Consider the following 137,481-nt stretch of genomic DNA (forward strand, 5'->3'; position numbering starts at 1 on the left):
TATGCAGCGATACCAAAAGATGTTTGACATTGCTACAGATTCTTTCATCATATCCTCACAGGCTCGCACATGCGGTGACATGATGGAAACACCAGTTATCAGTGCTGCCAAGCACAAATGTCCAATTTATAAGCCCCTGAGATTTGGCCTACAAATAGACTGAAGTGGGCAGAGGTTCCTGCAATCAGCAGATGGTTTGATGTGCTGCAGATGACAGCTCAGAGAGGTGGCACATCCCAAAGCATGTCAAGCTGCTGGCTCATGTGAATTACTGTTTTGTCTGGGTGCCAGGAGGAACTGGAGGGTGTCGACCCAGACATTGTTCCCAACCAGTTTGGGTTGATTGACAAGATTTCATGTTCTTTCATTTAGCATAACCCTCCTTGGCGAGCTGTCAGAGCAACACTGAGAAATCCCTCTCCGGCGAACAGCTGACAAGTGACACACATCATCCTGTTACCTGGTGGAGATCCCATGGTGCATTTCTCCCAGGAGAGTGACGTGTTTATTGATTTCCGTTCAGCCTCCGTGAACAGTAGGATTGGGAGAGCATGGCAGAAAAAACAGTGGTTTCATGGTCAAGAATGTACAGTAATATTAACAATCATACTGGATGAACCTTAAAATGATCGTTTACCAGTTGACTGTGTAAAATATGTACCTTGAAAATACTTTTATCCATTAATATTACAATGTTTTATTAATTATATTCTTGGTTGGAGTGTCTCAGTAGCTCAGCTGGTAGAGTGTGGGCCCCATGTACAGAGGCTGTGTCCTCCTCACAGCCTCCCCGTCCCATTTCCTGTCACTGTTCAGCTTTACTGTCAAATAAAGGCATGAAAAAGGAAAGAAAAATGTTCTTGGTGGACATTAACAGGTGGACCCTGTCACTTAAACATCATCTTCATGTAGATATATGAAAAAGGATCCCATTTCCTTTCACCCTACAGCTAAGGCCAAAAAACAAATTCAATTCTTGGTGTACATTAACATTAAGGTGGATCCTGTGATCTTCATGTAGATTTACGCTCGGATGTTAATCTTTGTGATCCTCGTTAGACAAATATTTGAGAATTCATTACATTTTTTTAAAGAGGGAACTCATAGATTGTACACATTTCTTTATTGAAAACTAAATATGGACTTTTGTCTGAATATTAAGAAAAATGAGACCATCTACAGAGATCAATAATGTGATTGTAACATACTCTTACAAATTTCATGTGAGGATGAAAATGTGGAGAAACAAATGAATCATGACGTGAAAGCTTGGTAAAAATTCACAAAGCATTTTATGATTAAGACACATTTCAAACAGACTGTGAGATTTAGCATTTTGACAACATTTCCTCCAACCGCTGAGGGGCCGACAGAGAATTTAACAGCATGACCGAGAAAAAGAGGCTAGCACAGATTGTGAAACATATAATAGCACAGAGTCAGTGTGAATTGTTGCATTATTCGGGGAGCTGATGAGTTCAATCTCTTCTGCCTCGGCCGGTCTTCAGCCAGGACACAAACTCCTTGGCTGCCTCATCCTGCAGGTAGGAGCTCACGTCGCTGGTGTAGGTGCCGTCTGCGTGGCGTCTAAATAGGCTCCTGCAGAAACAGACACATTTTCAGTCACAGTTTTTCAATATGCAATTGTGTTGCAAAAGGCTACATAAGAGTTACAATCATATTATTTTAATAAAACTTCAGATAAGCTTGAGTTGATTTAAAGATACAGAAATGGTTCTGATACAGTATCAGAGGCATACAGCTATCTAAAGTAGGTAAACTTGACACACTAGTGTGACTTGTTGAAGAGATAAAGTAAGAAAAGGGCGCACTCACCCGTTCCTTTTTGAGTTCTTTAGCCACTGGACGAAGTCTTGCGCTCTTCTCGTCTCCAGGTATTTACTGTAGTCGTTGGAAAATGTTCCCTCTGAATGTCTCTTCATGTTTGGGAGCTCAATGGGTTCAGTCAACATGGAGTTTTCAGCCAAAAGCCTAGAAATGAGGGAGATAACTAAGGTTAAGGTCAGGAAGTAAAGTAAGTAAAGCTTTTTTTGATAACGCACCTTTTCAAATTAAGAGTTCCAAGTTGCGGTACAATGCAAACATTGAGGAAAAATAGAGAGTAAAAGCAGGAAATTGCTATGAAAAACAATAAAAACTACACATGAAGGCAAACGGAAATAAAAACAATAATCTTAAAGAGACACACTCTCATCTCAAACACCTCTGTTGTAGGGTCCATCACTCTCATCCATAAATCACGTTATACATTTCATGATCTGTCATCTCTCTTATACGTTTTGATTTTGATGTCATTGATGTTGCAAACCTTGCTTGTAAAATTTGAATTGCTCAAAAGTCTCTCATCACATTACACCATTCAATACTTTTGTAAATTTAGTTTTGCATCAACAAGCGCTATAGTTACTAACAAGCAACAGGAGAGACATCATTATAACTAAAATAAATTAAAAACGAAAGTGTTTAAAAGCCTATATATAGAAATAAGACTACAAGGAAAGACGAACATTAAACACAATAACACGCCCTCTCACATAACTCCCTTGTTACACCAATTAAAGTGAATTTTTCCAACAGGTTTTCTTATTCAGACTTTCAAATGACATAAATATAGATTATATAGTGAAGATCCTTTTTCCCTTATGTCAAGTAACTGTCAAGTATTCTTTGCCTGTCTTCCTGGAGCACTCAGAGGCAAAATTGAAATATCTGAGCCATTCAGTCACATTGAAACCTGTTGGTTTGCTTCAAAAGATTTAAATCCTTGAAGATACTAAGATACATACATGGAGTTTCGGTCTGTGTCCTGGTCAGGCACCTGCCAGCTGCTTTGGATGATGATGAGGAGCAGGAGTCCAGCCAAAGAGTGAGCGCTTTTCATTGTTTGAGCTTCTGAAAAACAGAAAGAAAGACACAGTGAGAATACGTCTATACAGCATCTCATGTGGACATCCTGGAAGAAAGTCCAAGTATTCTCACCTGTGCTCCTTTCTGTCGGGCTTCTGAGAGGAGGGACTGTAAAGTGCGTTGATTGCTTCTCTCTTGGCTTCTGAAGCTGTTTCATGGTCCTCTCTTCCCGTGCTGCGTCTTATATAGTGGAGCTGAGGAGCTTTCTCTCAGGTGACTCCCCCCGTCACAGCATCCTCTGTTACTCTCAACCCATTAGTCAGCTTCCGTCTCAGTCCGCTGAATGTATTTGACTTTGTTGAGAAAAAACATAACAGCATTACCTGAGTGGTAAAAGCTGCCACTTTAGGTGTCACAATCAAACATGACCTCTACTCTGACCTGACAAATAAATACCTGCACCCATATGTGTTCAAATGACCACGTGTCAGTCATTTGAAATATCTGGTAACACTTTATAATAACCATCATTTAAAAAAAAGGTAAATTATAGATTAACTGTTAAATCATTATCATTATTCAATCTTTTATTGAGATATTGTTCACATATAATACTTTCTAAATGGTTAGTAAATACTGTGTAGTTCATCTTTAAACATTATTTGGATGGTCATAAAGTTGGAGATTTTTATAAACCTTTACAATTGCTTAATAAATGGTTAATGAAGCATTTATACTTTATTAAAATACTTTTTATTTAATCAGGAAGTCGCATTGAGATCAAGAACTCATTCACAAGTGGGTACAGAACAATCAAATCAAATGAAAATCAAAGTAAAAATAATAATGAAAGTGGTCATGGTAAGACGCAGAATATATTAATCAAATCGGGAAAGTTTTAAATATAAAATCATGGAGACGAAAGCACGACTAAATGTATTTTTAATATCCTGGAACAGTTTGACAATATAGATAGATGTATTATAAATATATAAATGCACTCTAAGATGTATGAAAAAAACAACTATGTTATGTAAAACAGTCACACCCCAATGCCCCATTTCATTGCTCCTAAACAGTAAACTTAACCATAAACAAAAGTTAATTAAAGCAACATTATGTAGAAATTCTGAGTGCGACACATTAACATGACATTAAGTCATAACAATGTTATGTGTTGAGAACTTGTATGTTGAAGTAAACATGTATGTAACGCTGTGAAACAAGTGATAGACATTCACCCTATTACAAGACACTGTACCATCAACATGATTTTGAAGCTGTTATTTTAGTGTTAAAAAGTTACATAATGTTACTTTATATATAAATTGACCAGTTATGAATGATGGTTATTATAAAGCGTAACCCAGTATTCTCTATATTAGCTGATGAGGTGAGTTTATAATGTTATGTGACTTGATATGACCATAATAAAACATGTTGGATGTTTATCTAGCGAGACAAAATAAGCATTATTTATTTATTTTTTTTCAACTGTAATCTCTTCTGATACTGTACAATTATGTGCAAATATCTTTTGGACAAAATATGTGATAAATATATCATAAATAAGGAAACTGCTATATTTTAAACAATGTTTATTCCACTTTCATCGGAACATGACTGCAACACAAATCATAATCAACACTCCACAACAAATTCAGTGCAGTGCAATTCAGCTATTGTATGATATCATATTCACATATAAAAAAGGCTTTCAACCATAAATGCATGCAATGGCTTTTCGTAAGTTTTAAATGTCACATATTTTGACAAATGTTCCATAATTACACATAAAAATACAAATGCTCATTTGTACGAGCAATCAAACATCCATTGCACATAAAAAAACAAATGTACAGTTTTAAACCTGACACTTCAGATCATCAGTGAGATAAAATATACAAATATTAGAAAAAAACAACAACAAATATGGCAATGTTCCCTATAAATGCTGTCACATTCTTCACATCTATTTGGGATTTAGGAGGCATTTCTGCAGGAAGTGACTCATGAGGGCGTAGTTATGACGCATGGCGGATCCCCTGAGACCGTGGTCCTTATCGGTGTACCACTGAAATTCAGAATTCAATGTCACATTATCAAGTTATACACATTTTGAATTCTAGAAAGTGCATTATAATACATGGCAGGTTTTCTTTTTTTTTTTCCATTTGAAACGTTCATTAAATCAACACCATCAAGGCCAGTATTAGTCCCACTTCCCTCAGCCAATATTTACCATCGTCTCAAAGTCCACTTGCTCATCCACCAGAGCTTTGGAGATCTGTGCTGCCTGCTGGAAATGGACATTGTCTACAGGAAAGACAGTGCGTTCACTACGTGACTGAACATCAAAGCTCAAGTTTCCATCAAGGCAAATAGAGTCCGTTTGTCCAAAGCTTTACAGGGTTACCTGGCTCACAGTTGGCTACCACATGCTCAAAAACTGAAAACTGTTTGGATGAAGTGACTGAACGTACCATCTGCTGTGCCGTGGACCAAAAGATAGTTGACTGTTTTGAAGTTCTTTGCTCTGGCCGTCACTGAGGAATTCTGTTAAATAAAAGAGAATTTTTTAAAAACATTAAAATCTGTAATTAATATAATTCATAAAAAATATTGAACCGTAGTTGATTGTGATGTTGCCGACATTGTGATATATGATATTTACTTTGTAGGAGTCTGAGTTGTCTGTGGGAGTGCCCATGTAGCGTTCAGTGTACACTGCATCTGCAAAAGAAAACTACAAAGTTCAAACCACAATAGTACAGTACAAACTATACAAACTGTAAAACAAAAAATTACAAAGTTTTCAGAAAGTTGACCATATTTAAAGGTGCCATATGTAATATGCTTTGTCGAATTCTCAAAATAGGGGGCAGCATATCACCAGAATAACTGCTAACTGCTGTAGCTAGAGTTTGCTAGTTAGCTCAGTTAGCTGTGCAGCTAGTGGTCCAGACAGAGAGCTCGGAGCACGGTGGGAGTGTTGCTGTGGACAGAGACTGGTCAGGGCTAGCTGGTTAGCATGCAAACTTCAGTAGATACAGTATCTCTGCAACACAACACACAGACATCATAATGTCAAAACTGTAATTTCTTCACTTTATATTGATACTTTGTTATTTTTTCAACTAAAATTCTTACATATTGCACCTTTAAATGGATATTTGAATCCTTAAAGGGTAACTCCAACAATTTTACACCAAGTCTGTTTTCAGGTCTTGGGAATAACAGATCCACATGTAAAAAAAAAAAAAGAAAAGCTGTGTACAGTCTTTCTTAGCTACAGAGGAAGCTCTGCAAAGTCTGATAAACTGCCTCGAGTCTGTCAGGGTTGAAGAGTTTATCTGACCCCCGTTAGCCTGCTCCTCATAGCTGTTTGAGGCTGGAGACTACATTAGCTGTTCCCAGGACTGGATTAAATGGATTAAATTACTCTCTAGGCAGACAGTTTTGCACATTTTAATATTTGGTAAACAAACAAAATCACTTAAATACAACAAAGTTATGGTTATTCTCACTAATTTAGTTAGGTATATATATTTTATCGTATCTATTTATATTTTGGTGGTGTTCATACACAGTTGGTAAGTCATATAAGAGAACTATAGCTAACGTTGTATGTTTAAAATGAATAAATGAAATAAAGTCTTAAACCACAGATTCTTTTAGACTTTTACATCTTTAAAAATGTTTGGTGTTGAATATGTATGGAAATAAGTACGTTAAACATTATTTGGCATTTCTTTTCTCCTATGTCTGGGCCCCTTAGTGGCAATAAGGCTCTAGTCTATGTCTATGCCGAGACTACCCAGGCTACTACTACCATAACACACCTGAATCTCATGTAAACCCACTGTGACGTAACCCATTGGTTTGGATGAGAGGTTGGAGCTGAGGAGGATACACATCTCTACACCTCTATCCTAACTGGATCTGGCTGAGAACCCAAGCACACGTCGTAGCATTACGTCTTCACAATAAATCTAAATATAATCCACATCACAAAAACAACCATTCTCACTGATAATAATATCGCAATATCCATCAAAAATAATCACAATATGATTTCCATATCTCTGGTTTTCCTGCATTGATTGCGATATTTAAATTGGTGGAGTAATTTCTTCAGCACACACCAGAAATTACATTAAAGAAGGAACTTTATACCAACCATAATATTCCCACTTGGCTACTGGGGCAACTGCTATTCCACACTTGAAGAGTCCAGTACCAGCACCCAAGGCCATCGAGGTGACATAACCACCGTATGACTGAAGATCAGAAGAGATTTAATTTAGTGAAAGCAAAAAACACTGAAGTAGAAGTTTGTGAGAATAACAAAACTGACCCAGCCCCATATTGCTATTCTGTCTTTGTCGATAAAGCCCATGTCAATGAATTTCCTGCAACACAGAAATCATTTATCAGCCTGCAATAAAACCATAGGGACATGTTTGGATATCCACTAAATCAGACATGTAATGATTGACTGTTCAGACACACTTTACCTCACAGCCGTCATCTGATCTTCCACTTCAAACGTCCCGAGGCGCTTGTAGATTGCGTGCAATATTGCATCACCTTGGTAACCGCTTCCCCTTCCATCGAAGCTGGCGATGATGATGCCATGTGAACTGGACAGGTACGTGCCCCAGTTTAGCTTGAAGCGATAGTCCACCCGCTGACTGCAGGGGCCACCGTACCTGCACAGGTCAGCAACAGCGTCAACGACGACACAGTGAACTGTGTGAACAAACGTTCGCTGGATTGAATTTGGACTGAGAGCCGAGGAGGGCTGTTTACTTACACGTCAATAAGAAGAGGATATTTTTTAGACTTCTTGAAATTTGGTGGTAACATCATTTGGTACCAAAGATCTGTTGGCAGAAGAAATTGGAATATTTACACATTTACATTTCAAATGTAAGTAAAATAAGGTTTCACTCCAAATTGCAAATATACTTATCCATCCAAAATCTGATTCTGACATTTTCTTTTTGTTCTCAGACTAATATTTTAATATTAATACTCCAAATACATTCTTTGTTAGATTTTTAAACGGGATGGCTCATTTTCAAGCCCCTTACATGGAAAAATATATCTAAATGTAAAGTCCTCCTCCTCCTGTCTTCACATTCATCTGCTAAGGGGGGAGTTTCTCTGTGTCCACCTTCAATCTCAGTTCAACATGTGTGATTTTGTGACACCACAAATCTTTCGGAAGCCAATCGTGGTCCAATATGCAACTGTGTAAAAGTATGTTGTGGGAAACAAATCAGGGCACAAACCCTGAGAACTGATTATACACTGAAGTAGGACACATCTTGCATCAAGTGGTTAAACTTTTAAAAATGTCCATGTGGAAAAAAAACACTTCAGAATCAAGAATCAAGTGCCTTTGATTTTTATAGACTGCCAACCAATACCATGGACTTCCATCACAAGTAAGCTGGACAGTCACAGTTTCTTATTTGTACCCTGTAGGGGGTCTTTAAACACATATTGTCTCACCAAATCCTGCAACCTTCAGTGTGCCATACTTCATTGTTGGCATTTGGAATTCTGACAGGATATTTTCCAGATCCTTGTTGTCTTCAAGAACACCGAGGTCTGAAAAAAGATAATAGCACAACTATTGTCATACTGGCAATTACTTTCAAGTATAAAGCTGTTTTTATGCACCAAGGCTTATTTTAATAGCCTATTTATGTTCTCTCTCTGCTTGTTCAAGTCAGTCTACACAGAACTGTACATGTGCTTTCAAATGGCAACAAATGCATGAAAATGACAGGATGTAAACAGGACACCACAACAAAGACACAGCTAGTATGTTGTTTATGGTGTCTAGTATAGTACTGTTTTGTTATAAAATAACAAAGCATATACATTTGTAATAAATAATTTGGTAAGCACATTAAATCTGGTAAATGTCAAAGTATACAGACCTGCACCTGGTCCCCGGTTGTCCATGAGTTTGTAGAGGGGTAAACCAGGTCCTGGTAGAAGCAAAAATAGAAAATACACAAATAGTTGACGTCAAGTCGACTTTATCAGTGACTGTTTTAGCTCAGATTATTGTTCACAGATGCTCCCAACACACTTGATTTAACGCTTAAGATGAAATGCGTGTGGGTAACTGACCGTAGCAGTCCATTCGGTAGTAAGAGGCGTCAGAGCTGAAGTAAGCCGAGTTGTACTGACACCTGTCCTCATGCAGGCTGCAGGTGAGGCACTGAGGGGCAGAGGGGCTGCTTCCGATCATAACCCTGAGGAACAACAACAAGGAGCAACTCAGGTCATCTTTCAGTTCATGTCAGGTCGTGCTTTAATGTCTTTGCTTTTCTTTAAAGGATCCCAGTTAGCTTTGGCTAATGCCACTGCTTGTCTCTTCCTGGGGTCCATGAATACAAACACACACAATGAAAACTAAAATGAGGAAGGAGGAGTTTAGCCATCAGACAGATAAGAAGACGTCCTTACTTGTACATATTTCTCTTTACGGGTATTCCTTGGTACTCATTACTCACATAATATCTGTCGAGAAGAGATTAAAAAAAGTCAGATTTACATGTATTTTTTACTTTCTATCATATTACTTTTACTAATATTCTTTGAGGCTCATGTAGTTTTCCCAGGAGTGTGCGGTATCTTCACTCACATGGCATCTTTTGTTAATTTGGAGATGTAGATGACTTCCCACTTCCCAGAGGTAATAGGCGTTGCTTTGCCCTGAACAGAACGCCCTTAGTGAATACAACACTCCACACCAATGACATGATGAAAGCCACTGAGCAGCATATTTTCAGTCCGGTCACCAAGATGTTAGCATTTTACTTTTCTGCAAACCACACATACACATTTTTGGGGTCACAATTCTCCTATATTTCTCCCGGTTTCTGACAATTTTTATTTACAGTTTTCCTCCTTTTAGAAGGAAATGGGCTGCAAAATTCACAGCGTCTATGTTTCTGTCAATCGGGGGGGTTGCTCAGCGTTCATCACCACGCGTTGTCATGTAAAGACTCTAAATATTACTTTATGCCACAGATTTACAAACATCTTTGACATAAAAAATCCTAATAAAAAGCCCTTTCTCAGACATGAAACAAGTGCAGAGACACACCTTACAAGTACTGTACCTGTGCAAAAGGGTGACCTGGCAGGTCATGTGATGACAGAGGTATAAGAAAAACATTGAAACTCTGTAATGTGTTTTATGTCTGAAGAGGAGAGTTTGCAGAAGTGGTTTGCAGAAACGTGCCTTGCCAACATTAATTCTGGTTGTATTTTCCGTAAATATAATTAAAAAAGACTTACATCTTTCACATAATGAATATGTTTGTATCCCTGAGTGTCACTCATCACTTTGTAGAAGCTGAGATTGTCCTCGGCAAAGAAAATAGGTAGGGGCACGTACTGGAAAAGAGTGATATTTTATAGTCAGACACCAAATCAAACCATTAACTGCTGGTTAAAAATCTATGGCGGCAACGTTATAGAAACTTACATGGCCGACCCAGCCTGTCTTGCTTGTTTGCTCAAATTTCTACAGAGAGTGGAGACATTTATCAACACGAAGTCAGTACATACATGATCCTGTAGACGATCAAACTGGAAACCGCTCGTGATTTCATGAGCAGACAGGTATGCGGAGAGGTGACAGATACCTGTTTTTCTCTCCAGTTGCTTCTATCAAAGTCATAGATCTGTACGACCACGTAATTCTGTTTTCTTGTGAGCCACTGCACAGCGACGCGTTCGTCCGTAGGCCAGGTCACTGAGCACAAAATGTGATCACTGAGCAAAAGGCAACAGAAAGTGACAAGGTTTTCACATCAGACAGAACATGAACAGATGCTGTATTTGCCTTGGTTTTGATTTAAGCGATGAAACTGAAGAATATACGGACCCAGAAGCGACAGAAGCAGGGGCGACGACCTGCGTGCGACGGGATGGATTCGTGGTATCGACAACAAACAGTTTCACCTTGGTTAAGGGTGATCCAGCCTGAAACAAATACAAGAAGATGTAGAATATCTGATAAAAATAAAGTACCACGAGAGTGTGAGGAATTATTACTACCAGTGCAGAATAAGTTTCCCACCTTTGGGTATGGAAAAATCACCGTCTCAGGATACTGCTCGGATCCATACCAGGAAAACTCCACTTTGTGAACGTCTGTATCATTAAACTCTGCGTAAGCCAGGTATTTTCCAGTCGATGACCACCATATCCCCCCACTTGACGCAAACACTTCCTCTGAAATTGTTGGAGAAAAAAAAACAAAACCTGTAAACATCTTCCATGAAGAGACATGCGTAGATGCACACGTCTGGAAGAAGTGAGTGTTGCTTACCCTCGTATACCCAGTCAGGGATCCCATTTTGGATCTCGTTCTTTTTCCCATTGTGGGTCACTTGTACAGTTTCAGCTGTGACATTGGATTTGATAAAAATGTTGAAGTCTGTGATGTAAGCCTGAAAAACAAAATGCATGTTTTGATACTAGTACTACTAGTACCAGCCTCCAAAACTCATACTTGAGTAAAAGTTAAGATATCGTGCAAGTGAAAGTCACGCAAATGAAAAGTACTTATATATAAAATATTAAAAATATCTGATATTGGCTGAATACAGTATCTGATCCATTATTCGGCATTTGTCTGATTATCAGAGTTACTAATAATCTGAATTACTTAAAAATCTGCTACTTTAACTCTGATGCAATCTGCAAAGTAACGAGTAACTAAAGCTATCAAATACATTTAGTGAGTAAAAAGTACAATATCTTCCCCCAAAATATAGAGGAGTGCATGTAAAAAAGCAGCAGAAAATGAAAACAAAATGTCACTGAAGTACAGTACTTAAGTAAATGTAATCAGTTACATTCCATCAAAGACTAATACAGTTTCTACAGGAGTCTTGCGGGACCTCATTTATTTTGCAATATGCTCTCATTTCGCCTCACATACCGAGGCAGCATGTTTCAAAGCTAGCGATGTTGAAGCAGCTGTAATATTGTTCACTTCAACTGAGTGTGAAGACAAGGCCTCATGATAACATGGTGAAAACTTACATATTTGTTTCCCGTTGGGGCCCAAGCAAAGTACTGCAGAGTGGTGGGAAGAGTCACAGGCGTCAGAAATTTCCTGGAAAGAGATATGAAAATAATTTAGGGTGATACCAAGTACATCGCTGCCTGTCAGTCCACAGAAATACAGCTGGTGTCCGGCAGTTTGTGAGCGATTCTGTCTCAATAAAACACGGTGACTTACGAGCTCTCCCTGTCATAGATGGAGTAAGAGGCTGAGTATGAATGTCTCCATTTCTGTCGGATTGCAAACACAAAGACATGTTAGACTTTTGTTATCAAATCTTCTACAGTCAGACTTAAAGGTGCGCTATGTAGTTTTGGGGAAGACATTTAAATCAGAAGAGAAAGATCTTCATAAACAAACTGAGCTTAAAGGACAACACAGTTTCATACTGTTTTACTTTGTTTATATGTGGCAGACCCTGCCACCTGTCTAGCTTCAAACAGTGTTCTGGGGACCTTATTTCCCTCTAAGAACAGCTTGTTTATTCAGTTATGGAAAAATAAATATTTCTGAGTTTGTGTTTTTACATCATTGATATCGTACATATTAACATTCTGAGTTTGATTTTCTTCTCCAAAACTACATAATGCCCCTTTAAGGTGTCAGTCTGTAACCACTGCAAAAACAGACTTTAAGAGGGAGTTTCTCACCTTTGTGTAATTGCTTTCAAAAGCGATGTATTTATAATCACCTGACAACAAGTAACCTGAGGCATCCACTTGAGCCTACAGTGAAAACAATTATAGAGAATCAGTTATTATTCAGAATTGACAAAATCACATTTACTGTTACAAAATGTGAAAATACACATATACTGTATATTACAAAGGTTGAATTGCTCAGATATAGAGACTGCTCCTTTGTCTCAGCGTTGTGGAGGAAGAGATTCCCATTTCTGTCTTTATGCAGATACTCCTTGTCTGCAGATGTAAAGGACAATAATTATGCTTGTGACAGATTTGCACACCACATTAAGATTTATATATTAATGAAGGTGATTTGAGTGACGGGTGATACCTGATATCCAGTACACATTGTAGGATTTCCACCTAATGGTGTCATTGAAGTAATCCTCAAAGGTGTACGGCCGTTTGCCCCCACCAGACTCTGAAATGATGCACAAGTCATTTCAATATAATTATTATCATGATTATTATTATTATTATTATTATTATTATTATTATTATCATTAGTGTTATTATATATATATATCAGTTTTATGATTATTGTTATTCGTTTGATTATTATTGTTATTTCTGTTATTGTTATCATTATGATTATTATTATTGCTGTTATTATCATTGTTATTATTATTAGTTATTGTTATTGTTATTTTGTTATTATTACTGTTATTATTATTATTATTATTATAATGTTGTTGTTGCTGTTGTAATTATTAGTTATTATTATTATCATCATCATTATTATTATTATTATTATTATTATTATTTATTTTGCACCAGAGCTTGTTGCCTGTATTAATATACACGTTTGAAAATGAAATTGAAATATACATTTTTATATATTATCATTATATATACATATATATATACTGTATGTAAAAAAAAAAAACCCTCATCCAGCTGTGCGTCACGCGGGGGCGCTATAATTGCAACTTCCTGCTGCATGCTATTAACACCGGTAATAACGATGATACACGTAGGAGGAAGTTCATCTCCTACTTGGGATCATATTGCCATTGTTCATTCACAAGTGTGTGACTGAATCAATCTAAAGCCCGAAGGCTGCGGACAAAACACAACACAACAAAAAGTTGTAAATGAACCAATCAAGCGCGCAAAAACTGTTCACAACACATGATTTGGGTTTTAAGTGTGCCACAAGGTGTTTTTGGTTATTAACACCAGGAAGCAGTGACACACACACACACACACACACACACACACACACACACACACACACACACTTACTGCTGAAGTAAACTGCAGGGATGGTTATTAACGTGATGACGACAGCCGCCCCGACCACCCCCCACATCACCTTGCTGCAGCCCTGTGAGAGGTGACAGGAAAGTTGAGAAAACATCCTCTGAGATCACACAACACACACACGCTGACACCACAGCTCCTCACACTGCAGCCCATTCACCAGTTCACACAGCTTAACTCGGTCCACACTGACTAATCCTGCATTTCTCTCCTACTTCAGAACTTTTTCTCCTCTCCTGAAGCTGATGGTGGATCGATTACTGACCATGATGAAGACGAAGAAGAAGAAGAAGAAGAAGAAGAGGTCTCCGTGCAGCTCTCAGCCTTTAATAATCCTCGCAGGTCGCTGATGTGAAGTTTAAAGTGACTTCTTGGAAAAGCAGCCTGGTCAGCATTCTCTCCTCAATAACACCCGTAACACTGAAGCTCCGTCCGACATGAGCAGAAGCAGCTCCTCACACTTCCCGCTGCATTCCTGAGAGCAAGTCCGGCAGCAGACAGACAGACAGACAGACAGACAGACAGAGATGCCTCCTGAAGTCAGCAGCCTGCTGCACAAGTTTCCAGGAGCGCACGACTTACTGCTGCTACTTAGGAAGTGGCTTTTTCACCGAGAGGCGCAACTAGTCATCGACTCAGTGGCCAAGCAGGAAGACCTCCCAGTCCAATCCAGCATGTGCCTCTCTTTTCATATTTTCCACTTCATCCAGAACCAGTGGTGGATGTAACGAAGTACAATTACTCAAGTACTGTAGGATGTGAAGTAGGCTTCATGCGCTTTACTTGTTTGTTTTGACTTCTACAGAGAGAAGTATTCCTCTGTTTACTCCACTACATGTGTCTGACAGATTTAGTTACTTTACAGATTATTAATGTTCACATGCTTTCTGTCCATGTACTTTCACATGAGGTCATTTTGAATTTCCCCGGTAAACTGAAGGGTTAAGTTCCTTTATGCACTCAAACAAACAAACTATGTATTTCAGTTACATTTAGGATTTCCATGTAATTCAATTTCATAACTTATACGTTCAGTAGATCATTTAAAGGTATTTCCATCAGGATGAGTTGATGCGAATACATTAAATAACTTAGTCCGCTTAAGTTAAGTTAACGCAATTGAATACAAGTAGTACATAAAAGTAATCCATATGTAAAGCATTGCTTTTAAGGATAATACTTGAAAAATTTAACTATTTAAAAACCCTCCTGATTAGCTGGGAAATGCTGAAAACTTCTGAACTCATGAAAAGTTCATCATGATTCATGATTCACTGCTGTAATTTAAACTACCTGACAGCATACACAAGTAGCTAAAATGAGCTTTAAATCTAAAGCAGTAAAATGCAACATTACCATTAAAGGGGCTCTGTGTGTTGTCCTGGTAGTCAGCCATCAGTTTATGTAGCGCGCTACTATTGTCAGAGCACAACGGTTACATGTAAGGTGCTCATAGGTAGACTTTACATTTAAAATGTAATTATATCACTGCGTTTAACTTGAATAGCACATTTTTGTGTGTATATTTTGTGCTTGTGATGTACTGATCTGTTACTGTGCTGTTTGCTATAGTTTTTTTTTTCAGTGATGATCTATAACTATGTGAAGTTTTAATTATGACCTGCCAAGAGACCTCAGATGTGAATTAGCTCAAAGCTAACTCTGGTACAATGCATCAAATGGCAACATTTATGTTTAATAACGTACACGGTCCCTCTACACATGAAGATGAAATCATTCAAATCAAATCAGTTTTATTTGTATAGCCCAAAATCACAATCACATTGCCTCATTGGGCTTTACAATCTGTGCAGTGGACGACATCCTCTGTCCTTAGACCCTCGATTCGAGTGAGGAAAAACTTGCCATGTTGAGGAAAAAAACTACTTTTTAACGGGGAGAAAAGAGAAGATGGAAGAAACCTCAGGAAGAGGCACAGAGGAAGGATCCCTCTCCCAGGATGGACAGACATGCAATAGATGTCACATGTACAGAAAAGAAGAACAACATTACAGTTTACGTTGCAATTCATTAATTCATTAATTGTTAGCTTTCAATAGAGCCAAGCCCGCGGTTTCCCACAGTTTCCAGTCTCCGTGCTATGCTAAGCTAACAGGCTGCTGGCCACAGCTTCATATTTATGGTAAGAAAACTGGAGTGGTATCAATCCTCTCATCGCTATTCCTTTCAGCCTGAAATTCAAAAACCTAAACAACGAAACAATAATTCATCTGCAGCATTTTGTACCTTTTAATGCATTAAAGGGGCTCTATGGAACTTTTGTGTAGTTAGTTTGTGTTAGCTGACTCCTTCACAAAGAAATCCACGGTCCAGCAGCATTAAACAACTTTAACAAATTGTCCACAGGCTTGTTTAGACGACGAGAGACGAGGAAGGTACTCTTTTATCGCGTCACATTACAATCTGCTCACATATGACCAATAAAATAGTGATTAATACATGTAAAGTGCTATAAAACGCTACACAGAGCCCCTTTAATGAAGCAGTAACATAATACAAAACACTGACACAACATACTTTCACTTTAGTAAAGGATCTGCATACATCCACCGCTGGCCATAATAAAGGTATTTCTTTACTCTTTTTAAAGGAGCCCTTTTTATTATGTTGTGGATTCTTTATTTAAATCACATTCAGTAACGATAGCCAAATAATGAGCATACTTTAATGGCTCAAGGATCCATACAGCCTGCATATTTGCACATGTCCCAATCAATGACACCACAAAGGTATTTATCCATATAAGGAAGCAGTTCTTAAAAAAATAGCTCTAAAAATAGCAGCTCTGACTGGCTGAACAGTTGTGACTCATTACCAGTTGGATTGAATGGAAAACCACCAGCACTTGTTTGTCTGCATGTGTGTTGACAGGTGGGCGCTGAGGGGCTATCACACACTTAGTGGCTCCCATCTCACGGGACCACAGGGGTTTGAGACTAAAATCTTTTTTTGTTTTCAATTATTTTTATTACATTTCATTCTTTTTGAACATTTGTCCAACAACCCCAGGGCGAATTCATGATTAGGCAACATTACATATTTGCGAAGAAATAAAAAAAATGTGGCACCAAACAAACTGCAGCCTGCAGCACACGCTTAAATCCACCATTAGTGACTCCAGTTATCACATGACAAAGGAAGCATTGCATTCACCAGTATGATGGGCTCAGTAATCCATCCTGTGCAAGATCCACAGTTGAGATAAGAACATAAGTCAATGTGTGTATAATTACTAGTGGGCCTGCGTCGTTGTGACGGGTTATTCGTCTTCATCATCCGAGCTCTGTGCCACTCGGCTCGCGTGGTCGGCGTAGTCAAAGGCAGAGAACCTGACGGTGAGCTCGCTCCACTTGGTGCACTTGTTTATCTTCTTCCCCTTTAACGTCACCACGAAGTTCTTCACATGGAGGCAGGGGCACTCGAGGCCACGGTACAGCATCATGGAGCCCCATCTCTGCAACAGAAATCAGATGTCAAAACACAACAGGGATGATACGGTGGTACGTGAAGATTTATACATCAAGTGAGCAACAGTGGCAGCCCTTTCAGGTTTAGTCTCAGTCTTAAGAAGAACGGCGTCAGCGTATGATAAAGTGCTTCATGTGTCCGGCCTAAGCGTTTTCTTCCAGCCAGGCTGAGCCAGCGTGGTTTGCCGCTGCCACTGCAGCTGCTTAGTAAGCATTCATTTGTGTGTTCATTGAACAGGCCTTCGCTGACCATTGTTGTGTTAGTTTCATTTGAAAAAACTACAGAAATGTTGATTTATGTTGATTTTGTTGATTTGAGATATCACAGCACAATGTTTGGGAAACACACTCTCACACATGCTGTCATCTTAGAAACAACACTTTGACTAGATAGTAACAATGAAAGTGAACATGGATGGAGCATAATTGTAAGCTTTTTCAAAACATTTTTTGTCAATTAATGAAATCAACACTGGTGAACAAAGGCCTGTTCAATGATGACTCAAATTACTGCTCACGTTTGTGCCACTTGTGCTGAATTTTGGAGGAAAATGGCTGGAAAATAATATGTTAGAGTAATGACATTAAGAAGTTGTATCTCGTATGATTCTCTGACTCATTTTCTTTCCCATTTTGACTATCTTACTGTTGGTGACTGGTCTTGACTCACTTCCCATTTTCCTTGTATTCTGTTTAAAAAAATAGTCCCTCTGAATGATGCCATGCTGACGCAGCTTCTTGGTAACTCTTTGCATAAAAGCAAATAAGCGTATTTTTCTAAAATGTCGGATACATTTCTTTTACTCTGATTTTACAAACATGCTTTCCAAATTTTCAAAGTGGGAGGAAGGTCTCCCACTGTCTCAGCTGCTGCAAATATGACATTACCTTCTACATTAGTTACTAAAAAACGCCCAAAATGTGTGTGATCTGGTTAAAGAGATGTTTTTTCCCACTTTCTCAGAGTCAGAACCTAATAAATGCCTTTGGAAAGCCCCTTTTTTTATGATTCAAGGGAAGTCTGGAGTTATGCCAAACAGCAGTGTTAGGCTATTTTGGCTCAGTTGCTGTGTCAACATCACCATGATCCCGTAGGCATCCAGGAATTGAGCAAATCTCAGCAAGTAAACCAAGGACAGCACCTTGTTTCACCCTTTGTCCGAGGGGAGGCCCACGGTGTAAGACTTTGGGAAAACCCATGATCTAAACAAAACCACCTGTAAAAAAACAAAGAAGATTGAAAATCCTGAAATGCATTTACCTCCCCGCACTTTTTGCATGCTATGTAGCCATTGGTCTCATAATCCAGATGTCGCTCTTGAAGGGTGGTGTTTTCTCTCTGAATGAAAAGTTCACTGTAAGAAAATATAACAAACATTGTCAGTATTTGATTTGATTTTGGGCAGATCTGCAATAATTCATCACCAGAGCATAATTACAGTTATAGAACAATGAATAACATCTAAAGTGCTGTTAGACTGCTGCTAGACATCCCCGTTAATGTGCCTCGGTGCTACTAGCTTAACGGTGTAAGATGTACTGTAGGATTTTTTATTGAAAACATTTAAAACTGAGAGGAATAAAGGAATAATGTTTTAACACTATGACATCTACACCCTTCATTATGTTGCAAAGCATGTATAACACGCTAACCAGCTAGCCCTGGCCCATCCTGATGTAAAGCTCCTTTGCTAGCATTGTGAACACCAACACTTGAGCTCTGAGCTTCTAGCACAGACTGCTAGCCGCACTGCTAACTGAGCTAACGGCAGCTGCATTTGGCTCTGGTTAGCGGTTACTCTGGTGATATACTGCCCTCTATTCATTTTTGAGTATGAAAGGGACAAAAGCAAACCTCGTACCTAAACTGTGGTGTAAGATTGACCCTGTGCATGTCCTCGATGATCTCGATGTCTTCACCGCTGCAGGCAGGTTCGTTGCAGCCTCTGCAGCTGAACTTCACATTGGACGGGTCCTCATTTTTCATGCCTTTCTGCTTCTTCTTTTTTACGAGCACCCTATTCTCCATTATAGCCTGCATCTGATACTCCATGATCTGATGAAAGGTAAACAACATCACAGAGAACAGTCTTAAAGCAATGTGGGTTTACCCAATGACAAAAAAGGTTCTGAGAGGACATACCCGTTTGTCATACTCTTCTTGCTTTAAGGCTCTGATTTTCCCGATGGCTTTGTCCATCATGTCCGTGCGGTACTCATTGACGACCTCCTTTTCAGCCACCCCAGAGTTCTTCACCTCGACCAGAGAGTAACTGCTGTCGTCAGCCCTTCCTCTGCCTTTCGCCTGCAAAAGGTAGAGCCAATGATAAGCAACCACTAGTAATGGTGTCTTAATTACTAAACATGGAAGTGATCATCATCAACACATGCCACAAGACATTACTCACTGACCTGAATCATAGCAATCTCATTGGTCACAAGGCCATATCTGATCACGAAATTGCACGCTGGTATGTCCAGACCTTCCTCTGCCACTGTGGTGGCGATCAGCAAGTTGATTTCACCATTGTGGAATTTAGTCAACACGTCCCGTTGCTCTGCCTGATTAACACAAATTTGTATTGAGACGGAGAAAGTGTTGATTGGATTTCAAGTGCGGAGGATGCTCGTACATGTACGTGTACACTCACAGAGGTCATTGGTTTGACAACACTCTGGTCTCCTCCTCCGATGACATGCGAGGCTTTCACTCCAATGTCAGCAAACTTGGAGTTTTCCTGGATCCACTGACTCAGAGCGATGGCACTGCGACGTGTTTTGGTGAAAATGATACCTCTCGCCGACTCCCTGGTGCTGAACTCTTGCAGAATATTAGATTTTAATTTTGACAGGCTGTCATTTTCATAGTCTGGATTCTTTGCGAGCTCCTGCAGCTCTTCCTTGTTTTCTGCAAGACATACGGTAGATTTCAAAGAACTGAGGTGAATTCTTTCTGTAACATGTAAGATGTGGCCAGCTGTCAATGGTAGCTCCAAAACGACTGTGGGCAGCTTTACTGCTGCTCACTATAATCTTTGCTGTAGCTATCTTTGGCTGAAGCAACTAGCTGCCATTCGCACATCAGCTCAGTTAACTGTTCAGCCAAGTGGCCCTGTTAGCTGACTTGAGTTTTCCTGGACTGGGTACTCGGATCATTGGAGAGTCACTGGGGGCAACGAAGCCAGCTACTGATTTCGCCAATGATAAGCCGGTGCTGGTAAATGAGGATCTGATGGTGTTAAATGAGACGCCAGCTCGTGTCTACCCTAGAAACCCACTGGATCAGTCGGCCTTTCATTTCCCAATGCCGACCTCTCAGTTGCTGAGCACTGGTTTATCATTGGCCAGGTTAGTAGCTGGCTTTGGCAAGGATATAGACTCTGCAGACTTCTCAGACGTAGTAATTCTATCCTTTGTCTTGCTCTAAATCAAATATGGCTGCAGACTGTGACTGAAAACAGCCTCCAAGACCGATGGACGCCAGTTAGAAGACAATACAGAGTTTATTTACAGCGGCTCTGAGGATGACTATGACTACAGGATGTCGCAAACTCCCTGCTTGCATACTCCAAGTTGAAACTACATTGGCTATTGCCTCTTGAGGTACAAAGTAGCATTACAACACAAGAAGGGTCGGAGCAAGGTAGTTAGCATGCTAACTTCAGTAGATATCTCTGCAACACAGTGCATAGATGTCTTTAACATAACATCGGCACAGTTGTTTCTTGATATTCTGATGTGTTTTAAATGTTTAAACTAAATTTCTGGCCATATCTTACAGATTGCCCCTTTAAAAGGTTAAAATAATCATTTGACATTGTGGGACACTTATTTTTTTAGATACCATCACGTCTGTATGGTACATATTTAGCTTTAGCAAGCATGCAGTTAGCTTAGCTTAGCAAAAAGACTGGCTGCAATCTACCAGAACTTATAATTGACATCTGTATCTTGTTTGTTGCTTCCAAAAAGTGTTTTGTTACCTTTGGACAAAGCCTGCCTAGCTGTTTCCCACTGTTTCCAGCCTTGATGCTAAGCTACGCTAACCAGCAGCTAGACTGATACTTACCAAACAGTTATTGGATTGATGCAGATGTTTTTCTTGGCAAGAAAGCAAATAACTTGACTATCATATTAAAATGCTACACTACATATAACAGCACTGACGACACAGTGAAGTCAAGAACATTTTACTGGTAATATAACAGGTCAAGGAAATACCTTTAAACAAATTGAAGAGGAATCTCTCTGTGTCTGTGATTTGTATTTTATCCTCGTCGTCTGGTGTTGTTTTTTTCTTCATTTCCTCCTCGTAAAATTTGTTCAGGAAGCTGAAGGAGTCACACATGCGAATGGTGTTGCTGAGATTCAGGCCCTCGTTGTACTGTCGAAGGTGCTCTGCGCAAACACGCACTTTCTGATTCTCCTCTGTGGCGGCTATGATGGATTGAAACAAGGTTTTAGTTCCCTACAAGCCAGGTCTGTTTGTTCTCAAAAACAGAAGCTGGACCAAGCAGGTAGTATCGCCTGAAGATGAGCGTGAAAAAAGTTTTGCTCACCGTGTCGCTCTTTTTGAACGACCCACTGTTCGTAATTCTGGGAGCCAAGGTCACAGGTGGGGCTCAGCTCGGCATGGGCATGAATGGCAATCATGATTTTCTTGATTACATCACCAAAGGGATCCTGAAAAGCACATTTGGTTACACAAACAATATTTAAGCCACTGCTTGGAGAGAAATTGTATGAGAAAAGCAATTATGAGACTCCTTACTGTTCAACACACGTACCTCTTTTCTGTCTTCGACCTTTAAAACTTTTTTCCTTTGCTCCTTCTTGAACTCCCCAAGGCTCCTCGTCATGATATTGGAAGCATCCAAGTTTGCACAGATCTTTGAACGAGACACACGGCTTTGCAGTGTTAGAATTAATCAAAACCACACGTCTTTATCTCATTAATACACACTACTTCTAATACATTTCCTCCCGTCTGACACAGCGCTGAAGCCAAAGGGCTGTTTTCAATTTTTTTTTCTTTTGTGGCAGTCGAAAACTTTATGGCTGCAGTGTGTGCAGGGGCAGCGTGGAACATTGGAAACAGCTTGGCTGGATGAACAGTGTACTCGATGACTAAGGCAGAGAAAATGGAGCAGGAGTTAGATGAAGGAAAGATGAAAAAGTGAAATTGAAAAGAAGATGAAGTGGTTTGAAGGAGTAATTTGACAATTTTGACAAAAAAAAATTGGCCAGAATTCAACGCCACTGTTTCAAAAACATACGGGGCAGCACATCACCAGGGTAGCAGACAACTGCTGCGCTCTGTTAGCTACCTTTGGCTGCAGCTAGCAAACCTTAGCTAACTAGCTCAGTTACCCGTGGAGCTGACTGGACTGGAGAAAGGCAAACCAAAACTGCTTAGGTAAGGTTTTTTTTGGTTGTTTAAGTCAAGTTTGAATGAAGTGTGTTTTATTATGAGTCAAGGAGGCAGTAATGCTCGTCTTCATGACGTACAGAGTGGTATTATGAGACTGGACGGGCCGGGGCTAGCCTGTTAGCATGCTAACTTCAGTATAGATCTCTGCAACACAGTACATAGACGTATTTGACATAATGTTAATATTCTTGTTTCTTCATTATCTGTTAATAGTGTCAGTTATTTCTGTTATTTCAGCTATTTCGAGTGTTTTAAATAAAAATGCTGGCCATGTCTCACAAAATGCTTTTTTAAAGGCTAAAAGAATCGATTTTCAACATTTTGGGACATACGTCTATTTTCTTTTCTCCTGAGTTTCATGTCTGTATGGTAAATATATTGCTATAGAAGACAACTTGTTAGCTTATAGCTTATCTTAGATCTTGTGTTGTTGCTTCTGAATAGTAGTTGTGTTTTGTTGTGTGTTTGCCAAGCTAGCTATTTCCCTCTATATCCAGTCTTTATGCTAAGCTAAGCTAACCAGCAGCTAGCCTAATGTTCACCTAACAGATACTAGACTGATAAAGATCTTTTCGTCTAAGTCTTGGGAAGAACATGTTTTTTTTAAATGTTTTAAACTTCTGGTCATATCTGACATGTTGCCCCTTTAAGGTGGCTTGTGAATGTGTGGAAAACAACAGCTGTTATTCAATCCAGTAAAAGTACTCTGAGGCTGACATTGATTAGGCCGTGTCAAAACAAGTGAGCTAATCTCTCTAGTGATTTTTAAGGCCACAGTCTCTGGAGTTGTTGTACTAAATGGCATTAAATTACATTTTGGACACACAGACTAACATGTGCTAACATTTCTTTCAATGTAGGTGCAGAGAGAAAGCTGGGAATGGTATTTACGCGCAGTATGTGCTCCTCAGCCTTCACCAGTACCGTGGCTCCCCCGACCCCTGGTGAGGCCGTCAGGCCCAGGATCTGAGGGAGAGGCACCGTCTCCTTCTCCAACTTCTTCAGCTTTCTGTTCTTGTGCTTCTGCTTCAGGTAGCGCAGCATTATGTGGTTGTAGACTCCTCCTTTCTGAGTGTGGTGGCATTCATCTATTACGATCAGCGAAAGATCTAAAAAAAAAAAGACATGACAACAAACATTAATATAAGCTAGAATATATGCTATTTGTAAAAAACCTGATTGTACGAACGCAGCAAGCGAAGTAGTAAGTGAGTTTTCAGAGATTGTTGGTTTGCTTTGTTTCAACAATAACATTTACATTTCTGCTTTTTTCTACTGTAACATTACCGTCAAGGGACAGAGTTGCATATGTCTAAGAACTGTCGAAACGCTACAATTTTCTCAACCATGCTGGACTATTTTTGTCTTATTTATTTGTTTCTTCAATAAATAGAGGTGAGTATCACTCTCATATTATAACATCTTTCTGTAAGAGAGATCCTCCCACACAAACCAGCTCTTTTCTAGGAACTTGATGCAGCAGTCTGAGCCACACAATAACATATGCCGGAAAACTTCAAAAATAGCCTCTTTTTTTTTTTAAACAAAAGCAGGAGCAAGGTGAATCATAATCATCCACATGTACAAGTTTAAAACAGAGTGATACAAATTTGTCCCCGGAGGAAAAGAGCAGGGAGAGTGGCAGCTTGATGTACTGTGGGTGATAGAAGCTCTCATGTGAATTCGATCAGCCACACGCTGATGGCTTGAACAGACGTGTGGCCTGGAAAGCAGGAGGTAAGGGGGGAAAAAAAGAAAAAAGGACACGCTCTCAGGCGTTTCAACAAACAGCATATGTTCCACTGAGGTGGCTATTCCACCTTGGACTGGTGAGTGCCAACAAGAGTGAACAGCAGAGCCGGAAGACTTTGACAAGATCCTGTCAGGTATTATCAGGGGAGACGTTATGAGTCCTTCGGGTGGCTTTCTATTCCAATACCTGTCAGCGTCTGTGGGTTTGAGCCTGGAAAGATTTTAACTAAAGCTTTGAGGAAAAGCCTTTCAAAAATGTTGTGACCATATTTAATTTTGGATGCTCAAAACCAAAGGAAATTATGGAGCCAAAGAAAAGTTATTCACATTCTTGTGTTGTGAAATTTTGGAAAAATGGTCGTGTAAAAACACACCGCTCAGGTCCACTCCTTCGTCCTCTCCTTTGTTGGACCTCTCCAAGTAATTCTCAAGAATCTGGGCCGTGCAAATGATGACGTCATTGTTCTTCACAATCTCTGTGAAAGAGATTTTGAGCGGCGAGTCCCCGCTGACTCTCTCCACTTTGTACGTCCGCTTCAAAAATGGCAAGAACTCTGCCACATAATGCTGCTCGACGAGAGGAATCTGCAGGACACAAGAGCACATCGGATTTTATGATGTTGAAAGAAACGTCTGCATTGTTTCTCTCGCTACAACCCTCCTGATGGTTTGTTTTGTTTATGATCACCATAACTGCTGTGTTACGACTTTGGTGACGACTGTCTGGCACAGACAAACATGTCCAGGAATTTTTTTTTCCCCACTCCGGTTCAGGCAGTGTTTCAAAATACTTGGGCAATGATTTAGAGGATTTTTTTTTTGTTGTTCATTGTTTGAGGATCAGGAGAACAAACTCCCTGCTCCCCTTTCTGCGGACACACAAGAATCCGTTTCCCTCGCATACAATTACTAATTCTCAAGCTGCTAAATTGTTTTATGGCTGGAAAAGTCGTGCTTTTTTCCAGTGCCGAGCAGATCCCATGCAGGCCCATTCAGTAACAAAGTGCAGGGGAATATCTAAACCTTATGGTGTGTAATTTGTGGCGGGCTGGCCCACATGTGAAAACTGACTGAAAGATAGAATGTTTTCTTTGGATCTGATTTCCATAATAGTGCAAAGACATACAGTAAGCCAAGCACGCCAGACTTGGGTTGTAGTACCTTGTTCACCAGGACAACCACTTTCCCTGATTGGCTCCCAGCCCTCCTGTCGTCCAGATGTTTTTTGGTAATATAAACTGCGACTCTGGTTTTACCACTTCCTGTCGGGAGGCATATGATGATGTTTTTCCCCTCCAAGGCGGGTCTCGCGACCTCCGTCTGATAATCGCGAAGCACAATATCAGCTTTTTCTGGGCTTCTGGCTGCTGCTCCCGAGTCAGCTCCATCTGTAACACAGAGCAGAGATTCAGACAGACAATAATCATCTGACCGTGTCAGCAACCCACAATTACAAGCATTACCAGCAGGAAGAGACGGTGCTGGTCACTGTGGTGGAATGTTTTCCTAATGCTGCGCTTCAAAAGCCAACACATTCAACATACGTGGACCAATCATCTAAAAGAAAATCTACAGAGCATGCAGAAAGGTGCAGAATAACAGTATCTTTGTTCCTTTAAAACATTATGATTATAAACTTATAACTTTAAGTGTTGATAACACAAAATGTGGCCTTCCATCTCCGTCTTCCTTTGCATTCATGTCACAACCAAGCTGTTGTTCCAATCATCTTCCCCCTCAAGTGGCTGCCAGTTTGTGCACTCGCTAAGGTTAACTAGCAAACATTAGCTAATGCTGCTAATTCTAGCTAGCAAACCTCAATGTTGCTAATGCTAGTTAATGTTACTGTAGCTGCTTAAGAACTCAGCTATTCTTACGTGTTTTTTCCACAAGCCGGCAACTACAAAGACTTGATCGCTGAACAGTGTTATATGATCGACTCATAAACCTCGTTAGGAGCTGGAACCAACAGCCAGAAGTCTTACACAGAGATAAACAAAAGCATCATATCATATTATTTTTACTGTTGGCTCACAAACCTTGTTAGAAGAACCAACTGTCAGAAACGGAGATAAACAAAACAATCACAATAATGCTTTTAAGGAAAACACACTGATTTGTCGACGTAAAAATCATGAATATGACCTTTAAAATGTTTGTCGGGTCCAGAATGATTGTTTTGTTTATCTCTGTTTCTGACCGTTGGTTCCAGCTTCTAACGAGGTTTGTGAGCCAACAGTATAAAACCATTAGTATCACACAGTCTTCAATTGTTGTCAGCAACAACAGTCTTGGTAGTTGCCAGTTTGTGGCGGAAAAAAACTTAAAAATGGCTCTGAACTTAATTTAATTGTTAGATCCATGGCTACAACTGCCCTAACATCACGTCAGCGTGCACGTCACATAGGGCCACTATTGTTCCATATTTGCTGGTAATCCAAAGATTTAAACACTGGGCCAATGTGTGCCAATACCTGCAACATAGTCAAGATATGTTAAAGTACAAATACATGTATATAATCCGGCCTTTTATTACGTCGTAACAAATCTAAACAGGGGCAATTTAACTGCCTCGATTTCTAAAATAAACGTCAGGCAGTCATTGGCAGCACCAACATCTGCATGTGCTTATCAGTCAGTAAGTCTACGAGTGAATCATTTCATCACATGTCATTTCAGTAATGTTTTTCCCTCCTCTTGATGTCTGTTGAGGCAGCATTTTGTCTTCTTTTCCTGTGTTAAAGGACAGCAGATTTACTATGATCCACTTGAGTCGGACTTTAAGTCGCTGGCAGGCTGTTTGCTCTGTCTAGGCCGGGGATAAAACATGACCGAGGCACCGTGCACAATGTGAACGTACCCCCGCCTCTCTGCTACCCTGTCCCCTCCATTCAAACTTCTACATTTACCCCCAGTTATGAGTTCAAACCCCCAGAAAGTTGTTTTTTTTCCCCCTCAGTGCAGACAGCTTTTAATTTTCCTTCTCAGACTGGGTATGCCAGAGGTTAAAAGTGCTGTTTCAAGTTTCATGGAAGTAAGCACAGGAAGCTGTTCTGATGAGGAGATAGAGCTTTAACAACAATAAGAAGTAAACAGTGGTACATATTGTACCCAGACGCTACACTTATTAGAGGAGGAAAGTCAACAATCAGCATGTTTAATATTTTTCCAATAAGAACAGAACAACAACAGGCCTGTTAGTCACTGTGATTCAGTGCAGTGAAATTGAGTTAATTTCAGAAGACCCACAAATAATCCTACACATGTAACTAATTTTACAGGCTGGTGGAACAATCTCACATGTGGTCTGTTCTGTTTTTAAACCGTGCACTCTGGCCAACCCAGTCAGACTCATGCATTACTCAAATTAATGAGACAAAGTGTACTCCAACCCCACATTAAGAAAATAAAAGACACTTCCTCTGTTTCTTTAACTAATATAATTATTTCTACTGCCTCATTAGTCCGCATGCGTCTCCTTTAGTGCAGCGTCTCTTTGCTCTGGGCTGATTATCCCTTAAGCAATTATTTATTATGTCAAAGAGGCACAGTGCAAAGAGAGATGATGCTGATGCAGTAGTTATAAAATAATCTAACAAACTGAGCATGATATGAGCCTGGAGGTGTAAAGGAATCTCCCTCCCCACACCACTGTGGATTAAACTTTTCCTTTACATTACTTTACAATACAGAGTCAGCATGTGGTTTCCATTTGAAGCCCTCGCTATGCTCTGTCCTCTTTGACCTCTGCGTGGTTCATCATGGCGCACACATGGAACGTATTCTTTAGCGTCGGGCGAGCAGGCAGGACGGAGAAATCTTCCACTTTCAACACCTCCTGAATGCAGCTCGTTCTGCCTTTATGATATCTACACATCAAGTATACACTTTGCTCGCACTCGTGCTCTGAAGTGAGTTTCGTGTGTGGTCTACTGAGGAAGAATAAAACAAACCTTTGAGAATTACAAACATACTTTGAATACTTGTACAAGATCGACAATATGAAGAGTGAATGAGAGTGAATCAGTCCCACCTGGCTGTGAAGGGTCCAAGCCGTTAGGAGGTTCTTTGGATTCATTGCTCGCTTCCCCGTAAAGGTCTGAAAAGATATCAGCGGACGTATAAAACTCACATTCAAGAAGGGCCGGAGATAAATCTCAACCTTGTTGCGTTTGGAGTAACAGCTGCTAAAGGGTCAGTTCACCCAAACTACCAAAAAGCAAATTTCCCCACTCAACCCGAGCGAATTATGAATTTTGTTAACATTAAAACATTGATACAATACAGGAGTGGTGGCCAGGTTGCCCTCGGCGACCATTTTGAGAAATTGGCAACCAATTCTTTAACGTATGAAAAATGGACACTGAACTAACTGTAATGACTTGGATGTATTTTAGCCAGTGTAATGTTATGCATGTCTATTTTTTATTTTATTACTGATTATTATTTTAATCATTATCCATTTAACCAGACAACGCTGCACATGCATTCATGTGTTTACTCGCGCGCTCACAGGCATCTGTTCAGAGATGCATCAGATACAACGGAAAAGCAACCAGTGACTTCCTGAACTTTTTGGAGGGATCTGTGAACAATTAGTTTCACATAAGCTGACCCATCTCCACAGCGTTGTGTCAGCACTGGAAAAAAAAAGTTCTGGCTGCACCAATTATCATTCTTGTAATGGGGTATAAACACTCTGTCTTGTTTGGATTTCTATAAACCAATCACGATCGTGAAAAAGGAAGTATAAAGACTTTTGTGGCTCCAGAGGAAGCTGCATGTGATCTGATAAACTGATTCCAGTGATGTCAATCAGTGGCTAGGTTGCATTGTGGGTAATGTAGGCACCAGGTTTTGAAAAGCAGTTCACTGGTCTAGCATTGCACTCCCATAGCACTCATTAAAGACAATTTAACAACGATTAAAATCGATACAGCAGAACCAGAGATATCACCTTTTTCATTCAATATGTTCTTCCTCGTTCCTAAAACCCGGCGCCTACATTACCCACAACACAATTTTGTCTCCCACCGGGCACACAGTCACCCGAGAAAAGAAAGGTTAACTGGCGATGCGTTTCTATTAGAGACTAAATGACTGAATAAACTCAACCATTTGTGCTGTGTTGTTGTTATTTGCGACTCTGAGGAAAATGAAAACAATCCAGTTGTTTTTGCAAAAGTGGCAACACAACAAGAAATATACAGTAATAAAGCTGTGTGTCGCCACTTTAAGATTCAATGTACGATGAACATATCCCTATAACACTGTTAAACCAGACACTGCTGAGGGTGAGTGAGAAGATACATGTATTTTGTGATTTGGGTCAATTAAATGGTAACTGTCTGTTGGACAGTTTGAATGTCCCAACTCAGTTACTTGGCTTTTCACTGATGGTTGAACATCGGTTGCTCTATACGACCTGCGTTGAGCTCCTGAGGGCGGTCACAGCTTGCAGCCGCTGCTGGACTCTCATCTGTTGTGTCTTCACTTCCTGTGGGTTCATCTTTCAGTGACGGCAGCTTCACATCTGAGACTGATAACAAATAAATACATCACACACTGGAAGTTAGTATAATTCATCACATCTATGTTAAAGGTGCACTTTGTAGTTTTGGGGAAGACATTTTTAAAATCAGAGGACAAAGATCTTCATTGATGGACATTTTATGCTAAACAAACTAAATAAACAAACATATCTTTGTTGCTTGAACACTGCTTCTATCTTCAAACAGTGTTCTGGGGACCTTATTTTCCTCTGAGAACAGCTTGTTTATTCAGTTATGGAAAAAAATATTTATGAGTTTCTATACCTCATTATTATCACAGTGCTCCTTTAATAATCCCTAATAAAGTCTGAAAGTAAACAATAAGCTTTCTACAGCTGAATCTGCTCGTGACTCACAACTCATAGTCACATTTCTGTGCTGGGTGTGGGCTCCAGTCAGGTTAGTCACCTTGCTTGTCACAATCAGGTGAGCATCCAGTCAGCTCACAGTACAGGTTCTTGTGCCCGGTTTCGCGCAAAACATCGAGAAACTTAGAAAACCATCCGTCTCGACCTCTCACGATTCTTTTGAGAAGTTCACCGGCTCCAATCCGGGGGCCCTGAGTTGCAGTGAGGGCCTCAATCTAGATAAAGAAGAGCAGGATAACTGAAGCAGACTGCAAAACAGATGAGTGCATTAGTCTGCCATCTTGTGGTCAAAGACTGCAAACACACCTAGTGGAAGTTAAGTTTCGATTTTTTAAAACTGAACTGGGAAAAAGTACAAAAACTACACCAAACATTAAAGGGGCAGTATGTAGTTTTGGAGAAGAAACTCAAACTCTCTATTAACTTTAATATTTACACTATTAATGAGGTAATAAAACCTCATAAATATTTATTTTTTCCACAACTGACTAAACAAGCTGTTCTCAGAGGAAAATAAGGTCCCAGAACACTGTTTGAAGCTAGAAAGGTGGCAGGGTCCGCCACATATAAACAATGTAAAACAGTATGAAACTGTGTTGTCCTTTAAGGTCAATTTGTTTATTCAGTTTGTTAAAATCAATCAGTGAAAATCTCTTCCCTCTGCTTTAAATGTCTTCCCCAAAACTACATATTGCACCTTTAAACATGCACATTGTGACCATGTACTCTCTTGGATCACAGCTGAGCTGCTTCTTCCCAAATGGACACTGACCAGCTGTGTTTTGACTGTGTATCAGACACCTCCACAACAGTGAGTACTCACAATCTCTGCGTCAGCCTGGGTCAGCAGTTTTTGGGACAGACAGTGAACGCGCACCTCTTGAGTCTGCATACCCATGAGACGGGGACACATTAATTGAACAAGCTTGACAAAATAGTAATTCTCAGCCTCCGCTTCAGGCTCGGGGAGTTTGACCTGGATGTAGTCCGCCGCACGTCCACAGCCTGCCTCCTCCAACGCGACCACGAACGCCCTGAACCAGCCGTCGCTGTGAGGCTTCCTGGTGACGGCGGAGATCAGCAGCTCCGCGGCCGCTTGGTTCCCCTCGTTGGTCTCCTTCTTCATGATCCGCTCCCTCTGCTCGTTGTCGATGAAATGTAAATGCTCCAGGACCTGCTGCACCATGATCAGCTCTTTCAACTGCGGCCTGAAGCCCTCGATGAGACGCTCGTGCGTCTCGTCGTTATCAGAAGCCATTATTACGACCTGATAACAGTGAGGTCAATGCTGAAACAGCTCCAGCAGGAGTTCAAGAGCCACACCGGCAGAGAAAAACGATGATTCACGATGTCGTGGAAACAAAACTGGATAAGTTTCGCTTTCCATTTCTCCAGATGTAAACTGGCCACCAGGTGTCAGTGTTGGAGCATAGTAGGAAGGTGTCTGCACGTACACAGAGGCCTGCAAACATTGTGGTGGAGCTGGATGGATAATTTATTAAACATAATAATAAACATTTGTTTTATTGTATTTTCAATTCTAAAGACATGTTTCTAATAGTTTACCTAAAAGTCATACTTGAATAAAAGTAAATATATGGTGTTAAAATATTACTTTGGTGCAAGTTAAAGTCGCCTATATTAATACAACTTTTGTAAAGTCTTGTCTTTGTACATGTATGTACTATTGTCACATTGATTATTCAGCATTTATCTGATTATTGGAATCTCTGATTTTATAAAAAAAAACTGATTTCTGATTAAATAAATTAATTTAAAAATGCACCACTGGCTCTGATGCAGTAATCCTCAAAGTAACGAGTAACTAAAGTTATCAAATAGCCTAAATGTGTTGAGTAAAAACTACAGTATTTGCCAAGATGTAGTCCAGTGGGAGTATAAAGTAGCAGAAGATGGAAATACTCAAGTGAAGTACAAGCAGACTTGTAAGGGAGGGTTACTTTAAAAGTGCATGTCGATAAAGTTACTAATTACCTGTTAAAGAATGTAGTCAGGTATGTAATCCGAGCATCATGGTATTAAAGTAATGTAACTTGATTACTTTCCGTTACATTTGGATTGACTCACTCCCAAACGTATGCAAATAAAGAGAAAATAATATATCGATGAGACGACTCTTATTCTTTAGTCTTAATACATTCACTCAAGACCAGAGTGATGTTTTGTGTTACTGGTGAAGTGTTGTAATGTGTGCACATGTGCATGGTTAAAGATAAGTGTAACATTCTTTATTTTAAAATTGTAATCTTGTTAGTAGTCCCACTTTTTAGTAAATGCATCTGTAATCTAATTACATCTTTTTTTCCTGTAACTTCACTGGAATACAACTATCTTGTTACAAGAACGATGTAAGACTCTTCTGGCAAAAAAGGTTAAAAACCCTTTAGTAGGATGGCTAAAGACTGTTTAGACATCTTGGATTGTCAAAGCAGGAAAACTCAGGTGGAATTTATAACATTCGTGATGGCTGCATTCCATTTAGGTGAGCCGGTTCCAGACATGGCTTACTGGGGCACTTAATAGAATGGAGCCCTATTGTTAATGTTATTGGTCACACCTCTGCTCTTCTTGCTTTGACAAGTCAAAATGTCTGCCGTATATTTAATGCCAGAATTCTTAAAGAAACATTGACAATGCGTGTTAAAAACAAGCTGAGCAGCAGCCCACACGTAGTGGCACAAGCAGCCGTCTTCAGGCTGTGGACCTACACCCTAAAGAAAAGGCTGTTTACATGCATTGCCATTGTTTTGAACAATTTATTGAAAAAGCCACCTGAACAAAGCATTTTATTTAACCTTTTTTCCAGAAGGGTGCCTTGGAACTTTCTTTTTTGATCTTCTGCATCCCCTACCAACGAGCACTTTCATCGAACGTCTGCACTTCAGACCTTTTCTTTCTGAAGATACAGTATGTAATTATTTTAGGACTTTACACAGAGGAGTAAAGCAGGACATTAAAGGCCCATTTACAACTCACACAGGCGTATTTACCCGTGGGTGATGAGGCCTCCTCTCAGGACTGTTGTGGGCACATGCAGACCTGATTGATTAACTTCACTCTCATGTTGCACCTGTAAGAGCAGCGACAGCTGACACCTTTACCTTTGTTATCAGTACAAATAATTAAAAAGACTTGTTGGTGAGTGAGGCCCGAAGTACCCTGTTGAATTATTTGCTCTTACCTGAGTATTTTAATTTTGTGCAACTTTACGAGAGTAGAATACTCCACTGAGAGGGAAAATCTTACATCACTTTTGAAGTTACTTCACTTCAAGGGGTTTAAGGGTAGTTATTATATTTACTTTTATCTGAGTAAAATTTTCTGTACAAGAATTTTACTTTCATTAGATTATTTTCCGATTGTGGTTTGGGCCCTCACCACTGCTTTAGTAATATAAACTCCATGCCTAGTTCTGTTTTTCCAAGAGCAACAATCAAGAACATATCCGCGATCAATTTTATATGTAATCACCTCAAAGATATGCATAAAATGCATGATTTCACTCCAGTGGAGGTGACTTTTGTTATGTAATCACGTGATCAGGGGCACAGCTAAAAATATCTGTGGCTTCCAGACAACAGCTCACCACCCAAACCCACCCAATAACTCCACTGCTACCACTGACAGAAAGATAATATGTCCTTTCATCGTCTGCTCGATCCAAGCCCCCGGGATAATTCAGTAGTAGCAGCAACAGTATTTTCATTTAGACACCAACTTGAACTTGAAGTGAAATCCAGTGACTCAGCCGTAAGTGTGTTCTCATTTATTGCTCCCACAGCTTCAAAACAAACATATGTACTACTGTTTTGCTAAAGAGTTTCTCATATAAGTTAAAAAAAATACATTTTTTCCTTTACATCTGGCAATATGATGTACTTCTTTTCTAACAATTATCTAACAACATGTTTACTTTAATGTACATTGCCAACAAAAACAGTACAGGGAAACGATCTGAATCGTTGATGCTTAGTTATACATGAAGTTCTGACTTAGCATTTTGGATTGGTTGTATAGGCACACGACCCTCTCTGGGGCCCGTTTATGCGCAAGTACTAACTTTCCACGTGTTCCCCCCCAAATCCCCTCCCTCTCCATCAAACCCACCCTCTAAGTGCATCCTAAAATACACAAATATGCTGACATCATTGTATATTGTCATGTGCTACTTTGGGCTGATAAAGCAGTGCAAAACAGTAAATATATAGATATAAAACGCATGCACTGCCTCGTAGAAATACCTACATCATACTTGTTTGTCGGGGGGCGTAGCTCTGGGATAACAGCAGAATACTCTTTTATCTGCATGTTGTGATATCTGCCCGGACAAGCATGTATGGTGTATTCTGTTGGCTTAACGTTGTACAGTAGGTGCACATCAGTGACCGCAGTAATAATGCACATTGTTTAAAGAAGAAAACTACAGTATACTTGATACTGTACTGTATATTGCAGTGCAATTGTCCATAACCCCTGAGTCACACTTCAGAGAAGACAGGCATACAACTAAGGAGAAGAAAACTGTTCTCACACCTTTGTAATAATGCTGTATTACACTAAAAACTGCAGAAAATAGTTCGTATAACCAGTTTGTATGCGGGCTCAGGCCCTCAGAGTGTTTGAATGTATCACACACAGGCTTTAGACTCTAACAGGCTCTAACAGCAGTGATCAGATCCATCAGCAACTGTAAAGGGTTCCCATGTGTCCAGTTTCAGGCAAGATCTTCAGTTCCAGTGGAGCATATCGGTTGCATGTGTTTCCATCTTTGGCCTTGTCAGTGCTTACCCCTTTTCGAGCAAGGCAGTTCAGGTGCTGGTTCAGAGCCAAGTGCTACTCTTGACCCAGTTCTTTGAGTTTCTACAGCCAAAGAAATGGCTCTTGGCCAGGAAAACTGGTTCCAGAGCAGCACCAACACCCGCTTATGTCAGGGGCTGGGGGCGGGGTTATCGTGACCACAAGTTAAACAGCTTCTGACCACCATTTTTAAAAATCAGAGCTAGTGTAGCATGTTCTCACTTATCCAAGGGAGAACAAACAAAAGATTTGCACTATGGACGCCGGATCAAAGCAACGGTGGTTGGAGGACCAGTCAAGTCTGGATGTAAGGAAGGGAATCAACGTCTGCCATTGTTGTTCCTAGCAATGGTGGGAAACTGGAGGGTTAGGGTTATACAGTGACTGAATGACATGACTTGGCAGTGGAAAAGACAACCTGTTCTTAAAAGGTAGGCAGTTTGAACTGACTCTGAAACAGCACCAGCCCAGAACCAGGGCTAGGTTTGCTCTAGTTGAAAGGGGCAGGTGCTACCCAACAACCGGAGGAGGAACAGCTTTGTCATCATTACTTTCATCATGCTTAAGGTACTCATACATGCACAATGAGACACAGACAAAGCAGTGGTTCCTTTCTTCAGCTCACATTATTGCGTCCAAGTCTCAGGTTGCACTTCCAAACTACCTGGACAAGCCTTGGTGACAGTGCTGGACTGCATGCTGGCCAGCACTTACCACCTTTAGTCCTGTCCTCTATCTCTACATCTCTACTTGTCTGTTGCTCTGACTGGAGTCTTGGAAGCTGAGTGATCACTTCTGTTGTTCTGCCTCTTGGGCCACTTTGGCAGTGAGGGGTGGAGTACCTGCTCCCTTAGACCGCAGGCATGACAGGGTGGGAAAGGCTTGACAGGGTTGTTGGCAAGTTCCTATCCAAAGAAATGATCGCTGTTAACTTTTTATCAGTCGATGGACAGGAATTCTCCTGGCAGTGTTTGTCCTGGAAAAAATGTTTGTCCTCTTTTCCTTTCCTTTCTGCACAGGAGTACTGGTAGCTGAGGATTACTGACTTCCAATTGTCAGGTGACTTACTTTTGCCTTTCTACTGGCTCCTGCTCAGAAGAAGTTATGAGACTTTCTATGTGGTGGTGTGTTCACCTTCACCTCCTCCTGAACCAGAAAGAACAGGTTTTTGAGTTCCTGTCTTGGCCATGGGTCCCTTTTTTTGGTCCCTCACTGATCCTTAACAAACTCAGCACCCACAGGTACCTCGCCTTGGGATGTTGAGGAGCAGTTGGCTTGAGTCATACGGTGCATGCCCTTCCTGGTTTGATTCGTCATCCTCCATCTGCTGCACAGACTGGTGAGCTGTGGTGACTATGGCCTCTGTGTTGGGAAGCCAGACTAATCCCAGCTCTGTGGAAGAAACCCACATGATGAGATGCAGTGATGCCCAGACTGTTGGACATTTGGACCCGTCTAGTGTGAGGTAGGTCAATCAGCTCCTCTTGCCTCGCAATTTGATGGAAGGAAGGACACATACTCTCAAATAGTCAAGGTTGTCATGCCTGTTTCCTGCATTCATGAATAAAATTGTAAATGTAGTTAGACTGGTGCACAGAGACCCCATTTGCGAACAGCGGGACAGATGTGGTGCTCATTATGTTCTGCCTCTAGCCTTGCTGCCCACTCATCCCAGCCCAGAGTGACCAACTGTGTGCAAAATGTCGCAACAGAGTCACATGCAGCAGTTCAGAGCCCATTAGAGTACTAAGCCTGAGTGACATAGAGAGTTGGGTGTTGTAGCACTTCATCTTTCACAACCAGGTGTAACCCTTTAACCTGCATTCCTGCTGATTAAGTCGAATTTAGTAAGAAGGGGCCTCATTACAGAAAACTCTATCGCATCTGAGTTTGGGATGACATTTAGGATTTAGTGTTACAAAAACATGTTTTGTAACTGCTTTTGGGAGATAATCCTATTTTATTTTAGGATAAAATAAAACATTTGAATGAGATTTAGCTATTACAGAACCGACCAAGCTAAAGAATCTCCTAAATTAGGAATCGTAAGTTAGGATGGCAAAGACCCTGTCCTGAATACAAACTAAATGCCACTAACTAAGGTATTTATGACAAAAACATTGTTGATGGGGAACAACATGAACACTGAAATATGCTGGAGAAGCTAATACAGATGTTAGCATGTTGGAGAAGCTAACACTGTTGTTAACTTGTTGAAGAAGCTTACACTTTTGTTAGCCTTTTTCAGAAGCTAGAACTATTTTCTGCCTGTTTGAGAAGCTAACACTTGATTTCCCTGAACATATACTAATGGGTTTATAAACATATATATGTATACATGTATATATATGTATATATATATATATATATATATATATATATATATATATATATAGCTAGCCAGTGACAAGAAAAGTGTGCTTCTGTAATGGGGAAAAAAGATTTGTATCTTTGAAATGTAAGTTAAAATAGGTTGAGCGATTCAGACATTTTTCTGTAATAAGGCCCCTGAGTGACTGAGGAAATGCTGTCTCCACTCTGTGTGTGGTTGAATAGGTTCGCCCTGATTGGCTGGGGCATCTACATGTAAATATTGAAGTTTGTGAATAGACAAGCAATGATGCCAAAAGAATCCATCAGAGGGCTTCTGTGTTGACAGAAGCTGTTACAATATGTAACCATTATCATTACACTGATAACTGCAGAAAACAGTTTGTTCACACACTGTTAACTGCAGCGAACAGTATTTTACCCACATGCATAATGAGAAAATAAAACAAACATCTTACTTCTATTACCAAGCCATTGCAAATCAACAATACAGATGTCTGTGCCGGCATGCTGATAAAAAAGCTGCTACTTAGTAATTACAGCATTACAACCCAGATATCAGAACACTGCTGGCCTTGGACCACTGCTGGCCTTATGGCCTTGGAAACTCTGGGTCTGAGACAGGTCTGTGGAGTCCAGTGGTGTTGAGGTTGGAGTGAGAAGGGGATTGAGAGGAAGAGGAGGAGGAGATGGAGGAGGTCTCAGTTGGAAGAAGGAGCAATGCAGACTGTTGATGCCCTGTGATCTGCTGTTGCTGCTGCTGCTGCTGTTGTTGTTGTTGTGGCTCTGTATGTCTTTGTACAAGCAGTGCTGTAAGGCTGTCCTCGATGGGTGCATTCACGTTGGCCAAGCTCGACAGAGAGTCTTTGGATTCCTCAACGGTCCTCTCCAGTTTGAGGCTGGGGCCCTAAGAAGAAGAGTGGCAGAATACAGTTAACATACTGGAGTATATTTAGCTGTATTTACTCTGAAACTGAATCGGGTTCATTCATCCAACATTTTCTTGTCATTCAATATTTAGTTTCTAAACGGTTTAACCTATTAGTAAAAATAAAAAGGTTCAGAACTGAATGAGAATTGACAAACGCAAGGCCGAACACTTATATTAGATTCCAATTTTCCACTTTTTATGTGTATGAAAGTAATGAAATAGAGAGCCAGTAAAGTGTTTGGCATTGATTGTACACCATAAAATCTGACAAAATGACTTCTTGGCTTGTTTAACTTAAATTTAACAATCTACTCTGTAAATCTGAGGTGATCAGTTTCATGGATTTTTTCAAGAAAAGCCAACTTTTACAATTTACGGTGTGCCAAACCAGAGCAGTGGCAACACCACTTGGACGAACCACATGCAGAACTGCAGTACATAGTAATACTAGAAGTGGTAGCAATAGTCATGGCAATTTGTTAAGTTGAGTTATGATTATGGGGGCACTGTTGTTGAGAAAAATGAGTGTCGAGATAAATGCCTTGAATGCAGCGTAAAATCAAAGTGCTCTTGAAAAAATTGAGGAAACCAATCACCTCAAAATTACCAAGTAAAGTAGACTAATAATTTTAAGTTGTTCAAAACCTTTTCGCTCTAACAACTTAAATTGAATAGTCTACTTTACTTCTGAGGTAATTGGTTTCCTGACCTTTTTAAAAGTAAAGCCAACTCTTAAAATCGACACTGTGCAAATCAAATCTACCTACGTGTACAAATAAGGTAATCTAAATCTGAACCTATTATTACATTTTAATTGATATTTTTAACGTCACTGTATTGGGGAGGACATTATGGGCATGTGTCGCCTCAACATACATTTTCATTACGGCCCTGGCCAAACATAAATTATTGTTATATTTACAAATTTAAAACTCAATTCAAAACATGCTACAATACTATATACTAATACTATATATACTAGTATTGACCCATATGGTGTTATTGTTGCTATTTTTGCACATATGAGAGTCAGGTCAGTCATACAAAAACCTGACAGTGGCTTAATGATTCTTTCTTGTGATTATCCAAACACTGTGGCAGACAATCATTCAAAAACATTCAGCAGTAACGGTGTGAAACAGGTCGGAGCAAATCATTATGAAAAAGAGCTCGAGACTGCCTCATTGTCTCTCTGAACATCACTGATGACTTGGTGAGAAAGTGATTGGTGACTGTAAAAGCCAGCTGATGCAATGCTTTGTGTACACGTCTAAAAATAGCAATGCCTCTGCCTCCTAAAACCTCCTTACTTGAGTTCCTGTATGGCTGAAGAAATGGCTTGCAGTCAGAGCAACTGGCTGAACCTTCACTGCAGGTCTGTGATAGTCCGGACTGGCAGTCACAGTGCTGTAGGCTGGAGGTCCCAGCGTCGGCTGTCTTTGCAGCAGCTGCAGGATGGTGTGAATATCTGACATCAGCTGAGACTCCAGCCTGAAAAAGAACAGAAAAACAACAGTTAGAAAGTCAGACGGACAGATGATCCGAGACAAGAGCAGCTGAATGCCTAATTCTTACAAGTCTGATCATGTAATGGATGAAAACACACTCGGTTGTGCTTCACTGAGCACTAGATGGAGCTTGTGCTCCTCGGTGGCCAAATGAAGAGATCCTGAAAGCACAGGGACACATTCAGCCTGAGTAGTAGACGAAAGACGCTGCTCTTGCAAGGAGTGATAATGAGCTTTGTGTGGGAGGTGTGAATTCAGCGTTTACTGTGGAAATGACTGTATCACACTCATTTGGTCAATCTAATTATGAGTAGATTTCATCCAAGCTCTATATATAGGGCATCAGGCAAATTCGGGTAATGCTAAATAACGTTTTAATTACCTGAAATCCCTCTAATATACACAGAGAGCGTCAAATATGTTGTTCCTGGTTTATTGTGCTGCTCTCTGTAGTGAGGCGGCATTTGCTGACTAGGTGTTGACTGATGAGGGATAAAGTGAAAGCAGTCACACAAAGCAGGTGCAGCAAAGTGAATTTTGCTTGGTTATTCATAAGGATTTTTTTCCGTAGAGAACGCTGCACCAACATTTTTTTCTCCCTGTCGTATCCTTTCAGACTAGTCAAAGCCACAAATATACAAAATGACAGAGAAGTGCTGCTCATCCTGCAGCCAGCTAGCATTAGGGGGAAAAAACAAGGTCAGGTAGAGTGCAGTGGATAAAATGTCTTATTTGTGCTAAATAAAATAAGCCTGCCCAGTATTTCAGACTGCTGTCTCTGGTTCTCTGTGATAATTCCAGCTAAAAATACCACCTGCTGTTCATTTGTGTGTCTATTTCAGGTCGCCTGCTGGCTGCAGGTGTGTTGTTAAAACGATGGCCAATGTGTTTCTCCGCCTCAGAAAATAATGAGACTTAAATGAAACATTCATTCCGGAAAGTTCGAGTAAATGTAAATATTTATCGCTTAAATCATGGGGAGCTTAGCTTAAAGGTGGCTTTTGTTGCAGATATGTTTCAGACAGTCTTGGATTCTGATCACTACTCTGCAAAATCGTACAAACAAACCTTTTGTACCAATCCATTCTCAAGTCTGATATGTTCCGGTTCTACAGTGGCACATCCTGCTTCCAGTAGATCCAGCCGCCCACTCTGAGTCCGACAACAGCTTCTGCCAGCTAGTTGCCTTCCTCCACCTACTCGTGTGCATTGGCAATTGAACTACCCATCGCCAGTGATCGCGGTGGGAAGTGTAGCTTACTTTTAGCAGTGTGGGAGGTGACAACTTTAAAAAATAAAGCACTCCATAATTATTAAGTCGCAAACTGAAACTGTAATGGTAGGATAATTAATAAGAATAATAACAAATTCAAATTGTGTTAATTCCTCAGAAAATGATCAGAAACTAAAACTTAATAAGGTGCTTTAACAAATTTCTGCATAGACCTGTCAGATTTCTATTATCACGGCCCAAATGTGCAGTGCTTTTACTCAGAGACTGTGTAGAGACAAGGTGATGGACACATGTAGCCTGTTTCTATTCAATCAAAAGAAATGCTACTCAGCTATTTACAGTAATAAGCCAACTTTATAAAACATAATTGTTACTGAGTTCCTCAAAAAACTGAACCAAAGGTGAAAATTCCAAATCACACTGGATTATGCTCTGATAACAAGCTCTTTATCAATGAGAGGAAAGCTCAGATAATACTTTTCAACTTCTGGGATTTAAAAGTAGATTTATCTTCACTCCTATTTATCAACCTGACTGCAGTAACGATCCACGGTGGTGACCTCCATTGTTGGGTGTTTATTTACTGTAATGTTGGAGAAATGTCACTGTACTTCATGTCACAGAAAGGTGAGGGGAAAAGAAGAGAGAGAACCGAACTCTCTGGTGAGTGCTGAGTTTAGTGATTGACCTGAAAGCAAACACACAGACACACACACCCTCTGCGAGTCGTTGCTTGCTAGCTTACGGCTAATGTACAGTAAAGTAATCTGGCTGTTTGGGGCGAATAAACACGAATGAACTTGCTTCGCTGGTGGTGAACACACCATTAAACAACCACAACTGCTGATAAAAATCTGACGTGACTCAGGCACAAATGTTCATGGATGCAGTAAGGTTTTAGCTATCTATGTGTCTTACAGCCACAGGAAACGCAACGTTACCTTGAGTAAACTTGTCGATTCTGGGTTTTAGCATTGTCAGCAACATTTATGATAATGTCCGTACACAACTTAACAAAATATATACGGTCTAATTGTTTTTAGACATTGTAATGCAGAATTCTTACATATAACATAAGTAACCTTAATACTAGAAATGTGATCTTCTTCCACTCTGCCTGGCCCGGTTACCTTCATATTTTCTGTTTGTGCTTGTTCCTATTCTTCAGTAAAGCTACAGGATGTAGATGCCCACTGCATCAGTTCATACACATTTTTCACAAAATTCAATCTGGACTGTGTGTTGTCTGTGGGAACTTTGGGAACTCCCCTCAAACTTAAAATAAACTTCTGTGGGTTTGAATGACGAACAACACAGTCAGTCAGTCGGTGTATAATGCATTCCATTATTAAAACCAAGAGCAGACTGTGCTGTGTTGAAGCACAGCAGAATTTAACATGCGCATGACTCCACTGTGCCTCCTGGCTCTTTTTGTTGTAGCTGACCGAGTTTATGAGCGATTAATACACAATAATGGTGCATCTATTGTTAGTTATTTCAGGTAAAGACAACAAATGCACCACGCACTTCAGCAAGAGAAAGTCTTAGAGGATAATATTTCAGTCATTGAGACAGTCACCACATTTAGTTTTTAAGTCAATGTTTTAACTGTTTCAGCCAATTTCCCAAAATAGTGGGCTACCTCCTCAAACAAAGGTGGAGGAAGCATTTAGATCATTTACTTAAAGGAGACCTCTTATGCATTTTTTGTTCTGGTGCATGTAAAAGGTCTTGAAAGTTAAAAAGTCCACGCCAACGGGAGCTCCTCTCTCCCACAGAAAACACGGCTCCTGACGTGCCTGAAATGCCTCGCCCTTAATTCACTGTATTCTTGACATCGCACTACGTCGCCATGTCATACATTTGCATAATTTATGCGTATAATCATGGTAGACCACGACAGAGCCGACTGGTGTCACGGTGAGCGGTGCTGGCTCAGGTGTGTGTGAGCTGACCAATCAGAGCAGGCTGGGCATTTGGGAGGGCGGCCTTAGAGAGGGACAGGAGCTCAAACAGAGCGTTTCTGGCAGAGAGGGAATACAGTGCTGCCGTATGAGAAAACTGATGCATTTTTTGAGCATTAGAGCGCATAAACCTATTTTAGCAGTAACCCAAAATAAAATTATAAACCTGAAAATCAGCATGTTACAATACAATAATGCTAAAATACAGTATCATCAGCTAACTTTTCTAAATTCACAGCTAAAATGTCTCTAGTAAAAGTACTTGAATCAAGGAATTATTAGTTTATTATTGAATTATTGTCACTGATGCTTTTATGTGTAAGCATCCTGCATGTGGCCTGACATGAGGCAAGATTTTACTCCATCCAAGTGTCACTTACCGGTTTAATAAACTTCCCATTCTGGAGTAACTCACAGTTTATGACAGTTAAATGAGGATGCACACCGACTTTAGAAATATGTACCTGTTCAGGTGCTCTTGAAGCTGACCTAGGCGCTGTTCCACCTCTCCGTACGTGATTTCGCTGGCAGAATTATCGTCCTCTCTCAGCTCCTGGAACTGTGCTGACTCATCCAGGAAGTCCGTAGGCTTCTTACAGGCCCATTTATCACAGCAGAGATCTGGAGAGCCAAAGCAACACGCGTGCTTTACATCCTCACATGTGGGTCAGAACAACGTCATCACTGAACAAAAAAACCACTCGACTAAAATAGAATGTAATTAATCTCTACAGGAGAGCTGCGTGTAGGTTCTTTGTTGTAATTCATCAAGCCCTCTTGTACTGGAGAGATTTGTTAACGCAGTGTTTTCCAGGAGCAAACTAACTCTGTTGTTATCTCACCGGGGCACATGTTAGGATTCAGCTTGCAGTCGGGTGATATGAGCCTCTTTTGTGATTTTAAACACAGAGATGGTAAGTACGTGATTACACTATCTGGTGCGGCAGTCTGTGCAGGTGGGTTCGCACTTCACAAAGACCATATAGACATGAGGATGATTTTTAAATGTTTCATGTTCCTTTACCATGCATGATACTTACCTTTGCCCTCATGCTGCCTTGTTTTCTGCACACGTCCAGCAGTAGAGATTAACAATAGCTCCTGTCTCTCACTCAGGTTTTTTCCCCTTCCATATCCCCAACCGGCTGTCTTGCACTACTTGACTTGCCAGACCTGTCAGTGGGGTGTGCTATGCCCATACAAAATCCTGCCATTTCTATATCAGCTTATCATAGAAAGTTATTGCAGCGTATTTTAAGATCTCGGAGCCAGACTCCTCGGAGAAAAGAACGGAGACTATAAATTTGGAATCTCCACTCTCTGTATTCTGTTTCATTGAAGATGCAGACTAATATCAAACATACTGGTTTAGTCACTCCGTTAAGAGACTATTCGTTATTGCATTTGTATGTATTTAAAGATTATTAGCCTTATAAATGTGTGAATATTAGACACCTGAGACTGCCCTGACAAAGACCTCGGAAATCACAGGGCAGCTGAATCAAATCTCTCTTCGATGTATGCATGCGTCATAGTCCTGTCTATCATATAAAAATAGGTCAGTATATATGGCTGTTGTTGATATGTACAAGGTTGGACAAAAAAACATGAACAGCAGAATAATAAGATGCAATAAAAATCTGGCTCTGTGAAGCTTGTAATGTTCGGCTTTTGATGACTGTGTACAATAATTGGAAAGTAATTATTTATAATCTACTGATGCGATTCAACTCAACCATTGCATTTTGTATTCCTTTTTTTCTCCCTAATTTGGAATGGCTAATGTCCCAGTGCTGCGGTACCAGCCAACCAACCAGACCAACATGAACACTTTGTGAAGAAGAAGCATTCTGTTTCATTTTGATGAGACCGGCATGCTGGCTAATAAAATATAATCAAGCGCACATTCTTGGTTTGTTACGCTCTATCTGATATCCCTGTGTTAGTGTTGATCCGAGAACATCATGATTAATGTTGTTTCAGGACCATTATGTCAACTTGACTTAAAAAGCGGAAAAACAGCTTATGGGGTCCTTTTGGTTGAGTGGGCTTCATATAGGACTCTCAATTGGGAAACTGGGAATTGAATCCTGCTATGAACATATTATCATACAGTTCATTCATTATTTTTACACTAAGTTCAGTTAGTTTAGTTAGTTAAGTTAGTTTTAGGGAACTAAAATATTTGGTTAGTTTTAGGGAACTAAAATATTTGGGTAGATTTAGGGAACTAAAATATTTTGTTAGGTTTAGGAAAATATAGTTGAGGTTAAAAAAGACTGTGTTTGAAGGAAGAACATCTCCCATGTGTGTATTTTTCCGGTCTTATCCCCAAGTCGCTAAACTATGACATTACAATAGCGTGATTGATCAGTTTTAGCGGCTGTCCTAGAACATAGTGATGTATGACGTTCTGGGAACACCACCAACTCGACTATATCAGATCGTGCGTTGGCTATTTAGTAATGTGATTAGAGTAATTCCACCATTTAACTTGAACTGTTGAGACTCAGGACAAAATAACTGTCTGTTTTGGAGTAGAAAGCCTTCCTTGCCTACCTTCTTGGAATAGAAGGTAATATAACAAAATATATTACCTTCAAAAGATGGTCGTCTCTCCAAGTTGTCTCTGACAACAAGATTCGAGTCCAGGACCGCGGCACTGGGTGGAGAGGGACCCAGGGCTTCTGAAGATCTCTTTAGGCACGAGTTAGACTCCCTCTCCCTCCCAATTTCACCAACTACTTCCTTGTTATCCCCTGTAGAACGGCAATCAACAGCAGTCAGTGGAATAACACTGTACTGTATTCCACATGGAATAGTTGTTCTCAGTGAGCAACAACAAAGAACAAATTTGCAGCCACAAATCATGCGGAAAGAGGCTGTGCACATTAGTTCCTACTTACCTTTCGACAGATCTGGTGTGAAGGAGATCCTTCTTTTAGTGCTCTTACTGGCCTCGCCATCTGAATCACAGTCTTGGGAGCCTGAGGGCTGCAACAACGCGAGCATTAGAATTAATGCACTTACACGATTAGTGGTCAATATTTATTAATTTGGAATAGCTTTAAGTGCAGTAAAAGCTAATGTAGTCTTAACTACCATTTTTAAGCCTTTCATGATAATTATGTCATCAACCTATTGTGCATTTCTTATATATATATATATATATATATATATATATATACATACAGTATATAAGAATTAAAGTGCATTGCTTTAAAGTACTTGCATTATTATACTATGATATTATCATTTCATCAGTGACATAAAATGGTCTTAAAATGACAACGATATAGTTTATTGCAATTGATGGATGCAAATTACTGTTGCTAGGTCGGCCAGTTTAAGTGCAGTAAAAGCTAATGTAGTCTTAACTACCATTGTTAAGCCTTTCATGATAATTATGTCATCAACCTATTGTACATTTCTTATTGGCTAATCAATATATGGACATCACTTCAGCTGTTTGTGCTGACCTCGATATTGCCTGTTGTAAGACTCCATGGGAATGTGTAAGACTCAGGCCCAGCGCATAAACGTTTTTTAAATTTACATTTTATTTATTTAGAATATATATATATATATATATATATATATATATATATATATACATATATATATATATAAGAAAAAAAGTGCATTGCTCTTTGAAGCAATGGTCTTAAAATGACAATGATATAGTTTATTGCAATTGACAGATGCAAATTACTGTTGCTAGGTTGGACAATAAGAAACATGGCAACACCAGCCATGTTCAGCCAGGTGCTACAATGTTTATGTTTACTTTCTAGGAGTCAGGCAATATCAACTTAGGCCAAATCATTCTGATCTCAGTGAAAACCAGAGAAGCCTTGATCTTTTCTGGCTAATCATAATTCATGTCATCTTAAAAGTATCACGGCAACCAACCTATCTGGCCTTTTCCAAATCTTTTTAACGTTACTACAAGTAAAAGCAGGAAGCAAACCTGGCTGACGTTGGTGATCTGACATAAGGCTAACTCCTCTTCATTGTCACATTAACTAACCTATACATGTTTGCTCGAGTTTTGCTAACATAAGCTAACTTAAGATGTGACTACATACGATATAAAGATTGTGGCATCTATATAATGGGACTCTACATCGTAATGTTACCTTCCAACAAACTATCAAATGATGACAACTAACATGCTGGTGGTCAGGTCTAAGCACATATAGCAGTGCGAGGTAGGCGGCGACAGTTATTTCTGGGGCAATATATGGTCCAACAAAAATCTTGACAGGCCTAACCATTGTCGATGCCTGTAGTCATAAACAATGTGATTACTTGTTAAACAGAATCAACTGAACATATAGGTCCCATAGCACCAGTGTAATGTAGTCTACCTTTGCAGACTCATCTCTTAGGTTGAAGGTGAGCTCCAGGTTGTTGAAGAAGAAGTCGGCAAACTCCGGGTACATGTCTATCACCTCCAACAGGTCTTCCCTCTGAATGGTGCTCAGGTCGCAGTAACTCAGAGCTCGCACATCAGCGTTGGATTTTCCAGGCTTGGCTAATTGATGGATCATTTCTCCGAAGATGTCATTTTTTCCTGATATCAACACACACAGAGACAATAAATCTTCATGCAAGGTTCACTGGGATGGGGCAAAGATGTGCTGGCAGTGACATTTACCAGCAGTCATGCGTGTTATAGAGAAGAATTTATGTCATGATATCTATAGGGATTTATCTCACAGCTCTCAGGCTCGCACTAAAGGGCACCAGACGTGTTTGTTTTTGTGGATAATGAAAATCAAACAGCCTTTTCCTCCCAGCGTAGATGTTCTCCCAAGGCCCATGCATCAGTTGTCTTTCTATCTTTGATCCATTATTTACGCTGAGGAATAACTGCTAACTCAAAGCAACTTTGAAGTTAAGGCAAAGGAGGGTTAGATTATGATTGACACACTTGTTGTGCACTTCAAAGGCAAAAAAATGTGTTGATAATGGCTATCGCATAATGAAGCCAGTTCTTCAGCAAGCCTACAGGAAGACGTGAAATCCCTCCCAGCAAGCTGGGGAATAAAAGCTGAAACAAGGGTCCGTTTTGGTTAAAAAAATGACAAGAGATCTGGTGTAGAGGTAGTGATGAGAAGTCCCTTTGTTGGACCCCGGGTTCGCTAAATGCCGACACTGTAAGCAGGGGTTCGGGAAAAAGGGATATGATATGTTGGCAGCCAGTGTGCCTTTCACAGCGGGCACCGGACACCTTTCCACCACTGAGGACAGCCTCACACAGAGTGCTGTATCTCTGCCCCACATGCAGCTCTCAGCACAAGGATTTAGATAGTCATTAGCCTGGATTGAAGTGTGAGAGACTAATTCCTCACCTGTGGAACAATGCTAGTGGCCCTGTCGGACTCATTATAAGAGGAGAATGCTTTGGCACTATCAGCTGACCTCTGCCTTGTCAGAGGCTGGGGCAGTTTGCTCGGTGGTAACACACATAGCAACAAGATTTTCCCAACAAACTGAAGCCAAATGGTGCTGATTGAGCGTTATGTTTGTATCGAATATAAACCGGCGGGTCTATGAGATCACTGACTTTCCCCCGTGTGTTTGTTAATAATTGGTTTTGTGTGATGCAGCAGCTTTTGCTAAGCTTATACCCCATTCTGTCAGGTGCAGCTGTGGAGAGCATTCATCTCATGAATAATGGCAAGTTTAATCCAGGCTTGGCCTGTAGCACCTGGCTGTGGTTCACCCGTGAAGAAAAAGACAAATACTCATTATTCTAATAAGAGTAATGAGCATTCAGTGTATTCCTAACTAAAGAATTATTATTTTTTTTTTATCAGTTTAGTCTTTTACTGCCCCTTTTTTAAAATCTCTTTTTAACAGCTTTAACTCATTTCCTTATGCTGTCAAAAAAAGTGGCAGCTATTTCCCAGTGTTCTTTGAAATTGCCAAACAACCTTTCATGCAGCCACTTAATAGAAATGTCAGCGTCTCAAATCTGCCACTTGAGCAGCCCTGTTTGCCCAGAGGACAGGAAAGGGGGGCGGCAGGCGCACCTTTCCACTCTTGTCAAAATGTGTGAACATGATGTGGTTTAGCTGCTGTAATGACTTGAAAATTATTCACCTAAGGACTCGCATTATAACAGTTAATTCTTTGATGTGCACACGAGTCACGCTGAGCTTCCGTGTAAGTATCGCTGTGTTAAAATAACGTGTGTCCGCTGGGAAACTGCACTGCCTATCCTTTGCTGAGATTATGACAGCGGCATCTCCACATATTTGAAAATATCAAGCATCCTGCTCAGAGTGAAGCTCAGTTAATAATGCAAATGTTTCAGTCAATCAGTACTACATAATTAATACCGTCACAAAAAGTCCACAGTGGAAAAAGCCATGTGTGTATATGTTAACATAGACATTTTAAATCCACCACGTGCCTCGAATTCACATGTGGGTATCAGAGTGACCTTTTTGTATGTGCTTCCTTTTAGACTATAATCAAAAAACAAAAATGTATCTTATCATATTGATAGCACTGACTATGAAACTCACAAAACGGTCCAAGCATGAAGTATAATTCATCTGTGGTTGTTGGAGGTGTATAATGAAAAATGTTTCAGGGGTATTTGCTAATTTAATTCTCCTACTTGTGCTAATACAATTTTCTTTTGCCTTCTAAATTGTCTCATTAGACATAAACAAATAAAGCAGAACCTTAGGACTGAGCTGAACCAGCATATAGCCCTCAATGTCTAGTATTAATATCTCTTTATTGTCATTGTTTATTCTTCTTTTTTTAAATCATCTTCTAAGGTTTCAACTTTGTTACTACATAAAATTACTCCTTGTATTGTGTTATCTTTTAGTGCATTTGATGTTCTTATATGCACTGTATGTATTTTATGAGCCATGCAACAGCGAAAGACACATTTCCATTATTGCCTCCAATAATGGACAATAAACCTTTTTTAAAAATCTTGAATCTTGAAAGACGTGCCATGTGAAACTACATAGCTCACCTTTAATTTATGTAGTTTCAAAAATGCACAATTTTTATTTTGAAGGTGAGCTGTTTTCATTGTGCAAGTCTGATAAAGCGACAAGCCGGCACTGAATCACACTGTGCGAAGCATGCATGATGAAGGCAAAGCGTTAATCGTGTTTAGACAACATTGGCGAGTGAAGAATGAGCTCACACGTGTCAAAAGACAATCGTATTAGCATAAGCAGGACAATGAAAATAGGAAATACCTCCTAAACTGGCAATTTTCATTGTACAACTCGAACAACTGCTGATGCACTGACCTTTAAACCCCACATTTCCTTATTCAAGACCAAAACAAGAGTTCTGTTGTTTGTCTCAACAGGTTTGATGCTGACATTCAGCACACGATCTGATCTTCTGTACAACAGGGAGGTGACTTTTAGTTGATCACCTCACTGTGATAAGTCGAGGAGGTTTTGAGAATAGATATCCACGATATGATTGATGGACAAGGTCGAACAGGAAATAATGTATTTTAGCTCAAAGAAGATAAAAACAAACTTCGGAGCGTCCTCCACCTGTCACAAAAACAGTCTCTTATCAATTCAGCCCCCACTTCTCTGGTTGCCCATGATGGTGCCCCACATAATCATGGAGGGATTGTATTTACCCAGGATGGCTACCACAATGTCATCTTTCAGGATCTCAATGGAGCCGCGGGATAGAAAGTAGAGAGCGGTGAGCACATCGCCGCTGTGGACCAGAGTGTCTCCAGGAGGGGCGTGAGTGGTTTTGAAGTGCATGGCCAAGGCCCTCAGGCAGCCTTTGGTGGCTCCCTGGAACGCTTTGCAGTTGTGAAGAAGATTCCTGTTGAGGTGAAGGCAGATATCTGCCTGCAGGCACTCAGGAAAACCTTTTAATACCTGCGACGCAGACAGAAATATGTGAGAAAAATGCCCAAAGTTTGGGTTTGATAGCCTTAAACAGATGCATTTAGATGATCGTTCAGCAACCCGGTGGAAGCTGTGAGCAGCAGATGTGTTAAGGTGAGTGCAATTTTGCTAAGAGACATTGTTATTGGGCTCGACAAACACACAGAGATAAAGACATGGGATGATAACAAACATGTTACAGAGCATCAGACTATTAAACACAGATGGATACCACATCTTAAGAGCAGACACTATCATGTTTCTTTATTAAGATGTATTCATATAAATTCTACCCAGATGTAACCTTTGCTGATTTTGTGGGATTTTCATAACAAATGTAGTACATAAAAATAACTGCCACCTGGTTTTATGTAACCGCCCCCCCTGAGGTAAACACACTGCAGAATGCCCGCTCAGCTTCGGCTTTGTCTCTTTCTTTTCTTGAACTGGTTTACACATAATATCAAAGTGAGGAGAGCGTGTATTGTGTGATAAAAGCAAGCGACAAAGACGCCGCCGTATTTATACCCTAAATCCATTCATTTTGCAGGAGCGGGGATTAAATCCATTTGACTTTTGCATCCACTTTAAACGAAAGAACTGACTGCTTGCGTTATTATTATTACATAACTTGTTAAAGTAGAAAAACAGACTTCTCTGACCAGCAAATGCATCAAACGATCACAACTTTTATGCTTTATCCCTCTCGTTTATAGCGTATGTAACATTTTACATGGTTGTGCCACTTCATCATTATAAGATTCCTGTTAATTAGAAGAATATTTCAAGTGGGTGGATCTGTAAATTACAGCGATGGATGAGGAGCTAAATTATGGGACTGCTTTAATTAATAAATGCACATTTAATCTTGATTTATGTTTAAGTTTCTACCAAAATGTGCTAAATTACCTGGGAATGAAGTCCTGCTGTAAGCCTTGCTCTGTTATACTCTCAAATTTAGGACAATTACAAAATATTTGCTTGAACATAAAAGTAATAGCTAAGCAGAACACACAAATTAACAAGTGATGCTACTGATACAATTACTGCAGATAAAATAAAAACAATCCAGCGAGGTTAGTTTTATTTTCAGTGCATGCTGGTAGTTTGTTCACACTCACACTTTTCTCTAATCTGATTTCTTTGCTTTAAGATATAAAACTATACTATAACAACAAGACAAATTCGATAAAGGGAAGAAAAACATCTGACAGTCAAACAGACCTAATTCCCCTCTGAGGACAACTTGTTAATAATAGAAATATTATAACAAATTACAGATATTTATGAGTTAGGATTGTTATCTTATTTATATTGTACATATAAACTTTCTGAGTTTGAGTTTTTTTTCTTTCAAAACTATGTACATGCACCTTTAAGTATTTTGATTGCATGTACATTTTCGATCTAATTCATTACAAGGTAAAGGGTCATATTTTAGTTTTAGAATTTAGAGTTTTTCTATAATGTAGATTCAATGTGAATCAATTTAATAACTTCAATTAAATGAAATGAATGCAGACTTTTACATAAACCTGATGCATTGATTCGATTATTACGTATACAGGTGAGGGGAACTTCTACATGAACATAATATGTTTATTTTTCAAGAATTATACATTAAAGTAACACATTTCAAATGGATTAATCCGTTTCCTGTAATAAATCCCACATCTGTTTTTTTTATTTATTCACATTGACTCCACATGATAGAAAACCTTTGCGTTAAATGTGACTCTAAATAAAATTATGCAGACTATTTAAGTCAGTCAATTTTTTTTGAGTGTACATGAGAGAGGCAATTTTCTAATACTGACACCGTCAGGACAGTGGGGTTGTTATCTTACACAGAGCTGAAGCAGTTACCAGTTAAACCTTGAAAATGATAAGAAATAAAAAATATGTACCTCCTGCTCTTACCAATGTAGAGATGTTAATCCAGATGAAAACAGACAAGAGAAAGAAAACTTTTGTTAGAATCTTGCATATACAGTATTTCTACATATCAGTTACAGTAGCAGGCAGATGACGGTGGTGATTCTTTTTATTTACCGTGTTCATGTCGATGCCGTTGGTGTAGGTCCAGGAGTGCTGGAAGTACTCCTCCAGCCTTTGCCTCAGTGGGTTGGGAATCTGGTGAAAGCGTATGAACTCCTTGACCCGTAACATTTGAGCGTGGTAGCGGGCCGTACCGGAGTACAACCTCTGGATGATGGCAGAGACATTTCCAAAAATACTGGCATACATGAGGGCTGAAATAAAGACAAAGTGATGAATAAATAAGTTGAGCTACACTCTACAGACCGCTTGATGTGTTTCCCACAGAGACAGACGGTTAACTTGAATGAATTTTGCTGTAAACACAATCTGCCTCGTATCAGATCAAAAGAAGTTTACGCCTTAAACCATTTCGGGTTCTGCTGCAGCCAAAAACAGAATAAAGAGAATAGAAAGTCCATATCATACTCACAGCCGATCAACATGACACAGATGGAAAAGATCTTCTCTGAGTTGGTGTTTGGAGAGACATTTCCAAAGCCCACACTGGTCAGACTGCTGAAGGTGAAGTAAAGTGCTGTGACATACTTGTCCTTGATAGAGGGACCGGAGCTAGGATCGCTGTAGTTGTATCTCTTTCCTATGGACACGCCCAGATTGTCCAGCCAGCCAATCTTGTGCTCCAAGTAGGGCTTTTCCACATTGCCGATGGCGTACCATATACAGGCCAGCCAGTGAGCGATGAGGGCGAAGATGCACATGAGCAGCATGAGGACTGCAGCGCCGTACTCAGAGTAGCGGTCCAGCTTCCTGGCTACACGCACCAATCGCAGGAGCCTCGCTGTCTTCAATAAGCCAATCAGAGTGGTGGTCTAAACAAAATGTAGAGGAGTAAATTGAATGTTAATATGTTACACTAACAACACAGAATGCATCTAATTTCAGTATTGGACATTTGTCACGCAATGCTATCATCAAGAAACAATCTGTTTTGTTGCATATCTCCCACTGAAGTGCACTCTGACTTGTTTTCTTAAAAAAACTAATCTAAAGTGGTGACAAATCATGAGAGTCACTTCACAAACGGAGGTAACGACTGTAGTGGCAACTCCCCACAGTTCTTTGGTCAAAGGCAAATGAACAGAGGAGTGAGGACAGCAGCAGCAAACAGATAAATCCTCATTTATTCAACAGCCAACAGGCAGCAACACTCACTCAGTGGCACCCTGGGAGTTTGTTGCTGCTTCTGTGTCATCAAGAAGGGTTTTAGCAACACTAACCAACCGTCCGATTAATATGGTCGTTTATCTACCTGACAATTACTGAATGGCCTTTGAAAACAAAGTCAATGTCCGCAAACAACAGAGACCCTCTTTTCAAACTACTGAGTCAGTACTGTTTTCAATAATTTCCCTAATTTTTCATTAAAGTTGCATTACGTTAAAGTTGTTTAACAGAGAAAAATCACATTGTGATTATTCTGACAGAAATTAAAGGTGCACTATGTATTTTTGGTGAGTACATTTCAATCAATCTGATACAAAAATCATTGATTGATTTTCATGCCTAAACACACTAAATAAACAAACTGTCTTTAAAGGACAACATAGTTTGACTTTGTTTATATTTGGCGGACCCTGCCACCCTTCTAGCTTTAAACACCGTTTTAGGGACCTTATTCTCCTCTGTGGAAGGTTTGTTTATTCTGTTTTTATTTATTACTACCATATTAATAGAGTCAATACTAAACTTTGAGTTTTAATTTCTTTTCCATAACTACATAGCGCCCCATTAAAGCGACTATGAGGAACTTTCAGTTTTTGTTCATTCCAGCGCCCCTTCTGACAAAAGCGGTGCGATCTCTTGTAAAGATCTTTGCTAACGCATGCCGGTGGCGCAGGCATTTGTTTTGGAAGCAGTCATTTGCTTTGGAAGAGGTAATGTATTTATGTTCTTTTAAAAGCGCACCACTAACCAATCTTTTTGTTCTGCTTTATTGACCCTATATCTCTTGGTTATAATGGTGCTGAAAGCAGAAATTTGGACAAGCAGGGTCAATAAAACCTGATCGAAGGCATAATTTACAACCTTTTTTCAGTATAACATGAAACATTTGACTTCACTGTGAGCGTTCCGCTTTCTTCCGCAACTTTTATTTGAATTAGAAACTGACAACTCCCGCCCCCCCAGTGATTTAAAGTGGTACTATCGTTGGCAGTGTTTTTCCCTCAGAGTAGCAACTACAAACAGCCAACAGGGAAAACAACTTGAGTTCAGTCATTCATTTTAGTCTGTGATGGAGACATGAAAGCAGACAGAAATGGTGCCAAGCTGCCAGCTTGACTATATCACCAGTCAGCTTTATTTTCCCGGGAGATTTTGTACCCAGTGGCAGACAGAATGGCACGGTGAAAGTGAGGCTTATGGGGAACCGATGTTAAACGTGATGGTGTCGTTATTCTGCAGCCATCACATTGTGTAATCCACATTTACTTCATAATGACACGTTAAGGCAAAGACACGTCTATTTCCAGTTTAAGCATTAACATAACAATTGGGTCTTCAAGACAATGTATTTAATCTTAACTTTTGCTTTTATTGACAACCAAAGATAACAGAATAAAGTGCCTTTTATTCTACTAAAGGCATTTCGTGGTTATCTTTGAAGATTGGTACTATTGCTTTGCAACAATAAGTCCACTGTTTGACTCGAGCCTTTACATGGAAACTTACATACAATCATACAACTGTGCTGAGAAATATCATCATCAACTAATTATAAAAGCCTAAATATCAAATATGAAAAAAGAAATGTTGGCCTTTAAAATGTCCTATTGGTTAAACCTACAAGCACATTGCACTCTCCAATCTAATGAAAGTTCAATTAAGTCTTAAATGTACCTGCACAAGTAATTATGTAACCCAGCTGCGCAGCACTACAACCCCCCCTCCGCCTCTCTCACGCTGTCTGTTCCTCTCTAATGGGAACTCTGTCTAACATTTAGGGGTTCAAGTCGGGACAAAGCACTCAGCTTCTTTTCCTCCACATTCACGGTGGAACAGCTTGAAATAAATCCTTTGTTTTTCCATCTAAAAGTTATTATTATTGACAAAACACAGCTTGATGCCAATTTTGCATAATGCGTCTCACAGTATGTTCAATCTTCTGGCAACAACTAAGTTGTGCTAAAAAGCAACAAGACATTGATTGAAATCTATTTAAAATGTATTCCCTGCACTAATCAAAAGGTTTACTTAAGCGCTTGTAGGTTAAAACCGTCTTATTAAGCTGCTAAATTAAATGAGCCTTGTGAAAACCATCTGCCACTGTCTCAGTCGCTTTTATTTTCTGAATGAGAAAGCAGCTGAGCGGGACTTTGCGTGTTCAGTCTGAAAAATCATAAGCTGGAGAGCTATAAATTCAAGTAATGCATCGGCATGTTATCAGTATATGATGTCCTTTTTATAGACCTGAGAGGGAAAAGACTTGCTTTTGCCTTCAGTTAATGTTTGAATGAATCAAGTTACGAGTGTCGAATAATCATAGTTTGCATTGGGGGCAGAAAAAGGAAAAAAATATGTTTTTCAACTTATCGTGAAAATTTGACGTTATATGATTTATTCGTTCCACTGTCTTGTGAGGGAAACAAACCTCCATCTTCTTTTTGATTTGTTGTCATTCACTGAACTGACTCAGCAGCAGCAGCAGCAGCAGCAGCGGCAGCAGCAGTGGAAAAGATGATTATGGTTTATAATCAGGAGCTTTTCTGGTGTAATGGAGTGCCTACAAAGCACGATAAAGCACTGAAGTGGATCCAGAGCCTGAGGGGGACATATCCTACCAACAAACAAGCCAGCAGGCCTGGCAGCCGGCCTACCAATGGCCATCTCACATCTGCATGTAAGCTGTGCACACAGCCCTGTTGGCCTGCTCCTCACATAAATGCATCATTGATTGCCATTTGGTAAGCCATTAATCCGTGTAAATGGATTCTAGAATGAGGACCATTCAAAAAAAAAAAAAAAAAAAACAGAAAAAAACAAGAAAAAAAAACAAACATGCAATTTAAAGTAATCCTTTCAGAGCCGAGACAGAAAGATTCAGGCTTTAAGTAGAGGCCCAGGGGCACAAGTCTGGACTTAGTAAATGGATAACAGTGCAAGCATGGCAGAGCTGATGTGCAGTAAAGCTCCCTGGGAAAAAAAAAAAAAAAAAACAGGTAAAAAAAATATATGCATTAGAGATGACATACCTCATCTGATCCTGAGCCGAAGATAAGAAGGTCAAAGGGGATTGCTGCCACCATGTCTATAAGGAACCAGCCTTTAAAGTAATGGATTGCAATCTTTGCCGGATCGCTGACCACCTCCTCGTTGTGGTTTACGTAAGTGGTCCTGAAGTTAATGAGGATGTCAATGATGAACATGATGTCCACCATTAAATCCACCACGTTGAGAGGGCTGCAGGAGTATCCACATTCACGCCTCTTCTGCTCCTCTTGGTCATTGAGAAGAAAAGCAGCAGAGTAGGGAGTGAGGATGGCCGTGTAGATGACCAGCAGCAGGATCAGCCAGTCCCACACAGCTTTGAAGGGGCTGTAGTGGAGGATGGTGAACTTGTCAATGCGGGTTGTCTGGAGTTTGTACTCTGGCAGCACGTCAGCACCGAGTGACAGGACCTGGAGGAGTGTTACGAGAGGGTCAGAGCAGTGAGGGAAACCACCTGATTACACCACTCCAGCTTCACTTAATGTCAGCCTCTGATAGTAAGAAACTTTATTTTCTTAAACACGTCTACATTGAAATGTTTCTCTTATTATCCCTCCGACAATTTGATCAAAGATACCTTCCGTCCATCCATCCATCCATCCATCCATCAGTCCATCCATCCAATAGACAAACCAACAGACCAACCAACCAATCCATTCATTCAATCTTTGGTAACTGCTTATTCTTTGGAGGTTGAGGACTTGCAGCATCTTATTTCAGCGACCGTTTTTAAAAATTAGCAGACATAAACCTGTTTGGTTTTTTGTTCATTGTGCTTCATCACATAAACATGGAGTTAGAACAAAAAGTATTTGACAGATTGACCAACAACGATCAATAGTTTTATGGTTGTGTGCAAAAATCACGTTTAAAAGCAGTGGTGGCTTTTTCATACATCTAATTTGCCTAATCCTCGCGGGTATTTATACTTTACAGTGGCAGAAACAGATCACAATGAGCTGAAGGAACCTTTTACTTCCTTGAAAAGTAGTTCCTGCAACAAAAAATTCTGGGAACTTCGGGTAGAAACATGGCTCACATTGATGTGTTAAAGCACAATGAACAAAAAGCAAAATGGTTTGTGACTGCAGATTTTTCAAAAAAGGTGGCTGATACAAAATGCTGCAAGTACTCGACCAATTACAAAAATAGAGCGCTGCAAGCTCCATCCCCAAAGTTCCTGTACTTTTGGAAAGTACTACACCTCGAGCAAGGACTTTTTCAGGAGATAAAATAATGCCCCCTGAACTTAATTAAGACACTGTTCTCTCTGGCGGACATAATTCCTCCAAAAGTTCGTAGTCCCTGAGGAAAAATCCTGCAGTGGAAACATGGCTATAGAGACAAACACCCATTCACACCTATGGGCAAGAGTCGCCAATTAACCTGCATGTCTTTGGGTTGGGGAGGAAGCCGGAGCACCCAGCCAGCCGACGGGTTCAAACTGAGAACCTTCAGCTGTGAGGCGACAGCAGTACACCTCATTCTTATGATAATTATTGGTGAAGTCCACCAGCTAATTCACAGACTTCAAGGATGATTTGACAGCAACGGTGAAACATTAATGTAAGTGCTCGGCCATCAAACGGTATTAAGTAAAGGCAGCCACTGTAAGTAAGACAAGTAGATTGCCCGGCACCATGAAATATGTGACTGCCAATTGCAGGAGGCACATTCTGTACCCTTGAAGTGTACAGAATGAAGTGGGGAAAAGCTATATAAACTAGTGCTGGTAGATATTTCTTTCCATATATTTTGGTAAGTAAACATTTGTTTTAATCTCCCCACATGAATAAACTCTGGCTGCGCCTTAAATTATTCAGTGTGCTCTGGAAGGCCATGCTGTCCCCTGTTTTTGGCTTAATAAGCAGTGGCAGACAAAGAGAAAGGGCTCTCCTATGGCAGAAAATAGTGCAGGAGTGAGGATGAGGGCAGCAGGTCTTTCTATTCATTTGAGCACATTCCCCTATGTTCAACACATGAATTATAGATTTCCCCATGCTAGCAGCCAGGAAGTAGATGCGCTGTTCACATCACAGCAGTGTCTCCAAACTCAAGTCGGCAAAGGAGGGAGAGGAATCATGATAAAAGCTGTTCTTAATTTATGAATCTGTTGAAAGACGTTTAAATATAAGGCTTATATAAATATATAAGTCCTTTTCTATCTAATGCAGTCAGATCAAACACAGGTATTCATTAATCAAACTATACAACAAAGGCCTGCACCCTCAGCTGTCCTTGGCAAATTGGCATCAGCTGTGCTGCTAGTCTTGTCAACAGGGAATTCTGCCACCAGATAGCCCTTGTTTCTGACATATGACAGGAGCTGCTGGTCCTGCTGCATTGTCCTTAAGCAATAAACGGATTCCCTGCTGAATCCCCGCAGGAGTGTTATCAACCTCCATTTGAGCTCGCAAGTAAAAAGATGAATGTCTTTAATGAGGGATCGGTGGAATGTCCTTTCTCGCCCTCCCCTAAACAATCACCCTTTGCTGATGCTGATGAGTATGAATTTAAACCTTTTTTTCTTGAATATCATCCACGCTTCCTCAGGAATTCAGAATGCCCAATGACCCCTTCCCCTCTGTCCTTTTCCTATGTAGTAGACAGATGTGTCTTGCGTCATTGAACCATGGGATCACCAGCTCCTGTTGCAGTGACAAGATACTATCCCTCTATCAGCTTCCCACCCAGAAACAAGTTGGGATTTTTCAAATACAGAGCCGAAGATAACTGAGAATCGCAATCAACATTATCAATAAAGTTCCAGATGTCACAAGAGGAAAACATGGCTAACAAGATGCAAAAGACACTGCGAGATCGAACGAAGCGGGACTTCCCGACTCACCTGTGTGACTTTCTCGGTGACATTGTGAGTTCTGTCTTTGACCTTCGGTGCTATGATGGTTGTCTCAGATGTCGGCGGAGAGTGAGGCTTCTTTTCAGTCCCCTCAGAGAAGTTGAGTGCAATCAAAGGGATTTTGTTGATGGTGCTATACTTGTTGATGTTAGAATCAGAGGTAGAGCCAAGCAGGCTGGACTTCACATGATTATAAGGGCCTGGTGGTTTGGAAGAAATAGCAGATGAGTTAGTGCCCTCAGTAAAGTCTACTTAATTTCACTTAGATTGGTCAATAATCTTACATGATATTTTAAATGTAACCACTGATAGGAGCTGGAATTAAGTTAAGAAATTACAATTTGTTTATTTATCTATTTACTGTTTTTCGTTTTGCAAGCAAGGACTTAACAAAGATTAAAGGAACGCTTGACTGATTTTAAACCTTATTTCCATGTTTTGGGCATTAGGTTGTCATAACACTGACATATAGCTCTTTATTATGTAGACGTATTGATGAAGCCAGGTGTGCAGTAGCAGTCTGCAATGTTTAGCTCACATTTCTGCAGCTGGGTGGTGCACTACAGCTCAACTAGCTTATGATGTTAAAAATAGGGTTGGGCACTGGGAGCTATGCTGTGAATTAGAGTCAATTACAAATTTAGAGGACCAGATGATTCATTTAGAGACATTTAGAGCTTTTAAATTCACATTTTCTTAAAAGCAAAGTTTTGACCAACTGCAGTTATCACTGGTTAGGCATGCATCAATGCATATGTGTGGACTGGAGCAACTATATCTCTTGCTAAAAGGGTCATTTTGTAGAGAATTTATGTTTCTGTTGCCTAAGACTGTGTCGACAGGAAAGCATATGCCATAAGATTTTCCAACAGATAGTGTGTGCTTAATGGCTCGCACGGCTTGGAACAATATCTAGTTAGCAGAGCTGCTACGGTGTCACATAACACAAGCAGACATTCATGCAAGTCAATCTGAAAGCAATGCTTTGATTAGCACGTGATGAGAGCAGGTAAGAGGCTAACATGATCATAATGTGACTTCATACACTGCAGATGTGACAAAATCCTTAGTGTAAGTATACAACCATTTCAAATAGTCAACAGCAGTAAGCCCACTCAACTTGTCTGCTCCAAAACAGCACCAAGCAATGAAATCATGTGCAGAAATACATGATTACCTCTGACATGGCTGCCATTGTCTAAAGACAGCAAGTAAAGAATAGCATTTTCTTAAAAAATGTAAACACAGTTAAGAAAGATAATAAGCGCAAAGATAAGCGTAAAGTAGTGGCTCATACATACTACTTTTGAAGACCGACTCTATAATTTGTGTACAGTGCCTTGCATTGTCATTCAGTGATGTGATGGCTAGGCTTGCTCTGTACTACATACCGTCATTTGTATGGCGATCCCCGAATATGCTTTTGGAGTTGGAATAGCCTTCAATTTCATGGACGGACGAGGCTCGCCTCATGCTGTTGATGCTTCCTCTGGGGAAGGTGTTTGACAGGGTGTTCGACGACTGGTGCGCCTCTGTCTGGTACAACTTCTCCCAGGGGAGTTTAGGAGATGACTGATCAAGTGGCTCATGACCAACACTAGCCTGGGAAGAGTGGCGGCTGGAGCTTATTAGCCCCTGCGTGTCATTGGCCTCAATGGGACTGCAAATGCTCTTGGTGGGCGAGGGGAAGCTCTGCAGGGCCACTGAGTCCTCATTCTCTTTGGGTGAGTCCACCATCACAGCGTCGGGGTCCTCTTGTGGAAGAGATTGCTTGTTGGTGTTCATCAGGCTCAAAGCGGCCTGGCGGAAGCGGAAGAATCTGCTCCTCCCTGAAAGTTGAGAAGAAATTATGAGAAGGCTCATTAAGTTTTTAGTGTACTGCACTGAAAACTCAAAACATCCGATAAGCATTGAATAATTTTCTGACAAATGAACAATGAAGTTCACGTCTGGATTAGATGTTTGTTTCTGTTTAGAACACATGAATGGAAATAAAATGGAGAAATTGAAAGATCTCTGAGTTGAACTGATAAAAAAAATCGTAAAAATTCTCCTTTCAGTGCCTATAACCATGAGAAAGGAAGCAGATTCCAGAATCCATTTATAATGCCTCATTGATTTCAGACAGAAACTCGATCTGTGCACAGAAGCCATATTTTCAAAATGGACCCAGTAGCAAATGTTAATGACCTCTCGGGACAGAGTGAAAGTTTTGGCTCATTAACAATAGAAAGAGAGTGAAAGTGAACCCTGCCTCACTCGTGAGGCACCCATCCCTCAGCACCCTCCTTATATAACGTCATTGCCATCTGTTTCCATTCCCGGGCCAAATGTGCTGATGTTACAACTATAGCAGCTTACAATAGAGCTGTGACACTCAACAAGTTTCCTGGAGAGGAACCTAATGACATCCTGAGCTGAGATACGGACAGCCTTCCTGTCTCTTGTCTGCAGGGAGCTTGTGTCATCTGTACGGTTGCTCAAACTGAATGTTCCTAAAATATACACTGATACGTTACGCAACACTGTGAAAACTAATAGTGCCCATATTTTACTTTCATATTTTCCCTTCTCAGTTGCAATAAAAGTTTGAAATGTTAAGTGTTCCAAATCAATTTTTCTGAAATTTTATGGCAAGCAACTGAGAGGACCTTTATTTTTAGCACCAGTAGTGGCCTGGCTCTAGGGACGGCAATGGCAGTCTGTTGGTGTGTGTGTGACTAAGATCTCTTAGCAACTCTTCAAAGGATTCCCATTTCATTTTAGTACATGGATTAATGGTCCCTGAAGGATGAAGCCTTATGACTTTGGAGGCCTGCTAACTTTTCCTCATGTGCCACCATGAGGACCACTTATTTAATTTGATGAAAATGAATGTTCGACTCAAAACTTTGTTGATTTTTTCCAATGCAAAACTTAGATTCCCATTAGCCTCAGCTGTACTTTGTGTTTACTGATAAAACAGCAAATGTTAGCATGCTAAAATGTTCAACTAAGAGGGTGACATTACACATTAGACCTGTTAAACATCAGCAAGTTAGCAGTGTCAATGGGAGCGTGTTAGCATGCTGACGTTGGCATTTGCCGGTTGACTTTCAGGCTTGTTTAAAGTGAAGGGGCTAGTAACCGAAGCTTACCAAAACTTTAGCTTCAATCAAACTGAATTAATCAACATGTGAAGTGAGTTAACATGCTTTGTACGTATCTGTGGAGGAAATAGCTAAATGAGGAGGACTTGTTGTTTTAGCCTTGAGGACATGGCACTACTCATTCAGGACGCCTCATCAATTCTATTGATTTGTGGGGAGTCCAAGGGTTTTAAACTCCCTGGTTTTTTACACCTTTGACGTCACATGAGAGTGAGTAAGTGACATGACAGTCATGTGAGAATGATTTAGGAGTGCAGCAGCCTTGGAAGTTATATCAAGATGGCATTTAAAGATGCTGATAAGTGGTGATTTTCCTCTGTACAGGAGCTGTTGTTCTAGATTGACGCAGATGGCTGTTTTCCCTTTTCTCGTCTTTTTCTCTCTTGGTGTCCTCAAAGGAGTGTCCCTTATTGTTGTTCATATGTAGGTAGACTGCTGAGACTTGACCTGAGGAGCTGGCCCTCCCATGTTGGAACAGATGGGGTTTGTTCGCTGGTTGTATCGTCTCACTGATGCATGGGTCAGTACATTTCCGTTTGAATTGCATGACTGGTAATATTTTGGTTTATTTTCATCACAGAGAGTGGGCTGATATCTGCTTAGTGTGATGCTGGGTTAAAAAACACATGGGGGCTGTGTTGATTAAATTTCCTCCCGAGTTTCTTGGACACTGCGTCTATGTATAGGACGGATCTGTTATTAAATTTGCGTGTGTTCCTCTGGAGTTTTCACCAGGTCCTGCTGCTATTTTGACAAAAGCCTTTGAAAGTTTCCCAGAAAAGGCTTATGAGCATCTTACAGTCCCGTCTTGACTTCTCTTCTGAGGAGGTTTCAATTCACATCTTATTTAATTGGACTCTGGTGACTCACGCGTAACTGTAAAAACTCATATATAGCTAAAATGACTTTACGCGCAAATGTTCCAAAGAGCTGTATCTACATGGGACTCCCTAAGAGTGAGTAGACTGATGAAATCTCTCAGTTCAGTGATGAAAAGCCTTCAAGAACAAAACAGCCACTCCAGTTGCCTATGATTACGTATTTATAAATACCCTGCTACTGTATCTGGTTGACTGGGAATGTCTCACAAGGGGAGCTACTGGGGAAGTCATGTTTATTTTTACTTCCGCCAAGGACGTTATGTTGTCGCCCATCTTCATTTGTTGGTTGGTTTGTGTCATAGTTAGAGTTTTTGGTTTAGTTACTTCCTGTCTTATTTTGTAGTTCTCTCCTCATGTGTCATGTTTTGCTTTTCACTTCCTCCCTTTGTCCTTTTCCCGTCTTTTTTCGTGTTCACATGTGTTTCACTTGTTAGGTGGTACCTGTCTATTTAAGCCGGTGTTTTTCTCTTACTCTTTTTCAGTTCGTTTGTTCTGTTTCCCCACACCGGCCGGTTGTCTTCTGTGTTCCTCGTGTCCCTCGAGTTCCTGCCAGCCTTTTTTTTTTTTTGTGTTTTTTCGTTGATTGCCTTTTGCACTTGCAAAGGGTCCTCATTACTTTTGCAAACTGTGGCAGGTTTGTTGGTTGTTTTGTCAGCAGGATAACACACACACAAAAAACAAACCTGGATGGAGGATGAGTCTCTGCCCAGAATAGACCCAAGTAACTTTTGGTGTGGATCCGGGTGAAGAGACAGATCTAGGAGTTTTTTCTCAAACATTACGAGATGGGAATCATTTCTTGGGAATAATCTGCTGTATTTAGGTGGTTGGTATCTCTAGTTACAACCTTAGACCAGGCCCAACAGTCCCCTTTTAATCCTATCAAACTGTTGGGCCTTGACGGAGGTATGCGCTCTATTGAGTGCCCCTCTAGTTGTTATTGTGACGGTTTGCAGCAGAGTGTAAAGGGACGAGGATGAGAATCAGCATTCTGCTTGTACTCTGCTAAAAAACGCTGGATTTTTCCCCCTTTGAGTTGTAAGTGAGTTGCTGCTTTAAGGAAAAGAGTTGAAGCATCTTGTGGTCTTTCTCACAAGTGAGGGTAAAATGGATCTTAAGATTAGATCGATGCAACATTAGCAGTGACATGGGCTTTATATCACATTGTTGTGGTGAAAAAGCGGAGCAGAGCCTGGAGGCAAAGCTCTTGATTTCCTAGTTGATTTATGTTCGAGCCTTTAGCTATGCTCATGAGCTGTGTGTAGTATTCAAGACGAGATTGCTGATACACGCAGCCAACATGACTTTCCTTCACAGGGTGTCTGGGCTCTCCCTGAGGGATAGGATGAGGAAAGAGCTTGGAATGGACTTGCCGATCCTTTAAATTGAAAGAAAGTGGCTGGACTGGGCGTCTCTCTTGAAAGTTCATTGATTGGTGGTTTTGTGAAACCACTAATAAAACTGTAAATGCCAGATTTCTGTATTTAATCTGCAACGTAAATATGTTCCTGCCATAAAAGCATGTAGCTAGTTCTTATTGATCCAGTACAGTAAGAGCATCATTTCCTATTCACGTAACAGCAATTACATAGATGTAATAGTGTCTTAAATTAGAGTTAGGGTTCAAGAGAGTAAGCATAGTGATGGTGACGTTTTAAGCCAAAGTAAGCTATTATTCTGAATAATGTATGATGTGATGCATCCAGTTGGGGACATAACAGTAAAAAGAAGTCTCCATGCACTGAACAGTGTATCCTTCTGTTGGGTAATTTCTAACTATTGTCTCCTCGAAGGCACGTTGAGGATGCTGAATAGTGTGTTCTAGATGGCAGCTCAGGGAAAGAGGGATTACTCTCTTCTAGGCTCAATATTGTGCTACAGTAGTTTGACACCTGCAGGCTTATTGCCTGCTGTCAGCACCGGATCATAATTAGCCCCCCAATGTCCAAAAATCACTTTTCACAGCCTGCTACACTAAAACGAATGGCCAAGCTATTTGGAAATGTTCTCCCTGCCCATCCCAGGTAAAATGCTTGACAAAAAAAGTATTTCTCTACTGTTTCTGTATTCCTTTTTTCGTTTTTTAAGCAGTAATGTGAGAAAGCTCTTCCTCTGCCAATGGGACTGTTATGTCATTCTGCTTTAAAGTCCTGAAAGCCTGAAAGGATTTATATTTGCAAGGGTGCCAGTGAAATGTGGTCTGAATGCTTTAAAGATAGAATATGTAACATTTCTGCATTAGTTTGGCTAAAAACGACCAGACCTATGTTATAAATTATGTTGATTTGTGTACTTACATTATCCCAAACGTTTGGGCTGCCTGTCACTATAACTTCTGAGAGAGTCAGAGAGAAAGAAAGGAAGTTGTGCACCTAAATGTAATGCGAATACATACATTACCTTGTCGTGAACATTTCTCAGTCACATAGATAGATTTTCATCAGCCATAGTGGTTCTTGCTTTTGCTGTAAACAACAACTCCCATGCTGCCACACTATTTTTGACTAAGTAACCCCTGGCGGCAGAAATTATATTTTGCGGGTTTAAAAATGTATATCTGAAGAAATACAGAATATGTGTTGGGAATTGTTCAATATGAGCACACGAAGCTCAGGCAAGTTTAATCAGTAAGACTTTCTTTATGCTCCTTCATTTACACTTCGCTCTCTTTCTCTTCTTTCAATCAACCAATCATGTCATTCTTTTCAGTCCATGTTAGCCATCAAAGTGACGTGGACTGAACAGTAAATGGACTTGCACTTATATATATCAAATCTGTTCTCATCTCTGCCGTTGTCAGCTGTCATTTCAGTGTGTAATCACTGAGACCCTCCTCCAACCCATCCACGTCTGGTTTATCATATCTAGTGCCCATAAGGGTTGGACGATGTCTACCGAGTTGGCATATGACAATGTCCTCGTGATGGACAATGACATCGTTATTTGGAAGCAGGGTGGGGTGCTATGTGTGTCTGAATTTGAGGTAGTGCGCTCCACTCCACTATAGTCACTGCTGTTTCCTACTGTCGCTCTGGCAGCAACCTCCAACTGTCTCCAATCACCAGTGAAGGGAGTCAGATCATCTCTAACAGCCCTGCCTAGTGAGCGTCCAACATTTATCCCTTAAATGGGTTCCAAAGGGTAACTTAGCTGTAAGCTTGAAACAAAGTTAGCTGGCTGGCTATACTGAGGAACCTAAACTATGCAAACGCAAATAAATACGGTACGATTGAACGAAACAGCACTGCCCCGAGCGTCTCTGTTTCTCCAAACTGGGCAGGTTTAATGATAAAATAATAAACAAGACATGGAAACGAAACATCACTGCACTTGGCAGCAATAAACTTGTTTTCATTTTCTCTCTCACATGTCACTAACACCAACGACTCCTGCCTTACTGCAACACAGGGGACCCAGTGTTTCCCACACATAGACTTTACTTGGGCGGGTCTTCCAGATATATTAATCTATATCAATTTTAGCATTTTTTACTTTTATTTTTATCTGTCAAAGAGAATGACACTACATGCAATTGATTAACTAGTGGACAATCTGCCCTCGCTCTTTCCCTCCCTTCTACTCTCAATCACACATGCTTTTCATCCTCCACTGGCCCAATCCTGCTCATCAGTCCACTCCTCATCACATCCACCCTCTGCCAGTCTCTTCCTCCCACCACCAGTATCAAGGCTCCATCAGGGCTTTTCCTGTATGGCAATTAAAATACTTATTCGTTCCTGATTGCAATACTATATCCTCATACCAAGCAGCTGAATAACAAAATCATTAGCATCAGTTTTTAAGACCCCGTTTATGTCAAAGCAGGTACAGCGTAAAACTACACTTATTTTCTAGGGTCGGCTCAAAGCCAACGACAACAGTGACATACTTAAAGTGTGATGTGTGCATGTAGTCAAGACCTTTCTAATGTAAAGTCACATCATATGTTTCTCTGCCCCATCGAACCACAGATCCCCCTGCTGAAGCACTGTCACAAGCGATCAGCTCTGATTAGCATGGCTAGCAACGGACACAGGCGCCCACACACACATATGCATGCGTGCGCACGCTGAAATACACACATACACACGGAGTAAAGGCACAAGCACAACGCCAGTGCCTTGGAGGAATTCATGCTGAGAGAAGTGGATCGCTGAGCTCCGGTCAGAGACGAGATGCTGAGTGCCTCCAATCAGGGAGGAGCTGGAATGTCTCAACGACATTTACACCCACTGACACACATCCAAATAAGAAATAAGGATGCGGTGCGTGCATGTACATAAATGGCGCTCTCCAAAACGACATAGAACGGGTAGAACGATTAAGAATTTAACTAGAATAAATATCCAACAAGAGGTTACATAAGCACACCACTCAAACTTTACTGTACCGGATAACTAAATAATGCACACTTTTTGGGAATAATACAAGCTGGCAGGATGATTGGAGGATACACTGAGGATGTCAAGGAATCCATATCTCCAGTGTTCATTTAGTTTCTAACAGAAGAAAAGGGTTATTTAAAAAAATAGAAAGTCATGAATGCTGCAATCTCACAAAACATTCAGAGGTTTAATATGAAAAATGTATGCAACGCCATGACTATTCTTTTTTTTTGGTACAGCATCATTTCATGGTTTTTTTTACGTAAAGATCTTGGTGTGGGATAAATTACCAGGAAAAATGAAGGAAAAGTTAACTGAAGACCGTATAAATAATGTATAGTAGTAGTAGTACTAGTTGTATGCATATGAATCTTGGTACCTGGTCTATGGTATCATCTAACAGTACATCGAGTGACAAAAAGTTTGATAAAAAGTTATATCATATATAAATCATATATATCATAACAACCTTCTGCAGGGATGACACACAGACAGGTGGCAAATTAAAGAAAAATAACAAATACTTCCTCAAGGTGAGAAGCATTTTAGTGGCATGATTTAGGTCCATTTGTCCCCTGAGATGGGAGGGTCACTGCAAATCAATACAAAGTTGAATTTTTTCCCTATCATGAAACATTTCTATCCTGATGGGACTGGTCTCACTCTCAGAGCACGAGGGCTCCCTGAATGCTTTGGTGAGCATAAAATGATTTGAATTATATAATATGGCCTGCACAGTCAATAGATCTCAACCCAATTGATCGCCTATGGGAGACTTTGGACTATTTTTTTGGGAGGGATAATGTTCCCTTCATCCAGTCGAGTTGCTGAGACCTGAAGAATCAATGCCAAAGTGCTTTGAAGCTGTTCTGGCTGCACACTGTGGCCCCAAAACTTCACTAAGACACTTATTGTTGGCTTTTCCTTTTAATATGTGACCTTTCTGTGTTTTTTGTGGCCAAAAGTTAGCATCGTGTTCAGATTATTGCAGGAAATAATCTCCATGGCAAACAAACGTTTATGACACATTTTGTTCAGCTGATCAATCTGGACCATTACAGCACATTTCATAGCATAGATGCAATTGCCAGGATTGCAGTCTATGTCAAAGTATCCTTCAGCAAGATACTGATTCCCAATTTGCTCCCAGTGGCTCTTTCATTGGTGTGTGAGTGCGTGTGAATGGTTATTGCTCCTGATGAGTGAGTGGTTGATAAAACTAGAGAGGCACTTTATCAAGTAGTCTACAGTCCATTAACCATTTGAACTATACTTTATACACCTTACAAAAAAATGATCCACATAATTGGAAAGTTTGAGTAATTTGAAACTAAAGCCTGTAAAGGAGATGAGTACACAAGTTTCTCTGTTTGGTGCGATGACATTTCCCACTGAGCAAAAAAATATCCAAAAGACGTCAATTCGTCTTTGACAACTTTGAAAAAGACTTCCACTGGAGAGCCAGAGTGAAAGTTGTTTTGACGTCTTTTTTAGACGTCTTTTCAACGTTCACTAGTGATGTCCAAGTGACATCCTGACAGAGATCAAAAGTTTTTACCGTGTCATTTTGGAAATCTTTTTCAACTTCAGTTGCAGACGTCTAAAGACCTTCTTGCCTCATGCAAGCTATTGAGGTTGAGGCTCAGGGTTCAATCGATCCGGCAGCTTTTGCTGCATGAAGTAAAACATCGTCAAAGACGTTGAACTGACATCTTTTGGATATGGTTTTGCTCGTGGGTTGATGCCCCGGACAGCTTCTGTAGTCTCATTTCGCCACTTGTTAGTAAAAGCTTCAAAATTTACATGTGTTGTATTTACTGATATAATTTCTGAACCAGAAAAGCAGAAATGCTAACTCATTTCTCATTCCTGCAGCACTCTATAGGACAGAATAGTATATCAAATACTCACTTTGATCCGACTTCGTAGGGGACGTTGGGCTTATCTTCTCTGTGGAGTTGTCACTCTCCTCATCCAAGACGTAATCAAAATTTAAGATGAACATCATCACCACGCCCTCCTCGTTTTTCACTGGGATTATGTGAGTGTTGCACTGAAAGTCAGACCCTGAAAAAGAGACAAAGTGTCAATGCCAAAAAGAGAAAGAATCAAACATTATCTCTCCACCTGTGATCAGTGTGTCTCAAGATGTCTTTATTGGACCTAAATCTATAGAAAAACAACATTAGGCTCGAGGGATTCAACCAACAATTAATGTCATTATTGATTGATGAGTTGTTTGGGCCATAAAATGCAGGACAAAGGTGAGAAATCATGATCAGTGGTTTCCAAAGCCCATGGGGATGTCCTCTTATGTCTTGTTTTATCCACAGCAGCTCTATTAGGCTCAAGGGAAATGTATCAATAAGTCCTATCACAACCGGAAAAGATGTTGTAGAGACCTTTAGAGGGATTGTTTATAAACAGAAATGTAAAAATGACAAACACTTCCCTCTGGTTTCATATGAATGTTGGGAAAGCTGAGGAAAAGTTGATCCGATTTAAAGGTCAATGCCTGCATGTCAGAACAAATGAAGTGGTCGAGATAAAATAAGTAAGCCCAGGGGTTAAACAAAGCATACGTGTGTGTGCGGTCATGTGATTTGCACGCCTATTTGAGCCCATATAGATGCGCCACATGTATTTTAATGAGCAATACAATGCGGGCTTGCAGAAGTTGGGCGAATGTGATGCAGCACGGTGCAGACGGCAGAGTTTAGCAGAATAGATCAAACAGGCAGGACAGATTACAGCCAATTTGGAGGATTGCGATGTGCTCATAGGAGTAATGACTGCAGGAGAGGATCGCGTGAAGCACTGGAGCAGAAAACAATCCATGATCTAAACTTAGTGTTGAGCCCAGAATATCCCAATTTCTCAACTGCAGTGGTTAGAGCTGTGTTGATGCCTGCAGGCACAATTGCCCACCAATGAAACTTTATACTCACTGGACCTTAAACGACAATAACACGATTGCTACAACCCAGCTAGGGTGACATATAATTTCTCAGTGACCATCTCTGGAAGCTGCCATGACAGCACTTTTCTTTCTCTATTATTTGAAATTACTCTAATTTTCAGCACATAATTAAAGATCTACATATTCAAAAAACTTAAATTTCATTTTTACCAGTAGTAGTGTTTAACATCTGGCCTATTAAATCCAAATTACTGATGCTAACTTTCCCTTTGTCTCCCTGTGTAGGTCTGTCTGTCTGGCTTGTTGTGTTCTCCTGCTCACAGAGGACACATATTACCCGTGTTCAGTGTAATCTCCGCAGGGCTCACAGACACCCTGCCAGCAGCATTCATTAGCAGTAGACTTGCTGTCTGACTAAATATAACAAGCTCGGTCTGCCTCAACATGCCAGAGTTCTGTTGGAAAGGATTTCTGCATCAAAACTCCCAGAAGTAACGCTGCATTGTCACCACTGACGATATGATAATGTGATTTTAATATGGTGGAAAATGTAAAAAAAAAAAAAATAATAAGGGTAGAACTGGGTAGAATTAAATGTTTTTAGAAGTTTCATGTGAATTGATGGGAATTAATCTCACATATGCTTGCTGTATTTGGATGATAAGACCAGCGGGTCTGCACTCCTCACCCATCTTGTCTGGGTGCCGGGCGATGTTATGATGTAAAGTGGAAGTGGTGCTTAGAGCGCTGCAGAACTGCGAGTCCTCCCCCAGAAAATCCCCTTTTCATAAAAAGCACTTTCCTGCATTTCCCAGAAAGCCGTCACTTAATTCTACATTGTCCTGTCTATAAAAGGGAACATTTTTTGGGTTTTGACTTTGATGTGTTTGATTTCAAAGTGTTCTCGCTCGTTTCCGAGCGAAGGAGAAACTAATTGAGCGAGAGAGTTGTTCTGTATCGACTTTTAATTATCTGATAAATCCTGCAGGAATTAAACGTGTTAGTGATAAGTCCGTAAAAATGAATTCTCTCCAAAAATAAAAAGAATCTGCACTTACTGATGTTATTTTGGGACGTTTTCCCTTTATTCAAAAGACGACACTGGAGTGGTGACAGGAAATGAGGGGGGAGATTATTATTACCAGTATTTCTAATGCCAGATCTCTAACCACATTTTCTTTGTTGTTTTTCAACTCAAATGTGAAAATGATTTCTAACAAATCCTTTTATTATTGTGAGTGTACATATTGAGAAAGGTATTTCCAGGTACATCAAGACAAACTCTTTTTTTCAAATCTTTTTACTGAACCACTCAAGATAAAATAAGCAGATTATATACTGTATACGTTATACCATATTTTTTTTAAGCTCCTCCGATGTCACGGTATTATAAATAATGAAATGTTTGGCTTTGTTTTGTTTGTTCTAGGTGAAACAACAAGACATGTCATGTCACATCACTGTGTGAGATATCCTGTATTATATTAGCACCAGTGAAGTGCACACAGAAAATAGGCAAACATGTGATTTCAACATTTTTACTCCTCATGATGCAGATGTCCCCTTTGCTCCGTTGTTCAGGCACGTTTTCACAAAATATAGCTCGCTGTTTTCTGAATAGAAAAATAACCTGTGCATTAAATATAGAGGTTAGGGGTTCCCTGCTATATACATATATATATATATATATATATATATATATATATATATATATAGAGAGAGAGATATATATATATGATTATTTTTGCTGTGTTTTGCTGTGTGTATCAGCTGCCACTAAGGAACTGTGCATTTTTCCAGAGAAATGCAAAGTGTGAATGAGTAAATGAAGTTATAAGCTCTAATATCATAATACAATGAATATTAATACTAGTTAATAACAACAGAGATTTATTGTCCATTAAATGAACTCTACTTTGTGAACGGCCCGGATGGTAAACGCAGCAGAAGTCTTTCTGGGCTTGAGTTTACCTCACCAGATGGGGAAACAATGGTCATGCTTAAAGGCTAAACCATGGGGGTCTCTTCTCATCTGGTCTCCTGCTGAATGTCACCTCTACCAAAATGGATCAAAGGAAAGCTTCTCTATCCTCGCTATGTTAAATCGGCAGAGAACTGTGCAGTTCTAATTTTGTGATAATTATTTTGTTACATAATGTTTTTTTTGTTTTTAAAAGAACTCACGTTTTTGCCCACAGCGCTCTTACCTCGGTGCGCGAGGGTAAATTTGTGCAAAGAAAACAGGGAGAGTCTTTCTTTCCACCATCCAGAATCAGTGGCAGTAAGCCATGTGATCAGCGGAGCCACTCATGCCCTGAAGAAAGACGGCCTCCGTCATTGATCGGGAACAACCGCGTCATTCATCTTCGAAATGACTTCCAACAAAGGTCAAAAGCCTAGTGAGGTTACAGTGGGAAGAGTAAAGTGAACCCAAAGCTTCAATCTTTTTTTTTTCTTATTTTTAATTCTACTTATTCAATTAAACCTAATTCAGTGGCAATACTAATTAAGATTCACAGCATCCCATGATACTTCATGAATGAACAAATTGTTCATTATGTAAGAAAATTTTAATCATTTAAACTGATTTAGGTAATGTAGAAGCCATGGAGAGTTTTGTGCGCATTCAAAAGAGTGTTATTGGCATGTCAAGGCTTATAATGAGAGCCTTAACTGAATGTCATGACCTAACATTGAATAATAATTCAATTTAAACCAAACTTTTCATTTCAATTCAAAATCGAGCCACGGAGCTCAATGTGAAGAAAAACTGAATTCAGATGGAAAGGTCCCACTTTCCAGATCTGTGATGCTACCCCCCGTCGACTGACAAATTGTCTTGGCAGACGTGACTTCTCAGCTGAAGTGTCACAAACAAACTGTCAGACAGTTTCATGAAAAGCTGCGGTCTCCTCCAGATTCGCTCAGAAATAATGCCGGATATGTAATTTGACCTATTTACTAATTGTTGCGATGCTACTGTTTACTACACTTGGTGCACACAGTTGGAGAATGAGGAAAAGGTTCTGCAAAATACGTTTTTCCTCAATAAATACAACAAAAATAATATGAAATGTATCATATGTACGACTATCTCAACAATGTGTGACAGGGGATCACGTTACTGTTTCATTGTTATTAAATGTTTTAGTGCAGCGTGTTTTAAACTCATTTCATTTTAGCATCTTCACAATTTATAAATGAAGTGTTCTGCGTTCATGCTTCTCGTGTTTTTTCTTGATCTCGTAGTAATTATTCGCTTTCCTCATCCATTCAGTCAGTGGGATAGCTTGATTGATAAGGTCCAGCTGCATGACCTCTACCCCATCTAAAGGCGTCGGAAGACTTCAAGCCACGCACCTGTCAAAATGTCAAGCGGCATCTGAAACTACTATCTCAAGGCCTGTAAGGAGACTGTCAAAAAGTGTGTGTTATCTCGTCTGTGTGATTCATTTGTCTTGCCCCTCGCTGCGATGGCAGGCTTTGAGTGAGTGCAGCTTTAGATGTGGCCAGACAACATTTCGTACAAACTAGTGTGTAACAACCATAACAGGCTTCCTTAATGGCCGAAAGAGCGAAATGCACTGCAACACAGCAAAAAAAAAAGAGCACAAGGGAATGAAGAACCGACAATGCAAACGCTACTCTGAGAAAACACAGCGATTAAGTCAAACATTGTAAAAGCCCTGCTCTCAGACTGTGACAAATGTGGACTCCTCTGGGAAATTAGGAATCACATTCACCAGTTTGACAAATGACACACAGCACAGAGCAACAGACAGTAAATGTAGAAAACGCAGGGAAATACAGAAATGCTGCAAATCGTCTAGAACTGAGGTCAACCACAGAAAGAGGTTCTGGGGGCAGCTGATGAAGATGCTAGGAAAACCAAGCGGAAAAATGAAACGAACGTGGAAGTACTGAAAACTTCTCCTCGAGTGGCCACATGAGACCGACTCCAAATCTGAGCCAACCCCCGTAAGACCTCATGTTGAAAAATTACATTTTTAAAGCCGAAATAAACGTGTTTTGGTCGTAGAATCTAATTTCCTCACTTATGACAACTGTGCGGGGGTTGAATTTTTATTCTGAATGCTGTTTAAATTATATTAAAGCTTAAAGTTATGCGTAATTATGCCATTATGTACAGCACTATCAGAATCATGCAAGCACAATGGTACTAAACTAAAATATATAGTAGTGTCACTTCACTGTCCAACATCAGGTCATGCATCCAGGCGTGTCCATCTGTTTTTAATGTCTCTGGGAACTTCTCTGTTGTATCGCAGCATTTTCTGTGTGTTGTCTTTCTGCTGTATTATGAAGTTTCAAATTGGTGAATGCGTCTTTTAATTGGCTTATGTTTTATGTATGTGCAGCACTTTATTTTCCTAAATGCAACGTACGCTACGTCTAATTGTTGAAGATGTATTATTCATTTTTCTTGTGTTTTCTCCATTTGCTCGCGCTTCCTGTTTCTCGCAGTGCTTCTAACTCTCTCGGCCGCTGAACCGTCCTGACAGTCGACGTGATTAACTGTTCTGACCCGCGTATTAATGAATACAAATAAGCGCCGTTGTACAAATACACGTTCTACTGAATAATGCTGACCAGTTGTGTTTTAGGCTATTGAACTTTCGCATTCTCACGCAACACTCAACCCAGCACAACATAGCTGCTGGACACGGTTAGCATCATTGACAGCGTGTGCAGTTTGCACCAGCGAGTGTCCATTAATTCCCTGACCTTTATAAGGAGTGTTTCCCCGCTAGCCAAGAAATGTTATTTACACCTGCTTGAATGAATGGACAGTGTATTAAGACTAGCTCCCTTTTCATGATGGAAATTTCATTACTGTTGATACTATTTCCACCATCAATTATTAAAACATTGCTGCTTAATCAAGTGATCCTTTGGACGCTCTTACAATGATGACTCACAGGTCAAACTGAGTGTTGGTGAAACTCGACGATGTCTTACAGAAAATCAAGAGATAAGAAAGAGATCGATGTTCACATTAGCAGTGTTTTTTATTCATGTCTCAGCGCGAGTGCCGCTGCGCATTTGCTAAAATCGTATTTCAAAAGGAGAATCTACTTCTTATTTGAACCTATTCTGTTTAGATGTATCCAGGCTTCATATTAATCTGCATAAGCTGATCTACTTTAGCGAGAAACATGATGATTTTTTGTTTTAGTCTCCTTCCACCAGTGTGCTCACCACAACTGCAGCTTTTAAACAGTACAGCCCCAGACTACCGCCTGGTAGCGAGTCTTGTTTAATGAAATCTGACATGTTTCTCGTTTAGGGCTATTCTGCTTAAGCCAATACGCAACGTTACTGGGGCGTAGCCAATCGGGACTAGGGCATGTAGGCAGAGGCCATGCAAGCTAACCCTTTGTTTGGAGTCGCTTAGCCTTGTGGCAATATCTCGCCTCAGTGAGACCGCTGTAAGCTACACAGCCTGGCCTAATTTCATCTTCAATCAGTGTCTCCAGAGTCATCAGGGATAACTAGCAGCTCGGGCTCAAACCACATTTCATTTGTGTTTATCAATTCATGATATTTTGCTCCGTGATCTTTTATTTAGGTGCAGATGTTGGCGCATTTGAATGCAATGGTAAAAACTTGAAGTTGGCCTACTGTAACTGATTAAGAGAAAAACACAGATGGTATGGAGAGGAATATTAGATTACCACCTCCAGTACAAGAATCCTATGAGATAAAAATAGCCCCCGGATGAACATTCCTATCTGCAAAATAAGACCTGTATCGTTATTGTGTTCCATCTGCTCCTTCTCTCTACCAGTGAACTTGTTTTGCATTGTAATTGGTAGTAGAGCATCAATTATCTAATAAAAATGCAAATGTTCCTGCAATGGAGCTCGTATTAATGTCTCCTCTCTGAGATGGAAAGTCCCCCCATGTGCTTTTTAATTTGTTACATCTACTTGGACAAGCTGACTTTACTCTAACGGATGAAACCTGATGAGGAAAGCTCTGTATGTGTTTCACCTCATACTGCGAGACACCAAAGAGGGCTGAGCGCGCTAAAAAATGGATGTGCTCTTTTTGAGGGTATTCATCCAAGTGTCCTGCAGCACACCTTGTGCACTGTAGACACTCCGCATCCCCCCAGTCCCTCGCTCCCCCGCCACTAAAACCCCTCAGCGGGGGTACGCGGCCCTTCAGTCCCCTCGGCAGGGAGTCACCTATGAAACCCTGCACCCACGCATACCACATGTCCCAGATCATTCAGCACGGTTAGCTAAGCTGCCGCTGTTATGTAGCCATTATCCATTTAACTTCTCTCCACACGGTGTCAGCTTCCTTTTGTTAACGCTCATTCAGGTACAAAGTATTATTACACCCCGTGGAATAGGATAGCTTTACAAAGCCATCAAGGGAAAGCATTTACCTCATTGATTATGTATCATCGTTGGAGGAAGGGGCGCGTGTGTGGTATCTCCTCTCACAACCCGTCTTGGTTGCTCACATAGAGGAAAATGAAATGAAAAAAGGGCCCTTGTGCTAAAGGCCTTTGCTGTGCTCTCACGGCCCCCTTTTGTTCCACTACTTTTAATTTCGAAGCATACGCGTAAGCTGCTTAACTTTTTTGCCTTTTTTTAGCAAAAAGAGCAAAAGCTTTGTTGCTCCTGATGTCACATGGCTTCCTTCACAAAATCCTGACCTTACTTTTTAAAGATTTCCCACAGCAGTTATTGACGGTGGGGGAAAAACAAATTACTCTATGTCACATTGCAATCCCTCTAAACAATGGCATTTAAGGCATGTCCGCAGAGCCTCATTCAACGAGTGCAAATCAGGGTGACATCTGGTAACATATCTGAGCTAATGCTAGTTTATTTTATGTTCGTTTTGAACATGCTGCGTGCTGCGCGAAGTACAGTAGGTGCGCAGAAAACAGAGCGGTTTTAATACGACGGATTAACTGATCTGCATGAGGACTGATAACTTGAAACACAGTTAGGAGAGGAGATGTTGAACACATCCTCTTTCCACCCATCAGCTTCAATTTGAGGAGCGGGTTGAATCAATAAGGCCATCGCTCTCAAGGATGCCATGAATCTTTCATTCCCCTATAGCAGTGGGAGCGTGTGGATTGTGTCCTCCATACCAGTGTAATGCATTTACTCTGTAAGCCGCTCATTCCCAGTCACTGCACTGTCAGCCCCTGACATCTTTATTCATGAGCACACATGCTCACTGTAAATTCCTCTGAGGAGTATTAAGAGTTGTGTCTTGAAGCCGTGATGCACACCGGGGAGGATTGTGAAGAGACAGAGAGCAGCGATTATGTCGGAAGGTTTTCCGCGGCTCTCATCCGCCACGCTTTAAACATTACACGGCCACATGACGTTTCGACAGAGCGCGGCACATGCGTGTCAGACGGGGGAAGGATTGGAAAACTAAATGAAGTTAAGATCCCGCTTGTCAAAAGGCAAGCTGTTCGTGCTCTCTCACAAACAGGCCCTGGAGTGTTTTGTGTAATTGTCTTGCAGGTTTCTGTAACAATCTATTTTAAAAGTGCAGCAGCTGGCTCTTGGCTTCTTCTTGATTAGCAAATAAACAAAACGAAAAAAATAAAAACGTCTCGGCTGATGGCTGCTGATGGTAGATTAAACATGTATCCATGGCCTAGAAACTAATCAAACTCACAATTAAAAATTAAAGCCCTGGCTCCTTATGATTAAATAAAACATTATGTCTCTTTTTTCAAGCTCAGTCTCCTCACATGTTGCTGTTTGTAGTCTTTGAGTAAAGACTCGGAGTAGCAACAATATCGCACGCAACAATTTTCGCCACTTAAATTAAAATAAAATTCCTGTACTTGTTGTGCCGCTCTGTAAGAGGAGCACTTTTGGATTGACTCTGTGCAGCTATGTCACGCTGACCATGAAAAGCTCATATGAGAGCATGGCAGGAGGTGGTCAATCTGGGGATTTATGCCACTGAGCGGCAACATCGTATTAATTCTCTCTGACTCAGGATTGCTGTCTCTGCAGTGCACCATTCATACCAGGACTAGGATTGGTGAAAAATGAATGACAAACACCAGTCTAGCATTAAAAAGGGGAGCGTTTTTATGCAAAGCTGGCAAAGCCGGAGCCTATCACATGCACAGCAATTGTACAGATTAGCGGATTGATCCTCCATCTAGTAAAGCGGCTGTACACCTTTGCTGCAAACATGGCTTTGTAAATCATGGTTCTTTAAATACACAGTGAGTGTATTTCATTTGGAAAGTGTACAGCCAGAGTCAGAACACATACTGAACTTCACAGGACAGCAGATACAACTTTCTCACGTTATATTTTGATACATCTGCTACAGCCACAGTTCACCCTTTTCTATTTCTGTGTTAAATCCAAAACCAAGAGGTGCACACCAGACCTTTTGTTGAATGTCACCCAGCCGCATGATGCTATGAATCAAGGCAGGCGCCAAAAGGATTCTGCTGCTGTGTCTCAGTACTTTGTCACACTGGGCTTTATGACTGTTAAGTCTGACGCGCTGCCTATTAGAGGTGCAGTATGTGAGAATTGGCTACCTTGAATAATTTCATACCCCCCTAAAACACGTGCAGTGTATTACAAGAGTAACTGCTAAGTGCTGCTAACTGTATTCTTCTCATACATCCACGACTGTAGCTACTGTTAGCTTGTTAGCTCAGTTAGCCGTGCAGCTGGCTGGACTACCAGGGGAGTGTTGGTGTTTGCACTGCTTGCACAGAAGCTATGGACTGGTGGGAGAAAGGGGTTTTCAGGCTTGCGGCTAGCTGGTTAGCATGCTAACTTCAGTAGATATCTCTCCAGCACAATACACAAACAACTGTTATTTGTTATTATATTATTATAATTGTTATAAACACATTGTGTTGATGATTTTAGTTAACTGTAGATGATATTATTATATTATTATATATTATTATATGTATAATACTGCACCTTTAAACCTCCTCTGTAATGCATACAACCAAACATAATAACACTAATTCTATATCATTTTCACACCACATCACATGCCACTTTCTAATGCTGATTATTATACGAAGCAACATGTTTTTTATTAGAATTATTGTTTTCATGGTTTTGGACTATCCTAACTAGCTTCCTGATGCACAAGGAGGAGGTATCCTCCTGTATCTGTACATGAATACCTCTGGTACAAACTTGCACACAGGAGTTATTTCAGAGCTGACTGTTTTCCTCAGCCAGGAGTAAATCTGAAGCACATCCTGCAACTGACTCTCGCTGGTTAGTATTAGGACATAGTGAGGAGCTGCAGTAGGCGCTTTCCTCAGGTGCACCTGGAAAACAAAACCCTCTCTGGGCTTACGGGCACGCTGTGACAGCCACACTTTCTGGTGCCAGGACACCCACTCACCATCCTTCCGGTAGTAGGTGATCTCCACCTTGCGCTCCTCTGACCCAAGCACCGCCTGGGACACCTGGCTGATGGCCTCCTTGTCGGTGAGGTCACCGTGGAGGAAGTCGCAGGTGACCGGCTTCTGCATGATGTCCGGTCTTGAGAAGCCAGTCATCTCGCAGAAGCCGTCGTTGCAGTAGATGATGGCACAGTTCTCCACCCTGGCATTGGCTATCACAAATTTCCGGTCTGTGTGAAAAGAAAAAGTATGAATTTGTGTGTTTATATGTTTGTATGTATGCATGTATGATGTGTGACCTCATGGGGTCAGCTCACAAATAAAACCAATCAGAGATCAACTTAAGTATAGACACATACGCAGCCTGCTGTTTAAGATTCATTTTGTAGATTCTTATTTTCTCAGGTGAGAATCTGCTAATGATGCACACTGAATCCAGTTCCTGCACTAAACCTCATATAAAAAAAAAATAACTCAATTAACTCAATTAAGTCTTTTGCTTGCCTGCCAAAGAAAGAAAGTCATCCTAAAAAGATGTGTTTTCCCAATCAAAGGGAAACACTTTATCACAGGACTTCATATGCATCTGCCCAAAAACACTGTGTTCTCTCTCTGCGAGCAGCGTAAAGAAAGATACTCACTCTGACCCTCGAATTTCCGAATAATCAATCCAAGGAATGTGTTTTGTGGCGCAACGTGACCTCTTCTCACAGGCATGTTGATACACTGAATATCCCCGCGATCCTTCAGCAGAAGCGCCTTTACAAGTAAATCCCGAAGTTACAGATGTTGGCTCGTCGTGCTGCTTCCTCTACCACAGACCATAGCCACGCAGACGAGCGCTCTCTTCCCCCACTTTAAATGACCTTCCCACTTCAGCCGAGGAGTACTTTAGCCCGTTTGTATGCCCGAGCGTGTGAATGCCTCCTCGCCGAAACGCACGGAATCGGGGAGGATCGCTGGAGTTACATGCAGTTCGCAAAGCATTTCGCGTCGAGGATGGGTGCGAGCCTGACGTCCTCTGTGGTGCTGCGTTTGGGCGCATGCAGCGGACAGTCGGTGGTTGATGTGCCAAAGGGAGTGACGTTGCTCCCAGGGGGCTTAGTTCCCTCCACCTCGGGTAAGGATAAGTCCCATCCTTGTGCACCGACACTGAGTATTATCGGGATATGCGCTCATTTGGAATTTCATGCCAGCGTACAATATGCTGCAAAAACCCCCAAACACATCACAGAAGCCTGTACTTTCACTGACTAGTGCGAGTACAGCGACTTACAAGACATTAAAGTGCTGTTTATAACCTCTCCATGTCATGTCTGCACGCGTTGTTAAAAGCCTGCAATGTACCAGCAGCCTACCAGTCATGTTACTATTTGTTTTTACTGGAAAGTGTGCTGTAATTTTTATTTTAGCTCCACTTTTCCACATTACTGCTTTGAGATCTGTATAGTTGTGTGGTTTGTAGTCCTAAAACCCAGAAATCAGCTCGCATTTTTTGCACATCCTGTTCCTTTGTCTCCAAGTCGATGTTGTTTTAAGGGGTTTTCGGTTAAATGCCTGAAATAAAGTCTGTGGTGACCACAGGCTTAAGATATTTACACATTTTGTTCTGTGACAGGAAAAACATCATTAAATAATCACTTATAGTTGACTACTATACTGTATAACTGAAAAGTATGCTTTAATTTTTAGTTTAGTTGTACTTTTCCATATTACTGCTTTGAGATCTATAGAGCTGTGTAGTTTGTAGTCTTAAAACCTGGAAATCAGGTCGTTTTTAATGGGTTTAAGGTTAAATGTCTGAAATAAAGTCAAATACATCCTTAAATGGCCCACACATTTAATTATAAAGCATTTATGTGTCTTAAAAACAAATTATTTTCAACAATTCCCATTGTCATTTTGTCGATGGAACCAGGGCGATGCTAACTTCCGGGTTAGCCTACAAGAATACGTCATCGCTACACCGCTCTATATGTGTCAAGTACACTGATGAATGTATTCATTCTTCAGCCTCTTTGTCCGCTCAACTATGAGTGAATGAGTTACAACATTGCTCATAATTGTCATATCTCATTACAAAAATCACACAGTGAAAAATAAACAGCGGACGGTTGGACAATTACCAGTTGGACAATCGTGTGGTGTAGCGATGACTTATTTTTGTACGCTAACCCGGAAGTTAGCATCGCCCTGGTTCCCTCGCCGTAAAGTCGGATTTTTTAATTGGATTTTTGAATATCGACTGCGGCAAAAACAAGTTTATGATACTTACACGTTTTCTTCACCAAGATCATCTCCACAGATGAACACCACTTTAGTGACTTTTGAAGCGTAAATTAATTCTCAAGAAGTAAAAAGCTAATATTAGCCTATAAATAGACTACACTGCGGTTGCATGAAATAAACGTCACCACCACTAAGTGTCTTACTGCACAATTACTACACATACTAAATCAGTCTACAAGTTGTAAAGTCAAAGAATAGTTAGTAACTAAAGTCAGTCTGACTAATGAGTAGATGAGTCCACGTGTTCGGTGTGATGACGTTTAATGTCCGTGACAACTTCTGTAGTCTCACTTAGCCACTTGTTAGCAACCGTCATTTTTAAGACACGTAAGCTTTTTATAATTAAATTGTGGGACATTTAATGATGTATTTTATGTTGTTGAACAAAATGTGTAAATATATTCAGTCTTAGGTAACCACAGACCTTATTTCTGGCATTTAACCAAAACCAATTAAAAAAACTCAGACTTCGAGACGAGGGGACCGGATGTGCAACAATGCTAACTGATTTCTGGGTTTTATGACCACAGACTGCACCCCTCTATTAAAGTTAGCCGGGCGCTATACCGGAAGTCCGCTTGCTCGGTAAGTCTTGCGGAAATCTCTTGTGCTTCATGCGCAACTGAGCAGCTTTCATAGGAATGAGAGGGGCTCCTCTTCTAAAGCTATATCTAGGTTTTAATGTAACATCCTTGGTTTCAAGTCCTTGAAAATTTTAATTTTTACCAAAAAATATGAATACAATACATATTAATATATGAATACACCTTATATAAAGGCATTACCACCAATGGCAACAGTGTGATTTAATTCCAGTGGTGGCTCTGGGCCCCTTTCTGAGTATTTATGAAAAGCATTTCTGAGAACAAGCTACACCAGTTCTACACAGATTTAGAAAAAAACACTAAAAAACACTTTTCCTGCTTACTTCACCATAAACAGTCTTTTCTCAGGACAGTGTGGGCGTTCACAGACTGAATTGATTGACATCTCCCAGGCGCTCCTGTTAGTTTTGTTACACCTGTCAGGGCGGCACACAAATTATAAAATATCACCTTAGCAATTCTTAATACATGCACTTTGATGACCTCATATTGTTGATGACCCAGCTTTAACCCAGGCAGCAGTCTATTCTCACCTGATGCACCAGATGGTTTGTTTCACATAATGGTTTGTCATACAAAACCATCTGGAAAGAAGCCGCTAGAAAGCTGGCGCTTACAGGACTCACTTGGCAGGTGACTGGATGAACCATTTGCTTATCATGGGCTAGCTAACATCAGGAGAGCACTACCACCAGCTGAGCCAGGTGATGCTGAAATCAGTCAAGAGGAGAGCAAAAAAAATCCCATCTTTTCCATTGAGAAGAGCCTAAAGCGACTTTCATTGCTGTTCTTTCAATGAAATAAACTCTCCACTTCTGAAATATCTAATGCTTTAGCGGCTACGCTAACCTCTTGAGTGGCCGCCATAGTCGTTTTCAAAAATTTGCTTCTCTCGCCGGTTGTCACATCTAAAATATGCCCGTAGCTGCTGTCTCTAGCTGCCATAAACGCATAGTTTGAAGCTTGGCAAGATGGATTCACAGATCTAGCTGCCTCGCAAAGGTAAGGTCCATGCAGCCAAAATAAATGAGAACACTTGTTAAGGTGTGCTGGGCCTCTAAGAGCCAGCTCGGGCGTTTGACTGCCAAGAACAACTTAAGGTTGCTGTCCGTGGTGCTGAAGAGGATGATGAATTCAGGTGATGATTTAAGTCCCGATTAGATTTGTATTTGGCACACGTGGGCTGTAATCTTTCAGAGCAAATCCTCTTTTTCCAGATCTGCGTGGAGACTAAAACAGGTGTTGACAACCGGATGAAACTCATTTGTGTTCAGGTCATCTTGCATTTGTTCTGCTGTGTGTGGTTGATGTGTTCACTCACACTACATGTCAGCGGAGAGGGCTCTGGCTTGTTGTCAATGTAGCTGTCCAATCCCTGTGAAGGACATGAATATGAAATCAAATACTAATCGAAGTTTTAACCCTTGTGAGCCAGTATTCACTGTCGTTTTTTATTTTTTTTGTACTGGATTGGTCCACCAACTCCTTAGATAAATATACACGGCATCTTTTATTGGCTTGGCTTGTTTGCCCAGAGTAAGCGCTTGTTTACTTAAGTCTCCAATTGTAGTGCTAAACGGGGACATCGATTCAGTTTGCTGAGCTTGTGTGCTGGAATCAACTGCCTGCCGTTTATACGGTGGATTGATGAGCGTTGTAGGGACCGAACCATTAGGCCTGGTGATCTAAAACAATCATCTGATAGCTTTTGAAAGCCGCAGACTAGGCTGCTGATTCTCGACGACGTACTGTAAGCATGACTAGCAACACTTTAAAGCGACATGTAATAATTTGATTCGGGCTAGAAAAATCAATAAACAGTTGTTCAGCATCATCTCATCATACTTTAGCTTTTACAGGCACAGTGTAGCCAATTTGTGGCTGTTATTTCTACACGTCCCATATAAGGACTTATATAAGTCGAGTCCTAGTCAATTGTATAGTATTGAATTATATAGTCCAATATCACAAATCACAAACATGCCTCAAGGGGCTTTACAATATGCACAGTATAATGCACACTATATTCCTATAGACCCTTGCAAAGTAACAAAATATATTTACACTAACCCAGAATACATGAGAGGTAATATTTGATATATTTAAGCATTTCCTGAGAACAGTTTTTACAACATACTATCTGTGTACTATATGTACTAGTTTCCTTTCTTGAGCATATTTCTCATTTGTGGCACATTCATTCGTGAAATGAGCTGCTTACTGTATGTTGGGAAGCTTTTATCTTTATCTTTGGGATCCCACACGTTGCTGCACGTTTCCACATAACTTTCCTGAAAAGTCAGCACGTGGATAGTTTGACTGAGGCGCTGTCCATGGTCCTGCAGTTTCAGCGCAACTCTCCTCGTCCCCATCCTTTGGGAGCTGGTGAAAAGTGGGCATATTTCACTGACGTGCAATAGCCTGCTTGCAGCCACACAAACATTCTCTCCAAAGGATTCATTTCGCTGTTATTCAATGGATTTTCATGAATGGGTACATGTAAATTGCAGGTCAGCTAATCTGTGAAGACTATGGCAAACAGCCAGGTGGTGAAAAAACAGAAATGTATGCGTGACACAAAAAACTCACTTACAGTCTTGAAACATCTGTCCCAGTGTTTCAGCTTGAGCTCATCGTCCATCTGGCCAATTGAGCCTGAAAGAACACATTGAATTATTGCATAAAAACAAACGTGATCACATCCAGTCTATTTAGTTTTAATCTAACTGGCAGACCATATAATCACGTTTTTATGAAAAAGGCGCTACTGTTCTTGTACCTTGGGTGGTGTGATTATTTTGTTGTCTTATACTTTTTCTTAATTTCTTTTGGCTTACGTTCAGAAGATTTGGCAAGCACATTTGTCAGTGCCTGTGCTCTTGTTTTGCATGGCTCTTGGAAAAAAGTTAACTTTAAAAGTAAGCTTGGGTAGCAATATTTGTGACAAGAACCATACAAAATAATCTTGCCGTGTTTTTTCCTCCTGTATCCAGGAACACGGAGCTCCCCAGGCCTCAGCACTTGGTTGGCTGTATTTTATTAAATCAGTGTTGCATTAAGCCGATCTGCAGCTCGTGTCCATTACTCACAACACAGCTACAGATGAACCTTTCAGAGGTCGGACATTACTCAAAAACAATTAAATTAGAAAGTCATGACTTGTGTTCTTTCTGTTTGTTTAGCTTAGCATTTTAGGACAAACAGCTGATTGATTCTCTGTATTAGGACTCGGAGTAAGACCAATTACTTGCAGTATAATGACCAGTGTGAGAAATATCGTTGTTGAATGCACCTCACTTCTAGAAACATACATGATTAATACTGGCAGATACGCTGACTGGTAAAAAAAGCAAAGGGTAGCAATGGGTGGGTGAGGGGTTACACACTTAACGAGAGCCGCACACATGGGAAGCAATATCCCATGGAGGGCTGTGTGCCCTTGGGTGAAGACATACTGTAGTGCTCTTTCATCTCACAATGCATCTGCACCATACACGTGAATTACACTTGAAATGAAGATATCTTGTTCTTCCTGCCCTATTTTTCCATCTTTGATAGCTTCTGTAGTGGAGAGAAAAACAGCAAAGGTTTACTCAGAGAGAACAATTAGCCCATAATTATATAGCTTAAGTGAGCTATTAAAGAATTTACTTTATATGCTGAATTTTAAGTGGTTTGTTAGAAGTACTAAATACTGTATGGTGAAATGTTTCGAGGCAGAGTTAAATACAATATCTGAACTGTATATGACAATCCAATTCACAGTAAAGCGGATAGAAGTTGGGATCAGCAATGAACTGACAGCACTCCACTCAACTACGTGGATTGAAATTAAGTGAGTGAAACCTCAAAGGTGTCCCACGCCAGTCTTGTTATGCTGATGTTAAGAGAGCATTTACTGTGATGGCGTGGTACCTGATCTTTTATCTTCAAATCAAACAAGATGCACAAAAATGCATTAAATCTCCCATCAATTACAGGTAGTGGTGTCTGTGACTGAGGAAGACGGTGACATTCATCTCTCTATGGCTTCGGGACTAGAAACTAGTCGGACAGGTTACAACAGTTTGAGCTTTGAGATATTCCTAAAGCTCTTAAGTGAAGAAGGAGCACCCAGATACAAACCTTGATGCTAGAAAACATCTATCTATTCAGCAAGAGGTGAACCTGCTACAGCAGATTGTATCACAGCCGACCTCGACTATGTAGGAAACATTATTCGTGCATCAACCTTGTGTCATATTACATTTACATTACATAACATTACATCACGCTATTAAGAAGTGAGCCATGTTTGAATATACTGTATATCATAGGATATCTTTTTTTTTTTTTTTTTTACACTTAAATGTACAGCTTCAAAGGATTGCCTTGGCTTTCTGGATACTGTATGGCTGTTTTTCGAAGATCACGTCGCCATTCATTCATTTGGTCATTCATTCATTCATTCCACATAATCTCTGAGAATTTAGAGCAATTTGAAAAACAGCTGCAGCCACAGCAGCATCCACTGTCCAGAGCATAATCCAGGTCTCACGGCAGTATAGCGCTCTCTCCATCTCTCTCTCTTTTTTTTCTCTCCCTCACCCCTTCTACTCTCCCTTCTACTGTGGCCCATGCACATACACCCATGGAGCACAGTCGCAGGGCTTACTCATTGTCCATATAAACCATTACGGCCCTGTCTCAGAGAATAATCCACTAGTGCAAAACACTAGAGTGCTATTGCTGCTTTGATGCTGTGCCCTACCCCATATGCCACTGCACACATTCTCCACCATCTGCCGTCAATGGGAAAACATAGATATATATATAGATAAAAGGACCACCCTGCACGTTTGGCTTGGTATGGGACTTCATAATAATGAATGAATAATATTCATTCAGAGGTAATTTCTTTTTCCCAAAGACATAGGGTGAAAATGTGCTTTGAGAAAAGGTTTTTTAAAAGAAAACATATAAAACGTTAAATTAAGGCATCAACTGCTATTTTCTCCCAGTTCACTGGGGCGCAAAAATTGTTGAAACCACCTTGTATCATGCATGTTCACTTTGATTTGCAGGGTCAGAAATACTGCAGCATCTGTCCCCTGTGTCACCACTGTGAGGAAGCTAGTGCTCGGTGCCGTGTCAGTGCAGCTGCAGTCTCTGGGCACATGCACCATATGTTGCCACCCACAAATATGCTACAAAGTCATCTGACAGTGAAGCGCCGCGTGTGTGAGTTACTTTGCCATTTGCCTTTCTCCAGGCTGTGACTGCTGATTCATCACAAAGCCAGGCATCTTCTGTAGGTCAGCCATCCATTGTTGTTTATCGGACTGGCAGTAGAAGGAGAATTAGTCCTGATACATAAAGCTTACACAAATCCTGCAGGAAAGAAAATTGTATTTACAGATTACATACACTTAGGGGTTGAAGCATCAAGAGGAGAGAGATATAAGAAATACGAGTTCCAGTTAAGGATAATTTCTTGCAGATTACTTGAACAAAAGATAATTAGGTTCAGAAAAGATATAACCATCAATCACCTTAATTCACCACTGACACTTTGAAATAATTGGCAGTGCATGTAAAACAACTTGAAGCGACATTAAAACCTTCCTCCTAATGGCATAGGAGTTTGTCACTAGGGTCATAAGCAGCATCCCTTTTTCTCCAGTAGAAATGGCTACAGCTTAACATCATTATAGATCATTTATTCAGCAGCGTTGTAATGCTAGATGACATGCAAAGGGCAACACCACTGGACCTTTTCCCAGTAACAGTTTACCTTTATGGATAATTAAATGTCGCCAATTAAAATCTGACGCTGGCTAAAAGAACGTCATTCCGAATGACTTTGATTACCCTCTGATCCAACTGCAGATTAATCATTTAGGAGGACATAAACAGCAACTGTTTTATGTCTTCCAGCTACTGGTGCTACAAGAGCAGCAAGAAACAGAAACAAATCTGCAACAGTGAAACTTGAAGAGTCTAAAGCCATTAATATTTCAGAAAAGCTAACTCATTAGCTGCATTAATACATATTAATAGTTTTTGTGTTGACAGCAATTGTCTGCTGATGGTAAGTATAAAGAGCATGGAGATGTCTCTACTACTCAAGACCTTCTCTCTTTGTTTTCTGCCATGTGTAGATTAAATGTGGATGGAAAAATGAGACTGTGGTCAGAAAATGACAGCTCTCACATCCCCAATCCATCCATTCATCCATTTTCTTCCACTTATCTGGGTTGCGATGGCAGCAGGCAAAGCAATGTAGTCCAGTTGTCACTCTCTCCTTTAACGTTTTCCAGCTCTAGCTGGAGGCCCTGAGGTGTTTCCAGGCCAGATACATTATACTGTATAATCCCTCCACTATGTTCTGGACCCGAGGTCTTCTACCAGTTGGACGTCCCTGGGAAACCTCCAAGAAGAGGTGCCCAGGAGGAATCCTGCCAGATGAAACCACCTTAATTGGCTCCTTTACAACATGAAGGTGCAGTGGCTCTACTTTGAGCTCCCTCTAGATGTCTGAACCCTTTACCTTGCCTTCTAGCTCAATGCTCTCTTCACCTCAACGATCTGGTACACCACCTGCATTATTGCTGATGCCGCACCAATCCTCCTGTTGATTTCGTTTTCCCTCACTCGTGAACAAGACCCCGAGATACTTGAATTCTTACTCTCAACTGAGAGGGAACAAACCACTGTTTTCTGGCAGAGAGCCATGGCCTCAGATTTGGAGGTGCTGATTCTCTTCCCAACCGCTTCCCAACTTCCAGTGCGTACTCAAGGTCATAGTCCGATGAATCCAGCAAAACCATCATCTGCAAAAAGCAGAGAAGGGAGTCTGAGGTCCCCAAACCAGACACCCTTCTCTCCCCAAGATGTCCCTTGAGGTCCTGTCCTGTCCTAACCCTAACACACCTTTTACGTTGGTTATAGAGGGACCAGAATGGCTCATAGCAACAATCCTGGTACGCCATACTCCCGCACGGCTGTACGCCTTCTCAGAGTCAGAGTTGAAACATGGCCCCCTCCATATAGGATGTGTTGGTTGCACGGAGTTACTCAAAGTGCTCTTTCCACAGCTCGACCAGACTCCCTGCCCAGGTCAGCAAACGTCCTTTCTGACACAACACAGCCTGAGCCAAGCCCTGCCTTCAGGTGATGACTCTTCTTATGGTTTGACAGAACTTCCTTTAGGTCAACTGAAAGTCCTTCTCTACGGCCTTGCTTAACTTATGCCACACCCTGGTTTTTGCTTTGGTGACCACCAAAGCTGCAGCCCTTCTAGCCTTCGGGTACCTGTCTGCTGCTTCAGGGGAACACTGGGCCAACCAAGCCTGAAAGGTCTATCTTTCAGCTTGTCAGCCTCCCCTACTGGTAACAGCCACTTCCACAATGGTGGCTTTGCACATAGACACACTCAGATTCAATGTCTTGATCTCCCACCAGGATGAATTATTAGTTCTTCCTCGCAGAAAGGGTCCACCTCTGGATATGACCAGTTCACCCTCACTGCATGTTTGGTTTTACCAGGTCTGCCAAACTCTGCTCCTGTCTTTTTATGCAAGCATCCAAAACATACGACCGCTGATCCAATAAAGTGACCACCAAGTCGATCATTTATCTCTGGCTCTATCTATCTATCCCTAAGGTGTGCCAAGTAATCTTATGAACCCCCTTACGCCTGAACATGGCGTTTGTTATACCCATTCCACTCCAGTTTTCTCCATCATTGGCCATGTACATGTTGAAGTCCCAAGGAGAACTATAGAGTCTCTTGGCAGTATTCTGTCCAGGACACCACTGCACTGCTATTCAGTGCATAAACAAAAAATACAGCACATATAGTAAGAGCTTTATTCTCAGCAACTTGCGCTCTTCAATACAGTGGGACTGAGCCAGGTTATTGTGAGTATCCTCACACCCACCCCCCGCGCCTCTCACCCAGGGCAACTCTGTAAATGGAGAGCCCATCTCCAGGAGTGTGGGTCCAAACCCAGTACCAGAGGTGAGCCCAACTATATGTACTTAATACTGCCCCACCTTCACACCAGATATGGTTTCTTCCCCGCCAGACAGGTGATGTTCCATGTCCCTAGAACCAGTCCACTTATGTCCCCACCTTTGCTTGACACCCAGCTTGCGATGCATCGAAACCTAATGCCTGTCCCTGCAGGTGGTGGACCCACAGGGGCAACTTCATGTAGTTCTTTTGGGCTGTGCCTGGTTTAGCCCCATGGGTCGAGGCCATCCTCCTAAAACAAATGTCATCAAGATGTGGAAAATCTGCAGCTGTTGACATCCCCTTGGCAAGTTTCAGAAGGAGCTGTTCATTACCACTGTTATCAAAGTGCTGGCGGGGCTCAATGGAATGATTACCTCATTTCAGTTATCCCCTCTGTGATCAGGGGTTACCATGGAAACTGATGTGCCCCAGTAGATGTGCCTCTGCCCTTCTCCCCCTGGCAATGTGGTCTACTTGTCATACAATTGTTTTACGGTGGTATTGTTCTAATTAATGTTTTCCTCATAGCTGAACCCTGCGTGTGAATTAAGAGAACTGTATTATATAAAATACACTAGGCTCTGACTTATATTATAAGCAACAGGTTCAGCTGGCTCACCCAAAAAATGTATAAACATGATTGACAGAGCATTAGATCCGTTCACTTTATCAAAATGTCACCCTTCACGTCACTGTGTACTTGATAACATTGGTTTGAGGGTGTGTATAATGTTTAGACTGTAGGCAGAGAACAGCCCCATCTCTTCCTGCTCTTGGCAAACAGCACATTAGGGACTCTCGATATGAGTAGTCTGACACCACAGCTCTGTTTTCTCTGGAGGCCAGCCAATAAAAAAAGCCCTTCTCCACATCCAAACTAACCAACACAGATGTCGTCATGCATCTAACAGACAGCCTACACGCCTTGCCTCAACCATCGGAGAGATTTTCTTCTCATATTTAAGCCAGAAGTACGAAAAAAAATTTATATAAAAATTTTATTTCTTAAGTTGAGGTCCGTAGTCCATAAAATTCATTAGGACAGACAGCTACATCTGTATTTCCTCATGTGCAGCCACCACACTAGCAAATGTTTGTTTTTCATGCAATTGTCATGAATCACTGGAAAAAATGACTGAAAAGGGGGCATGAGGCTTTGAGTCTTGCTTATTAGCTTTTTCCTCAAAGGAGAAATATAGCAATACAGCCTGTCTAAGCATTTTTTAATTAATATTCCCTTGTGCTATAGTGTACTTCCCTCTGATCTTCACGGTCATCCACTGTGTTATCAGTGATGTAGATGCAATTACTGTATCAGTACATTTTGATGTTCAAGGAAAGATGAGGAAGCACTGAGGGGTGAACTGAATATTAATGTCAAGAAAGGACCATGTCACTCCCAGCCTTCACTATTTCCAATCAATAAATTGTATGTTATCAATGTCGATGCTACTTCGAAATGCGGCAGCCACCCATAACACCGATGGAGACTAAGTACACCCCGTAATGGCAACAGCACTCCCCAATGGCAATGGCTTCTCCCAGCAGGACAATGTGCACTGCCACACTACAGAAACTACACAGGAATGGCCAGAAGGACGTGACAAAGAGCTTAACCCTCGACCTGGCCTCCGAATTCCCCAGATCCAAATCCAGTCAAGCATATGTGGGTCCTATCAGAACAAGTCCTATTCATAGAGGCCCCTTCTTGCCAAATACAAGATTCAAAGGATTCACCATCAATGCCCAGGTGCCAGGCACCACAAGACACCCCAGAGGTCCTCTGTCCATGCCATGACAGGTTAGAGCCAAGTCAGATCCACTGTGGGGCTTTTGTGGATGCCATCAGGCAGTGCCGTGGCTATGAGGGGGTATAGTTGGTTTGCAAATGTGTTTTGGTAGGTGGCGTGTCTCAAAGTGGGATTCACATGAATGCCAAGACCAAAGTTTTCCCAGCTGAACACCGCATTGTTACGAGATGATCAGTAGTATTAAAAGTACTTCATTAATGACGGTGACTTCTCCCCGTATTTTTTAAATGACTCTGTTTTATTTATGTATTTTACCCAAGATTCCCAAGTTCCTGTTGTTATTGCTGCTGTGTATGTATGTGTGTAGGGGGAGAGGGGATGTGATGGGAGGTATTGCTGTTATTGTTCTCATTGTTCGAAGCACTTTGTGTTACTTTGCTGTCAGAAAAGTGCTATACACAATAAATATAATAAAGTTTGTTTGTTTGATTGATCGATTGATTGATTGAAAACCTGAACATTATAAGCTTCACAAAGGAACAAATCACTGCTTGTGAATTGTAATACATACCCATTTTCCTGTCCACTCTGTATTGCAAGAAATTGTGTTTCAAGATGTGTGCAGTAGCATCTCAGTGGCAGAAATGAAATGAAAAACTTGGTCTTACATGAGGAGGGGTAAGTGTCTATATCTGCAGATATCCCTACTGGGTCCTGGTTATTTCGGTACCATTTTCATTTGGGGGCATGGGAAATATCTACAACAAACAGCTACACAAATAGTTTTTCTGCAGCTGTATATTTCTTGGGGTTAGCTCAAATACAAGACAATTTCTTTCAAATTTGACAGATTTATTGTGATAAATATCCTATTTTGTTCATATTACCAGCTACATTTCACTGAAACATTAAATGTAACTTTAAAGTGATCTAGCTGCTGGAGTGAATCTCTAATACCTTGTGGTGGTGACAGGAACATTACTATTGAAGATACTATTAAACTAAATGTAGCGTTGATAGCGAGTTACACTATACTGTGTACATTCCTGCAAACACAGTATGCAGTAATAAATGGGTGTATGCTGACATCATGTGGTTGCAACAACAAGTTGCATGTAAGGTTTTATGCTGTGACGTCTCTTATCTGTATCCTGGCAAGTCTGAAACCCCCACAACACATGACACAAGCATGTGATCCATGCATAAGCTGGATGACTACACATCGTCTGTGTAGTAAACACCATGCTCTAGTAAACAATGACATAATGAAACACCAAGCCTTTATACATCTCAAACAGTGGCACTTAGCTGGTGCAGCACTGGATTGCATTCTGTAATAAGTAGATGGATAATTTGTATCAATGATACTCACAGTCAGGCTCCAGTCTTGGGCAGCACAGTGGCACAGAGGTCAGCACTGCTGCCTCACAGCAACAACAGTCCTGTGTATGATGCCCATCTGAGTTTGCATGTCCGTGCTTGTGGGGGTTTTCTCCAGGTGCCCCACTTTCCCCCACTGTCAAACCATGTATTTAAGGTCAATTCCTTGGTCAGTGACCATACGTTGGCTGCCCACTGCTCCTCAGGGGTGGGTTAAATGGGCTAATGCAAAGTGTCACTACATTTTACATTAAATGACCGTATGTGATAAGTTAAGATTCTTCTTCTACTACATTTATGTAGTTACTGTATGAATAATTACTGAACTCAATAGTATGACTCTAAATATGAAATTTAAAATCCCCAAATCTTGGGGCAAAAAGAGTTTTTTGCATGGTCAGCATATTGACAGTAGCAATGAAAAGCAAACAGGGGCATACAGTGTGTCAGTTTGATCGCTTGCATTAGATATTTTTCTGTCTAAATATATCTGTAGTAAGTATATCAGTGTTACAACAAAAAGTTACATTCAAAAAGCTCTACATTCAATGGCACCATGGCTGATAAGGAGCTTGTGGAAAAAAGAAAAAATAATTTTTTGTTGTAATAAATAAGACAATCCATGGCCTACTTAGATTCTGGCTACAGCCTCTAGGGCTTTTTAAAATTGTGAAAAAAGATTAAAATTAAATTTTTTTCCCCAAACTTCGTTTGACTTACTGTGCATCAGCTCTGCTATCACTCGTCTTGACCGTGAACAGGGCTGCTATCATCCCAACTTGCAATTCTGCTCCAAACTTCTCATAAAACTTAGTAGAGTACACTCCAGAAAACATTTACATGCATACACTACACAAAAAAATGTTCTCTTTCCAAAGTTTAAAGGTGCACTATGTAGTTTTGGGGAAGAAAATGTAATCAGATGAGAAAGATCTTCACTGACTGATTTTTTTTATGCCTAAACAAACAAATTATAAACAAATTAACAAACTCTCTTTGTTTTCATGACTGAATAAACTGAATAAACAAACTGACCTTAAAGGACAACGCAATTTCACACCGTTTTACTTTGTTTAAAGCACACCTGGTTTATTCAGTTATGGAAAGAATAAATATTTCTGAGTTTGTATTATTACTTAATTAAAGTGATTACGAGGAAGTTTTAGTTTTTGTTAATTATAACGGGCCCTTTTGACAAAAGCGATATGACAGCAGTGCCTGCTGCTGTAAAGATCTTTGTTTTGGAAGTGAGTGACAGAGAGACCGCAGGATGGATCGCGATGAGGTCATGTATTTATATGTGATTTTATATGAGATATATGTTATCGGACCTGAGCAGCACAGTTAGTATCACAATTTGGAGTTCTGTCAATATGTTGTGCATGAACTCTGCTGTCTCTTGAGCTGAGAGGGGTCATCATGCCATGGGAGAGATGAGCACTGACATAACTAAGCTCTGAACGCCCTCTGCTGGCCCATTCTGCATTGTACAGCACCTTACAACTGCATGATCAATTAACCCTTTATGGACCACAACAACGACTCTTAAAGGTGCACCGTGTAGTTTTGAGGAAGAAATGGTAATCAACAGAGAAATCTTCATTGACTGATTTTTTTTTTATGCCTAATCAAACTAAAAGAACAAAATCTTTTCATGACCAATAAACTAAATGAACAAACTGACCGTAAAGGACAGTTTCATACTGTTTTACTTTGTTTACATTTGGCGGACCCTGCCACCTTTCTATCTTCAAACAGTGTTCTGGGGACCTTATTTTCCTCTGAGAACAGCTAGTTTATTCACTTATGTAAACAATTAATAAATCTGAGTTTGTATTATTACCTCATTAATATTGTAAATATTCTAAGTTTGAAGTTCTTCTCCAAAACTACATAGTGCCCCTTTAATGATCACTACAGGTAAATGTCGGGTGGCATGAGGTAGTCAGGAGACATGTGTTGTAAAATTAGTGAAGATATTTTCCTGAATGTGCTTGAGTTTAGTCTATTTGCGAGTGTTTTCCTAAGTTGCGGTGCCTTGAGCTGAACTCTCAGAGCCGTTTTGAGGGTTCAGCCTATGCTGATGCTCACATAAATAAAGTTACACATAATAACCCTATCTACCCAAGCCTGGAGGGCCAGCTCCAGTCTTCCATCTGCTAATGGAAATAGGGTTATAATGTGTAACCTTTATTCATGTTTAATTCACAGTAAAATTACTGACCTGAACCTACCTTTTGGTAACCCCACAGTTTGAGTTTATAATTAGTCCAGTTTAACACCAATGTAAAGACATCAATCAACTCATCTTGTAATCAATTTCTTCTGATTTGGTTTTAAAAGTATAATCTAAAGGTACAGTATATTTGAATTAATTGGATCTGACTCAAAACTTGATTTTTCATAGAACCACTGTGTAGCAGAGGTGGATTTTTAAAAAAATATGATTTTATATGGTTTATGTTGACGTTATTGTTCATTTTTAACTTTGCATTGCATTAGGCCTGTATTGTCCATAGCATTTCTAATAATTGGGCAAAAAATGTAAAGTTGCCATGTTGCCGTGTTTTGTACGCAGTTCTGGATTTTTTTGTGTTGTAAACCTCATTCCCATGAAACACTAGAAACATTGGTCAAACACATAATTTCCAATTTTATGCATATGACTAGTAATTTAAAGCCTCATAAAAATGCAGGGTCATGTTTTATGGACAGTTCACATTCACTGTCATAAAAATGGATATTTAGTGTTTGTGTGCGTGTTTTTGAAAGAAAATGTATAGTATTACTAAATTTGATGTCGTTCATTAAAAAAATTGAATAAATTCTCCTTTAGACATATTCATGGTCTTAAAACAATTATTCTCGTTTATGTTTTCTTACACATTGAGTACATAAAGTCTCATTTAAATTGTTTTCTCTCCTGTTTTTATGGAAAAAAAATAATGCCAGGATAATCTGTCTAAGTTCCTTTTTCCTTCCTGAAAAATAATACACAACAATTAGGAATCATACAAATTTAAAGGACATTTTTGCCTCACAAAAAATAAAACCAAATAAACGATGATATATTTTTTATTCTTTAGCAACCACTTTGGCCAGCCCTGGTCTAGACTGTGTGAAATAAATGTGTTCTTGCATTGATACACTGCCTCCAGGAGATCTGTGCTCCGTTAAGTGACTTCCTTGAATTTGTATTGTTATGACCAACTACAGAAACTTGTTCAGCACATTTCTGCAATAATTCTGTAGGTGGAGAGCGAGTGATTCACCGTCATCGAAATATTGGGCTCACATCTTAAACAGAGGAGGGCAGTGTTGACCAAGATATAACTGAGAAGTCAGGGACTACATCTGGTCAACCAGTTTTATTTGTTTTATTCTCGTAAAAATGGTTTGATTCTGTGACAGTCTCCATGAATTGAAGGTCAATATGAATTGGAAAATTCCTAAACCTAAAATTAAACAATATATTTCAAATGTGAGATCACATGATTGCCTTTTCATGATAACCTACACCAACGTGGACAACACTTCATGGCGTTTGGGCATGTTTTCAATACTTCAGTACTCTACTGTAACTTGCCCGTCATTTCAAGCTTGAGGTTATTATATTGTTGCTTAAGACTGGTGCTCAAACTTGTGACCTGACAGGAAGGACCAAACCTGTGGCACAGTTTGTGTGTGTTGGATTAGCACACTGGGAATTAACAGAGGAGGGTTATAAGCTTGTCTAGGCTTGCCAGAGGCAGGGTGAGAAGTACAGAGACACCCAGAGACATAACCTGACCAAAGATGTGCAGACGGACAGAGACAGCAATAGATATATAAATATACAGATAGATAGATAGATAGATAGATAGACTTAATGCCTAGCTAAAAACTGGTGAATATCTGTGTCAATGTCATGTAAATCCTTCCTAGTTGGGTTGATTCTTAGCGAGAAAGCCGTGTTAGCGAGCGGAGTAAGTATACTTTGAAGTTGCCTCTCCAATGAAGAAAGGTGGATGGTGTTAAAAGTCATTCTTAAGTGTGGCACTGATGATAGAAAGTTGTTCTTGCGAGGGGGGAAATGGTGCCATACCTATGTAACATTCATATCATTTGAATTATGAATCAGAGTAAGAAGAACTCTATGTTCTCAGCTGATGAATATTTAAAGGATTGAGTATACAGATCATCATATTGACAAAGGGAGAATACTAATGTCCTCTTCTCCGAGTCTGATTAGAGGTTAAGCAGAATGCAAACTGCATAATTTATTTTCATTCTTGCATTTTTTGTACCTTTTGATTCGGCTCCTCTATTTTTTTTTAAGGTTTGATAACTTCTTTGTGCAGAAGTCTGTCCCTAACACGGTAAGGTGCAGCATGCAAATGAGGGATAATTGGTGTCATTTGTGGGTTTTTTTTTTTCCAGCACGTCAAAGAAAGTTAAAGATGTATTTCGACTGTGGAAAGTGGTTTAAGTGCAGCGGGCCTGCTTGATAACTTTGAGCACAATGTGAGTCTTCCATTTTCTTCAGTAGTTGACATACACGGAGAGCCAACTGTCCCCACTGACACAGACATTGTCCACAGTCTATTAAATTGAATGTTGTATTTAACAGGTTTGGAGCGAGGGCAAAGTTACATGCTTTTGTATCATTCTAACTCCTCTCTCCGGTGGAATGTGCTTATTTCAGGGAGAGACAGGCAGAGAGAGAAAGTGGTGGTGAGAGCCCATGCAGGTGAGAGTGTCTAACAGTGAGGAAATCAATATGATGTAAATTATTAAGAGCTCAGGAATGCGTCTGACCCCTACTGTCTTGCAGCAGGCTGGGCTCTGAAGGCTGGCAGGTGGACGCGAGCTTGGACTCTCCCTCTAACACTCATTAGTGGCTGGGAGCCGGGGCTCCTTGTGAGTGGGAAGGCAGGGATCACAGCGGGGAAGTGATGGCCCAGGCCTCTCACATCCCGGCTCAGCCTTCGCTCTGGCTCTGCCAGCCTCTCCCTGGAAGCTCATTAGTAAGTGCACTGATGCATAAGAGCTAGTCATTAGCTGGGCTTTTTTTTCCGTCTTCATCTCTCTTTCCCCCGACACCATGTCTGATCCTGAAGACCGGTGGCAGTGCTGGTTTAAAAGACGAGAGAAGTCCACATTACCGCAGGTACTCTAGACATATGGATATGAGACAGTGGTAGCCATCAGATTTTTTCTTTCTTTTCTTATAGGGGGTGTAGGATGGGGGTGTCAATTTGGAGTTCTTCAAATGGAGTCCATCCATAGCCCTTCAAACCAAAGAGTAAACATTAGCGCTTGACCAGGACTTTGGCTGAGTGCCCCTTTCTTCCTCCATGGTTGGTTTTGATCTGGGGTATTTGCTTTTGCTGCTGGCCAGATCCCCTCAGCACCTGATGGTTGCCTAGGCTCTGAGTAAATAAGATCTGGGGCCCAGGCCTCTTCGGGGCTGCTGGGTAAATAAGGTCTCTGGTGTGTGTAGCGTGCCTGGCAGCAGGGTGAGCACTGGTGTGGAGGCCTCCAGAGACACGCCATCCCCCTCTTCTATATCTCGCTGTTTAATTCTGTTATCCTCCCTCTCTTTAACTTACTCCATTCTCCCCTCCCTACACACACGCAAACACACACACACAGACCTCCCTCTCAGCAGGAGCACTGATTAATGTTCGCCAGTTGTACTCATGAACATTTATGGCTTCTAAAGCACTTGCAACAGGACCCATGTGTGCCCAGTATCATGGAAGTAACTTGATACACTCGTTCAGGTGAAATAAAAAGGAAACAAAGCATTTTTTTTTAAATATATGGCACCATATGAACTCCTTAGTCAAGACAATCCCCAAGGTTATTCACATGCTTTTTTCATAAGCCTCTGTTACGCCTCGAGTTTGCAGATGGACACTATTAGAATTTGAAGATCCTGTAATTAAAAGTGTTTGAACATCACACAGGATCAAGCTCCCGTCTCCCAGGAACAGTTTGGCATTTAGTGAGTCTTTAAATGTCAGAAAGATAAATGATGATGATAGCACCTGTAATAATGTAATTACGTTCTCAATGGTAATCTTCCAAGCCCACAAACAAATGGATTTCATATACTACTGAAAGATTAAACAATTTAACACCGGATGTCTCAGTGACTTATCAAACCGAGAGTGGCCACGGGAGACCTGCAAAGTATTGTAGTCGTTATGCTGCTCAACCTACATATTGTGTAGCTTGTAGCAAGAGCTAATAGTGGCCTTTTGTAGAAGACAAGACGGACATAATGCTGTATTTGAATGTCTTTTCAGAGGTGGATTTACAGATAAGCAGATAAGTTTTCATGCTATAGTGTCATTCAGCCACTGTAACGAGGGATTTGCCTTTGTGAAAGTTTACTGAGTCAAATCTCATCAGCTTAATGTGATCTGGCGCTAGCCATGCTGGATCCCCTTATGCCAATTAATCCAGGTTGTAACTCACAGACTCCTGCTGACCAATTCACATCCATTGTTGATAGTTTTTGGCTGCAGGAGCCTCAAACCTCCTTGTTAGAGCCAAAAACCACAAGAAACCCACCACCTCTTTCAGCCCCATCATATTGTCTGTTGATTGCCAGCAATTAGTAAAGCCAGGCAGGCTGAGAAATGACAAGATGGGGCATGGCTATTGCGATGCATGGGCGTTGTTGGCTCACACGCCAGCTGAAAGCCTCGACAATGTTTGTTAACCCCAGGGGTCACGACTGATTCACTAGCGCAGACAGAAAACAAGATTTATGTAGCACAAATCAATACGCAGTCAGACTTTTACCATTGTGAAGCACCAATCCAGGCACTTCTCTCTATCAGTCTAACATGACACTAATGTGTTTTTATTCCTGTTTAACCCAGCCGGTGATGAATCTGTTGGCAGGCTAAGATGGAGACGGTAAGACGAAGCGGGCTGCCCTTGATTAGTTGGGGAACACATGGCAACATGCAGGGGCTGATGCAATGGCATGTCACGCAGGCAATGGCCTATCAGTCTTCAGGTTTCCTGCTGGGGGTTGTTTATCCACCATTGTGAGAGAAATCAGCTATTTACATCCCAGCGCCTGACAGTGTATCAAACGGACTAATGACAGTGTACTTGGGTGCTGATCCCACTCAAGGAAATTAGAATGAATGCAGTTCCTCCGGTTGTCCTCGCAGAGAGCGTTTCGCTAACCAACCACTAACTGGTCCTCTTTATTCTCCCCTGCCATCAGCTCTGATTTCATTAACACTGCTTGTCAAGTGAACACACACCTGGCAGAGCACCCGCTGAACGCAACAACTCCAGAGTAAATCATTGTACAGTAAGGAAATTCTCTTCTCACAAGCTGGCAGGCCAGTAATGTAAAATGTGTTTAACGTCCTCCCTGCTAACCATGTTAAACGCTGGAGTTGGAAAGAAGTGACATGAGTGACGGGTGGTATTCTCCGAGCATTGACCAGCAGGCACAATAGAGGAGTTGAGCCCGGTGCCAAGTTCTATTTCAGGGGCTGCATTCCAATTGATTAGGAGGCTTGTGAAACAAACTCTGGTGACAGAAATGAGAGGACGGCCCTGGCAACTGTTGGGCACCGTGCCAGGTGTACAGTCTTCCCTTGCAGCATCTCTCTCTCTCTCTCTCTCTCTCTCTGTCTCACACACACATTAGTGACACATTAACGACACCCACAATGTGACCACTGGGATAACTTAGCGGCATTATCTCTCTGCATGTGATTACGACTGGACCGGCTTTCTGCTTGTTCCCCGTAATTCCAGCGCTGGTGAGCCAGGACTCTTCAAATGTATAACCTCTATTTAAAATAAATTTTAGAAAATCCTATTTCACAGAAATATTCTTTGATTTGCATTAAACTTGGTCCTTGACAATGAGTCCTGAATTGCGCTTCAGTCAAGTATAGTTTTGAAGTACTTTGAGTACTTTTGGGCCCCGATCTTCAAACTATATTAATCTATGTATGTGAGTGTGTGGCGTGGTGATATTGACTGGGAGTTTGTGCATGTGTGTGCGTGTGCGCGTGTGTGTGTGCGCGCAAGGGCAAGTGAGTGCATGCGTCCGTGCATATGCCTGGTCTTGGCAGCAGCAGCACCCTGTAAACCCTGGCTTGTCTTTATGGTGGAGTTGATGATTGGATAAACAGTCTGAGTCTGGATTATTGTACTGGAAAATGAAAGCATATGCACAATTTGCATTTTAATGAGCAAGTGAGCATTATAAAACAAATTGTCCCGGCAACAGCAACTCTTACAATAAAGCTGTGGCTTGATTTGGCAATCAATTTTATAAACACATTTGGGGATCAATTATCATTATGATTTTATTGTAAGCGTATTTAAAATTAATTGTGAGTGTGTGAAATGTTTTTTTTTTCTTTTTCATTTGATCTTGTTTGGGTTTACTGCGAGTTGAATATACACAGAGTCATGTGTTGCTTTCTGCTCTTAGTAAATCTGCTTTGATTGTGACACATATGAGGAAGCCATGCATAAAATTTATGCATGGCTGACGCAAAGTTCAGTAGGCCTGTGCCAAACAAAACGCTGTTCAATTAAAAGGGAAGTAATGGCATCCTATATAATAAAGGATATCTGTGCATACATAAACTGACAGAAAAGCATGATGGCTCATTCACGCCATGCTATGTAATTTAGTTAATGCATTTCCCCTTGCTCTTTAAAACACTTGCACATTCAAATTTGCCATCATAATCTCTATGACAGAGGACATTAATTATGTTCGTTGGCTGATCGCTGTTTCTTCACAACATCTCTGATTAAAATTTCACACGTTGTAATGATGTGCTTCAGAGCTAGAAGCTGTGAAATTTACTAAGCAGTCAGTGGGCTCGAATCCTTATTCTTGGGAGGTTGGTCCAGCACAAAAAAAAGAAAAAAAGAAAAAAGAATCACATATTATCCAAATCAAAGCTGTTAAGTGCTTGAGGAAAAGCTTTATTTACATGCAAATGGCAATATATCTTAGCAACTTGTTCATTAAAAACATTGTGCAAATGAGGGAACAACAAAGCGGCAACTTCTCTCCAGATATGTGGGTTCAAATTTCATATTTGGGAAGTTTAATTAAGCAATAGATTATATTTTGAAAGGAGTGTTCACTTTAATGAATCCCCAGAGAGCGCAGATAAACACTGCAATGGTATCAAAGCATTCATCTCTTTAATGGATGTGAAAATTAGGGATGTAAATGGATTTGAGCCTTTATTTTCATCGCTCGTGGGAATATTTACCGGATAAAGACGACACTTATGTAACCTACATTATACATATACTTTCATTTTTGCATGAATAGCGCTCGACCATTTTCAAGGACAAACACTAAACACTTATTTAAAGCGTGCTTTTAACAGCTGCACCTGTCAAAAAAAAAATGAAGGAGGTCTGCTTTATTTAGCCTAATTCCATGTAAATTTCCATTTAACATCACAGTACAACACTACTGCGGTTTCTGATTCTCACTCTTCTGTCCGGCTGAGCTGCTGCTCGACCAAAGAGCATATCTCGAGAGGACCACTGGTCATTTTATAGCTTTTTCAATAAGATGTTTGCCTGAGTGTGGCTCTATATTCTGCAATCCCGAAAACAGTGCAGAGTCAGTGAACCCTGGTACATTGTGTGATGGAGGAGTGCTACGTGCCCAACATTCACCTCTGAGAGGCCGGCTGTTGTTTTTCCCTGTAATGTCCATTTTATTGGGAATCTCAGCGAGCCTTCACACTACCTGCTGTGCTCAGCAGTGTGGAGAAACCGGGGCCAGTAGAGTGGTGGTCAGTGCCTGTCAATCACAATCACAAGGATCAGTTAGCAGCCATCAGTCTGAGAAGCCGTACCCAGATGTTGCCTGTCTTCCAACCCCTCATGTTCCACCTCCGTAGGCTGTCCTTTTTCCATTACTTGTTGTCTTTCCACCTTTTACACACCACAAACTAATGTAGTCAGACACTTTTGATTATTTCATTGCGTGATTGTTTTGTGTAATCATTGTTTAGGAGCTCACCTGAAGAGAACTATAAAGAAAAATGTGTTATTTTTCAACCTCAAGGGAGGCTGTTTGTTTCTGTGTTTGTGTTGGAGTCTATAAAAGGGAGGGCTGATGCTGGGGAAGAGAGCAGTCAGAGGTGATAAGAAGGGAACACCACAATATACTCTAGCCGCTGAAAAACAAACACAAAACATTGATTATATCATCTTTACAGACACCCAGAGCTCACCTAGCTTGATGTTTACCTGACACGGAGTAAACAGCACATTGGACCGTAGACTTCTGCTCTGCATTTCATTTGCCGCCGTGCCCCCGGTATATGTACGTCTGTGACCCGTTCCCGCCCCTAATTTCCCCCATCACATTCAGAGCAGACCTGCCAACGGTCAGCTTCATTACAGCCAATATCTTAAATCACCTCTCATGTGTTTCCCACCAGTTTGGAGCTTGGTCTCCACTGAATCGCAGTCATTTAAATGTTCCTGTGCTGATTGCGGGTGCAGGTGGTAATACATTAAGGGACTGAGACAGCCAGTGGCAGAGTGCTGAAAGACCTTTATCCATTTGCACTAAGTTTCCCCTCACATTCGGAGGCATGTCGGTCTAATTAGGGCAGTGGTTTTGACTGCGGCCATATTCATATGGGACAGCTCACTTTAAGTTGTACAACAAGGTGATTCTACATCATATATACTCCACCAGGCCAATAGATTATGGCGCGGTCTGGGGAATTTCAAGAAGAAATTGTACATTAATGAAAGCAGAGAATGGCTGTGGAGAATTGCGACAGGGTTATTGCTCTTTTCCTCTCCATCTTTTAAGTAAAGGGGTCTCAGATCTCACGAGAGGTGAAGATATATGGGGTGTTAAACACGTCTGATGATGCCTTTTTGTTCCTGTGGCAGCGCAAATGAAGATGTGTTCAAAACCACTTAGGCAGACAGTCTGTTTACAGATTTGCATATGAAATTTAATGTGAGCGCCGTAATGCAAAAAAAAACAGTGCTGCATGTCAAATCAAAGGCACAGGTTCAATTTTATAAAATAGAGCTTGTCTCGGTGTTTGAACCTCAGCGAGTTCCCAGTGCGTCTGAGTCTCTCAATGATGAGCTCTTCTAGCAGGTAAAAGCTTCAGAAAGCCCTCGGTCCATTTCCATTCTAGCTTCCAGCAGTGTGAGTGGTGTGACAGCCTCTTGGGGCAAAGGGATTATTGAGATCAGGCCTCCCCCAGCTCTATGCCTCTGGCCCAGCCAGCCAAGCCAGCCCAGTCAGTTCCTCAAGCCCCCCGGTGCCTTACAGAGCAGCCCACCAGGCGCACAGAGAGCAAAGAGGCACCAGGGACCCCTCTAATTGTCCATGCTTTGGGCGGCTCTCTGGCAAGCCAGCATGAAGAGGGCCCCCAGTCCCAAGGCTGTCCCACTGCTCCCCACTCAGCCCTCGCTCAGAGATTCTGAGGACGATATATATCTGCTTTGAGGCTTTACGTTTCTGAGGCTGTACTTATGGTACAGCTGGAAATTGTGAATTTCTCTGCTACTAACACGGTCAGCAGCGTTAGAGCAGGGTCATTTTCTGAACTGCTCAAATGATCCATAACATTCGAGGCTTAAATGTGTTATGAATTTCATTGAGTGTTTGTCTCGCATGTTTCCTGCCGTTCTAACTTAATCTTAAATACAGACCTCAGCAGAATGTATGCATCTGGACCAGGGTTTATGTATCCAGATTACAAAAAAAGGGTAACTTTTACCAACACAGATTACATTTGAAACATGTTTGATTAGATCATAATTACATTGTCAAGAATTACTTGACCACAAGTGTGAGTAGGTCTTTAAAATATGGTCATTTTAAAATTAGGGAACTTGTTTTTTCATGATAACCAGAGTTTCTTAGATGAGTGTTGTTGCAAAATTGCAATGTAATTTGTATTCAGTAGGTGACTACATTACAAGTAATGTGACCAAACCCCGACTGTGACTTAAAGGTAAAAAAGTTACAAGTAAATTTAATAATATAATAAAAGTTATTTTTTACAGAAACATTTGTTTGAATTGTTTTGGCATAGATATATTTCGGCGCATGAGTAATCTGTTATTATCTCATCTTATTATTGAAATATTTGTTCACACTGAATTTATATTTTACCTGATAAATTGACCACTATTTATATAGTATTTAGTATATGATAGTATTTTGGATGTTCTTTTTTTCAACAGTTGAGGAATCAGTACAAGTTGTCTGGTTGATGGTGTTTGCATTGGCTATCATTCATTAAACACTGTATATTCAACCTTTATTTAAATCACAAAGAATCAATAAGGGGCACGCCGTCTTTTTCAGTGATGTCGAGAGTACACTTAAAACAAAATAAATACACACAAACAAGAATATCAAGAAAACAAATAAACAATAAACAGTAAAAACAGTGTTGTTTCAGAGCAGCATTGCTTGATATCATGGTTTCAAATCGACCTACAGGTACATTTATTTTAAGTTTTAATCTGTGCTGTGAAATGGTCCAAGTATGACTGGCACAAAAACTGAAAAAAACCCCCCAGTATTCCCAAATTTTGAGTATTACACTTGAACAGGTCAAATAATGAGGATTTGACCAGTTTATTGGGAAGTGATGTGTGATGGCACGTTCCCATAATTTGCTTTTTAAATAAATACAAACTACTGAACAAAGGAAATTTGCTCTGTTTCTGTAAAAACATTACATTTTTTGTCGTAGTTTGCCGACAATTGTGTCAATGTAAAATTCAAACCTAAGCTTTTTATCCAACCAGATACCAAAACATACAAACTGTGGGACCATCTTAAAACTGTGTACACTCCGACTGGTCATATATAAATGTACCTGCTGCAGGTAACATAACTGTGATACTTTACTTGGATTGTGTTATTAAAGTAGCCATAAAAAGCAGCACATATTTTCTTGATATAATGTAATTTAATTTCTTTTTGTTGTCTTGCAGGAATATTCCAAGAGGAGCTGCTGTCAGCTGAGAGCGTGAGGTACTGGGGAGGCCATGGCTGCTGGGAACTGGATGAGGACTGACAAGGCCACCCATACAAAGGAAGGGTCAGCCTCTAGTCATCCAAAGGGGGGGAGGGGAGGCAAATGAACGTGTGTAACTGCAATAATAAACACACAATTACTTTGATTTGCGTTGCTTGTTTTCTCTCAGTTCGTGTGTGTTGTGGTCTTTAATCAATCTTAATATATATAATCTCATTATTTTCTTTATTTAACAGCTATATAAAATGATGTTTCCTATAAATTCTCATGAAGTAGTCACAACATTTTGCCACTGCAGGAAGGGATTTTTTTAAAATCACAACCATGGAGAGGAAGACAGTGGAGCAGTGCCCCGACAATACAGTCGTCAAAAGATGTTGAAAGTCTGTTACAGCTTCTGTGCCGCTTTTTAACTGCATGATCGACCAAATGGAACTAAAAGCAATTACGAGCCACAATAACACTTAGGTAAGCATGCCATTCCCGAAGATTGACAAAAAATATCACAATTATTGTGTTTGTATTAGCGACTCATTAGCAACGTACAGATTGCACAATATCCTCAGCCATTTAATTAAAGTGATTTCATCATTTACTCACCCGCCCGCCCGCCCCTCCCCCCACCCACTCACTCACCACCCACACCTTCTGAATTCATAGCTCATAAATTCCCCACACAAAACTTATCCATGTGTGCGGACCACAGTTAATGGTAGCATTTACTTATTATTTGTTGTGTCGTCTAATAATAGCAAGCTGGTGCTTACGTTGTAAAACAAATAGTGTTTAAATGTGTTTGCCGTGGCTGCTGTGTTTGACTTTCTTCTTCCTCCACAAAATACCTGGCACGAAAAAAAAAATAAAATAAAACACAGGACCAAATGTGCTCGTGTTGTGCTGTTGAAAAAGTTATGAGCTCAGTAAATAGGTAGTTAGGCATGCTGGTCATGCCGGTTACTGCTAAGCAAAGGATAGCCAGACAATAGCCCCTAACTGGACTGTGACAGGGTAATTACTGTGCGCACATAATAAAAATTCTCTTTACATAGGTCACTCGGAAAGTGTAATTAAAAAAGCGTTATAGATTATTTTTATTGAAGCAATTAAACCAAAAAAGCAAAAAGTAATTAAGTGTGGAGGTAATAATAGTGTTGGTCAACAGCATTTGTTTTGAGAGAGGGATTTGTCAGCCTCACCTCTCTAATGCAGCACACATCCTTTAATTTACACTCAACGATTTTATTATGTTAAACTGTTTTTTTTTTTTTTTAGTGTGTAACAATTATGTTTATAATGCCAAAAACTGAGCAGGATTTAATGAAATCATTATCATGTGTGATAATTGTGAGTAAATGCTAGATTTGAATTATCATCTCCCTCTATGTACTGAATTAATGAATCGTTACTATTCAAACTACTGGTTTATAATTATGTTAAATTGGCCGTCTTATCAGCAGTCAAAGACTTGGGATTATCAGCGTCTTGACTGTGTGGACTGTGCCAAATTCCTTGTGGATGTACGCCTGTTCCCTGCACAAAGAAGAAAAGGAGAGATAATATTGGGAGGTTAAACTCCACAATTTTCTCTTAAAAGATGTAAGGAGAGCTAGTGCACAAATGCGCCCGTGCTTTATGAGGGAAATCAGACAGACGGGTCTGTGGGGCATTAACATCCACTTGACTTTGAGTGCAGGCGATTTTACAAGCCAACACATACATGTAGCTGACACATCAACTGTGTTGATCTCTGCAATTGTGTCAGGTAAATGAATTCAGATGATATGTTAATGTGAGGGGGAAATATGTTGCCCTAGTTAGCATATGGGCCACTTGCATTTCAGAAACTTATTATCATTCAGCCTGCACGTTTCTGGAAAATCACAGCAATAATCTAATTGTCAGGCTGGAAAAAAAAAAAAATCATCATTTCATACAGTGAGGTCAAAGACAATTTGGTAAAAAAAAGGAGGGAATCAAACACGTGAATGAGGTTGTTAAAGGTGCAAGATGTAGTTCTGGGGAAGACATTTTAACCAGAAGTGAAAGATCTTCATTGACTGATTTTGCCCGAACAAACAAAATAAACAAACTCTCCGTTTACATGACTGAATAAACACAATACCAAACTGACCTTAAAGGACAACACAGTTTCATTTATTTTACTTTGCTTATATGTGGCGGACCCTGCCACCTTTCTAGCTTCAAACAGCGTTCTGGGGACCTTATTTCCCTCTGAGAACAGCTTGTTTATTCAGTTATGGAAAACATAAATATTTCTGAGTTTGTTTTCTAACCTTATCGATACTGTAAAGATTAAAATTCTGAGTTTGAATTTCTTCTCCACAACTACACAGCGCCCCTTTAAATATTTGTTCTCTGGTGCGCTTGTCAGTAATCAACATTAATTAACAGAATATTAAAGAAAAACGACAGAATCAAAGACAATTAAAAATAAAAACTTCTCCCCTTCTCTGTGAACATCTGTCTGCGTCAGACATGAAGCAAGGATCTGCTGGGCCTGAATTACATGACAAACTAAGAGCTTTATCCACAGGTACCTAATCAGCCACATATGCTACAACAGCTTCAACTCCCTGCCCCCCGCCCACCACCATTATCACTTACATCCACATCTCTGGTGTCACTTATGTGTAAGAGAAGGCAGCGATAATAACCTTTCACATGTGTCCCCTTTTTTTTTATTGCTCTATAAATACCCATGTAATCATCAGTCAGAGAGAGGGAGGTTTAACATGTAACACAGGAGTGTGGTGAAAGAAGCAAAGCATGCTGCTGATTTCCAGACTCTGGGCCCCTTAGTTGTGATTTCTAAGGTGAAACTTGCGTTTGTTCCATCTCCTGTCATTGGGAATGCGAACAGCAGAGGGCAGCTTTAATACATAAATACAAAACTAGAAGGGTGCATCTCTCAGTCATCAAAGGCATGCACTCGTTTACATCTCTGGGCTCCCAGCACACCGCTCAGCTCCTCTCTGACAGCCGACTGGACCGCAGAGATGAGCCGGGGACTGTGATCAGGATCAACCCTATCACAGGACCACACAGGGGACACAGTGGAGGAAGTGGGGGAATAAAAAGAATTGTGGAGTGACAGGTAATTGACCAACACCAGCCAAGTAGCAGGTAATGTTTTGAAAGCCCTGTGTCAATTTGTAAGTCACATAAAAAAAAAGAGAAAAATCTTGAGCTCTCTCTGTCTATTTTGTCTCTCCGCCTCGCTCTCTCCCGCAGGTTTCAAAGAGAGTTACAGCACCTCGCTGCTGCAGAACAGACCTCAAAGACAACACTCTATGCTGTTTTTATTGTTAAACCTGTGTTCTGCCATTGTCTGCCCTCCCTCCTGAGCTCCATCTCTCTCTCCCCCTCACTCTGCCTCTCTCTCTCGCTCACCGCGGCTCAAGATGAATCTGCCAGCATGTGCCCATGCTCTTCATCACTGTCAGGTGCCCCATGGTGGTCCTCCTCCTCTTTCTCAAACTGGGCACCAACCGCTGGCTGGAATTATTCCTCACCTCCAAAACTCTCCCCACTGTTTCTAAATAAATGTGGCTGTAGTAACCGAGGAGTGTTGCTCATCCATCTTTACCGTGTGGTGTGGTGGAGTGTGTGCAGTGTTTGCTGAGCGAGACAGAGAGCCTAGTAAGCCACACAGTCAGTGTAAAGACACAGAGTGTATAATTTAATGTAATGTGTTGGATTTCTGGCGTTGGTCTGTTTAATTTAAAGGAGCAATATGGAGGAATTTGTAGTTTAAAGGTGCGTTATTTAGTTTTGGGGAAGAAATTAAAATCAAAGGAGAAAGATCTTTGTTATCATTTTTTTTTTTTACACCTGAACAAACTAAATAAACAAACCTGCTTTGTTTTCATGACTGAATGAATTAAATAAACAAACTGACCTTAAAGGACAACACAGTTTCATACTGTTTTCCTTTGTTTATATGTGGCGGACCCTGCCACCTTTCTAGCTTCAAACAGTATTTTGGGGACCTTATTTTCCTCTGAGAACAGCTTGTTTATTCAGTGATGAAAAAGTTTGTATTATTACCTCATTAATTTTGTAAATATTAAAATTCTGGCTTTGTCTGAGGGGATGGAAAAATTTGGTTTTACATCAAACTTCATAGTGCCCCTTTAAAATTTTTCGAAATTTACAAAATTATCAACATAATGTGGAAGAAACATGAGTTTTGACATTATGTCAAAGACATCTACAGTATGTGTTGGTTTGCAGAGATACGTACTGAAGTTGGCGTGCTAAGCAGCTAGCCCGGAACACTCCGAGCTCCCAGTCAGTGCTTACTGCAGGGCCAACTGAGCTAACGGCAGCTACAGTTAGCAGCAGTTAGCGGTTGCTGTGGTGATATACTGCTCTCTATTTGGTTTCGTATGAAGGGGGCCAGTTCTTATATATTTCACCTTTAAGAGAGGATGTTTATTATATTGAAGTGTTTCACTCAACACAAGAAGAACTGCTGATGTTGAATTCGTAATTAAGCCACAAAATATGTGTGGTGTTTTGCAGGTAAACCTACTGTACTGAAGTTAGCATGCTAAGCAGCTAGCTCCGGCCTGTCCTTAATCATTAAAACGCAGTCTAGACTACTTACTGCATGGCTAGCTGAGCTAACTATCTTACGGCAGCTACAGTTAGCAGCAGTTAGCGGTTACTGTGGTGATATGCTGCTGGAGTATTAAGATGGCAAATTCTTACGATTGCACCTTTATGAAAGGATGTTTAGCATTCATCGCCTTAAATATCACATTGAATCGTTCTCATTCACTGTCACTTTAGATTGTAGATTTCAATCCCATGTTGTTTTCGCTCATTAGCGGATGTTTGTCCAGTAACATGAGACTCGTCAAACGGGCCTGTTGATAGAAAAGAGTTTCACTTGACACAAGAAGAACCGCTGATGTTAAATTTGTAATTAAGGCACAAAATATGGCTGCACCATCTGTTGACAGCCTGTAGTTTTTGTGAGTGTCCGAATGTGTCTGCTACAGAAGGTGGGATGCTGGTTGCTAGAGTTTACAATGAAAGCTTGCTGAACAACACTATATGTTTACATACACCTACACATGCTGCATCATTCTGTTTTACAAGGTGTGTAGTGATGTCTCTTTGTTGGTTATCAGCAGACAATTAAAGAGGATGCATTAATTTGTTTTTCTTTGAGATAATTAAGCTCTTCTGGATGAGTGAAGTTGTCCTTATTGTCCCCTGCTTCATGCAAATGTGATTCTCTTCCGATCCTTTGTTGCACATACCGTTGAACACTGACAGAGCCCACACAACACGGAGTGAAATAGTTTTATTTTTGGGTAAAACCTAAAGAGCACAGAGATCGCAAGTGACTTAAATAAGGAAAGCACCTGCAATACAACTCGATTAGCAGTTAAATCAAATGACCTGCAATACCAGACCTTTGGTTGATCCCTCGCGGAGCACATCAGCCAGGATTCTTTCCCTTTTCACAGTGAATCTCACTCCTCAACACAAATATGCACTTATTAAGTTCCCCAAGTTCAATTTGAAATGGTTTTGTAATTAACAAGTAAGCCAAGCTTTAAAATGTCACATTTATTGTATTTTCATATCTCTGAAATTCAGTCCTGAAACAGAATGATGTGTGTTTTATAGCAGTTATGATAAGAGGCTTACACAGTCAAAATCTCAATATAGATCATTTGACAAACGTCTTTGGTGGCCACTCGTTAAATTGGTTTCACCCGCATATTTGGGCCTTATTTAAAAGATATCTTTGAATAATGGTAAGCAGTTTAGCTCCTCTGAAAAGAGGAGGGTGATGCAAATGAACTCCATTTCACTCTGTTTTGTTTAATCTATAACATTGTAGGTTTTTCGCAGCCTTTTCTCAGAGAGTTTATAGCCTCCATATTCTGGCGTAGATTAATACAGCTTAGGCATACCTATCTTGAATTTCAGTCAGTCTAATGCTCCTCATTGCATATCAAGGACACAAGAACATATTATCTGATCATTCCTTGCATTCATTACATTAATGAATCAAATATGAATAAGTGTTCCTCTTCAGAAAAAGTTCATTACCATAAACATTAATATTAATGTCATTATGCGGTGATGCCGAGCTGAAATATCTAATGACGAGCTCCTTTATTCCAGTGTTTGCAAAAAGAGAAAGGAAACACGAGAAAACCAAAATACTCTTTGTGATGGCTCCTTTAAATACGCAATTTTTGGGAACAACAATTGTGGATTTTATTTTATTGCAAAAGCAAAAACCTGCTCCACTAATCATAATTAACACGCCTGCAATTTGCAATCTGTCACCGAGTTGCAGGCAGGTAAGATCTAAAAGGCATTGTCTGCTCTCTATGTTTTCCCTCCTCTCAGACACATCTGTTTGGAATAACAATGTACATCTGCTGAAAATCATTGGATTTAAAGCTGCTGAATGTTGCTCTGTGTAGAGGAGTGTTTTTACTGGCAAACACTGTAACACAAGTCTATGATGAGAAAAATACCATAACATTGCTAGAGATTTAACAAAAAAAATAATCATTATATTTCACTGTCGTGGAGCTTCAGCACTGTATATCATGCTGCAGCAGACCATAAAGAAAACAACGCGTTATGGCACGCATCTCAACAACGTGCCCCAATTATTCTGAAAAGCTGTTGTATGGTCAGTTTTTGGTACCAAATGCATCAACAAGCTGGTTGTATTTTACTCCGACTGAAACGTTGGCTGTCAACAGAGTTCCCATCAAAAGCAGCGGTACCATCCAGCGCCTAGAGCGTCTGGCTCTGTCCTCTTTTCCAGCCAGACCAGTCTCTGGCAGCTGCACGCATGCACACTGGCCGAGGTCAAAGCTGTCACTTCAGAGGGCACTGTCAAATCTCAGCCAGCGCTGGATGATGTGGGAGTGCTCCCTACAATCACCCAGATGTTTCCAATCAGCTGGGCTTCTCCTATCCTCCTCAAACTGGCGGCGCAGTCTGAATTTGGAGTGCCACCATCGACCACTGGAAACATTTTATGGTCGTGGACGAGAAAATCTGATTAATTGAAACCTGCGCTGACATTTCCAGTGACAATTTGCATTTTTTCCCCTCTTCTCCGACTCGTCACCTTAACTCTTGGCACATTTCCATTTCTTTTTGGAAGATAGAAAATAAATTAATAAAAGTGCTGTGGGGATAATGAGCAGTTTTTGTGAGCAAGTTTTGACTGTACTTTCAATTAGATATTTTTATAAAGTGTATTTTAATGTGCAGTATAGATTTATATTTATATTAAAGTCAAATTGTATTGATATATCTCAAAATCACAACTAATAATTTGCCCTTTTTGGTTTTACCTCTCTTTTGTGCATAAATATAATATCCGGTTCCTTGGATTTGCTTGACTCTGCATGCATGATTGTGTGTGTATGCACCTGTGTGTGTTTAGTGCTGTACATGACTGTGGCGTGTGTTTTGTGCCTCTTAACCTTTTTCGTATGAGCCCATATCTGTTTCCAGTGCGCGCTAACAGTGTTAATCAGTGACAGTAACTTTATCTCTCTTTGACTCTATTTTCCATCAGCATGACTGATAACTAATTAGCTTGATTAATCCCACATATGAAGCACTGTTTATATATCACCCCCTGTTAAAAACATGTTTTCAGATGGTGGCAGCTGATACAGTAATAAGTGTATTGACATTGCCTGATATGATATGAAACATAATATAGCAGTAAATCTGTTCCTATTATTTGACACTCTTGCTGGAATAAGTGTCTGTTGACAAGTTCTTCCCACTGACCTTATCTCTGAGTCAAAAAGAAACAGCAGCAGCACAAATCATTTATAATAGCACGATAAAGGGGCTGACAGGTGTGATGTCGACCAGTTAATATCAGCCCTCACAGTAGATGGACAGACCTCGATGATAAGTAAATGGTACTTGTTATTTTGTTAGATTGTATGCTGTTTAGAGAGCCATATTTCGCTTTGTGCATGAAAATATTATAATCTTGTTCAAAATATGTAATGAATAAGAATAAATAGAAAGTACATAAAGTACAGTGATTTTACTGATCATATAATTATGATTATAATGGAAACACAACATAGAATCCAGTGAAATTTACCTCTTCACATGTGAAATCCACATTTTCACACACTTTGGCATGCAATTGCCTATTATTATTATTTTTCTACTTGTGTTTTTCACATACTGTATGAATGAAAATTTCCACATATGAATGACCTACATTTGTCAGTACGTGATTGCCTTTTTCCACACGTGAATTCAAATGAAATTTTCACATGTGAAAATCTAATAACCAATTTATATTTCTTAAATGTGAATCACATACGTGCGTATGTGATTGGCTTTTTTCAGGTGGATAATTTACACATGTGGAAAAAGAAAAACACAGCCAGGAAATCCTGTGAAATTTCCTTGTTCACATGTGAATTTGAAATTTTCACACATTTTCACTTCCAGCTGGCTGTTATCACATGTGAACTCAAATTTAAGCATGTGATAAAAATATAATGTCACGTGAAATGGAAATTTTCACATGTGATCACCTTTGGTCACAAATAAATGAAAACTTCCACGTAAGAAATTTGCATTTTTACATGTGCGTTACATAAATTTGATATTTGCTTTTTTCACATTTGGATGAGAATTCACATCTTTTTTGTCCATATTTACTTGAATGGCTGGTTGCATTTTATTCTTAATGAAATGTTGGTACACTGTTGCCTTTGGGGGTGACAGTGTACCAAACACAATGCACAGAGGGCGGCAGGTGGGAGGGTCAACTGGGGCCTATATGAGCCCCCTAACAGGCTCATCCAGCCATGTGAGCATCAATATTTTACCAAAGAAGTCCAACTATTCCTGTTACATTTGATGGTCAAAGGCTGAAACAAAACTTAATGATGTCCCATTTTTTAAAAACAACTGTAGGAATTACTGTCCCGCTAAAAGCACATGCATTAAATGTGACGGATGGCATTGTTTAACTCTGGATACTTGTACCTCAAGGAGCAGAAATGAATCATCCTTGACTTCACCACGGCACAACACTGAGACAAGGCGTGCTTCAACCATCTAATGCAAATTACCACAATTTAGAATGTTGTATTCAGCGGGAGACCATTGCTAAACGGTCAGACAAGCTAGTCACAGATATTAAAATAAATTATGTCTAATTTAAATTTTAGTCACGCTACATTAACTAATAGAAAGTTATTAACATTTCAAAAGACAGAAAAAAGGCTGGTGCCTGCAAAATTAACAGTGGCTGGGCTGACCTGTAAGCCATGCAGTCTGATCACTGTAATGACAGCGTAATGGCATATTTACATTAAAATCTGGGCAGCTAATATGGGATTCAGAATGGGAGGCTCAGTCAAGGATTATTTAGTCTGGCCTGTTGGCCTCTCGCTGAATGTTTCTTTCTTAACTTCAATACAAAGCAGAAAGTTCTCATTTCATGACTATTTATGTGGCTGGTCTCTGTGGCTTGCTTTCCCTCTCACCACCCTAATGTTCTCTTTAGTTCCAACCTTTTATCTTTCATCTCCTCTCTCTTTTCCCTCCTTGGTCTTTAAAGGCAATTATCATTTCACTTCAGAAATGTCAGAATCCTACACTTCAGTTGTATCTTGAGGAGCCTCGTTGGGATGAATGGAATTCTTCGCCAGAGATGAGTGGCTCTCTCCCGCCAACCCTGAACCTTCTGATATTGCAGTCTTTTAAACAAGAGACGAATTTCTTTGCATTTTAAATATTCCTAATTCATTTCCCCCCCACTTTGATATTCTCCAAGAAACTGCTGTTATTTCAAGATATAGGATGTGAGCACGGATGTGATAGGATCACACTGGTGGAGAGGTTTTAGGTTTCAGGTTTAATTGGTGTGAAAGCGGTGATGGAATGAAATTCTGGTAATATAAAATACATTTTGCCTTTGAATTAGCCGAGCTCTGTGTGAGCGCATGTTTGAATATGAACTGTACCAACTACAATATCACTAGGCATAAAACCAATAATTGCAAAAGATTCATCGATCGACCATTCAGTCTAAAAGGATGTCACAAAACTGTGAAAAATGCAGGTGACGAGTACAGACGGCTGTACAAGATGCTTGTTTGAGATTCGATTTACAATCAGAGAAAACAGTGAAAAGCAATAAATGTTGAAAATTGTTGACACAAACAGTTGCTTCAGTCCTAAATATCACAGTTTGGTTCTTGCACAATATCACACACAAGAAAAATAACAAATAAATACTTATAATTGGCAAAAATGTCAATGAAAAAGAAACAGAGACATAATTGGTGTTTCAGGCGTCTTATTATGCCAAACTAGAATTCGCCGACATGATATAGACCATTTTCTACACATGTTAAGTTGGTAACCCACCTTATTATGCATTTAGGCAAGATTATAATTAGTGAATAATGGCTGATATCACATCATTACACATGCTAATGTGCCACAAAGACAAAACACAACAGCTGGGCTTCATAATTGGTAAAAATTGCGTCATAACCTGAGGACTTTCTGACATGCGCTTTACTGTATAGGCCAAAAAACATGTTATGCATTAAAATTCTGTGATGTCTATCAAAACCGTTGTCTGAAATAAGTCAAAATGCACTACACTTTGCTGTGTAGTTAGTAACAATGTTCTGCCTTTGTGTTGCTGCCCAGGCGAGAAAGACAGCAGACGTAAAAGGCCATTAAAGCTAGCTTGTCAGATAGCTGCGGCTAGACTTAGCTAAAACTTTAGCCGTTGATTCCCCGATAGTTGTTATCGGTGAATGAAAACAATCTGTTATGATGAACTGACATTTTGGTTATTCGGTTTGTTACAGCAACTAAATTAGTTCACAATGGAGAAGTGAAGGAAGAACAGCTAAACTCTTGCTAACAGTAGCTAGCTTATCAGAGCTCAGTCGTCTAACTGCCTGCCATTTTATTGACTCTTCAGTGAATTTCACGAGTTGGTGGATAATCTACCTTAAAATCACATAACTTATACATATGAATTTATAAATTAATATAGCCTACCATATTGATTTCAATATAGATAATGTATTAAAACTAGGCCTAGCCTACTCAAACAGATAACATCTCATTGAAACGCATGTTGGCATTAATTAAACCCCTGAACTTACATACCTGGAAGTTTTTGTCCATGCCTTAAAATTGCCTCAATGTCACTCTATCACATGGCTTCAAGTATTTGAGAATCGATGAATATGCAATGCCTCAGCAGCATCTTGAACGTACCTGCTCACTCACCGTCGACTCTGCTCAGCGGACTGCTTGTTGTCTTTTTTGCTGGTTAGGTCTACTGTGCGTTACACAACGGCAAGTGATAATATGGGAGTAATTCAATGATCGAATCAGATACCGACTCCAAAGAAGACATTAGAAATGTAACGGTAATAGATAACCTGATAACTTGATAGAGCCATATAGGCCTAATTCAGTTTCCCTGATAACACCTTAGGCAGACGTATTCATCTAGTGGCCAGAGGCAACCCTTTAAGCTATGGACACCGTAAATAATTTTAAAACTTGAGTTATTTTCTAAAGCAAGCTGGTTAGAATGAATAGAAAGGCAAACATTTTGTTTGTAGGTCTACTGAAGTTTCCAAAGGCAGGGCGCAGTATCTTTAGGTATCCTCTTGAGTGTGTTAATTAGCCTTAAAAGACTTAAAATGAAAGCATCTCAGCCTTTCTATCTGTTTTGGCCATACCGCCTAAAAACTTTGAGCCCTTTTTTCTCAGCTTCACTGCCACTCTAATTACTGCTCGCTGCCTTTGTACGGCAGATTCAAGGACAATTTAAGTGTCTTTTAGTGTATCGGCCAATCACCAGTTAAACCCGTACAAATATATTAAAAATCCTTTTATTTCCTTGTGACTATTATAAACCATTTATCAACCATCCTTTTTGTTTATATTTTTTTATATACTTATTATTAAGACCTGGACGCGTCAAAACAAAGAGTCACAAAGTCTTTAAAGGCGCTTTGACTCTGCTGTCCTCACTTTACCTTCACATGATTTTTTTTCTTTCAGAGACAAATCTTTCATTGCCACATGCACTCCACATGACTGCTGGCTATGAATATTGGACTCCGACATCCTGCAGGTGGGAGGAGGTGATATGTATTTAAAAATGCAAAATGACATCTAATGTTTAGCGTTGCTTCTTGTTTCCCAGACCCGGGGTGGACCTGACCATCTGCTCCCCTGGTCAGATGGAACTATGCTTTTGGCAGCGTTCACAGCTCTTCCATTGGCCTCCATCTCAAAGGACACCCAGTATTATCAGATTTCTCTTCCCTAGAAAGTCTGAGACAGTGGCATTATAAGAATAACAATATGCTTAGTGAAGGAGGGGGGTCGGAGCGGGGGTGGAGGATAAAATGAGTGGAATGGAGGGAGTGGGACGACAATAACAACAAGTTGTCTTCCTAGCAGCCAGATACTGTCACATTACGGATGGAATCACTTCAGAAACGTGGAGAATTAATATCCTAATGAAGCTTCGAGTGGCCATTAGGTGTGTGTAATGTGGCTCCAGGGGGCTGGGATAGATGTCCAGCAGCTTTAGGCCCTTATTTGCGCGCAGTCACCTCAGCGGTTGCTTTTATTAGGGTAACATTAGAGGGAAAAGGGAAGATGCCACAGAAAGATAGCGTTTTTATTACTCTGGTTCCCAGGGAGCCATGCTCTACCTGTCACAGGCACACAAAGCATGCTGTTTTAGTTCATTTTACAGCTAAATATCTCCGTTACAAATATCTCTGTCTATGGAACAACATTTGGGCAATTATCACCAAAGTGTTCCAGCGTTGTCTGGAGATGAGTTATTTTGTACGATGTTTCAAACTGTGTGAAAAGGATCTCTGTGCAGACAGCCGTGAATATAAATTTCATTCACATTTTTCATTCACATTAATATACTCCATTTCTCTCTTCTCCACCCTCTCTCTCTCTCTCTCTCTCTCTCTCTCTCTTGCTTTTGACAGGACTATTGCATGCCTCTGCTTTTTATCTTCTTACATTTTCGGGGGAATGAATTGCTCTCCACTGTCACTGGGCTCTGGCCAAGAATTCATTTTTAGCAGGTCAAATGTTTCAGAATGTCATCTTTGACAGGAACCAACCAGCACGATGAATACAAGGAAAGACATGGCCTGGTGATTTTTTTTTTTTTTCTCCCGTTCGATCACTGCATACACTTAAAGCATGGTAACCATGCAGTACACAAAGCACAGGCACAGGCAGAGGAGTGCCTATGTAGAAATCAATATTGAATTAAAACACTCCCCACTCATGAATAAAAAAAAACAAAAAAATGAAAAATGGTAAGGGGGCTACTGGAGCTGCAGGACTCTACAGTCAGCTAATGAAGGTTATGTTGCATGGCAGAATTCAGTAATTGCAACGCACAAGTGAGGTATTAGACAGGATGCAGCTAATGGAAAACAATCACATTTAACATGGCTCCTTGGTTCTAGCGGCTCAATAAGTGAGCAGCAGGCTGGCTCACAGCAAACAGGAGGCAGGCGGCGGCGGCGGTGGTGGTGGTGGTGGTGGTGGTGGTAGTAGAGGGGGGGTGTTCGCGCGGCACGGGGTTTTAATGTGATCGGACTATAACAGACAATCTATTTACAGTGTGCTCTGGGGAGCTAATAAACAAATGTTGAGTAATTTCAGCCAGCAGTAATTACCCTTGCAGCTGACAAGGAGAGTGTGATACTCTCTCCTTCACCTCCGGCTCGGTCCAGGAGGTGTGGGCTCTTCGGAGTGGTCCTCCTCTGCTCATATAGATGTGGCTGCTGGCCAGCAGTCAACCGCACAGGATCATTTACAGTACACTGCTTCTCTCTGTGCACCAGGGTGTCAGATTCTACACCATTGTTCTGTTTTGCCTCGGCAATAGCCAGGCACAAATGAGCGTGATAAAAACCGGAGCGTATAACGATTTGTAGTAGACGCAAAAGATTCACAACTTGTAGAAATTCTATATGTATGTGCTAAAATAGCTCCTATATAATCCAATTAAACAGAAACTCAAGCAGCAGGTTAGCAGCTTGAGTGGTAATTAACATTTGTGTATGATTTCAGTGAAACTCCTCGCTTGCTTTAGCCACATGCTACTGCACTTTAACCCCGTTTATAAATCAGTGCAGGGAGAGAACAAACATTAAGTTTAGGAAGCAAACAAATTACTTTGCAGGTTAGACAGGGGAGAAGGCCAAAGGCATCTTTATCCAGGGAGCTCAGTCTTGATCCTGCAGTTACGGTGAAATAGATTTTTATGCAAATATGTCTCTATTGATCGCTGTGCCTTTCTTTGATGAAACGGGATGGAGAAACCGCATGTAATTAGATAGAGATAATCATTGTGGAATAATCATTAAAGGAACATGTTTACATCAGCGGAGAGAAGACAATCTGTTGCATACAACTACTCTACAGTTTCTAATGAGTGGACGTGTTAGGGAGGGACTACTTAGTATTATGTTTCACTTTACTTGAAGTTGCACAAAAAGAGTAACTTATGATTAAGTAATAAGTATTTAATAAGTCTAGTAGGTAACTACGCAGTATTATGTTTTATTTTACTTGAAGTTGCACAAAATGGTAACTAATGAGTAAGTAATTAGTATTTAAGGAGTTTACTTGGTAACTGCTCAATATTATGTTTCACTTTTCTTAAAGTTGCACAAAAAGAGTTCCTAATGCTGATGAGTAATTAATTAATTATTAGTTTGTATCGCTAAGCCGCTGATTCGTAGTAAATCAGGAACAGTTAATAAGTTAATGAGAGAGCTAATGACTGGATATTATTATTATTATTATTAGATATTATTGTTAGTTTTAGTAGATTACATTTGCGATAATTGTCTTGTTCTTACAGGGTTTTAAACGGGAAGCAACTTGTGCCAAACAGCGAGATTTTCTGTCGCAGATCATGCCTACAGTGCATTAGCCTTACTCCCCTCTGTCATTCTGACCAGTGCTGCACAAACAATGCCACATATCAGATCCCCGCGTTCTCTCCAGAATAACAAGGAGGGGAGTGGAGCAATGACGTGAGGGGTCCAGTCTGAGGGGCTGACAGACGGATAGTGAGGCAGCCTGTCCCTTATCCTCAGACAGGCAGATGTCCCCTCTCCCTGCGTGGCCGGCTGCTGACCAGGGGAGAGCCAGGCGGCTGCTGAAATGAAGAAACTTGAGAGCTCCTCAGGGGGTGAGCTGGTCATTTGATGTCCAGCACAAGAGCAGGGTGTGATGCTGAATGAGCTGAGGGAGAGAGGCAGCCTCTGCAGTCTGTTACAAAGGCCTGGCCTGACGGGTAGGGAAGGAGGGGAAAATACTGAGCACAGACAGACTATTACTATATTTCATCTATTTTGTCAGGGAGAAAATGGTCATGAAGCACACAGAAAACATGGGGACTTTTGCATCTGCTCAAAAAAACAATAAAGTCTTATCTAATATTGCATCTATCAAAATGATCGTTATTATCTATCAGCCCTTTTTTTGCTGGAGAACGTCATCTATTTTCAGCTTTGTTATGGCCATAATAACAAACTGGACAATGGGGGAGTGATACTGACACAGTCTACAACTGAAGTCCCATTGAAATATGTGAAGTACAGTCACAATGGAGCCATGGCATCTTTCTTACCTGGCCTAGGTTCAGTCTTGCAGGCAGTGGAGAGCTCTTTGAAGGCTACAGAGAGGCTGAGATGAGAGGAAGCCCTGCCTGCAGAGGGATCAACCATGTCGAAGTGCCAGCACCACAGTGCTGTAATTAATCGCCAGCGATGGCAGCCTTAGTCCTGCAGCCCTGCTCAACTTCTCCCTCACGACAAAACCTCGCGGTCAGGAGACGTTAGGCAACATTAACTGCTCGTACCATTTCCATTTTCTGAAAGGGGGCGGTGTGTGTAAAGGAGGGGTGGAGGTGTCCCGGGGTAGGTCTGTAGATATAGGACTACCGTGGGGGCTCAGGCGGGGAGAGCGACGGTGCATAAGCCATGGCTGTGTACCTTTCATCTTGGAGGAGATTTGGAGAGGTTTCAGACCACAGAGACTTCTTAATTCTCACTAATTCATTTGCGTTCCAGATTCACTGGGCCTGGGATAACCTGAGAATGATAATGAACTCGCAAGGGGAGTGCATGGTCCCTTGCCTTTGAATGTGCTCAGAATAGATTCAGATAATCTTTCCTTGCGAATCTTTCTGGAGGAGAAGAATCCTATTAAGAGTGATTGCTTGTCATGAGATGTCCTGCAAGTTCGGGAGGTTTAACTTGTGGACACAATTACCCTGCCGTCTGAGGATGTAACCCTAACACGGTGCTTCTTTAAAAACACAAAAATGCAATATGGATGTATGCACAGACACGCAAAAAAAAGATCTGTGCAACATTTCGATTTCAAAATCATACTTTATAATGAATATTTATTTGCAAGCTGCATGAATCCGCAATCAATAAATTCTACCCACCAGCTTATATAAAAAAGTGCTTTTTTTTTTTTACTTGGAAATCAAGCGTCATCCAAACAATATATTATCATTACAAATGAGGGAGCTGGCTATTTACATTTATGGATTGAAATGTCAGATTTTCAACACCATATACAAGCAAGCAGACCTACATGTTTACCTCCTAAAGGCAGGCAGTGTTTGCTTTCCAAACTTGTTACAATTATTTCTTTACTTTTTGGCCCTATCAAGCGTCAAGAGATGTTTACGGTTACAGCTCTTTTTAATGTTTGAATAAAACATCCTTCAAAAATGAGGCACATTCTCGCAGCTGCACTCTTGACATTCAAAAGCAAACCGTGTTTGTCCTCTGCTGCCAGATCATGACCGAAATTTGGGCTGAAAGAATTTTCCATATGCTTCTTTACAGCGGGCTGACAGTGAATAGAGAGATTTTGAAGAGATTTATAGGTCTGTGGAGTTCTAAGGGATAGATTGCAAACTCTTGTGAGAAAAGGCAGGGAAAGCTGCCTTTACTTCAGGGCTGGTCTCATCTTTGGTCAAACAGAAGTGAGCTTAATTTGTGGGTCTGCCTGGGGAATTTCAAAGGAAAAAAGCTTTGAGTGACGCCAAGCTTGAGCTCCCTGATGTTAGTGAGATGAATGAAAGCAGGGTCTATAGGCTACAGGCCTTCTCACACTCCCACATTAACAGAGGCCTTTCAAGTTCTCATCAGGATAATTGTATAGGATGCAGTAAAATGCAAGACAGTGTTTTAGAGGAGACAGGCAGCACTTGTTATCAGTCTGATTAAGATACATTCATTTGTGTGACAATGCATTAACACATTTTAAGGCATTGTAAAGCAATAACATACTATCCTTTGTGTATGATAACAAGTAGTTATAGGCAGATTAGAATAAAATAAATACATTTAACTGTTACAAAGTGCAGTTGTAATTACAAAACTATTGTCCAGCACATAACATTTAGTCACCTATTTAGCATTTAAAAGCAGTAAACAGTTAATAAACGGTTTAATACACACTATAATGTAGTTATAAAGCAGTAAGCAGATATACTGTGTTTATAAGTGACTATAGTCATATAATGACTTCTCCTATGAAGACCTATGAAGACATATTGGTAACACTTTACAATGAGATACACAAAAATGTGAGATTCTGCTAAGGAGTGAGGAGCGTGAGGAATTAATCAGGAACGACTTAATTATTAATGATTTGTTAATGAGTAATTACTGAATACATGTAACTATGATCTGAGGAGTATATAGCAGATGATGAAAAACTCAATAACTAATTGTCAAAATCATTAAGTGATAACGGACTACTTAGTAATCGCTTAGTATTATGTACCCCTTTACTTGAGGTTGCTCAAGAACAGTAAGTAATGATTAAGTAACTAGTATTCAATCAAACTACTTGGTAACTACTCATTTTTTAAAATTATATTAGAGACAGCATGAAAACAACTGATGAAGAAAGTGGTCTGTATGTCGGTTCACAGATATTTATGATCTAATCATTACCTATTCAATAATATAGTTCTCTCATAACTCATTATCATGTAGTCTATGGGTCATTCCTTACTGACTCCTTAGTAACAACTCACATTTTTTTCCATCATATCCATTGTCATTCATTATCTGTTTTCACACCAGTTTCCACTTATGTGTGCCCACATCGAGTTGTTCCCAGCAAAACATTTACATCTGCAACAATATACAACATTGAAGTGCATTCAAAATGATTTGTCACATTAAAGTCTTTCCCCTAACATCGTAGCCGTACTTATTACTTATTAATTAGTAATATGTCCCTCCTTTGTGTAGAGGAGCAAAAATATGCAAACATTTGGTATTTACTCACAGCACAAAGCTATAATATCTAGTGGACAAAATAATGGACACTACTTTCCGAGCAGGTTCGAATTGCAGAAAATACAAAGAATTCATTCTCTGCCTCTTGGTGTTTTTCAACAGAAGACTTACTGTGCTATTGTATGGGACTGGCTGGCCTTGATAGAATGACCTAACATTTTGACAGGACAAAATATAAAGCTGCTCTTTATTCTGTGAACAATTCACCAGATGCAGGCATGGGAATGGCTTTAATCAATAGAAATGTGGGTGTAGTGCATGATTTATTCCAGGCTTTGCTTTATGTACAAAGAAATCCTGGACATTGCGAAAAGTGCGAGCAATAATGGGACCCACTCAATTTTCCCTGAAAGCTCATGTTGTGATGGTTGTTGCTGCGAGTATTTACAAGTGCTATCTGATCAGCCTCAGAGGCTTCCCGACGAGACAGATGATTAGGTACGGCAAACGAGCCTCATCACCAGCTGAAATTGATGACTCAATGCCGCGTGACAGACAACTCTATTTGTATCGAGATAAGGCGCTGACAGTTGTGTATCAATCAAAATTGAGTTATTATTGAGCATAAAGAAAGGCATTTGTAATATCATTAAATCCAGATATGCCTCTCTTCACATCTGGCAGGCAGCCATGCGTGTGAAGGAGGGGTTGAGGGACAGAAAGAGAGAGGCAAAGCAGGAAAAAAAAAAACACACTCGGGGCAATCATTCCTGGCAGTGTGCTGGCAGCTGTAGTGTTTTTTTGTAATTTCAATATGTTTCTCTGTACCTCAAGCTTGGGTGCAATAACAGCTTACAGATTGCTTATGTCATCAAATTTTGACAAACTTCTCAATATATTTTGACCTTCATCTTTAGCCATCTGCTTTCTACTCTCCTTATATCCCCCTCAGTTTCCACCCTACAGTAATTGTGCTCCCTAAATTGGTTATGTTTGAAAGCTAGTATTAAATTACTTTAGACAAGAGCAATTTATAGTTATTACTTTAGACTCAAATTATTAGCCAGTATTTATCTTAAACAGCTTTCACACTGGACAAATAACCCACTAACACCCAATAACATCTGGCTTGTGTCTTCAGTGGGGAAGGATACAATCAGCATTCATTCCCAGGTCTAATAACTGAGGCTGTCATGGATGTTTATCGACTCCAGCTTCAATCAACAGTGATGCAAACATGACACCCAGGTGGACGCACTAATTTTGGCCCCTTTTTTTGGCGCCACGCTATGATGTGCATTGAAGTTTCGGATGAAGGCGCATGAATAGCTTTTCATCCGTCTCCACTCAAGCAGTGCTCGAACATCATACAGTCAGTGCTGAGTTTGAAAAACAGCCTAAAGATAGAGGTATAAAAAAGTAACCCACTTAGTCTCTGGCCTCTAAATGCTTTCTGCTGTTCTCTGTTTTACGGCACGTTTGTGACGTCATACATGACACACCAGAAAAACAATCAGAAAGGCAAATTCATCTCCTCGCAATGGGAAAGGAGTCACCTATTTTTTTTAGCAGGTTTACCTAAATTTTAAAACCCTACAAATAAATGCTAATTTTGGTGTAAAATGGTGCAACAACTGATTTTTTTTGTTTGTCCAAGTTAGAGCAGCAGAAACAAGCTGTAAAGATAACAGTGACATAATATCACCTTAAAGGTGCACTATGTAAGAATAGGCCACATGTCAAATTCATACTCCAAACAGATGGGGGGCAGCACATCATCAGAGGAACTGCTAATTGCTGGTAACTGTGGCTGCCATTAGCTAGTAAGCTCAGCTAGCCATGCAGCTAGCACTCTTAAAGCTGACCCTGCCACTGGGAGCTCAGAACACCAGGGGAGTGTTAATGTTGTTTACTATCAGACTATCACCTCTTGAGGTACAAAGTGGCTAGGAACTAGCTGGTTAGCATGCTAATACATAGACGTCTTTAGCATACGGTTGAAACTGTTTAATTGTTGTTAATTTTTCAATGTTTATACTAAAATTCTTACATATTGCACCTTTAGGTTAGGTTAGCTAAGATGTTAGCATACATTTGCCTATTTACACATCCAGCAGATGGAGAAAGCATTCACTCTCCTAATGACTCTGTATTTTATAATTGAGTATCAAAGCCATTGCAGTTTAAAAATAAAGAAAGAAATTATGGTGATAGAGGAGGCTGATAATGTTCCAAAGAAAAACTTATTTCTAAGATTAAAATTGTAAATTTACAAGAAAAACAATTTGGATATTTCTTGAGATTTAAAGGTCAGTTTGTCATTCCCGACTCCTCAAATACTGTTTGGGATTGTAGGTTGGGGTCAGCTGCCACCGCAGAGCTTCAGGAGTTGACGAGTTGGGAATGAGACTCAGAAATCAACTTTGACCTTTTACTTTAAGTGGTAAATTTGTAAGAAATGCTTCTCTTGCCATATTGTCATAAGCTTCCAAAATCTGAAGCTACATTTCCGTCATCAAAATCTTTTTTCTTTTGACATTACCACAATTAAAATCATGAGTGTTTACTTATTGCTAAATGTGCTGTGTAATTTGTTGAAATCATCCACACCGGACATACACGGCAAGCAGTGAAGAGGATGTCGGCAAGAAGGTTTCCAGAGCTGCCTGCTTCAGTCAAAAACGACACAGCAATAGTCGGAAAAACCAAAACCATGAGCTGAAGGAACACATAGGGCTCTACGGAGCTGAGGGAAAACTGTTGAGTTACTTGGTAATTCTTTGTGGGTTCATCCCTTTCACACGGACCCTAGCCAGGTGATGCATTGTTAACTTAAAAACACTGAGCAGCTTGAATAACACCCCTGTGAGATCCCGCTGTCATTCAAATCAAACACCTCTCAACATCTGCCCTCTTGTTAGCTGCTGTTGCATTATGTTAATAATGCATATTCGACTCAGTTCTGTTATGTGAGAAAAACTATCGTACAGGTCAAAAGCATAATAGAGACCTCTTAAATAGTCTACTGACAACGTGGCATTAAGTAGTATCTTGTTCCATGAGCCGGTGATCAGAGTAAACAACATGCTCCGTATAATATAGTCCCTCCACAATTTGACATTTCCCTCTGATTTTCATATCTTTGCCTGAAATGACAGTCTATGTAACATGTGGAGGCCTTAAAAATGCCACGGCTGATATGAAATCAATTTGCATTTCCCCAGTGCCTGGATAACATGGCCCTGTCAGAGGACCCTGCAGATCTTGCTGGAGATAATGACGTTATAGAGGGCGGCTCGCACAGAGGAAAGGATGAAATTGAAAGAGTGACGCTCGGTGTTTCCCATGATTGCCCTGACTGGAGGATGTGCGGCTATCGGACATGCACTCCTCTGTCTTTGCTCCCCATTAGCTCCACTTGTTCCCAGGCAGAGGTTAAGACAGACTAAAGAGATCCACCAATCCAACCAGTCAAAGCCTCCTTGTGTCAGCGATGGTATTTCAACAGAAGCAACTTTTGAGTAAAGAAATTATACAACTGAATTAAAGCTCGTTAATTCTACATGTCAGTGTGTTGAAGGTTTGTGACCTGAAGTACATAAAGGCTCCAAATATTACTATTAATTAGAGATTTCATAATAGCAATTAGAACGTCTCATATGAGACTTTTAGTTCACTTTTGATGTTATGCTTTAATTTATAGACATTAATTAAAACATTGATTGACCATTAAACAGCTAAAGAGAACTGACACCAATTAGAATGAGATATAATAACTTAGTGGATAAAAGAAGAGGAAAAAGAAGAAAAAAATCCCTCCGTACTGACTGTTATCCCACTGGCCCGGTGTTAGAGGGATGGCGGTTGATCCCATCATTATATTTTTCAAAGAAGACCACACAGTAATGGTAACTACACGCCACTTTGGCCACTTTGTGAAAATGTGAAAAGGAATTATCTGAATCGTGGAGATCACACATGGGAGTGCACTGCATTTGTGAAGCCATATTACGGCGCACAACCCAGAATTTGTTATAAACATAGGAAGTGGATGGTTGACGGCACTGACCCGAGGACATTTAGACGTGATCACAGTGGTGCAGGAGGCCAGCTTGTTATCGAGCTCAGTGTACGCTGAGAGAGGGGGACATCTCTCCCGCTGCTGCAACACTAATATACGCTGCTATAAACTACAGGTGATTCCAGCAGAGCTTCTCGTCACTTTGCCTATTTCGGGCTGTTGAATGTGAAAACGCTGACCTCTACAACCCCGAGTCAGATGGCCTGCTCTCTGTGTGGCAGCTGAAGAGGAAAAATAGTTGTGAATGTTTCAGCTGCTGTGAATTCAATTGTAGTGGGGAGTAATGAATAAACTGTAGACTGAGTTATCAGATGCTTCAGATTTCCTCTCAGTTTTACTGCGGACACAGGACCTTTTATGTATGTAGAAATTGTGAAACCGACGTTTTCACAACCGTCTAAAACTACAAGGACAATAAAAAGCCTGGATGACATTTCAAAAGAACAATTTGTAAGAGATGGAAAGAGTTTTAGTTTAAAGGTGCAATATGTAAGAATTGACCACTTGTCAAATTTATACTTAAACAAATAGAGGTAGCACACCATCAGATTTACTGCTGACTGTAGCTGCCCTTAGCGAGTTAGCTTAGATAGCAGTGCAGCTAGCGGTTCAGACTCGGAGCTCAGGGCCCCGGGGAGTGTTTGTGTTTACATCTCTAGCACAGGAGCTTTGGACCAGGACGGGTCGGGGCTACTCAAATATTGTACTTTTTCCTCCAATACATTTATTTCATAGCTTCACTCTGCAGATTATTTACATGTTTATGATCATGTCTATGAAACATGATGCACTGCTGTATTGATTCAGGGCTGCCCAAAGTGGGACCTGAAAAATGAAACAAAATTATAATTTTGTTAATACTATTTTATGTTATGTGAAGTAAAAGAGCTCTTTAAATATTTTGGATTCATTATTATCATTTATTATTTTTCATTAACTTGGGCAAAGCATCTTAACAACACAATAGGTGTTTGTTAGTATTTATTGATGCAGCTCCGTTCAGTCTCAGTGTATCATCATTACAGCTCCATCTTCTAGTTGCTAGTTTACAGTACAAGTAGTTTGATAGTGTCAGTGAGGGTGATTTTTCAGGGCTCTTTCCACATTGCTGTGCACTTAGAGCATGTTCATCACAGTCAGATTGTTTACTCTTCACTGTTTTTGTATTTGTGTTTGTCTTGTATTGGAACCATTTCCCTTTGAGATAGTAGATATGTGAGTTATTTTTGTATAATATTGCGTATGCACTGGCGTTTTGGCAGTACATTGACGTAAGAGGCATAAAGTGGTAGAGGTCAGATGTCCTGTGATAACTAATGTAAGTACATTTGTTATTGTGAGTGGCTTAAAGTGGTAGAGCTTACATGTTATGTGATATGTATATTGTATAATTGTTGCACTTTTACTGCTGCTCTCTGTGAAATTGTTTATTGTTAATGAAATGGGTAGAATGAACGTGCCATGTGACCTTACCACATGATAACCTTTGATAAACTTAAACTTAAAAAAATTTTAATGCCCAGATGATGATTCTTCGAAGTCGAAACACGTAGGCGTTTTTTATTACTATCAGAGTGCCTGGGATTCTTTGTCAGACTGCCAACCTAAACCATGGACTTCCATTTCAAGTCAGCTGGACAGTCATTGATTCTTACTTTTTATTACACTTGACAATAGGCGTTTGCTTTTGGCCTGTACCCTCCAAGGCTAAAAGTTTGGGCGAGACTGCTATATTTTTAAACTAGACTCAACACTATGTAAACAAGTTGCTGAACGTTGACAAAATGCTGTTTATATGTTGAATCCTCAGTAACAATATTCCAATAAAACATTTATAAGAATTAGTAATATTTATAATGGCACTCATTGCTGTGGCCATTTTGCTTGAGTACTTTCACTTTGGGTACTTTACGTACATATATACGTATATATGATCTGCTGCATTAAATGATGTCATTGGGACGGGAATTTGAGCTACATGTAATCTGTGAAACTTCAAATGTGGATGTCAGTTCTTTAGCACATAGTTAGAATTAAGAAGCTCATGCTGTGAGAGATCGGAAAGGCTGCAACTAACCATATATATCCGTATATACTTATATGTCTACTAAAATGTCAACCAGTGTTCCCCAAAGACCAAGATAAAGTCCTTAAATATCTTGTTCTGTCCACAACCCAAAGATATTCAGTTTCCTGTCATAGAGGAGTAAAGATACCAGGAAATATTCACACTTAAGAAGCCGGAATCAGAGAATTGTAACTTTTTAACAATAACTTTGTAATAATACAAACTCTTTTTTTGCCATAACTGAATAAACAAGCTGTTCTCAGAAGAAAATAAGGTCACAAGAACACTGTTTGAAGCTAGAAAGGTGGCAGGGTCCGCCACATATAAACAAAGTAAAACAGTATGAAACTGTGTTGTCCTTCAAGGTCAGTTTGTTTATTCAGTCATGAAAACAAAGAGAGTTTGTTTATTTAGTTTGTTTAGGCATAAAATAAATCTGTCAATGAAGATCTTTCTCTTCTGCTTAAAATTTCTTCCCCAAAACCGCGTAGTGAGCCTTTAATAGTTCATCACTAATCGATGAACTGATAAACTGTTGTAGCTCTAATAGAAACAGCCTTCTGTATCATGTGCAGGAGAAAGCTGTTTAATAACGGAAAGTTTAAATCCTTGTTTTCTCACTAATAAGCATTTTTTTAAGGCTCTTGAGAAGTTAAAAATCTGTCAAGATGGTCCTCGGTAATTACAGCTGACAGTAAAGTCTGGATGGCTGTAAAAGTAAATATAAATATTTAGGCCGGTTGGAAGTTTTTGCAGAAAAACTGAGAAAATAACGCTGAAGACATTCACACACTCTAATTATATTCACGGGTCACAGTTTAACTTGCGAATATATTTTATCTTTGTTTCCATACATCTCATTATTTTTTCAAATCAAGATAAAATTGCTTTGAATGTCTGGGGATTAACAAGGTCATATCATGAGTATCTAAGAGTATATGGCAGGACTGGTGCTGCAGAGGGATTAGTACAAGTACAAAATGTGCTGTTTTCCACGTTATTGCGATAAATAAACACAGTCCACTCTGTTCGCACAAGTGGTCCGCTGGGTGTAATGTCCACCTTTAGCGCTTGAAATACACTGCAGGTCCCAGGTATAATAAAGAGTATACTTACAATATATGAAGGACGTGGACTGATAATGAGACATCCTGGCTTTAATCAACCTTATAGAAGTCTGTAGAGGAGCAGCAATAACAACTTTCAATTAATACAAACATCATTTTGTCTGGTCCTCCAGGATAGGGATTTGGTATAACTTGAGGGCCTTCCCTCACATGGTGTGAACAAACCTTTATGCTCTGTAGCTGTGTGAATGAGTGTGTGTATTGTACTCGCAGACACACACACACACAGACACGGCAAGGAATTATACTTGTCTGTATGGTTTGTTAGCACTCGAGAGATAAAACTTTACATGTTGCTCCCAATTAGCACAGCAGTGACCGTGCACTGTCTCCTGTGCTCAGCTTCCCTTCTGAAGAGGGGCTATTTATGTGAAGACTCATGAGAATGTGAGAATTGAGGCGAGAGAGGAGATATGGACTGTGTGAGATAGAGAGAGAGAGAGAGAGAGAGAGAGAGAGAGAGAGAGTGTGTGTGTGTGTGTGTGTGTGTGTGTGTTATGAGGGAGAGAGGGAGTGAAAGAAAGAGATAGAGAGAGAGAGAAAGGGAGAATTGAAATGGCTTAAGCATCCATTTTGAGTGGAGAGACAGGTCCTATTAACATTTAACAGCATTTGTGCAACTTGGTGCCGAGGTTATGATGCAAATGAGGAGGAATTAAAACTGGCCAGAGGTTTGTCATTGATGGATTGCAGTCTGGCAGTGCTCACACTTCCTAGTGTCCATCAGAAGCGATTACTGTGTAATTAAACCTTATTTCTGGACTCTCTAGTGCATAATTACTTTGTGAATGTAACCATCATCTAAAAGCTACAAAAATGCTTTACCATTTAGTCTAGCAGTCAGCTCCATGGGCTTGTGTCAGATATAGCCATCAGACAGAGCAAAAGAACTGTCACTTTTAATAAGAGGCAAAAAATTAAATGAAACAGTATGCTTATTACAGAAAAATTAGGCTTTCAAGAGTCCTTTCTGTTATTTGCATAATTTATCCCCCACCCCACCCCCCACATACACACACACACACACACACACACACACACACATGAACACACACACACACAGAGCGCAAGCTTTAGGCAATTTCCCTCACATTTAAATAGATTGCACATTTAAGGCTACTTAAGGAAAATTATCACTTTGCATATTTTAATTGTTATGAAGGAAGTGATTTGAGAGAGGTCTGTGGCTCATCCTCTTGAGCCATGTGGTTGCGGAGCTGTCTGATTCGTCTGCTCAGCGCTGCAGCTCCACAGATAACCTCCGAGTTCACACACATCCACTCCAGTTTCATCAGAATGCAAATGAAGCACAGAACACTGGGACAAGTGGATCTTTGATATTTACAAAATAGCCACTAATAACTTGAGTGTAATTTGTTTGACTCAACTTTATTTTTTCTCTCTTATCGCTCTGGATTTATTTATTTTTTTCTTCTCCTGGTCAAATGGCTCTTGTTTAAAAATTCTGTGGAAAGAAAAGAAATAAAGGGCATGTTTGCTGCTAGAATCTCAGAGACGGCAGGGTGGAGGATGTGTACTGTATATCTCTCTCTATATATATCTGCCTATCTAGCGCTCTCTTATAACAAACATGCTGCTATGGCACAAGCCCAAGATAGACACTGTGAGGTGGTAAACATGAAAACAAAGCATGTGCCTGCATATGTAGTGAGGTGTTTGTATGTGTACATCCGACGACAACCGTCAGTCACACTTAACACTGTGAAAGAGACAACCTGCTAAAGGAACAATGTTATGGAGTGACTCAGTTTAAGTGTTATTGACACTATGGTGGCTACATGGAAAATGGTTTCAGTTGTCACAACACATATATGAATTGCTTGGATACTTACCCCCTTGTAGAGTCTGAATTTAGCACGTAGTGTCCTGCATTATTTGGTGATGCTTTATAAAAGTGCTGCCCAAAGTGGGGCACGTGGGCCATAGTTGGACCGCCATAAGGTTTGATTTGGCCTGCCATGAAAAATATACATTGAATTGCTGTTTTACTGTTTTATTTTTAAAAATATATAATATATATATATTGTGAGATCAAATGTTCTCGAAATAGGCCTACTTGTTTTCCTAATTTTATTTTTTTTGTAAATAATCTTAGTATGGTGGTTATAGTGTCAATGTGCGCAGTAAGTCAGTCAATTAAGGTAACTTGGGATCCTACTACGGAAGCCCTGAGAGGCAAAAAAAAAGAAAAGAAAAAAGGGTTAGGGCTAAAATCATTTATCTCAGAAGTACAAAATAGATCACTAGATTGCATTCTCTGGGCTCCCTTATAGTACACAGTATCTTAAGAATACAGCAAAATACGTTTCTTGGTCTGTGGTGCAAAATTAAGTTTCTGTTTTGGTCCTCAAATAATAAAAAAGTTTGGGCAGCCCTGCTTTATAATCACCATCTTTGATAAATGGTAAATTTATAGTTAGCTAATGTTTAGCTGATAGTTAGTTAGTTTCCCTGTTGAAAAACATTAAAAAGCTGTATAAAGCATTTATCAAGCCATTGTTCATTGTAAAGTTGCGACTGATGCTTTTAATACTGTACCATAAATGGTTAATAAATACTGTGGAGTTCATCATTATTAAGTTGCAATTGATATTTATAAACCTGTGGTTCCCAAAATGGGGGTGCGGTAAGGCTAAATAAGAGGCTTGGACATTCACCGCCAGCAAAGCATGGACAAGTTGTAAAAACGGAAACAATGAATTTACACCAAACACGACCAATACCAAAACAAAGATAACAAAACATGACAAGGCACATCTTGCCCTCCGCATAGTTTCTCCAGAGAAAAATGTTCAGGATTTAGTTTGTTCCCAAGGAGTTGTCATTTTTGTGCTGAGAGGCAATTTTGAAAGATTTTTTCAAGGCAATAAATTCTGTTACACAGTAAAAAAATATCAGATAATGTGCAGGCTGCACTTTAATGCTTCCACTACTAAGGTGATTTGTTTCTTATTCAGTGTTTTTCGGTAAGATGTCACACTGAAGCTGCAGTTCTACATTAATTACATATAAATGAATGTTTTATAAAACATTTCATTCTTTGTTAACAGTGAAATCACTTATTAACTATACATTAATGAAGATTATTTGCAGTGATGGAAAGAGTACTGAAAATCTGTACTCAAGTATATGGAGTATAGTTACATTATTGAGTAAGTACTGGTATTACAATAATACTTACAGTACAAAGTATTCTCTCAAAGGCTACTCGGAGTATTTGTTTAACTGTTGATGCATGATCAGTAGCAGACATTCAATCAAAGGGGCTCCTGTTCCTCCAAATCGTCTGAAATACTCCCAACTCCTGCTCTGTTCTGCTCAGTGGTCATGGTCACCTCTCCAGACCTTCACCTGCTGCAGAGTTTTGTGTTATTGTCTGCATGTCAGCGTTTTCATTGGCCCTTTTGTGATCCGACAGCCTTATTGGCTACAAAAAAGCAGATGAAAGGTCGAGATTTAAATTCAAATTGTAGTCAGCACTCTATTATGATTTTAAAAAGGAGATTACATAGTGTAATACATACTTAATGCATAAAAGAAAAATAACCCAAATGACTTAAGTAGATGTAATTAGTTACTTCTTATTTCAAGTACACAAAGAACATGAGTTAATAATTCTAGGACTTCATTAATTGGATGGAACAAATTCAAACAGATGGTTTATT

At 40.3% G+C, this 137,481-nt stretch overlaps 4 protein-coding genes across 4 annotated transcripts; all 4 read right to left on the minus strand.

The window, feature by feature from the left end:
- Window positions 1-1,354: 1,354 nt before the first annotated feature.
- Window positions 1,355-3,075, minus strand: gcgb (glucagon b). The gene is made up of 4 exons (XM_084362302.1): window positions 3,001-3,075; window positions 2,808-2,913; window positions 1,837-1,992; window positions 1,355-1,599 (listed from the first exon to the last, which is right to left on the minus strand). Exons 2-4 carry the CDS (start codon window positions 2,900-2,902, stop codon window positions 1,479-1,481), a joined length of 372 nt encoding a protein of 123 aa, XP_084218428.1. The 5' UTR covers window positions 2,903-2,913; window positions 3,001-3,075; the 3' UTR covers window positions 1,355-1,478.
- A 1,383-nt stretch (window positions 3,076-4,458) lies between these two features.
- fap (fibroblast activation protein, alpha) lies at window positions 4,459-14,495 on the minus strand. The gene is made up of 26 exons (XM_084361836.1): window positions 14,189-14,495; window positions 13,906-13,987; window positions 12,992-13,081; window positions 12,800-12,894; window positions 12,625-12,699; window positions 12,152-12,204; window positions 11,953-12,025; window positions 11,234-11,354; window positions 10,982-11,136; window positions 10,787-10,884; window positions 10,545-10,674; window positions 10,385-10,423; window positions 10,195-10,293; window positions 9,536-9,606; window positions 9,358-9,411; window positions 9,019-9,143; window positions 8,823-8,873; window positions 8,389-8,487; window positions 7,685-7,754; window positions 7,386-7,580; window positions 7,226-7,280; window positions 7,049-7,148; window positions 5,543-5,601; window positions 5,352-5,424; window positions 5,111-5,184; window positions 4,459-4,942 (listed from the first exon to the last, which is right to left on the minus strand). Exons 1-26 carry the CDS (start codon window positions 14,189-14,191, stop codon window positions 4,841-4,843), a joined length of 2,241 nt encoding a protein of 746 aa, XP_084217962.1. The 5' UTR covers window positions 14,192-14,495; the 3' UTR covers window positions 4,459-4,840.
- A 1,171-nt stretch (window positions 14,496-15,666) lies between these two features.
- Window positions 15,667-32,514, minus strand: ifih1 (interferon induced with helicase C domain 1). The gene is made up of 16 exons (XM_084362692.1): window positions 31,338-32,514; window positions 30,555-30,729; window positions 30,020-30,133; window positions 28,628-28,693; window positions 25,756-25,982; window positions 24,969-25,179; window positions 23,734-23,951; window positions 22,199-22,300; window positions 21,971-22,094; window positions 21,633-21,848; window positions 20,063-20,319; window positions 19,824-19,973; window positions 19,555-19,716; window positions 19,274-19,467; window positions 18,673-18,766; window positions 15,667-17,398 (listed from the first exon to the last, which is right to left on the minus strand). Exons 1-16 carry the CDS (start codon window positions 31,770-31,772, stop codon window positions 17,204-17,206), a joined length of 2,940 nt encoding a protein of 979 aa, XP_084218818.1. The 5' UTR covers window positions 31,773-32,514; the 3' UTR covers window positions 15,667-17,203.
- Window positions 32,515-34,286: 1,772 nt separating this feature from the next.
- On the minus strand, window positions 34,287-81,801 carry kcnh7 (potassium voltage-gated channel subfamily H member 7). Its single transcript, XM_084361312.1, has 15 exons — window positions 81,717-81,801; window positions 81,075-81,305; window positions 70,658-70,813; window positions 61,723-62,160; window positions 60,320-60,531; window positions 57,456-57,881; window positions 53,675-54,074; window positions 53,257-53,456; window positions 50,943-51,195; window positions 47,671-47,876; window positions 46,207-46,294; window positions 45,898-46,059; window positions 43,765-43,921; window positions 39,905-40,085; window positions 34,287-38,570 (listed from the first exon to the last, which is right to left on the minus strand). Exons 1-15 carry the CDS (start codon window positions 81,790-81,792, stop codon window positions 38,256-38,258), a joined length of 3,501 nt encoding a protein of 1,166 aa, XP_084217438.1. The 5' UTR covers window positions 81,793-81,801; the 3' UTR covers window positions 34,287-38,255.
- Between the last annotated feature and the right edge of the window lie 55,680 nt (window positions 81,802-137,481).

The sequence above is a fragment of the Pagrus pagrus genome (assembly GCF_965226575.1).
Source record: "Pagrus pagrus genome assembly, chromosome: 9".
Classification (NCBI taxonomy): Eukaryota; Metazoa; Chordata; class Actinopteri; order Spariformes; family Sparidae; genus Pagrus; species Pagrus pagrus.

Excerpts from the sequence above, each read along its gene's own strand:
- gcgb (XM_084362302.1), bottom strand. The coding sequence starts at position 2,902 with ATGAAAAGCGCTCACTCTTTGGCTGGACTCCTGCTCCTCATCATCATC. Across the intron at positions 1,993-2,807 it reads GACACAGACCGAAACTCCAT|GCTTTTGGCTGAAAACTCCA; the intron begins GTATGTATCTTA and ends CCTCATTTCTAG. Across the intron at positions 1,600-1,836 it reads AAGAACTCAAAAAGGAACGG|GAGCCTATTTAGACGCCACG; the intron begins GTGAGTGCGCCC and ends CTGTTTCTGCAG.
- ifih1 (XM_084362692.1), bottom strand. The coding sequence starts at position 31,772 with ATGGCTTCTGATAACGACGAGACGCACGAGCGTCTCATCGAGGGCTTC. Across the intron at positions 28,694-30,019 it reads CCCTCAGGAGCTCAACGCAG|ACCTTTACGGGGAAGCGAGC; the intron begins GTCGTATAGAGC and ends ATATCTTTTCAG. Across the intron at positions 18,767-19,273 it reads AATCTTACACCACAGTTTAG|TGAACTTTTCATTCAGAGAG; the intron begins GTACGAGGTTTG and ends ATTTTCTTACAG.
- fap (XM_084361836.1), bottom strand. Across the intron at positions 12,026-12,151 it reads ATCTATGACAGGGAGAGCTC|GAAATTTCTGACGCCTGTGA; the intron begins GTAAGTCACCGT and ends ATCTCTTTCCAG. Across the intron at positions 5,602-7,048 it reads AGCCAAGTGGGAATATTATG|ATGCAGTGTACACTGAACGC; the intron begins GTTGGTATAAAG and ends TTTCTTTTGCAG.
- kcnh7 (XM_084361312.1), bottom strand. The coding sequence starts at position 81,792 with ATGCCTGTGAGAAGAGGTCACGTTGCGCCACAAAACACATTCCTTGGA. Across the intron at positions 81,306-81,716 it reads TCGGAAATTCGAGGGTCAGA|ACCGGAAATTTGTGATAGCC; the intron begins GTGAGTATCTTT and ends CTTTTCACACAG. Across the intron at positions 46,060-46,206 it reads CACACCAGATCTGTCGAAAG|GGGATAACAAGGAAGTAGTT; the intron begins GTAAGTAGGAAC and ends GCCGTTCTACAG.